General features: G+C 52.7%; 2 protein-coding genes and 1 long non-coding RNA gene across 4 annotated transcripts; 2 read left to right on the top strand and 1 right to left on the bottom strand.

Moving 5' to 3' along the window:
* Positions 1–4,659: 4,659 nt before the first annotated feature.
* ABCC6 (ATP binding cassette subfamily C member 6) lies at positions 4,660–59,303 on the bottom strand. 2 transcript variants are annotated; one of them, XM_014837610.3, is made up of 31 exons: positions 59,079–59,303; positions 57,743–57,925; positions 56,181–56,306; positions 55,895–56,023; positions 52,813–52,938; positions 51,574–51,635; positions 49,014–49,145; positions 44,807–45,010; positions 43,404–43,581; positions 40,656–40,817; positions 37,940–38,032; positions 35,603–35,806; positions 34,056–34,202; positions 32,741–32,828; positions 31,471–31,546; positions 30,363–30,489; positions 29,994–30,170; positions 27,738–27,905; positions 27,115–27,289; positions 25,664–25,739; positions 23,752–23,872; positions 21,957–22,164; positions 16,481–16,791; positions 14,547–14,746; positions 12,112–12,238; positions 11,105–11,206; positions 10,042–10,188; positions 8,076–8,234; positions 7,821–7,987; positions 5,605–5,799; positions 4,660–5,293 (listed from the first exon to the last, which is right to left on the bottom strand). In XM_014837610.3, the coding sequence occupies exons 1-31, from the start codon at positions 59,112–59,114 to the stop codon at positions 5,185–5,187; spliced, it is 4,515 nt and encodes a 1,504-aa protein (XP_014693096.3). In that variant the 5' UTR covers positions 59,115–59,303; the 3' UTR covers positions 4,660–5,184. The 2 variants fall into 2 exon arrangements, with proteins under 2 accessions (XP_014693096.3, XP_070340970.1); XM_070484869.1 differs by lacking the exons at positions 12,112–12,238; positions 14,547–14,746 and having other exon boundaries at positions 59,079–59,231.
* A 38-nt stretch (positions 59,304–59,341) lies between these two features.
* On the top strand, positions 59,342–61,116 carry LOC139040213 (uncharacterized). The gene is made up of 3 exons (XR_011494285.1): positions 59,342–59,485; positions 60,013–60,323; positions 60,919–61,116. It is a non-coding gene; the product is annotated as an uncharacterized lncRNA (long non-coding RNA).
* Positions 61,117–61,862: 746 nt separating this feature from the next.
* Positions 61,863–111,235, top strand: LOC106828821 (BOS complex subunit NOMO1). The gene is made up of 31 exons (XM_070484868.1): positions 61,863–62,118; positions 66,129–66,218; positions 67,769–67,814; positions 70,400–70,500; positions 71,210–71,316; positions 73,193–73,265; positions 75,048–75,200; positions 75,752–75,889; positions 76,215–76,304; positions 78,932–79,037; positions 79,228–79,378; positions 83,233–83,407; positions 84,717–84,858; positions 85,624–85,755; positions 86,792–86,928; positions 88,492–88,579; positions 91,274–91,337; positions 91,902–91,997; positions 94,149–94,367; positions 94,468–94,550; positions 95,401–95,560; positions 95,708–95,834; positions 97,285–97,398; positions 98,250–98,377; positions 99,313–99,454; positions 102,747–102,830; positions 104,029–104,139; positions 105,763–105,864; positions 107,568–107,687; positions 110,115–110,207; positions 110,608–111,235. Exons 1-31 carry the CDS (start codon positions 61,963–61,965, stop codon positions 110,737–110,739), a joined length of 3,660 nt encoding a protein of 1,219 aa, XP_070340969.1. The 5' UTR covers positions 61,863–61,962; the 3' UTR covers positions 110,740–111,235.
* The last annotated feature ends 12,494 nt before the right edge of the window (positions 111,236–123,729 follow it).

Genomic DNA, 123,729 nt, shown 5'->3' with positions numbered 1-123,729 from the left:
GTGCGTGTGGTTCACGTGGCCCAGGTCAGGTTTTAAGACGCAGGCAAAGCAAAAATCACACGGAGCCGAAACTACCCTTGAAAACCCCGTGTGTTCGTCTGGATAGGTTAACCCTTGCTGCAGTAATGGATTAGCCATAAACTCCTTGGAGATGAACACGAGGGCGTATATCTGACTCAGACGTCTCTCGAGGAGGGTCGGGCACCTCTCCGGGGGTCACCAAGTTCCATGCAGCAGTTGAGAGATCCAGAATATTCTGGTCTGAGGACGTCATCTCAAGAGCTGGCTTCCAGGTCACCGTAGCGGGGGAAGGGAGGACGTGGACCACTCCCTCTCGTACGTGTCTCAAAACGGAAGTGACGCAAGTCAGTTCCGCTCACAGCGCCTTGGCCAGAATTAGTCACGTGGCCCCAACCAAACCACAGAGGAAGCTGGGAAACTCAGGGGAGCTTGGGGAGGGAGGTGTCTCTTTCCTTGCGGTAATTTGCATGGTTTCTGAGTTCTGGGGAGTGAGGTAGTGAGACTAGGGGAGTCGATTTTAGACGTGAGTTGTGTTTCTGTCACAGAGCCTGACCCCGGGTGTGAAAGTCCCAGGTCGGATCCTGGGGTGTGCATTGCGGGACAGTGGGGTGTCAGGAGACACATCCCGGGCTGGGTTAAAGTTCAGTGCACTTGAGGATCAGGAGGCAACGGCCAGCATCGCCTGGAGGAGGGCGGAGGCAGAAGCACCGAGGTGGGGGACCTGCACATCTGCTCATCCAGGTGAGCGCTTTGGTGCCGTGGAAGAACGGGGGCAGGTAGGCGTTGTTGTGCACCTACTGTGTGCCAGGGCCTGGGCTTGGCGCTTTGCATAGCTCTCCGTATGAGAAGCGATCCCAGGGGCCAGAGACGAGTGAGGGGTTGGGTCTGATGCCCGGCGTTGAGCTGCTTGTTCATTCTTCATCCTCACACCCCATATCGGGTCCTACAGCAAATGCAGTTGACTTCCTCCAAAACATCTAGGATCCGACCACTTCTCGTCCCCTCCCTTTGCTGCCATGCTGGCCCCAGCCACGTCGTCTCTCCCTCATCTCCCTGTGACAGCCAACTCAGTGGTCTCCCTGCTTCTGCCCCCAGCCCACCCCCGACCCAGTTTATTCTCACCCCAGCAGCCTCAGTGATCCCATAAAAACATACGTAACGACCCTCCTGTGGTCCCCATCTCGGGGAAGCAGCCAGCCCGGCCTCAAGGCCCTGCACCACCTGGCTTCCTGCCAGCGCTGTCATCAGCTCCACACTCTGGCCACTGCTCAGGCCTCTCCAGCCACACTCACTTCCCTGCCCTTCTTCCAACGTGCCGGGCGCAGTCCTGCCTCAGGGTCATCCCTCTTCCCCTGGAATCAGCATGGCTTGCTCCTTTCTCTATTGGTTTGACGGTGGCAGCTCTGTGAGAGCAGGGGGTTAATCGGTTCATTCCTTGCTGAATGCGCACCATGGGCACACAGCTTGTGCTTAGTGACTGCATTCTTTGATGTAAGACTGAGCTCTCTGTGCTGGACCCTGGGCCAAATGTGAAGTCACGGGGACCTCTAGAGCTTGCCTTTTAGGAGCCACGGTTTCTTCATTGGGGCAACTGGGATCATTGTATCCACCTGGCCAGGTGGTTGTGAGGATGGAAACAGATCAGAGTAAAGCATCCAGCACCATACTGGGCCCTCAGAATGCCTTCATACATAGTGATGCCATTCCTCCGTTGATCTGTTCATCCATTCATCCACCCAACCATCTGTCCATCTATTTATCCATCTGTCCACCTACTCACCCAGTCACTCACCCATCCATCCATCTACCTGTTCATCCATCCACCCAACCATCCATCCACCCTTGTATCCATCCATCCACCCATCTATCCATATCCATCCATCCATCCACCCACCCATCCATCTATCCACCCATCCGTCTATCCACCCACCCATCCATCCATCCATCCACCAACCCACTGACCCACCCATCTATCCATCCATCCATTTATCCATCCAGCCACCCATCCATCCACCCTTGTATCCATCCATCCATCCACCCACCCATCCATCTATCCACCCATCCATCCACCCATCCATCTATCCATCCATCTGTCTGTATCCATCCATGCACCCATCCATCCATTTGGTCATGCACTCAGCATTTATTGAACTCTCCTACTTGCTGTGCACTATGTGATGTTCTGGGGAAAACACAGTGAACACACAGGAATACATATGCATACTTCCTTCGGCTCAAGAAGGAAAGGAGCCGTTTCCTTCCCTTCTGGTGGATACTAGAGTGGAATTCGGCTCTTAGCAGCGAGCTGATGTTCCAGAGCTAAAGAAGTGGATGAGAGGCAGTGTTGCACAGTGCTTAGGACATGGGCTCTGGAGCCAGACCTGCTGGGTTCAGATCCCTACTAAATGCTCTCTCTCAGTTTTCTCGTCTATAAAAGGGGCGTAATGATAGCACCTTCCTCATCAAAGCGTCCTGGTAAGGTGCGGGATGACAGAACCTCCCCTGTGAGGAGTAACGGGATGGCCGTGGCAGCGTTTAGAGGTGGACTTTGTGCATGAATGCAGTGACCAGGGGGACGGGCTGAGGTGAAAGGACCTCCTGAGACAGGCGCTGATGGGGGAAGGTCTGTAGGTAGCTTTCCTCCATCTAACTGTGTTCCATGCCGCTGCCAGGCCCTGCTGCCAGGAACCCCCGATGGGGATTAATGGCCTGGATGGCCCTGCAAGCTGGTCTCCAGGGAGCTGTGGTGTAGGCCCAACAGCAGCCTTGTCAGCAGGCGCTGGTTCCCGGGGCCCACACTCTGCTCCCTGGCAAAGCATCGCCCTCCATGAAAGAAGCTCTTGTGGCCTTGGAAGGACCCCGAGGGAGCTTGCCAAACACACAGCTGCTGCTGCCTGTGCTGCGGTTGCTCTGCCCGGACGTCAGTTGGCTCAGATGCAGACAGAAAAAGTGCTGCGTCTGGTCCCTTCCCGTGCTCCGAAGTTGGACAGACACCCCCCACACGACATCTCGGGTGTCGGTGTCAGCCCCAGGAGAGATCCCCGCTCTGCCACTTGCTAGCTGGGTGACCTTGCAGGTTATGTCAACTCTCCGAGCCTCAGTTTCCTCATCTGCAGAATGGAGCTAGTAATCGCTAGTAATGGTGGGGCCAGCACTTTGTAGGCACGACTGGGGGCAGGCCAGGGCGGCAGACCCCTCCCCCATTTTGAAGGTATCAGAATGAGCTTCTGGCACATCTTGGCAAACGGAGATAGAAGCTGCGATTAGATCCAGATTTAAATTACTCTGGGCTGAACGCCCTCTGTCAGCTTGGACCATCAGAATGTCTCCACGACCTGGCTGGGACAGGCAGGCAGGCCCCGGGTCCTGGCAATCAGGTGGGTGTGCACAGGGCCCCCCTGACACTCCAGCACAGCCACCGCCCAAGTATCAGTGGATAATTGATGGCAGGGGCTCAGGTTAGCCCCGGGACTCAACCGGGTGATTTTGACCCCCTGGGGACATCTGGCAGTATCTGGAAATGTTTTTGTCACAACTAGAGGTTGAAGGTGCTCCTGGCATCTGGTGGGTCGGGGCCAGGGATGCTGCTCAACATCTTATGATGCACAGGACGGCCCCACAACCCAGAATTGTCACCCCACATGTCAATAACGATGAGGTTAAAACAACGCTGGTGTCTGTGCCCTTCTGTGCTGCAGACAACAGCGGTACTGACAAGGAGAGCGAACATCACCGAGCACGGACTGCCCAGCTCGGTTCCAAACTCTCTTTCATGTGTTAACTTCCTCCATCCTTCGGCAATGCCATGAGGTCGGGGAGGAGCCCTGGGCCGGCGTGAAGTTCTGACCCAGGGAGTTGTGTCATTTCTCCTGCTGCCCTTTACAGCTCCGTCTGCGTGATCTCAGGTTTAACTACTTTCCACTCGAGTTTCTCTTTCCTGGGGCCTGAAGCCGGTTTCAGGAGCCCCGTGATAGAAGTCTGACCGCCTGCAGAGACGAGCCTGACAACGCGGTGCCCTGTGCACTGGCCTTAGGACAGAGGAGCTGGCCCTTCAGCCACCCTTGACCTCGGACTCCCAACAGAGCCCCCCGGGGAGCCAAAGCGTGAAAGGAAGCAGCCTGGGTGTCCCGACTTTGGCTGGGGCTCCCCGAGAAGCTGAGATTCAGTCTTGAACACAAACAGATGAACCGTGCTGAGTCCTGAGCAGATTCTCCCAGTGGGGGCCGAGGAGTCCTGGCTCCTCGCTTTCGGATCTGAAGGTGGTGCTGAGCGTGTGCTCGCGCCTGGGAGGCCCTTTCTGGGTGTGAGCGGTGGCTCGTGTATCAGTCCAGACAAGACACTCCTGGGAGCTCGTGCACGAGGGTGGAGGTGCAGAGCAGCAGTTTGCAGTCCTGGCTGCACGTTGGAATCACACGGGGAGCTTTAAAAATACGGACCAAAATGGAGAATGCATCAGTGGTTGCGGGGGTCCAGAGGGAGGGGGTGTGGGTACAAAATGGCAACACGAGGGCTCCTTGTGGCGATGGACGCGTTCAGTATCCCAGCGGTGGTGGCGGATGCAGACGTGTGACACAGTTGCACAGAAGTAAACACACACACACGAGTACAAATAAAACTAGGAGATCTGAACAAGGTCGGTGGGTTGCACCCGTGTCAATATCCTGGTTATTACTGTACGATCATTTTTCAAGGTGTTCCTCTTGGGGGAAGCGGATAAAGGGTACACAGGAACTCTGGATTATTTCTTACAACTGCTAGTCAGTCCACAATCATCTCAAAGGAAAAGGGTTCATTTGTGAAAAGTACACACACCACTGCCCCGGCCCCAGCGGTTCTGATTTCCTCCGTCTGGGGTGGAGCCTGTGCACTGGCAGGACTCTGAGGTCCCCAGGTGAGCCCAGTGGGCAGCCAGGGCTGAGAGCCGCTGTCGACTCTGGCTCCAGGGTGGACGGGGCTGGATGAGGTCTGGTCAGGCCGACCTGGGGGTGGCTGTGTCCTCCTCGCTCTGTGATCCTTGGCCACTTCCTCTGCTATTTTCCTCCCAAAGAGCAGAGAGGGGTCTAGACTCGACTCTGTGGGGCCACCGGTGACCCCCGAGTCACACGCATCTCCAGAGCAGTCTCTCCAGGTTGGCACAGTGGGAGGAGGGTTGAGGAGCGCAGCTCAGACCAGGCCTGACTCCTGCGCCAGCCTGTAAAACAGGCCCTTCTGGGCCAGCAGCTGGGCTGGGCTGCCACTCTCTGCCACCTGCCCGTTGTCCATGACCAGCACCCTGCAGGGGAGAGAGACACGGGCAGCAATTTGGACGCCAGCCCAAGCACTGGGCCGCTCTGAGAGCCCAGCGTGTCTGCTCTGGGGGGGTCCAGCCTTCCTGCGGTTTCCTGACACTGCCAGCCAGGTAGGTGGAAGCCTCTGCTGGACAGGTGCCCCTGGGTTCGTCCCTTCCCCCTGGGCGTCAGTCTTGCCACCTGTACAAGGGGCACTTGACAATCTGTTCCACGGCCCTTGCAGCTCTGAACCCTGCCGCCTCCCTCCCCCGCTGCAGGGGTGCCCCAGGGGCCCGGCTGCGTGAGGAGGGCTGACCTGGTGCAGTCCATGACCGAGCGCAGGCGGTGGGCGATGAGCAGCACCGTGCACTGGGCAAACCAGCTCCCCAGGGCCGCCTGCATCTGGAGCTCCGTCCCTGGGTCCACGGCGGCCGTGGCCTCGTCCAGAATGAGGATCTGGGTTTTCCGGAGAAGGGCGCGCGCCAGACACAGGAGCTGTTTCTGGCCCACACTGGGGATAAGACAGACAGAGGAATAAGAGGGTGTGTGTCTGCACGTCCCCGCACATGGGGTCCTCGGTCTACAGAGCAGGTAGGAATTCCCATCCTGCCATTTTCCAGCCAGGTGACTTTAGGCTGTGCCTCAGTTTCCCCATCTGTGCCATGGCTATTTCCACGTCAATTCTCTGGTCTTTGCCATGTGCCAGGCACATCCTCAGGGCTGTGTAGACATTGACTCGATTCTCATCAAGACCACAACGGTAGGTACGTTCATGAGTCCTTCCTCACTGGGGTGTGAGGACAAGAGAAGTCATATCAAAGTGGTCAGGGGTGCCCGTCACAGAGGAAGCCCTGGACATGCAGAAAGGTTTACTCCAACCAACAGACGAGGAAGGAAGGCACAAGGTCACGCGGCCCCAACCAACAGACGAGGAAGGAAGGCGCAAGGTCACGCGGCCGGTGAGACCCCAGAGCCTGGAGACCCAAGGGCGTCTGGGGCTGTTTCCTGCCACACTCAGCTTCCTCTCACAGTAAGCCCCGTAGAGAACCAGAACCCACGATGGCCGTGCAGGGGTCAGGCTCCTGGGCCTTGCTCCAGCCTCACCCCTTAGGGGCTGGGCAGCCCTGGGCAAGCCTTACGCCTCAGATTCCAACTCTGTCAGATGGGGTTAGTGAGGGTACAGCTTTGAGGATTAAAATAAGTATTTCTTGTTTCTTATATGCCAGGCATTGTTTCAACAACTTGACGCGTCGAACTCACTCAATCCTCGCACAGGCAGGGAGCTACTATTACTCCCATTTTACAGATGAGGAAACTGAGGCAGAGGAGATTAATAACCTGCTCAAGGTCCTATAACTGGTAAGTGGTGCAGCCTGGATGTGAAGCTTGTCTATGCTTTCAGCCGCCGAGCTACACCACCTCTCTAAGTCCGTGGAAACCTTCCCACCCTCATGCTCTCAATTGAACACTCTTGGGGGTAGACGGGGTGTGGGGTCCGGAATGTCTTGATTTTTTAAAAGTCATACACCTGTACAACAAGGTTCACAGCAGCACTATTCACAGCAGCCAAAGGGTAGAAATAACCCAAGTGTCCATCAATGGATGGGGAAAGTGTGGTCCATCCGTACCGTGGAATGTTATTCAGCCTTAAAAAGGGAGGGAATTTGGACACCTGCTACAGCGTGATGAACCTTGAGGACATTTTGCTAAGTGAAAGAAGCCAGTCACAAAAGGACAAACACTGTGTGATTCCATTTACATGAAATACCTAGAGTCGTCAAACTCAGAGAAACAGCAAGTAGAATTGTGGTACCCAGGGGCTGGGGGGAGGGGAAGCAGAGAAGTGTTGTTTTAATGGGGCAGAGTCTCAGTTCTGCAAGATGAAAAAGTTTGGGAATTGGTTGCACAACAATGGGAATGTACTTAGTGCTCCTGAACTGTACACTTACGAATGGTTAAGACACTGATTTTTATGTGTATTTTATCACAATTACAAATTTCTTTAAAAAGCATACATCATATGCTACTTGACACCTCCAGGGAGCATGCGGTTGGATAAAAAGATGGGCAGATGGATGGAAGGAAGGATGAGGGATGGATGGCTGGGGTTGGGGGCTGGCTGGAAGGAAGGATGAGGGATGGGTGGAAGGAAGAGGGGATGGATAGGATGGAGTGGAAGAAAGCATGAGAGATGGATGGAAGGGGGTTAGTGCCCAATATCAAACACAATATTTTTGTAGCAAAATAAATACTGAGGGGGATAAAGAAAGACTGTAAGTATCCTCGTGTCAGTTGAGGTTGGGTTTTGCCACCAAATAAATTTAGGAACCGAATTTAGGAAAAAGAAACTTGGTATTCAGAGACTGTGCTGGAGTTTGAAATTGCTGATAAGGTACGGGACTCAGATGGGATTATGAATAGAATGGGGTCGATAATCCTATGGGGGAGGCAGACGACCCTGGGGGGAGCCTTGGCCACACTCGCCTCTCCCCAGAGCACCCCCAGGTCCTGGCTGTGCTGGGGCGACCCTACCTCAGGTCGTCGCCTTGGTCCGCACACTCGTACTGCAGCTGGCCGGGCAGGCTGGCCACCAAGGCTCGGAGCTGCACCGTCTCCAAGGTGGCCCAGATGGCTTCGTCTGTGTGCTCGTGCAGCATGTCGAGGTTCATCCGCAGAGAGCCGGGGAACAGGATGGGGTCCTGGCCGGGAGGGGCAGTGGGTCAGAGCCGGGCTCAGCCACGCCTCCCACCTCTGCCCCACCCCCCCCCGGGGTCCCCCTGGCCTCACCTGGGGTATGATGGTGATCTTGGACCGCAGTGTGTGCAGCCCCACGCAGGTGATGGGGACCCCGTCGATCCAGATCCCGCCCTCAGCTGCCTCCACCAGCCGCAGCAGGCCCCCAGCCAGGGAGGACTTTCCAGCCCCTGTCCTGCCAACGATGCCCACCTGCCAGGGGAGAAGAGGGCAGGGCCATTCTGACCAGGCCAGGCCAGAAGAAGGCAGGCCGGCCACAGCCTAGAGGGTTCCTAGGCATCAACTTGTGAGATGTTTCCCCTGCACCCAAGAACCATCCGTCCATCCATCATCCTTTGAGCATCCATCCTTCCACCTGTTCATCTTTCCGTGTATCCATCCAACCTTCTGTCTGTATGTTCTGCTCTGTCTTCTCCTCATCCTGATGCATCTCTCCCATCTTTCCATCGATTCCTCTATCCTTCCTTCTGTTCCTCCATCCTTCATCCTCCCCCATCCTTCCAGCCACAACCCCATCATCCCTCATCCTTCCTTCCATTCGTACCCCCATCCTTCCATCTGCCCCCATCCTTCCTTCCACCCATTCTCCCAATCACACTCCTATCCTTCCACCCCTCCCTCATCCTTCCATCCATCTGCCCATCTTTTTATCCATGCCCATCCTTCCCCAGTCTTTACTGTTGCATTCTCAATGTCTGACACGTGGTGGGGGGCGTATGACAGGCACTCTTTTACGCACCAGGAATACAGAATTTAAAAAGCCCCTGTTCCCCAGGGCTCACTCGTCTGGTCTTGGGAATACTGCAACTAAGTAAACTGAATTTTAACCCAGTGTGAGGAGCAGCACTCTGTAATCAACCTCCAGACCTGTAGCAATGGAGGTGAGCAAGGAGGTACTGTTCTTGCTGCCTGGGATGGGGGGGGGGGGCTGATGGGGTAATCCAAGAAGGCTTCATGGAGGAGGGGATACTTGAGTGGAATCTTGAAGGATGAGTAGGAGTTCGGGGAGGGGGGAGATTCCAGGTAAACCACACCAAGTGCCAGCCTGTACGGTCCCTGAGGGGAGACCATGTGGCCCCCTGGCCCAGAGGCAGCTGCCCCACGATGTTGGCTAGCCCTGGCCGGGCGACAAGTGAAGTGGAGAGCTGGGCAGGGCATTGGCTGGGAGCAGGTGGACGGTCTCGAGCAGGGGAATGACATGCTTAAATAATGATCACAGGAGAACAGATGGGAGGTGGTGACGCGGGAGGCTGGGGGCTCAGGCGGGGGCCTGGAGCAGCCTAGGGGAGGGCAGGCAGGAAGTGTCACTGGGTGGGGAGGGAGAGGAAGGACTCAACGAAAAGGCCCGACCCAGGCATCTGTGAAACTGTAAAGGCTAAACCCGGCACCTACCTCCTAGGGTTGTCATCAGAGTAAAAATGCAAATGATAACGAACGAAAGCATTGGTAAACATTTCTGCCGCGCCTGCTCTGTGCCAGGCAGTGTTCCAGGCACTTTATGTATTAACTCAGTTAAACTTCACAACACCTCTAGGAGGCTGGCATTATTAGTCCCATTTTACAGCTGGGAAAACTGAGCCCAAGGCATGAGTTGGCTCAAGCCCAAGGTCACTCATGGCAGAGTGAGGAACTGAGCCCACGCACACTGGATGATGGCTGTGGAGCACTTAGCACTCTGCCTGGTACACAGTAGGTGTTCAACTAATGCTAGAGAAAGGAGAAGGAAGGAAGTCGGGGAGGTGCCCTCTCAGCTGGGACACCGAGGTGGCTGGGCAGGTGGGTTTCACGAAGATGGAGCAGGTTTGGGGAAGATGCCAAGTTCAGTTTAGGGTGTGGTGGGTTTGAAGACTGGGGCACCTGAGGCGGGGATGTGGAGGAGGCAGCTGGGGCTCAGGGCCTGGACCCTGGGGTGATGCCCAGCCTGGTGCGGACGTGATGTCTCTCCGGCCCCCCTGTGGCCTGGCCTCCAAGAGGAAGACGTCGTGGGTGAGCCACTCACCTTCTCTCCCGCGTGGATCTTGAAGGACACGCCCCGCACGGCCAGCGGGAGCTCAGGTCGATGTCTCAGCCCAAAGTTCCAGAACTCGATCTGTCCGCCGTGAGGCCAGGGTGGCCGGGCGGTGCAGGACGGCAGCCTCCAGGGGGCCTGGGGCGGGAGGGGACACTGGGTCACAGGTGCCTTCCTCCCGGGCTCCTCACAAAGGAGCCGCCCCTCTCTGAGCCTCAGTTTCCTCTTCTGTAAAATGGGCATATTTCCTGCTATTTTTCTGGGGTTGTTATGGGATTAAATGAGAGAGGGCACAGAACATAGCAAGGCTAAAAACAAATAATATCCAGTATTGTGAAAATAATGATGGTGCTGGCTACTCTTGACATCTATTATTTTTTATTAATATATAACAATTTATATTGCATTCAGATTAATAATTATATATCTATTATTATTATGAGCCACTGTTAATTGTCAAATAATATCCTCTCTTCCTCTAGTAGGAGCAGACACTCTGCTTTGTCTTGGGGAAGAGGGGACGACGGTGCAGTGGGGAGACCAATGCGGCCATTCGCTATTCCTGTGACCTTGAACAGGTCACCCCACGCCCTTGAGCCTTGGTTTCCCCATCTGTGAAGTGGGGCTAATAAGAGCAGTGGACACGTTTTGAGAGTTACTGCGTGCCAGACGGTGGTACGAAGTCCCTTATGGCGGCTCTCATATGGCCCTCCCAGGAGGCCCAGCGCTGTTACGTTCTGCTATGTTGCTCTTCTGTCCCTGTGATGCTGCTGTCATGTTTCTGTAATGTTGCTGTCATGTTTCGGTAATGTTGCTATCATGTTACTATTACGTTGCCATTGCATTACTGTGACTCATGGTTGCCTGTCACTCAGAGAGTGACCTGCTTTGCCCAAGCTAGGAAGCCAAGGAACCAGGATTTGACCTGGCTCCAGACCCCATGTTCTTAATCCTGACTGCCTCCCGCCTGTGACTCCTGCCGACAGTGGTGGGGGCTCCAAAGTCCGCAGCAGATGTCGACCTGGGTCCACCGCCCTCATCTCCCACCCATCACCTCCTTGGGCGTCCGGACGTAGTCCTTCATGCGCTCCACCGACACGATGCTGTTCTCCAGGTCTGTCCAGCTTCGAACAGCCCACTGCAGCGTCTGGGTCACCTGGGGGGGAGAAGACACCTCCGGCTGCTTCAGCAAGACCACCCCACAGGCTTGCATCAGTGCCCTTAGGCAGGGGCCGGAAGGCAGGACCAGAGAGGGGGGTGTGGCCCTCCCAAACACCCAGCAGGACCCAGGCCAGCTGACTTCCATCCGAGCGCTTTCCCAAGGGGCTGGGTCTCCAGCGACTGCGCATCACACCTGGAGCATCACCAGCCTCCTCGCCAGGACCCACGTGCCCTGCCTCCTCCAGTCTCCCCACCTCATTTCCCTCCACTCTCGCCCTCGCCCACAATCTCCAGCCACGCCACCTTCCTGTTCCTCCAACACACCGGAAGAGCTCCCGGTTTCCCCTCCTTGCCTCCCTCACTTGCTTCAGGCCGCAGCTCACGAGCCCGTCCTCGGAGAGGCCTTCCCCATCACGCACTATCCTCCCACCCGGCATTAATCATCCTCAAGCTTAGCTGCCTGGGCCGTAAAACGGGGACAGTCATAGCACCCCTGATGGGGTTGTGGGCGGGATTACGAGTTAATATTCGTGAAGCTCTGATGACAACGCCTCCTTCCTCGTGACTGCTACTTACATACTTTTTTCTCTATAGATGTCATGACCTGACATTAAACATCGTTATCCATAGTTAACAAAAAGCTAACATAGTGCTGGAAAGGTCCTCTGTGCGCTTCATCTCGCTAGTCTTTCCAGCGTCCGGAGGGACGGGATTACTGCCCTGATTTTCGGATGGGCACGCGGAGGCTCCGAGAGGGAGGACTCCGGCCCGGGTCCAGCCTCGGCTCTTGGGGAGCCACACTGGTCGTTTGGACTCGAGTCCTTGCAGGTCCCACTGGCAGGGGTCTGTAGGCCTCCATCCTGCCCGCGCCCCAGAGCCCAGTTGGGGTGTCGGGAGTACCTGGAGGGCGGTGGAGACAGAGAAGCCCACGAGGCCGGCGCTGAGATGGCCCTTGCTCAGCACAGCGCACGTGGCGGCTGCAAACACGAGCCCGTTGCCCAGGAGCTCCATGTTGGCAGCGAGCCACCTGTGAGGGGAGGCAGGTAACAGCGGGGTCGGCGAGGGGCATCATCCGCGGGACCCACTTCTCTGGGCACAAGGACTGGCCAACGTGCCGGCTTCAGTACCCACGGGGGACCTGGCGATGGTCTCCTCCACCCTCAGGCCCCACCCAACAGTGGGTGGGGGAGATTGGCGCTGTCCTGCCTCACTGGTCGCAGCTCAGGGCCCGGGACATGCGAGATGCTCAAGCAAAGCTTTGCTGCGCTGCGACCTCTCTGTCCCTGGGAGATGCCAGGCCATGTCTCCTTGTGTTCTCCCTGCCTGAACCCGACCTCCATCTTCACACAGCCAACATCTCATCTTCATGCACAAGTCAGCTTAAACCTCACCTCCTCAGAGAGCCTTCCCAGACTGCTCCTCCTTCCTCTCTAACGCATCCCTGAGAACTTCCTTCACGGCAGCTCTCCCTGTCGATAACTAAACCATTTCATCAGTCACTGACTAGCAGGCTCCATCGGTAGATCGTGAGCTTCCTGAGGGCGGCGACTTTGTCTCGTTCACGACTCTGTCTCCAGCACCCAGCACATAGGAGGTGCTCAACATATATATACGGGACGGATGGATGAATGCACGCCCCTCTTATGGAATTCCCACTCCACCATGCATTCATTCATTCATTCAACATACATGAAGCACCTACTGTGTGTCTCGCATGTTGGAGGTGCTGGGGACACAGCCAGGAAGCAAACAGATAAAAATGCCTGTCTTCAGGGAGCTTTAGGCTGTACTACCCATGACATCTAGTCCTCCTGACAACCCCAACAATGCGGGTGGTGTTGTCCCCGCCTGGCGGATGAGGACACAGGCTCAGAAGGGGTAGGTCCTTGCCTAGGTCCATCCACGTGACAAACAGTGATCTGAAGCCACCTCTGCCTGACTGACTCCAGAAAGCACAGACCCTTTCCAACAGGCCGTGCTTTTCAGTGAACCAACTAACAAGTGAATTACAAACTCAGACCCGCCCCGACCAGGGTCTGCCACTTCCTGGACGGCTGACCTGGGGAGAGTCCCTTTCTTCTCTGAATGCCAGCTTACCCATCTGTAGAATGAAGTCACACCTGGCTCATGATGGTTGAGAGGATTAATGACATGCACCATAGAGAGCATGGACATCACTGAGCCTTGCATGTAGTAGCTATTTTCTTTTTTTTTTTTTTTTTTGGTGAGGAAGATTGGCCCTGCACTAACATCTGTTGCCAATCTTCCTCTTTTTGCTTGAGGAAGAGTGTCGCTGAGCTAACATCTTTGTTTTCTGTGTGGGATGCCGCCACAGCGTGGCCTGATGAGCGGTATGTAGGTCCTCGCCCAGGAACCCCAGGCCACCAAAGTGGAGCACATGAACTTAACCACCATGCCACCGGGCCGGGCCCAGTAGCTGCTTTCTAAATGTTCAGAAGGCCCCTCCTCCCCAGGCCAGGACCCCAGGAAGGGGCAGAGCGGGTCATCCAGAAGGCATATAGAATTGAGACACTGCCCTGACAGCCCCAGCTGGCCAGGGACCTGGGCAGATGGAGAAAAGTATTCACATTTGTGGAGTACCTATTGTGTACATGGAGCCTCTCCATACACTGGAACCAGGCTGCCTGGACTCAAATCCTGACTCCACCGTGTATTTGCTGTGTGGCCTTGGGCAGGTTCCTAAATCTCTCTGTGCCTAAGATTCATCGTCTAAAAACAGTCTCTGCCTGTGGGATTGTTAATAGGATTAAATAAATTCATTCATGTAGAGTGCTCAGAACTGTGCTGGGCCTGTAGTAAGCACGTTACAGTAATAGCTATGAGTGTATCTATTCAATCCTTACAGCCGCTCCATGAGCACAATCCCAGTTTGGCTGATGAGGTTCAGAGAGGTTAGGTAACTTGCCTAAGATCGCCCAGCCGCAGACTTGCAGAACTGGTCTTTGAACCCATGTCTATCTGAGCTCAGAGCTTATGTTCTTGTTCTCGCTTAGTACTGCAGGCTGAGGATGCTTATGTAGCTGCTTGTCACCAAGGCAACAGAGGCGGGCCCAGTGGCCTGGCAACAGAGGCTGCGTCCCTTTTGCTGACATCTGTGCCTCCTGCCCACCTGCGGTTGGGGAGCCCTCAGGCCAGTTTCCACCTGCGCACGGTGTGAGCCAAACGCACCTGTGGGATCTAGCCTCAGTTTCATGCCTGACTTGCTGTGTGACCTTGGCCAGGCCATTTGACCTCTCTGGCCACACAGTATGTCCTTAGGGCTCACTCTCTGGGGACACAGATGCGTTACAGGCTCTTCTCTGCCCCCTTCCTACCTGTCCGCCACCAGCTGCGGGAAACTGACCCTCTGGGTCTCATCCACGTGTGCGTCGTTCTGAGCCACAAAGGGGCCCTGGGCCCGGAAGGCCCTGACCACCGCGCTGCCCTGGAACGTCTCGGCCACGTGGGAACACACGAATGCGTGCCTGGTCGTCTCCAGGCGTCTGAGCTGGCACGAGGTGGCCACGTACAGGCTCTGGGGTGGGACAGATGGGGAGGGAGAAGGCACAGACACAGAGAGGTGGTTTGAGGAGCACAGGGAGCCGCAAGTACAGGGTCATGGATCAGGCTCTATTCCCAGCTTGCTGTGTGACCTCAGGCCAGTTGCTTCCCCTCTCTGCGCTCCAACTTCCTTGCAGAATCAGAATTCCATGGTTCTTTTTAAAATCACCTGGGATGCTTCAAAAACCTCCAATGCCCCCACCCTACAACTATTGAACCCGAATCCTTGGTGGTGTCATTTGGACCTTGGTATTTTTAAAGAGCCTGACTCTAATGGACTGTCAGGATCGAGAAACCACTAGTGAAGTGTGAAGTTCTCATTCCCAGCTCTAAGGCTGCCTGTTTCACTTATGGCCAGTCACTGCGGGAACAAAACCCTCAGGGGCAAGGACGGCCGTTGGCCAAGTCAAGTCTGTTCATTTCACACGAGGGTCCATGCCAGGTGCTGGGAACACAGTGATGCACAGATAACATGTGTTGCTATTTGGTTTGAGGTTGCAGACTGTGTGTACTGGCAGCCAGAGAGGAACTCATGTTTGTGAACGCCCGGGCTGTGTGCCACGCTGTTGACAAATAGGATCTGAGTAATTGTGAGGTGGACCTTAGTGTCTGTCGCGGTTGACAGGACACCTGAGGCTCAGAGGGATGAAGCCGCTGGTCCAGGCCTCTGCAGACACCAAGCGGCAGGGCCTGGATTCAAACCCACTTCTGCCTGACTCCCAGGCTTTCGGTGGAGCAGTCCCTCCCCCAAGTCAAGAGGACAGAGAGAAGACCTGGGCTGGTGGTGGGGGCCAGCGGGGGCCATGGTTTTTGTCTGACCACCATGTTTTTTCTACTTCTGATTTCCGGGAGCAGGGGCAGGGGGGTGCTGTCAATCATGGGACCTGACCGTGGGGGTGGTGGCACCATACAGCCCCGCCAATCAGAGTAAGCGATTCCTCTGGTCACAGTAATTAGCTCAGGGGTGAACGCAAGGCTCATCAAGGGCCCATCAGCATCTTCCCTGGGACTGATATACGAATGCTGAGCTGCAAGCAAGCTTTCTTTGTGTGGGGGTTGCTAAGGTGCGATGCCGTGAGGGCCCCCTGGAAAGAGAGTGTGTGCAAAATTAGGCCAAGCCAAGCTGAGCCAGTGCTCCTCAAACAGCATGCATCAGAGTTACCTGGAGGGTTCGATAAAACCCAGATTTCTGGGCCCCCCTCCATAGTGTCTGAGTTAGCAGGTCTTGGGCGGGGCCCTGAGAATGTGCATTTCTAACTAGCCCCCAGTGATGCTGATGCTGCTGGTTGGGGACCACACTCCGAGAACCCCTGAGTGAAGAGATGGAGCGAGTGATCAGGGCCCGGTGACAGCTGGCCCACTGCACCCTGGGAGCGCAGGCCGTGAAACTCTGTTCTTTTGTTTCAGCTCATTTAAGCTGGTCCCTGGCTCTGGCGACAGAAAGAGTCTAGCCTAACATAACAGTCTTTGAGAGTTTGCACTGCCTTCTTGGCTTCCAGATAATTGGAGAATGACGAGGAAGCTGCTTTCCGCAGGCGCAGGATAAAATGTCAGATATTAAGAACTTGGATGTGAACATTGGCGACACAGAGATGAGCACAGGTGCTAGACTGTGGTGTCTCCGCCTCTTATACTGTCCTGCCCAGAGACGGGGGACCGGCTGAGGTGACCTCCGCTGGCCCCAGGAGCCGCCCCAACCTCTCCGTACCTGAAACCCGGCGTAGAGGAGCAGCAGGGGCAGGAGGACCAGAACAGCCGCCGGGGTCGCTACCGTCACCACCAGGCTGACCTCCAGGAGTCCGAAGGCGTAAACCAGCAAGGACCGGAATTTGTCTGGGATGTCCACATCCACCATGTCTGTCTCCTTGGAGAAGCGGGCCAGCAGGTTCCCCACGGGTGTCTGCTCAAAGAAGCCGATGGGTGACCGTGCCACGTCCCACAGGAGCCTCTGGAAGAGCAGCCTGGATGCCCGGATGCCCCCCAGGAGCACTGTGGCCATGGAGGCAAACAGCCCGATGGCTGGGCAGAGAGAGAGGGTCAGAGCGTGAGGGCTGGGGAGCCTCCTGTGGGGTCTTGGGCAGGTCCCCACCACCGCCCTGTGGTGCCCTCTTATGATCTGGCCACCCTGACTATCCCTTGATGGCATCACCCTGGAGCGTCCCCTCCCCAGTTCACGTCCACCTAGGATCTCAGAACGTGACCTTATTTGAAAATGGTGTCTTTGCAGACGTTATTAGTTAAAGATCTTGAGACAAGATCATCTTGGATTCAGGGTGGGTCCTAGATCCAATGACTTGAGTCTTTATCAGAGGAGAAGACACACAGAGATACAGAGAAGGAGGTGATGTGAAGATGGAGGCAGAGACTGGCATGATGCACCACAAGCCAAGGATGCTGAGGACCCCCAGCCAGCACAAGAAGCCAGGAGAGAGGCCCTCAGGAGGAACCCTTCCTGCTGACACCCTGATTTCGGACTTCTGGCTTCAGAACTGTGGAAGAATAAATTTCTCTCCAGCTACCCGGTTTGTGGTAATCTGTTTTATGGCAGCCCTCGGAAACTAAGATACCTCCTTCCTCCCCATGCCGACCTAGGTGCTTGGAATAGGGCTAACTTCACTACCTGGCTCCGGGTGGGGCAAATTTCATCCCTGGCCAGTCCAAACCACTGCGACTGGTTCAGGGATGAACACGTGACCCAAGTTGGGCCAATGAGAGAGACCTAGGACTTTGCTAGAACTTTTGGAAAAGACATGCTCGGTTTTTTGAGGTGGTCAAGCTGGAGCTGTGGGATACCATCTAACCACTGGGGGAGAAGCCTGCCTGGATAGGAAGCTATCACAGAGGGAGAAAATGAAGCCATTCTGACAGCCACATTGGACCCCTGGATCCAGCCATACCTGAAGCCAGTTACCAATGGATTCCAGTCTCATAAGCTAATAAATTCGGTTGTTGCTTAAACTAGTTTGAGCCATATAGTTATATACTTAGCATGCTATAGCTATGTAGTTAGTAGCTATGTTAATTTCAGATAGAGCAGCCTTCACAGTAAGAAAAATTGTCAGGGATAAGGAGGGACATTACAGAAAAGCAGTAAGGACATAGTTTAACACAACGCCATCAATCGACTGGATATAACGGACATCAATAGACAACTTCATCCAACAACAGCAGCAGAATATAAATTCTTTTCAAACTCACATGGGACATTCACCAAGGCAGACCACATTCTGGGCCATAAATCATACCTTAACAAATTTAAAAAAGTAGAAACCATAAAATGTCTGTTCTCAGACCACAATGGAATTGAACTAGAAAGATAGCTGGAAAATCCCCAAAATACTTGAAGATTAAATAACATGTTTCTAAGTAACTCATGGGTCAAAGAAGAAATCTCAAGATAAATTTAAAAACAGTTTGAACTAAATGAAAATAAAAACACAACTTATCAAAATTTATGGAAAGCCGTCAAAGCAGGGCTTAGAGGAAAATGTATATCATTGAATGCATACATTAGAAAAAAAGAAAGATCTAAAGTCAATCATCTAAGCTTCCACCTAAGGAAAACAGAAACAGAAGAGCAAATAAATCCAAAAAAGCAGAAGAAAAGAAACAATAACAATTAGAGTAAAAATAAATGAAATTGAAAAACAGAAAATCAATGAAAACAAAAACTGGTTCTTTGAAAAGATCAATAAAACTGATAAACCTTTAGCCAGGCTAACTAGGAAAAAAAGAGGGGGGACACAAACTACTAATATCAGAAATAAAAGGGGGGACATCACTACAGATCATATGGATATTAAAGGGATGATAAAGCAATACTAGGAATTACTCTATGACCACAAATGTGATGCCCTAGGAGAAATGAACTGACTCCTTGAAAGACACAATCTACACAAACTCACACAAAACAACACAGATAATCCGAATGGGTCCATAAATATTAAAGAAATTGAATCAACAATTAATAACCTCCCAAAACAGAAAGTTTACTGGAGAATTCTACCAAACATTGAAGGAGAAATTATACCAATTCTCTACAATCTCTCTCAGAGGTCAGGAGCAGAGGGAATAATTCCTAACCCACTCTGTGAGGCCAGCATCACCCTGATAGCAAAACCAGGCAAAACATCACAAGAAAAGAAAACTCCAGACCAATCTCTCTCTTGAACATAGATGCAAAAGTCCTCCACAAAATATTAGCGAATTAAATCCAACAATGTATAAAAAGAATTATACACTATGAGCAAATGGGATTTATCACAGGTATGCAAGGCTGGTTCAATATTTGAACATCAATTAATGTAACCCATCACATCGACTAGCTAAAGAAGAAAAATCACATGATCGTATGCAGGAAAAGCATTTGACATGATCCAATACCCATTCATGATAAAAAAAAAAACTTTCAGTAAACTAGGAATAGAGGAGAATTTCCTCAGCTTAGCGAAGAACATCTACATAAAACCCATGGCTAACTTAATGGTGAGAATGATGCTCTCCCACTAAGCTCAGGAACAACGCAAGGATGTCCCCTCACTTCTTTTCAACATCCTACTGAAAGTCGTAGCTAATGCAATAAAAATAAGAAAAGGAAATAAAAGGTATACAGAGCGGAAAGGGAGAAATGAAACTGCATTTGTTTGCACATCACATGACTGTCTATGTAGAAAATCAGAAATAACTGACAAAAAAACTCCTGAAACTAATAAGCAATTATTGCAAGGTTTTAGGATGCAAGGTTAACATGCAAACATCAATCGCTTTCCGATATATCAGCAATGAACAAGTGGAATTTGAAATTAAAAAACATAATACCATTCACATTAGCACCCCTCAAAAATGAAATCCTTAGGTATAAATCTAACAAAATAAGGACAAGATCTATATGAGGAGAACGACAAAATTCTGATGAATGAAATCAAAGAACTAGATGGAGAGATATTCCATGTTCATAGACAGGAAGACACAGTGTTGTCAAGATGTCAGTTCTTTCCCACTTGATCAACAGATTCACTGCAATCCCAATCAAAATCGCGGCAAGTTATTTTTTGGACACTGACAAACTGATTGTAAAGTTTATACAGACCCAGAATAGCCAACTCAATATAGAAGGAGAAGAACAAAGTCGGAGGAACGGCACTACCTAAATTCAAGGCTTACTATAAAGCTACAGGAATCAAGACAGTGGGATTTGTGAAAGAACAGACAGATAGATGGATGGAACAGAATGGAGAGCCCAGAAATAGTCATCAATATAGTCAGCTGATCTTTGACAAAGGAGCAAAGGCAAAATAACAGAGCAAAGAGAGTCTCTTCAACCAATGGCGCTGGAACAACTGGACGTCCACACGCAAAAAAAAAAAAAAAAAAAAAAAAAAATCTAGAAACAGACCTTATAACTAAACCAAAATGGATCACAGACATAAACGTAAAACCTACGACTATAAAACTCCCAGAAGATGACGCAGGAGAAAACCCAGATGACCTTGGATACGGCGATGACTTTTCAGATGCAACAGCAAGAACACGAGGCGTAAAAGAAATAATTGATAAGACGGACTTCATTAAAATAAAAAACTTTTGCTCGGTGAAAGACGCTGTCAAGAGAATGAGAAGACAAGCCACAGACTGGGGAGACATATTTGCAAGACTTTGATATCATCTGATAAAGGACTGTGATCCAAAATATACAAAGAACTCTTAAACTCAACAATAAGAAAATAGACAACCCAATTGAAAAATGGGTCAAAGGCTTTAACAGACGAAGATACAGAGATGTAAAAAAAACGCACAGGAAAAGATGCTCCACATAACATGTCATCAGGGAAATGCAAATTAAAACAACCGTGAGATACCACTACACAACTATTAGAACGGCCAAAATCCAGAACACTGACAACACCAAATGCCGGTGAGGACATGGAGCAACAGGAATGTTCATTCATTGCTGGCGGGAATGCAACATGGTACAGCCACGCTGTAAGACAGTGTGGTGGTGTCTTACAAAACGAAACACACATTCTTACCATACGATCCAGCGATTGCACCCCTTGGTATTTATCCAAAGGAGCTGAAAACTTATGTCTACACAAAACCCTGTCCACACGTGTTTATAGCAGGTTTATTCATAACGGCAAACCTGGAGGCAACCAAGATGACCTGCAGTAGGTGAATGGGGAAAATAAGCTGTGGTACCTCCAGGCATTGAGATATTATTCAGTGCTCGAAAGAAATGAGCAAGGAAGCCATGAGAAGACACGCAGGAACCTTAAATGCATGTTAGTAAGTGAAAGATGCCAGTCTGAAAAGGCTCCAGACTGTAAGATGCCAACTATGACATTCTGGAAAAGACAAAACGTGGACACAAGACAATGACCAGTGGCTTCCGGGGGTCCGAGGGGAGGGAGGATGACCAGATGGAACACAGCGGACGTTTAGGGCAGTGAAAGTATTCTGGATGATCTATAGTGGTGGATACATGTCATCATCCATTGGTCCAAACCCACAGGCTGTCCGACACCAAGAGTGAAGCCTGATGTAAACCGTGGGCTTTAGGTGGCTAGGACGCATCAGTGCGGGTCCATCAGTCGTAACAAATGTCCCACTCTGGTGGGGGGACGTTGATAATGCCGGAGGCTGTGCATGTGTGGGGATGGAGGGGCAATGGGAAATCTCTTTACTCTCTGCTCAATTTTGCTGCGAACTAAAACAACTCTAAAAAAATGAATGTTTTTTAAAAAAGGACTAAAAGCTGTGAGGTGATGCTGGTGGCGACGTGGGGGCAGAGGTCCAGCTCGCCTGGACGTTTGGGGTGGGGGAGTGGCAGCAGCGTGGGACACTGGGGTGGGGATGCTGGCAGTCACCGGCGGTCAGGCCCTGGAGCTGCCTCTGCGTGGGGGGAGGGTCCGAGTCCACTGACCCGCCCTGTCTGTCCCCACCTAAGGGCTCAGGCTGCCCCAAGACCTGGGGGCCAAGATTCTGCCTTTGCCGATGAGGCTGGGAGAGACTCACAGGTTCCAGAGAAGGAGGGACGTGCTGTGTTCCCCACTCCCCTCGGCCCCACCTTAAGGATGCCAGTCCGTGCTTGGACCCATGATGCTTGCACAGATGTTCTGGGAGGACGGGGTGAGCCAGAGATGGGAGCGGGAAGGAAGGAGGCTGAGGCGGGCGGGCGAGGGTACCTTGGAGACAGCCCAGCAGCCCGAAGACCCAGCCCCGCAGGGCCGTCTGCGTCTGCCGCCCGTCCACCGTGGGGTCGTCCGCCCACAGGCTCAGCCAGTAGCCGCGGCAGAAGGAGGCCACTTGCTGGCAGAGGAAGAGGAAAAGCGCGTAGAGGCAGAGTGGGGTGCCCACGGCCCGGAGGTAGGTCAGGTACATGGCGGCCTTCACCTGGAGCACACACAGGGGAGATGCAGGCAGGCAGAGAGGGCCCGGGGGTGGGGGAGGGCCAGGTGAGGCTCCCCAAACCCGCCAACGGGGAAGACGGAACCACCAGGCAGACCTCACAGGTCCTCTCAGCCCCTCCCACCTGGGGCACCATCCCCCCTACTGGCCCCAGCTAACCTCAGGACCCCCTTCCTCTGGGGGACCCCCAGGACGCCCAGGAGCCTTCATGGCTGTGGCACTTTCATGCTTTGGAGTGATTTATTGAACACCTACTACGGGACAGGCATATGTCTCTACCCTCACGATAATGCCCATCTGACAGATAAGGAAACTGAGGCACAGAGAGGTTAAGCCACTTGCTTAAAATCCGGCTCCTACTAATCTGAAGTTCTCCACACAGCTGCAGCCAGAGGGAACTTCTGAAAACATCGACCTGACCCCACCTTGCTGGCGCTGCCCTGCCATGGCTTTCTCTTGCTCTTGGAAGAAATTCCAGACTTCTAGTCCACCTCCCAGCCTACCCCCTACTCACTATCTGCCAGCCTTGTGGGATTTCTTTCTTTTCTCTGGCACCCTAAACTCCCTTCCACCTCAGAACCATTGCACCTGCTGTTCCCTCTGCCCAGAATGTGCTTCCCCCTGCTCTCTCCACAGCTGGTTCCTTCACATCCTTCAGGGCTCAGGTCCAATGCCACCCCTGGAGCATCCTATGCAAGCAGGCCCCCAACCCTCGGTTGGTCTCCATCTCATTGCCCTTCTTTATTTCCTTTATAGCATTTATCATTATCTGATATTACTTTGCTTATTAGCCTAATTGTGTGCTGCCTGTCTCTCCCCACTAGCATGCAACCTCCACGGGGGCAGAGACTTTGCCTGGCACATAATGGGGGCTCTGTGAATATTTGCTGGGTGGCGGAGTGGGTGGAAAGTTGCGTGGGATGATGGGTGGTTGGGCGAATGGAGGAATGAATGGATAGATAGATGAATAAATAAGTGGATCTGTAGGAGGGTGGGCGGATAGGTGAGTGAAAAGATGGATGGAAGGGTGGATGGATGAGTAAATAGATGGGTGGGTGGATGGATGGGTGGGTTGATGGATGAGTAAATAGATGGGTGAGTAGATGGATGGGTGGGTGCATAGGTAGGTAGGCGGATGGGTGAGCAGGATGGACAGGGTGGGTGGAAAAGTGGGTGGGTGGATGAATGAATGAGTTGGTAGGTGGGTGGAAGGGTGGGTGGATGGGTGGACACAGTAGCATAGAAGAAAAGAAACAGTACAAGCTTCAGATTCGGACTGACCTAGATTTGAGTCCCAGGTTGGTCACTGGTTAGCTGTGGGAACACAGACAAGTCTCTGAACTCTTGAGGACCTCAGTTTCTTCATCTCTAAGATGACGCTATCCCCATCTAATTTTAGGGTGGTTGTGAGCATTAAGAAACATGAATCGTCTAGCACCTGACTTGGCACATAGTAGGTGTTCAATAAAGGTGAGTCTCCCCCGCCCCAGTGCTGTATCTGGTGGGAGGTCTTGAGCCCCCGGGAATGGCAATGGCAGTGGGTGTGGAGGGGAGGGAGCATCTGGCGGTTACCCTGCCATACCGCACGCTGTCCTCTCCTGTTGGCCGTCCTGTCCCCTCAGGGGTATCTGGGGGAACCCACGTCTGGGCCTCTGAGCTGGTGCTGTCCTTCTCAGGGACTAACTTCCTGGACCTGTCATTTAGAGGTCAAATGAGGACAAATCAGTGTCTCCTTCCATGGGGTATGTGTGCCCAAGCCTCATGGCCACTGGGAGCCACTGAGCTCTGGGGTACATTCTCCACTCATTCATTTGTTCATTCATTCAACTAACATACTGAGCGCCCAGTAGGTGCGGGGCCCACCCCCTCCCTCGGTGGCGCCCAGCTAGACGCTGTCTGTTATCTCAGAGTCGAGCACTCCTGTCCTTCCAAAGCCATTTCACGAAATGAGCTGATTCACCCAACTGTGCAACTTGGTTTTCATTTTGGCCTAAGCTTTACTGTGATCATTTTGCCCCTGCTGTTTACCCTCACGTTTGTTAGTCCAGCTTGGCAGGATGTTAATTTTGCACAGTTCAGACATTGAAGACTTCTGGAATGTTCCTTTCCTCTGTGGCTGAGTGGGCCGACTTAACCCTAAATGTGAACTGCCATCTGCTAACCGTGCAATCAGGGGCAGCTGACTTACCCTCTCTGTGCCTCAGTTTCCTCAGCTGTAAAATGGGGATAATCTATGTGTGTCTGTCTATCTATCATCTATCCATCCATCAGTTATCAATCTATCACCTATCTATATATTCATTCATCTATCTCTTTTTCTCTATCTCTTTATCATCTATCAATCAAATCACTTATCTATCCATCCGTCAATCTCTCATCTATCTACCAACCAATCTGTCATCTATCCTTCCATCAATCATTTATCTATCTGTATCTATCTATCTACCAACCAACCTATCATTTATCCATCCATCATTTATCATCCTGTCATCTATCTGAATCTATCTATCTACATTTATCTATCATCTATCCATATATTCATCTATCTATATCTGTCTCTCTATCATCTATATATCCATCATCTGTCAACCAATCATCTATCAATCTATCCATCCATCATCTTTCTATCTATCTATCTATCCATCCATTTCCATCTATCTCTCTCTCTATCTCCATATCTGTCTATCTGATCTTACTTAGGGTTCTTGTGTGCTGTGAGGACAAGTGGGACAGCGCAGTGGGTGGCCCAGGAGTGCTCTGGGTGGCTAGCTGGGACGGGGAGGGGCTGTGTCCAACCTCATCTTCCCCCCAGGGACCGACACCCCTCGACGTCCCCCTGCTCTCTCCCAACAGCTGGCACTTAGGTGCATGCTGCCTGGTGCCCAGTGGTCTGTTGTTTTCTGTTTTACAAGGTCACGTTCCGAAACAAGGGAGAGCACCGTGTGGCCGGGTCCCTCTACCGCGGACAGCCCCACAGTGAGTCCAGCTGTGGCCTGGCTGGAGGGGGCTGGAGAGAAGGGGACAGGGGGCCTCCTCCGGGTGACGCCCCCCACCACGTGCTCTCAGCAGCCCCAAGTGGCGCCATGTGTGTAGACTCAAGCCCCGTGCATGGCAAGCCTGTCCAAGCGTGAATGACAGGGCCAGGCATGGTCATTAACAAGTACGGCAAGGACTTTTCTTGGGACCCAGCCCTGCCTCACTGAGCAATGAGACCATCTGACAAACATTAAGGCACTCATCACATTTGAGGGCAAACTGGTCATTCTGTGAACAGGACATCTGGGGGCTTAACCAATTTGGCCATTTGACTGCCAAATAGTTGCTGGTGAATTTCCCACAGCTGAGTCCCCTGGTGGGTATCTGGCAGGTACTGAATGCGTAACAGTTTCGGCTGCCCCCTGCCTGCCTGAGATGCAGGTGACCAGTAGCCCTGCTGCAGCCTCAGCCTGGGCCCTCCCTGTGCTCAGCACCACGGCGAACTCACCTCTCTGGTCCACCCACAGGCCTCCTGCCTCCAGGGGAGCCTCTGGGATGCTCACCACCGCTCACAGGCTCTGTTTCTGCAAAGTCGAGGGTGTCTCGTCACAACGGGGGTCAGTACCTCGGGGTCCGTTTGCTGGCTTTGCCACCCACCGGCTGGAAGGCCTTAACTCATCTGAACATCCCCTTCCTCTGATCTGCCTCCCGCAACCTCTCCCAATCCTCCCTGGGTTCTTCCAGGAACATTATTCATTCGTTCATTCACTCACTCATTCATTCATTCATTCATTCAGCAAATATAATCGAGTATCTGCTATGAACTTGGGGCTGGAAAACATCAGTAAACACCGTACAAAATCAAGATGTTCCAGGTTCCCCCGACAGCCTAGCATGAGCAGTTCACTGTACCCAGAATGTTCTTTCTGGCTAACTCCCACCCCACCTCGAATGTCCTCTCCCCGAGGAAGGACCTGCCCCCTGACCACCCCCCAGGCTGGGTGGTTCCATCTCCAAGCTCCAGGGTGGCCTCCCCAGTGAATCAACACTTAGGGTTTTCGGCAGGGAGGGCCAGCGCTCGACAGACGTTTTCAGAAGGGACAAGGGGCACCCGGCCGTGAGTCCTTGCTTTGTCACAGAGGGGCCGTGTACAGGCTGGTGATGAAAACCCAAGTGCTCTGGGGCCCCGTGGCTGAGGTTCAAACCCCAGCGGTGCCGCTCATAAGCCACGTCACCTCGGGCCAGTTCCCTGACTTCTGGGCCTCGGCGCCACTCATAAGCCACGTCACCTCGGGCCAGTTCCCTGACTTCTGGGCCTCGGTGCCTCCTCTGTAAAATGGGGGTAATTACAGTAGTGACCTCAGGAGGTCACTGTGATGATTAAGTGAGTGAATGTTCGAGAGGTGCACGGGCTGATCTTTATCATGCATGTGGATCAGCTGGGAACGGCAACTCCGCTTCCAGGATACTGTCCTTCTTTCAGGGGGCACTGCCTTCTCTGGATGCTCAGCGGCCCTCGCTGGTGTGTCGGGGCCTCCTGGCCTCTAGGCACCAAATGGCCATCTCGCTCAGTCTCTTAGTAGTTAGGAGCAGAGACTCTGGAACTGAATGCACCCAAGTTCTAATCTTATGACCTCGGGCAAATTATTTAACTCTGTTGCCTCAGTTTGCTCATCTGTAAAATGGCAGCAATAATCATATGTGTCTCATGGGGTGTTGTGAAGATCAAAGGAAACAGTGTATGTTCATCAAAGCTCTTAGCACAGCCCCTGGCTTGTGGTTGGTGCCACTGGCTCCTATGAAGGAGATGGTGGCCTCTTGGGAGAGCCGGCCGCCTCCAGGCCTGGGCCTGCAGGGAGTGTAGCCGGAGCACTCCACTCATGCCACTGGGACCCTTGGAGCCTTCTCTCCGTGGATGGCAGAGGCAGGCACAGAGACCCAGCAAAGTCCAGTCAGTACCTCCTTCTCCTCCAGCTCCTGGGTGTCTGGCTCGATCCAGAAGGCACACCAGGGCCCCCTTTCTGCGCAGAAGCTCCTGGTAGGAACCCATCTCTGCAATGGCGCCCTCTTCCAGCACCACGATCCAGTCGGCCTCGGGCAGGACGTGGAGCGCGTGGGTCACGAGGATGCGTGTCTGGGCAGGAAGGGGTGGAAGTCACACTTGTGTGCTTGACCGGTCTTCCAGAATGGGGGGAGGGGCGGGCAGGGTCTCTGGGCTCTGAGCGGGGACAGCTCCCCTTCTTGCATTTCCTGAAAACAGCATGTCCCCAGAGAGTTATAGAGGGGAGCCTTCAACCTGTGTCTCGAAACCAGAAGACACGGAGGTCACCTGAAGCTGGCCGATCACAGGAGGCAGAGCTGGTCATTTAACCACAGATTTGTGAGCAAGAAGTAACTGCTGTTGTGAGCCAGTGAGGTTTGGGGGTCTTTTGTTATGTAGCATTGTCACAGCAAAGCTGACCATTACAAAGGGGAAAACCGGACTCTCGGAGGGTGGGGTGAGATGGCCTTGGGTTAGGACTGGACCAGAGGCCTTTCTTGGTCTCTGCCTTGTGCTCTCTGACACATTTTCCCAAACGCACCGTCCCCTGGAGCAGCCCACTGGGCCCGATGACCTGGTCAAAGACGTGCTGGCCCACGTGGGCATCCAGGGCCGCCAGGGGGTCATCCAGCAGGTACACAGCAGCCTTCCGGTACACGGCCCGGGCCAGGCTCAGCCGCTGCTTCTGGCCTCCAGAGAGATGCATGCCCTGTGGCCACGAGAGAGGGACAGGGACCCGAGTCTACGGCTGCTGGGTGAAGCCGGTGCGACGGGGGCCACGTCTGCCCCTCAGCATGAGGTACAGCTCACTGCGCCTGTGCCCTGGGGCCACATCCCAGCTGTCAACACGTGCTCTCCAACCAACATCCCCCAGCCTCGCCCTGCTCCCTTCCAGGCAGGCTGCCTGGAGGAGGCGTCTGCATACCCCACGTCCACTCTCTCTGCCTCCCACTCCCTGGTCCCTCCACCAGAGTTTGGCTTCTGTTCCCATTTCCCCACCAACAGCCTTCCTCAAGGACACCAGTCATTCCTCTGTTAACTGATCCAGTGGGAGGTTTTCAGTCCTTATTTTCATGCATTAATTCATTCACTCATTCCACTCCTATTCACCGCATGGCTACTATCTACCAGCAGTGTTCCAGGCTCCGGGGACAGAGCCATGAACAAAACCCAGTCCCTGCTCTTGTGGATCTTTCACTCTAACATGGGGAGGGGGTCATCAATCAGCAAACAAGGGAAATACATTGCCCAGTGGAAGGTGCTATGAAGAATAAGGCAGGGGAAGGGTGGAGGGTATGCTGAGGGAGCAGGGTAGCTGTGCTGGCAAAGGCGGGCAAGGAAGGCCACTCCACTAAGGTGACATTTGAGTTGAGACCTGACACAAGTGAGAGGTGCACCTTGTGGACTCCCGAGAAAGAGCCTGACACGCAGAGAGAACAGCAGGTGCAAAGGCCCTGTGGTGGGAGCGTGCTTGGGCGTTCAAGGAACATGGCGGAAATCTACGCGGCTGGAGTGAAGCAGGAAAGGGGGAGCGTGATGGGAGATGGGCTCAGAGAGGTAACTGGGGCCTGATCGTGGGGGGCCTTGTCAGTGATGGTCAGGGTTTCGGCTTTGACTCTGAGGGAAACGGGAAGACCCTGGAAGATTTGGAGCAGAGGAAAGACGTGGTCAGACCTGTGTTTGAACGGAATCCTTGTAGCTGCTGCGCTGGGATGAGCCTCTCAGGGGTAAGGAGGGCGGCCAGGGGCTGCTATGGCCATTTAGGGGGCAGTTGGTGGCTGATGGGACCAGAACATTCTGGTCTGCCTCGAAGAGGGACCCAAGAGGATTTGCTGATAGATTAGATGTGGGTGTAAGAACAGGAATCAAGGACCACACCCAGCATTTGGATCTGAGCTCCGGAAGGATGGAGCATCCATCACGGGGACCGGGCAGGCGGCGGGCGGAGGGGGTTCCAGGGGAGCACATGTTTGGTCTAGGATGTGACACGGCTGGACAGACGGCGAGGGCAGCGGCCGCCCCCTTCCTTGTGAAACACCTTTCCCTCGGCCTCCACGAAGCCGCGCCCTCCGCCCCAGAGGCTGGCTCAGCCCCTGAGGGGGCACCTCCCTTTCCTGGGCCCTCTCCTCTCCCGAAACCTCCCCCATTTCCTGAACTTTGACCCCTGCATTTCTACTTGATGCCCTAATCCAGGGGTCAGCCACCTTTTTCTGTAAAGGGCCAAAGAGGAACTATCTTAAGCTTTGCAGGGCCCCGCGGTCTCCGTCATAACTGCTCATCTCTGCCCTGGTGCAAAAGCAGCCGTGGGCCACCTGTAAATGACTCGGCACGGCTGTGTCCCGATAAAGCTTTATTTACAAAAACAGAGGGTGGGCCGGGTTTGACCTGCGGGTCGCAGTTTGCCGACCCTGCCCGATCTGTAGCTCCAGACGCATACATCCTGTTTATTGGGCATCTCTGCTCTAACCCTTTGGCGAGGCCCAGAGAGGGGAAGCCATTTGACCAATGTCACCCAGAAAGGCAGGGCAGGGCAGCACAGGATCCCAGGTCCCCTCACCCCGAGTTGTTAGAGAGCCCACCATTCTCTGCCACGTCTCCGCCTTTGTGTCTATTTTCAACCATTCACTCATTAACAACTATGAGGCACCGACTGTGTGCTTGGCCCTAAGCTGGGCCCTTTTTCTCCCCCATGTCCCTGTCACCCTGTCTCCCCTTTGTCCCTCCCACACAGGTCAGGGAAGCAAATGGCCCCCCACTGCAATGCCTCCCTGTCCCAAGAAGGCCCCCCAAGGCTCACCTGCTCCCCAATTTGGGTGTGGAGCCCTGCAGGGAAGCTGCCCACATCCGGCCACAGTGCGCAGGCCTCCAGGACTCTCTCCAGCCACGGCGGGTCCAGCTCCTGCCTGAAGCACACGGTCTCCACCACGGACGTGTTCTGGACCCAGGCCTCCTGGGGCACGTAAGCCACGGGACCCTAAAACATAGGTCGGTCGCTCTGGCCATTGGGAGGCCCACGAGGACGGAGGTGGGAGCGATTCTGGAGGAGGCGGGGGAATTGGGCTTTTGGTGGTGGTGGAAGGAGGGGAGGGTGAAGGGAGAGGAGCTTGGCTGGAAAGGGAGTCGGGGGGGGGGCATGGTAGCAGACAGGCAGGGGGTGCGGTCTCACCTTGATGCTCACAGACCCCTCCAGCTTTGACAGTTCCCCGAGGAGGGCAGAGAGCAGGGAGGACTTCCCTGCCCCCACGGGACCCACCACGGCCAGCAGACAGCCCTGGGGCACCGTGAGGTTTATCCTGGCGACACAGCATGGGGATGAGTCCCTGGGTAGGGCCCCACCCGTGGCTGTGCCCCCTCAGTGTCATTTGACAATGTCTAGAGATATTTTTGGTTGTCACGACTAGGGTGGGTTGCTGCCTGACTCCGGTGGGTAGATACTGAACGTCCTGTTAAATATCCTGCAACACACAGGACAGTCCCCCAAGGAAGAATTATCCAGCCCAAATGTCGACAGTGCCGAGGCTGAGGAACCTCGAGCTAGGCGTATTCCTGCCTCAGGACCTTTGCACTTGCTGTTCCTACTGCCCAGAAAGCTCTTCTCTCAGACATTTGCAAGGCTCATTCCCTCCCTTCACTATAACCTGTTTAAATGCCAGGCCTTCTCTCACTATACAAGCCAGTCCCTTGACATTGTCCTCTGTCCCCTTACCCTGATTTCTCGTTTGTGCATCCCTCTCACCAGAATGTCAGCCCTAAAGATACAGAGCCCTTGTCTGTTTTCTTCCCTCTATTCCCAGTGTCTCGAGCAGAGTCTGGCACATAGCAAGTACTCAATAAATACTACGATCTGGGGGGAATGACAACCAACAGAAACGCCCCAGAGTATTTTCTTTCCCTTCTTAGGGAGTTCTGGGATTGGCTGGGGTTTTCAGTCACAAAGGCCCAGCCAAAGAGTGGGGGGCTGGAGATGACAGTGACTTGGGGAGTGAGACAAGAGGGATAGGAGGGGGTGCAGCTGGCAGGGCTGGGCTTCGGGGCTCTTCTTGGCCAGGCCTGCCCTGGCATCAGCTTGGGAGCAGGGGGTGTCCCCTCCCTGATGGGGAGGCTCAGACACCCTGTTCCTCCACCCACAGCAGCTCCTGCCGTCCCAAGGCCAGTCCTGGGGTGTCCCCAGTGGAAACCAGCCCAGGCTAACCCACCCTCCAGCCCCAGGCTGGGAACCCACACTGCAGGAGTTTCTGGCATCTCCCCCCATCAACGGGAAGGCCGTTCTGTACCTGTGCAGGCAGGGCGGGCCTTCCTGGGACCACGCAAAGGTGCCATCGTGCACGCGGATGCAGGTCTCTCCGGACGCTACAGGGCACAAAAGCCAGTTACTCCAGAAGCTGTCGGCCCGCCTCCTCCTCTGACAGACCCCCAGAGGCAGCAGGAAACTCCCCCACATGACATCACGGACCCTATGCTATTAATTGAGCCGCTCCTGAGAGCTGGGGACTCGCTGTCTCCTGGTGGCCCTCAGGACAATCCCGCACAGCCTCACCTGGCAGTGGCAGTGGGGAGTCGATCAGAGACCTGGATGGGAGGAGTAACCGCCTAGGGCCACCCAGCCGGGAGCGGCAGCCCGGGGATTTGAACCTAGCGCCCGGTATGGAACGCCCGGATCACACAGATTCAGTCGAACCAAGCTGTGCCCAGCTGAAAACAGGACAGAGCCTTGAGTAGCCTCAGAGACACCAATTCTGGGTTATTTAAAAGCCTCTGTGCTGACTTCTGTGGGTTTTTTTCTAATAATAGTTATAATAATAACTAAACCTCCTTGAACGCTGACTGTGCTGGGCCCTGCTCTCCGTTCGGTACTTGAACCTACTCATTTCACAACAATCCTGTGCAGAGGTGCTGGAAAGGTCATCACGCCCATTCTCCAGATGGGCACACTGAGGCTCAGGGAGATTAATAGCTTGCCAAGGTCACCAAGCTTGGGGTCGGTGGTGGGGCCAGAATTTGGACCCATGCAGCCCAACATCACAGGCTATGCTTTTAACCGCCATGCCGGTGTTTCCTCCGTAACGGTTCAGTTGATGTCACCAGCCCCGTAGGTGTATGGTTAGAAATAGATGGGCAGAGCGGGGAAGCCCAGAGAATCCGTACTTGACGGGTCTCATCATACGATGGTGCCCGTAATCACTCCGATTTTACTTTGCCACGCTCATCTCTAGCTGGACTTTCTGCAGGAGGACAACGACCTGGTCTGTTAAAGTGTTCACTGCTGGACACCCAGAGTGGCACACAGTAGGTGCTCAGGGAGTAGTTGCTGCAGGGCGGGCAGAAACAGTAGGCGCTCAATGAGCAGTTGTTCCAGGATGGGCAGAAGGCAGCATCGCGGTGCCGGTTTCCAAGTTATACAGCGAGGGCATGCTCTGCACGTGCCGTCTGGTTGCTGGCAGCCCCCCAGCTGGGATCCTGGCTTTCCAGTGGTGGGCTGGGGGAGCCCCGCTGATCCCCAGATCCCTCCCTGACACACCCCGTCCTGCCGAACTCTGCACTCACAGCATCTGGAGGGACTTGAGTCCACGGCCTCAGCGTCAACTTCATCCAGGCAGAGGAAGGCCGCCAGACGGTCAAAAGACACCTTCGCCTGGGGAAACCAAAGCCCAGGTCACTCGTGCCCGAAGAGCAAAAAAAGAACTGAGACTTTGCGTGTCAGCTGTCTCAAGATGCTGGGGAAAGCTTCCTGTCTAGCAAGCCCTGCTCATTTACAAGACATTAGCACAAAGCTGTCTAGGTCCCAGAAAAGGACGCACGTGGAGGTGGTGATGATGATGGTGGTGGTGATGATGGTGATGATGATGGTGGTGATAATGGTGGTGGTAAAGATGATGGTGGTGAGGATGATGGTGGTGATGACGGTGGTGGTAAAGATGATGGTGCTGGTGATGATCCTGGTGAGGATGATGGTGGTAGTGATGGTGGTGATGATGGTGGTGGCAATAATGGTGGTGGTAAAGATGATGGTGGTGGTGAGGATGATGGTGAGGGTGATGGTGGTAGTGATGGTGGTGGTGGTGATGATGATGGTGGTGGTGATAGTGGTGGTGATAATGATGGTGGTATTGATGATGGTGGTGAGGATGATGGTGGTGGTGGTGGTTGTTGTGATGATGGTGGTGGTAGTGATGATGGTGGTGAGGATGATGGTGGTGATGATGGTGGTGATGATAATGATTGTGATGATGGTGGTGAGGATGATGGTGGTAGTGATGGTAGTGGTGATGGTGGTGGCGATGATGATGGTGATGATGGTGGTGGTAATGATGGTGGTGGTGAGGATAATGGGATGATTGTGTTGGTGATGATCGTGGTGGTAATGATGGTGGTGAGGATCGTGGTGAGGATGATGGTGGTGGTGACCTCCCACCTCCTCGCTCCTAATTAGCATAACTGGACCCATCAGGCCACTATCAGGAATGATTCCAAACTTTGTCCACCTGAGGGCGCCAGCTCCACTCCCAACCCCAAACCCATCTTTGGTAACGAAAGAGGCGACCATATAAACAGGGATGGTGCAGCTAGGAACAGTGCTCTCAGTTTCATCCCACTGAGGAGGCACAGTATGAACAGAGACAGTAAAGGAAGAGAAACACAATAAAATTGCTTTGAATAAACAGGGAACCGAATGACTTCTGGCACGTGGCATTGCTGGAGCAGTGAGGCTGTGTATTCGAGGATGTTTGCTGGCGTTTTCTAGCTGCCTCCTCTGCCCCACCCGCCTCCTCTGCTGGTGGTGGGTGGAGAGAGTCCGGGCACTGCCTGCCCCACTCCTGCAAGGCTCCTCCAAGATGACTGCCCCTCGCCGCTGCCTCACCTGGACCATGCAGTGGATGGAAAAGGGCAGGAAAGCCTGGGCCTTGTTGAGGATGGTGAGCACTGTGAGGGTCACAAAAGCTTTCTCGGCGTCCATGGCATTCTCCTCGGCCACCAGAGTGTGGACAGCAAACACAACCAGCGCGACCTGGGTGAGACACGTGGGCGGTGACAATGAGCTGTGAGCGTGGCCGGGGAGGTCCAGGCACAGGGGCCCATGTGGCCAAGGCCGCCATGTTGGAATGGGTTCCCCTCCATCCAGATCTCACCCCACATTCTGCTAACCCCTAGTCCTCGTCCCTAGGGCACAAAGCTATGGAAGGCTCTCTTAAAAAACACAAGTGTGTTGACGAAGGGAGTTGTGTCTGTGGCCCTCGTTCTAGGTATCAGAAACTGTTGGTTCTGGCATGCCACACTTTTCCATCTTGGTAGCATTTTTTGTGGTTCTAGACACGGGTGGGACTTGGGGTTGTAGGATCCCGTGGGAGATGACGCTGACGTCATGGGTCTCAGTAGCACGTGAGGGTTCTGGGTATTGGTGGCATCTGTGCTTCTAGATGTCACTAGGGGGTGGTTCAGTTCTAGGTGTCGGTGATGTTCTGGTTCTAGGTGTCACTTGGTGTCACGGTCACTCCGTGTGATAGTCACTCGGTGTGATGGTGACCCAGTGACCCTATCTGGGGAGCCCTCATGTTTCTAAGTGACGGTACTTGTGGTTCTGAGTGTTAATGGAGGTGGTGGCAGCAGACGGCCTCTGGAGTTCTAAATCCTTCTGGAAACAGTGGTTTAATAAGGCCCAGTTGTTGCCAGCCCTGAATGTCTTATGAAGTTTGGATTTTTTTTTTTTTTTTTGCTGAGGAAGATTGGACCTGAGCTAACATCCATGCCCATCTTCCTCTACTTTATATGTGGGATGCCTGCCACAGCATGGCGTGCCAAGCGGTGCCATGTCCACACCCGGGATCTGAACCAGCGAACCCCGGGCCGCCGAGAAGGGGAATGTGCGCACTTAACCGCTGCGCCCCTGGGCTGACCCCAAGAGTTTGGATTTTAGTCTGAGAGCGGTGGGGGTCATTGTAGGTTTGTTTGCAGCCACGTGACCGAAGTCGAAGCTGCACTTTACCAAGGCGATTCCAGCAGCAATTTATGAAACAGATCCGAGAAGAGTGGGACAGACACTGCATGGGGTGGGGGTCCCGTAGCCATTTGCCAACCGGGGTCAGGTGGACCTGGGGGTCTACGTCGGCAGCTTCCTGACCCGTCACCTCCTCCCCACGCCCACAGAAGCAGAAGTTCCAGCCGCTCGGAGCTTTCAGAAGGACGACAGACCTTCTCAGCCACTTCGGGGGAGCGGTTTGACGGATGAGCTAACTCAGCAGAAAGCAAGGACCCCTGAGAGAGAGCAGGATCCGGGGAGGGACGTTTCGATGCCCAGGGTGGTCTGCTAAGATCCCGGTCTCCAGGATGTGGGGGGCTCCGCCTGCCTCATTCCCGCCCAGGACTCCCTCCCGCAGTCCATGCTCTGCAGGGAGACCAGAGTGACATCACCAGAAACGTGGACACTTGGAAGGACACCAGAGACACGGAGAAGAGGAGGCTGGAGGTCCTCAAGGCGCCCAGCTCCTGGCCCCGGATGCGCAGGACTCTCTCCAGGAAGGCGCCCTCCCAGCCATGAGACTTGACTGTCCTCACATGCCTGAGGATGCAGCTAGTGAGCCGTGCCCGGGAGTCCTTCCGCCTCATCTGCTCTGCCTGGGACAGAGGGGAGAGGAGAGGACAGGGTGGGGATGAGTCTGGAAATCTCCTTCCGTGCAACCGCCACACCCCGCCACCAGCAAATCCTGATGATTCTGTCCCCAAACCAGGTGCCAAGCTGTGCGCCTCTCGGCATCTCTGTCCCCACAGTCCTGGCCCGAGCCACCGTCATCTCGTGCCTGGACCACTGCAGGAGGCTCCTTCCTCCAGTCCTCCTGTTTCCGCCCTCATCGCGGGTGGGGGAGACGCGACATAACGGAGGGAAGCCCCCGAAAGCAAGGGAAGACGAGAGTCCCTGAACCAGCCTGGGCATGGGGCCGTCAGGAAGGCTTCCTGGAGGTGGAGGGGACACCTGAGCTACATCTTAAATGCTGAGGAGGTGCTGGGCCTGCGCTGAATGGTGGATGGAGGTGGGCGGGGAAGACGGAGGGGCAGCGTGACTCGGAGGAGGGTGTGTGATGGGGCTAAGAGGGGGAGGGGCGCTGGATCACGCTGAACGTCAGCAGAGGAGTGTGGGGGCCACTGTGTGTCACCACGAGGGGCATCACTCAAGGGGCCACCGGATGGAGAATGTCTTAGAGGCCAGAGAGGAGGCTGGAGAGACAGGCTCCACGAGAGCCACCTCCCTCCCTCCCTCGCTCCCTCCTTTACTCCTTGGTTCACAGCATCCTTTGCTCTGGGAACCTTTCCGTCTAATGAGAGAGAACAAACGAAGAGCCAGGTGCACCCTACGACAGGTGACAAGTGACAGCACTCTGGAACGAAAGTGCGCAGGCAGAGGACACGCTACGGGAGGTGGAGGGAAGGCGTGCTTGCTGTGCCCAGGGCGGCTGGTGAGGGGGCTGCCAGGCTCAGGGAGGGCAGGGAGGGAGACGGGAGTCTGGGGCAGGGCGTTCCGGGCAAAGGGAACGGCCAGGGCAAAGGCCTCGAGTGAGCAGGGGATGGGGGCTTGGCTCTGACTCAGAGCGACACGCGAGCCACGGCGGTTCTGAGCAGAGAGGGACATGACCTATGTGGTTTCATAGGTGCCCACTGGCTGCTGTGTGCAGGGACGGGGCCAGGGCGAGGGCAGAAGCAGGACTCAGTGAAGGGGTCGCTGAAGTGGTCCAGGTGAGAGACAGTGGGGCTCGGGGGGCTCAGGGCGACATTCTGGATGCGTTTCAAAGGTGATGTCAACCAAATTTGCCGACAGATGGGGTGTGAGAATGAGAGGCGACCGTGCTGACCCATGGTTGGTTTGTGGCCTGAACGCTGGAGAGATGGAGCTGCCATCCACCGAGATGGGGGACGTGGGGGGCACAGGTCTGAGTGATGGGAAAGGCTCCCACCACTGCTGGGCCTGGGCAAAACCAGGCCGGCTACACTTCTCTCCTCCCACCTCTGCCCGCCCCGCCTCTCCCCTCCTATCTCTGCCCTCCCAATCTCTCCCCTCCCCACCTCTCCTCTTCCTACCTCTGCCCCCATCTCTCCCCTTCCCACCTCTCCCCTCCCTATCTCTCCCCTGCCTGCCTCTGCCCTCCCCGCCTCTGCCCTCCCCGCCTCTCCCCTCCTCATCCCTCCGCTCCCCGCATCTGCCCTCCCCATCTCTCCCCTTCCCACCTCTGCCCTCCTCACCTCTCCCCTCCCCGCCTCTGCCCTCCCCATCTCTCCCCTCCCCGCCTCTCCCCTCCCTATCTCTCCCCTGCCTGCCTCTGCCCTCCCTGCCTCTCCCCTCCTCATCCCTCACCTCCCCGCCTCTGCCCTCCCCGCCTCTCCCCTCCTCATCCCTCCCCTCCCCGCCTCTGCCCTCCCCGCCTCTCCCCTCCTCATCCCTCACCTCCCCGCCTCTGCCCTCCCCGCCTCTCCCCTCCTCATCCCTCCCCTCCCCATCTCTCCCCTCCCCACCTCTCCTCTTCCTACCTCTGCCCCCATCTCTCCCCTTCCCACCTCTCCCCTCCCTATCTCTCCCCTGCCTGCCTCTGCCCTCCCCATCTCTCCCCTCCCCGCCTCTCCCCTCCCCATCTCTCCCCCCCAACTCTGCCTGCCCCATCTCTCCCCTCCTCGCCTCCCTGTACCGGCGCCCGGTCCCAGCACCTGCAGGCGGCCTTCCCGACCTCCCGCCTGGCCTGTCCCTTCTCCCAAATGTCAAACCTGATGGTGGTTCCTCTTCTTGCTGATGAAGAAGTTCAGAGGGAGGAGGCTCAGGAAGACAGCAATGGCAGTGAGGGCAGAGGGTCCTAGAAGCTGGACACAGAAGGGACAGATGTCACAAGATGCCTCTGGGAGCCCAGCTGGAGACCCCGAGGGATCTGGTCAGTCTTGGGGAGAGGGGATCAGACTTGGGTCCTAAGGGGGGGGGTGTCAGAGAGTCTGAGGAAGGCAGCCACCGGGTCACAGAGACCGGGACTCACAGGGGTCCACAGAAGGAGACACCTGCTGAGGACCGAGTCCTTCTGCATCCGGGAGGGGAAGGATGCAGCTCACAGGATGTGGGCGGGGGGTGGGGGGAATATTCAACACAGGTTGTGCTTCTAGATGGCCGGGCAAGGGAGGTGTGCCTGGCCGGAATGGTGGAGCCGGACGTCTGGACTCAGGATCTGGGTTCAAATCCCAGCTCTGACACCCCCTAGTGTGGCCTCAGGCAGTTACTCACCCTCCCTAAGCGGCAGTTTCCTCCTCTGTTAAACGGAAACAGAGCTGTCCCACAGCCTATCGTGAGTGCCCGTGTCATACAATCGACGACCACCCCGGTCCTCATTTCACCCCCACGGGCTGCCAGATTTAGCAAAGAAACCTCTAGGACACCAGCCCAGGTAAATCTGGCTTTCAGATAAGTTTTTAGGGTAAGTATGTCCCATGCAATACTCCATTTATCTGAAATTCATATTTAACTGGAATCCTGTGTTTTGTCTGGCAGCCCATCCACGCCCCAGCTGTGTGACTTTCGGACACTGTGTTCCCTCTCGGCTGTGGTTTGTCTGGAAAATCTGCAGGTGTGGGATGGAATAAAGGATTTTTAAGTGCCTGTGACTTTTGGAGACTCCTCCTGAGGTTATTTGGGCCCATTCTCGAGACCAGCCCCACCCCTCCCCCCAGGCTGTGGGCCTCAGTTTCCCCCCTCAGCCCCTAAGAACAGTTTTCTTATCTCCTTGATAACCCAGCGAGCCAGTTTCATTTATGCAGCAAGGGCGTCTCCCAGTGGCTGGATGGAGAAGTGCCCAGAAGGCAAACGCCAGCCCGTCCCAGCCAGAGTGGGGAAAATACTCAAAGAAATGTGAATCGAAGGTTAAACTCTCTGCAAAACTGGTATCCTTTAGCGAAAATTCTACAAATGCTGACTGTAGCAACCCCGAGGCCCCCTCTCCTTAACCAGGAGCTCAGGGTGACCCTCTGAGGTTAGGGACTGTCTGCCAAGAGGCGGGGAACTTGATGGGTGTGTCGTCTGCAGATTCGCTCTAGTCCTGAGACTGCGGGCGCGATGCCCTGAATTTTCCGACGAGCCCTCCCTCTCTCCCTAGCAATAACAGCTACGTTTCTGGACCGCAGGTCAGGACCTGTCTGAAGCGCCTTACTGACCTTTCTGAGTACCTAAGGCATGCCAGGCCCTAGAATACAAGAAAGGGTCCTGGCCCCGTGTCCTACAGGCTGCATGGAGGCAGGAGAGGGGCAACAACGATGATAACACGCACCAGGTGGCGTTTTAGAGGCTGCCACACTGGCTCAGAATCCATAAGCCGTGGACACTCCCCCCCAGGGGCCTGCGAACCGTGGCACGTGGCCGGATCCCTCCTCCTTTTCTTGCACAGCCCGCAAGCTGTACCAAAATTACTAATGGCTTTTTGCATTTTTAAATGGTTGAAGACAATCAAAAGGAGAAGACTATTTCAGGACGTGGGAAAGTTACGTAAAATTCAGTGTCCATAAATAGTTTTCTTGCAACACCACCATGCCGATGGGATCAGTGTTGTCTGCGGCCGCTTTTGCACCAGAAGAGCACAGCTGAATAGTTCTGAAAGAGATCGTGTGGTCCCCAATATCTACAACAGTTACGATCTGGTCCTTTACGGAAAAGTTATGGAGCCTGGCACTGACGCCGGGAGCAGAGATGGAATAAGATCTTCAGATGAACTGTCCCGCCTGGGTATGTAATTAACCACACAGCAAATACTTACAAAGTCCCACTGTGTGCCACACCCATCTAAGTGCTTTACAAGTATCAGCACATTTCACACCTCAAGGCCGGCAGGGGCACCACTGTTCATTACCATCCTCACCTTACAGATGGGGAAATGAGCCACCGGGAGGCTAAGCTACTTGTGCCAGGTTTTACAACTTGCAAGTGGTGGTAAAAGCAACGTCTGAACCCAGTCCGTCCCACTGCCAAGTCTGTGCTTTTAATTAAAAAAAGAAAATCCTACATCACAAAGTAGATGTGAGGAAGTCAGGAAAAGGTCTGATTTTTCTTTTTTTTTTTGGCCACATGGCCACTTTATGCCTTTTGAAAAACTAGGTAGCAAATTCTTGCCCCTCCAGTGTTCTCTTTCTGTCTTTTTTGTTGACGTTACTGCTGCCCCAGAGTTGCTGGTAACTTCAAAACATGCTTCATCAGGGTACCTACGTGGTACCCTGATATCACAGCCAAGAAGTGTCAGTGTCATCATCATCATTATCATCATTTTATAGATGAGGATAGTGAGGCCCAGCGAGGGTGAGCATCTTGCCCCAGGTCAAGCGAGGGCCATCCTTGACCAAGACTTTGCCCGTCGTATCAGCACTCAGTGCGAAGATGAAGACTGGATTCAGGAAAGACAGAGGGGGCGGAGGGAGAGAAGACAGCTCAAATCCGTCTCCCTCTGCCCCAGCTCACCTGCCACAGGTAGACAAAGCAGACAACGATCCAGACAAGCGGCAGCCACAGCCCGTTCAGGTAGATGACGCTCTCCGTCAGCCGCTGCACGTCCACGGACACCAGGTTCACCACGTCCCCCACCGCGCTGGCCTTTCTGGAGCCGCTGGACAGAGCCAGGACCTGGGCGGGGCGGGAGGAACGAGACCCGAGTTGGAAGGAAGGATGGGGCGTGGGGCAGGCACGGAGGTTCATGGTGTGGGCTGAGCAAGAGCACAGCAACCCAGCAGGCCTGGCTCTGAGCTGGGCTGCCCTTGCTGGTACGTCCAGGTCTCTTTATCATCGGAGCCTCAGTTCACGCATCTGTAAAGTGGGCTCGTCGAATCTCCTGAGCCAGCCTCCCAGGGCCGTTGTGAGAATCCACCGAGATGACAGATCCGTAAATACTCTGAAATCCTACAGCATGGGAGCAATAATCATTAACAACGCAAAACATAAAAACCTTGGATTCCTGACAAGAATGGTGGTCTTCGGCTGAGTGCTAACCGTGTCCCAGCCTCTGGGCTAAACCCACAGGCTCATGGCTCTCTGGCCTGGAGCAGGCACTGCCGTAGTTCATTCAACCCAAAACGCCGTGGAGAAAACGCTCTCTATTTTTGTATCGCTAAGGAAAAAAATCAACGCCGATTAAGTAAGACCTGCAAGACACATCTTGATTTCAGAAGCGGTGAAAAAGCAAGAAAGAAAAGTGAGACTAGAATCAACGAAATGCACCATTACCAACCCCATTTTACAGCTCAGGAAACTGAGGCACAGAGAAATTGACCAACATGCCCAAAGTCAGAGGGCTTGGAAGTGGGGCCGGCCCCGTGGCCGAGTCGTTACGTTCTTGCATTCCGCTTCGGCGGCCCAGGGTTTCGCTGGTTCGGATCCTGGGCACGGACGTGGCACTGCTCATCAGGCCATGCTGAGGTGGCATCCCACATGCCACAACTAGCAGGACCCACGACTAAAAATATGCAACTATGTACTGGAGGGCTTTTGGGAGAAGAAGAAGAAGAAGAAGAAAAGGAAGATTGGCAACAAATGTTAGCTCAGGGCCAATCTTAAAAAAAAAAAAAGAAGGCTTGCAAGTGGCTAGGCCAGGATTGGAATCCAGTATGACTAAGGCACGACTCGGGCCAGACGGGGTGTTAGATTGACCCCTGTGGGCATTAATGTGCCTCTCAGACACCCACCTGGTTCTCTGGCAGACCCAAATCTGCCCTGACTCTGGGGTCACAGTGGACCCCTTCCAGCCTGCAGAGTGCAAAGTTCTGCTTGCAACCCTGCATCTACTACGTGGACAGGGAAGGAGTATGTCAAGGCCAACAGATCAGGAGACGACTGTCATTGACAAGATAGCTCTTAAACTCACAGATCTAAGAGGAGGGGCCCTCCATGCCACAGGGGGCCACGTGGAGAAGCACCAGGGTCCATCAGAGGTGGGGGAGGGGGGACCGTGGGCAAGAGCCTGTGCTGTGGTTTTTCACAGGAAGGAAGGGTCCGGCAGGTTCAGGATCGGCCAGTGTCAATCATTTCAGCAGGCTCTGGGGCTGTGCCGGGTGGTCTGGCACCCGCCCTGGGGTGATCAGGGCCCGGGACAGCGGCCTGGAGTGTGAGAGCCATAAAGGGGGCGCTTGGGGGTGTGAGCTCCGGATTGGTGGGTTGGCGTAGGAAGGCTGTGCTCTAGGTGCGTCATCTGCTATCTCTAGGAACCGGCGGTCCCTCCAGTGTCAGCAAGACCCCAGTTGTCAACGCACCAGATGCGGACAATAAAAAGACACGGTTAATACAGAAGCAGCCCAGAGGGTGGAACGGGGGGGTCTGACCTCATCAGAGGAAGGAGGCGTCCCTAAGGAGGGAGTGGGAAGAGCAGAGGCCTCAGGCCATCTTCCCGTCAGCCTCGACTCAAGATTTGGACTCGCGAGACTGGACAGGCCACACCCAGCTCCAGCGGCCTCCTCTGGGGACAGCAGGCAGGGCAGTGCCAGGGCTGTCCGTGTGGCCACACGCATGAGCTGTTCCCTTTGTCCCCCTCGGGGCTGGAGGGCCCTGGCTCAGATACTCCAGACCCCACAGGAGCCAACCTCTCTTACAGCAGCAGTCTCATGGAGTCGCCTCCGGGGTCCCCTGAGGGGACAAGAGTCCCTGCACAGAGGGAAGCCAAAGCTATGACTTCCCTCCAGGTGTTCACGGTTCACTAGCCGCCCAGATGCAATTTACCAGCAGGTCAGGGGTCATTTTTCCTGGGAGCCGTGTTGCCTGGTAACACAGCTGACAGTCCACCTTTATCTGATTTCCACACAGCCTGCAGGTTCACCTTTATACTCACGGGGCATGAGTGGAAGGTAACTACATGAAGAGGAGTGGAAAGGATGTCCGGGCAGTGGGAACAGCAAGTGCAAAGGCCCTGAGGTGGGAGGGTGCCTGGTGTGTTTGAGGGCGCCTGGCATGTCTGTGGCTGGAGGGCGGTGAGGAAGAGAGAAGGTATATGATATGATGAGGTTGGGAAGATCCCAGGGTCAGATCACACAGGGCTTTATGGAAATAACCAAGGAGGTGAGAGTGTAGTGCCCATGCTATAGCGAAGTAATGAATGAGAGTGTTTTCAGGCACAGATGATACTAACAGGTTAGTGAGGTTTTCCTTCCTGGCTGCAACATTTGTATGTAAATCAGGGCAGGATGGAACGAGGGGAAAGCCCCACGCTTACCCCCCGGGGCTCACCTTTCTGTACACCAGGCCAGTGAGGGCCGTTCGCAGCCTCATCTGCAGTATCTTGAGCCTGTACACGCACTGCTGCTCGAACAGCGTTTGCAGGCAGGCGGAGAGGAACATCAGTGCCGCAAGGAGAAAGCCCTCCCAGGCGGGGGTGTGGGGGTCGCCGATAAATTCCAGAAAAAGGCTTGCGGGAGACAGAGGGAGAAGGGACAGCTGATGAGAGAAGGTACCCAGGGTCTTCCCTTGTCCACGCCTGGCCGGGGCTGGAGGGTCGGACATTGTGGTAGCTTTTGTTTTTGTTTTTTTTTTGCAAAAAATGGCTGTGACGATTTCCCCCGCTGTCCTCGCTCACTTTCGATGTGACTTGCGGCTCCTCCAGCCAAGATGTGGAGTTTTTATCCTCCCCGGTGCCAGGCTGAAGGGCATCCCCACAAAATTCAAATGTCAAGGTCCTAACCCCAGTGCCTCAGAGTGCCACTGTGTTTGGAGAGGGGGCCTTTGAAGAGGTGATAAGGTTAAAATGGCGCCGTGAAGGTGGGACCCTAGTGCTGTCGGATTGGTGTCCTGCAAGAGGAAATTTGGGCACCCGAGAAGGCACCAGGGGTGCACGGGCACAGAGGAAAGCCCGTGTGGGGACACAAAGAGCCGAGAGAGGGCTCGGAAGAAAGCCACCTTGATCTGGGACTTGCAGCCTCCAGAACCGTGAGAAAGCACCTTTCTGTCAGTTAAGCCGCCCCGAGTCTGCACTACTTTGTTTCAGCGACCCTCGCAAACGAATACACCGCCCCTTGGATCCGGGCTGGCGGTGGAACCAGCTTCGGCCAACAGAACACGGTGGAAGTGACACCGTGCCAGCTCCGAGCCCGGGGCCTCAAGAGAAAACGCAGCTGGTGCTGTTTGTCTCCGACCCCTGTCACGCGGCCACGTGAACAAGCCAGAGCTCGCCTTTTGGAGGATAAGAGACCACGTGGAGCGGAGACAAGCTGTCCCAGCTGAGACCGTCTCAGACCGGCCAGGCTCCAGCCATCTCTGCAGCTGACTGCAGACGCACGAGTGAATCCGGCCAAGAAGAGAAGGACCACCCAGCTGAGCCTGGCCCGAATTGCTGACCCACATTCTCATAAGCAAATACATGACGTTAAGCCCTCTGCTTTCGGGATGTTTTGTTACACAGCAAACGCTAACTGATACGGCCACGTTAGAGTTCACTCATTTTCCCTCCCTGAGGTCGGCTGCTTTCTCATTGGTATTTGTCCCTCCTCAGTGTCTCTTTCACCCATCCCCCAGGGCCCGGAGCGGCAGAGACCTAGGCAGAGGCAGAAAGAGGGCTGAAGTCCCCCTGGCCCTGGAAGGGCGCCATGAAGGGCCCACCGGCCTCACTTAGCAAGGCACTCAAGGCCTGAACTCACCTGAGGAGCTTGGGGACAGCGAACCTGAAGACGTCACTGATGATCAGGCTGAGGGTCCCCAGGAGGAAGGTGGGGCGGAACACCCGCCAGATGGCCCTCAGCAGGGGGCCCCTCTGGCTCCCTTCTCGCTGCAGGAAGGGCTCCGTCTCGGGGTCCTCCAGGCCACGGCCTCCTCTCCTTTGAGACGCTACTGCCTTGGTGTGCCTTGGGGGAGAGGAGAAGCCGGCTCTGGGCCCTTGCAATAGACTAAATGTTCGTGTCCCCCCTTCCCCCGAATTCACCTTGAAACCAACCCCCAACATGATGATATTAGGGCGGGGCCTTTGGGAGGTGACTAGATCATGAGGATGGGGCCCTCAGGAGTGGGATTAGTGTCCTTATGAAAGGGACCCCAGAGAGCTCCCTCCGCCTTCCACCACGTGGGGACACAGTGAGAAGATGGCCGCCTAGGAGCCAGGGAGCCGGCCCTCCCCAGACACCGAATCTGCTGGCGTCTTGATCTTGGACTGCCAGCCTCCAGCGCTGTGAGCAACACATTTCCGTTGTTCATAAGCCGCCCCCGGCTGTGCCATTTTGTTATGGCAGCTGAATGGACTCGCACATCCTTTTCAGCATCCGCGGAGGTGGCCTCGGAGCCGCCGGCAGCAGGACCAGGCGTTCCAGGGGTATTTTCCCAGCAAGCGGGGTGGGTGGGCATGCAGCCGGCCTCGCTCCCTCACCTCTTCTTCCCTGTCCTCCAGAAGACCCCCTTATTATGAGACAGCCAGCCAGGGGAGGGATGGGGTGGGGCCCTAAGGCCTCACGGAGGCAATGGGAACACACACGCATTGAGCACCTTCTGTGTACCAGGTCCCCCTTAGCGCTAAGAGCCCGGCAAGCCCAGGGCTATTCCCATTTCACAGACGAGGACACTCAGGCTCCGAGGTGGCCGTGTCCAAAGGCACAGAGCTGAGAAGTCAGAGAACTGCCGTCTGATCCCAACTCTCAGCCTGTGGAGCCCAGGCCCTTTTTGATCTGTTCTGACGCTCCCCCTTCCTCGGTTTCCACAACTGGCCAGCCCTTAGGTGGTTCTGAACCGGTTTAGAACTCGTTTAGAATCACAGCTGATGTCTGTGGGCCTGGCACTTCCGGTCTGGATGAAACCACAGGCAGAAGCTCAGGCAGCCTTGATGCTGAAGATCAAAGATCACTGGCCTTGGTCATAACCAGGGGCTGCAGGGAGAGCCAGGGTGAGGGAGGGAGAGGAGGTGGGGGAGAGGCAGGGGGCAGGTTGGTCCTCAGCCACAGGGAGACACTGGCAGTGATGCAGCTGCTGACAACTCAGTTGCTGTGTGGCCTCTGGCAGACTGTTGCCCTCTCTGTGCCTCTGTGTCCTTGTGTATGAAAGGATGGGCCCGGTCCCACTCTCCAAGTCCCTTCCAGCTCTGACCACCTATGGGGTTATCAGCAATTTCAACGCCCCATTTACAGAGCTGGGACCCGGGCCGGGCACTGGGACCAGCCCATGACGTGTACGAGCGCATCGACTCCTCCTGACCTCACTGCCCGGTGGGTATCATGGGCTCCCCATGTTACCTGGGAGTCGACTGAGGCTCTGAGAGGTGGGGACAGCTGCCCAAGGCCACACAGTGAGGACAGAGCAGAGATTCGAGCCCAGATTTCAATTCACGGTTCACACGGTGCCTCTCTGTGAGCCCCACCCCCCACCAAAAATTAAAAAAAGAAGGAGCCTTGGTGAGTGCGTGTGGCCCGACCCTCGCTGACAAGGTCACGGCCTTGCCCTTCACCCCTGGCCCGCAGGTGTGTTGTTTGGTTTGGCGTCTCTGGAAGGTTGTGGATTGGCCTCCCACACGGAGCTGGGCACGGCCCGGCGCTCACAGACATTTTGGTATTTGGGGTCCAAATGCCAAAAGGATGTCACCTCCTTGCAGAGGCCATCCCCAAGCCCCGTCCGCATCAGATCCCATGGTCTAATTCACAGCTGGGCTCACCCTCCTCAACTCTCTCCCTCACTTCTCTGTCTCGTTAGAACTCCGGGCATGTAGACCTTTTGCTTGTATTTTCCCCAGCACCTGGTTCAGCTCCTAAGGGCAGCAGGCGCTCAATAAATGCGGATTGTGTGCCGTGTGCAAAGGGCCTAAGAGGAGCGCCTGGTGCATGATGTTATAAAGATTTGAGGAAGGAAGGAAAGAAGGAAGGGTGGAAGCTAGCAGCTTGGTTTGTGGACAGAACTTGGCCTGGGAGCCAGGAGACCGAGGTTCCAATGCCTGGTCTGTCCCCTCCCCTCGGAGCCTCAGTGTTTCCGTCTGTAAAATGGGGTGGGCAGAGGCCACTGGGAGGGCTCTTTCCAGCTGGAAGGTTTGCCCAGTTCTGTTCCAGCTGCTCGCCCAGCCCTCTGAGTCACGGTGCTCAACCGTCAGGCTCCATAGCAAATGTCCCCCTCCCCAGCGGGTCTCAATTTCCATCAAGGAAGGTCTCGAGACCCGTGTCTTGTCTTTGGTCTCTGGACGGAAGGCCATTTAGTGCAGGATTCGCAAATGACCACAGGGTGAGGAGGGGTCTGAGTGAGTGGCCAGGGCTAAGTTGGGGGGGGTGCAAAAGGGAGTGGTGGAGACTGGGGCAAGCTGAAGAACACATGGCCGGTGCCTCAGGGCAGCCACGACCCAGACCCCCTCTCCTGTTGCCGGGCGGGGATGCGACCTGGCACTGCCACTCTGCTTTGAGAGAGACCAGAGTGCCAGATTTTTATGTGAGCTCTCTAAGATTTTCAATGTTGGCAACTTATTAAAAAAACAAAACAAAAAAGCCCCAAACCACAAGAACAACAAAACACCAAGTGGGCCAAACATATCTTGTGACTCTGACTCGGTCAGGAGGTGCTTGGCCTGTAACCTCTTGGGATGATGTCCTCTCCCTTCCCTCCCCTTTCCAAATTGCAAAATATTTCAGAAATGATGCCAAAGCTCTCTCTGTGTGTAATCAGTCAGCTCAGAAAATGACTGAGCCCGGATCTCGGCGTAACATGTATTTCTCACTTCCTCCTGTCTGTTGTCTACGGGGTCTCAAACTGTTCCGGAGAATATTTCTATCCACTTGCTCCCATACTGGGTGACAATCATTCTCATGCTGGCAGGGGAGGCCAGGGCTGGGAGAGAGTGGACAAGACCGCCAGGCCCTTTTGAATGAACTCTGCCCCTCAAACGTCACCTAAGAGTGGAGGGGCCGTATGGCAAGGTACACCTAGGGCGAGAGAGAGTGGCTGTCTTGATTCATTCCCGTTACTCACTCCCTTTGGAAAATACACCCTATTCTTTTGGGGAGCAGCCCCTCTGCGCCCCGTGTGGCTCTGAATCATGGGGCCTGGCCCCTGGCCACGGGATGGGCCCCTGAGAGGCACATGACTCAAGCCAGCCAATCAGAGGCCTTCCTTAGGATTTTCTATATGGATGCTAGGAGAGAGAGGCTTGCTCATTCGGCTGGAGGGGCTGAACTGGTATAGTATGTGACAGGCCAATACACAGCCATCAGCTGGGCTGAGACATGCAGGGAAAGAATTTGGACATCCTTCAGGTTCCTGGATCCAGCCATACCTGAGGCTAGATTGACTTTTTTAGCTACAGGGGCCAGCAGACTCTCTGTCTCTCTCCATTTCTTTCTCTTTCCAGAGATGCCCCAGAGGGCAAGAGTGAGGGAGAGTGGACAGGACTAGAAAGAGCTTGAAATCCCCTGGATAACTGATATCGCTTGAGCTTTTACCATTTTCGAGGAATTCCCTAAGTTCTTTCCTATAAATGAATTTTTCCATCCCCCACAAGCTAGGAGCTAGGGGCTGACAGCCTCCCCATTGGAGAGAGAAGGAAGCTGAGGCCCAGGAAACGAACAGCTCAGGTAAAGAAGTAAGTGAGCAGTTGCCTGCGTGTTGAGGATGGCACCCAGCCCTCCACCACCAGGCTGTCTCCTGCCAGCCATTCCACCATCCAGCTTCCTTCTGGGGGCCTCCAGGGGCTCCCTCTTTGTCCTTCTGGGACCCGCAAAGCACTCTGGGAGGGGATGCACCTTGAGCCTGACCGGTTAATGCTCTGAGATCAGCTGGCAGGCGGGGGACAGTGGCGGGGAGCCCAGGGGAGGCTCTAGGCCTGTATTTGGGGCCGAACGGTGCGCTCTGCTGAGGAGCAGCCGGCTGAGCTCTCGCGCTCCGCACACTCACCGCCGGGCCGCGCTGCGGGTCCTTGTCCATTCTCTCTCGAGCTGGGAAACAAGTTGTCCCGAGGAGTTTTCTCTCCCAAGCGTCCAGAGGTCTCTTAGTCCCAGCGGCTTCTTGAAGCCCCTCCAGACCAGCCTGTCAAAGAGCATCATCAGGCCAGCTCCTCCTGCTGTCCACCCCTGCGGGGCGCTGGCTTGGTGGCTGTGTGACCCGGGGCAAGTCCCTTTACCTCTCTGTGCCTCTGCGGGCCCCTTGGGAAAATGAAAGCAACTGATCTAACTGCACCTGACATTTGGGGCATGTCTCAGTTTGCAAAAGATCATCTCATTTAATTCTCACGTGAGCCTGTAGATTACTATTGACCCATTTTACCGATGAGGAAGAAAACTGAGGCTCAGAGAGATGAAGTGACCTAACTCTGCGTGGCAGGGGAGATAAACCTCCCTAGGAGTCAACAGTCCAGAGTTGAAAACACTCACTGTGCAGGAAACCTGAACTCCTCCCTCAGCTTTAAATGTCCCCACTTTCCTCTTCATTCACAGCTCCAGCCACCTGGCCTCAGGACCTTTGCACATGCATGTTGCCTTGCTGAAAACTCTTTTCCTGCCACTTCTTACTCATTGTTCACTTCTGGGCTTACACGTGATTTCCTTAGAAGCCCACTTTGACGACTCCCCCAATCCAGGTAGATTTCCCCATTATAAGCTCCCATACTTTCCTGAACTTTTTCTTTATAATGCTTTGCAATTAAGATTATTTACTTTTTTGGTGTGATTATTTATTGATTGTCTTTCTCCTCCGTTGAACAGTAAGCAACACAGGGGCAAAGACCTTTATTCTCCTCCTCTGTATCTCTACCTGCTGGCACAGGGCACAAGAAAATTTGTCAAAGGAAGCCACTTATCAGCTCTGTGACCTTGGGCAAGTCGCTTCCCACCAATGGACCTCAATTTTCTCACCTTAAAATGAGAGTGTTGTTTCCATATGTGGGACTGGCCTGTGCGATGACGGTAGTCGGCACATACACAAGAAATTAATTCCTATAGATTTCCATAGCGGGAGCGTTCCCATCTTTTCGGGTCTCTGGAATCCCCCTGACGACACCGAGGAGGAGGTCTTGTGTGGAGCTGGTCTTGAGCTTCTCTCTGAGACTTTCAAGGTCCCTCCCTAACGCAGAGCATCAGTTCTCATCTAGAAATTATTAACGGCGCTTGGTTCTCACTGAAATGACTTTGGGAGGTGGACATGGCCCATGACTCTATAGATCTTCCTGATTTGGGCAGCGATAGAAAATTTCCTTTTTTTTTTTTGAGGAAGATTAGCCCTGAGCTAACATCTGCTGCCAATCCTCCTCTTTTTGTGAGGAAGACTGGCCCTGAGCTAACATCCGTGCCCATCTTCCTCTACTTTCTATGTGGGACGCCTACCACAGCATGGCTTGCCAAGCGGGGCCATGCCCGCACCCGGTATCTGAACCGGCGAACCCCGGGCCGCCAAAGCGGAACGTGTGCGCTTAACCGCTGAGCCACCGGGCCGGCCCCCAGAGAGTTTCCTTTTAAAAAAAGTCTATTAAAGTAGTGAAAGTGAGTTGATTTAAAGAAAAAGACTTTCGATAAATAGCGTACAAGGATACCCCAACAAGGCAAGAAGCTTGAAGAGTGGTCCACAAACGCCCACGTTTGGGAAACAGAGAGCTGGGTCCTCCTGGAGCTGTTTAGGAAATGTCTACGCTCTCTCCACCCCCCAGAGCATCCTGGTCTTCATTTATGTAACAACCACTTTCTACAACACTCATTAGGGGCGAGGCCCTGTGCTAAGTGCCTCACAAGCCTTATCTCATTTAATCCTCACAACCTCATGAAGCGGATGCTATTATCATCCTCATTTTACAGATGCGGAGACTGAGGCACAGAGAGGGTAAGGAGCTTGCCCAAGGTCACACAGCCAGGAAGTGGTGGGGCTCGGATTCAAATCCAGGTGCTCCCGAGGTCTGACGGCAGTGTGGTCATCAGGAGGGGGCCTGGTAGGTGGGCACGTTCTCTGTGCCTGGTGTGCTGGCCCTGGAGGGACATCCGTCTTCTCCACCAGCCTGGGAGCCCCCCGGGGAGTAAAGATGTGATCTTTTACCTCCTCACCCGCAGTGCTTAGCACATAGTAGGTGCCTATTAAATGTTGGTGGGTGACTGAAGCCGAGTAATAGATGTGATTTTATTGAGCGCCTGCTGTGTACAAGCACTAAGCACTTTATGGTGAACGAAGGTAGAGTTGTCCCCATTTCACAGAGGAGAAAACCGAGACCCTGAATGTTTGTGATACGGCCGGCTGAGACAGAGCCAGGATTGAGACCCAGACCTCACTCCAGTGGGTGGATGGGAAGGGGATGTAGGTGGTGGACACATGGAATCTGAGAGGGCAGCTCTGAGGCGGGGCCCGAGACAGCCTGGCTGACCTCGGCAGGCTCTTGGGGGAAACTCATGGGGGAAGAGCTGTGGTGACAAATAAGGGCAGCAAATGCAAGCAGGTGGGGGCACCCCCTTGGCCCCTTCTCTGCTACTTTACTTACCCAGAAACCCACCAGAACGTGGCCTTGGAGGGGAAGGAGGCCCCAGCCTCTGGACATGGATTCTGGAAAGACAAACGACGGGGAGAGGGAAGACTTGGTCTCATGTGGCACGGCCAGGATGTCCTGGTCCAGCTTAGCCATGGTCCAAAAGTGCTCACCGAGGTGCCCTGTCCCTTGTCTACTTGGCAGAGGTGGACACTTATGGGCTTGGGGCTTCCCAGCAGGCAAGGCGAAAAGGGACTTGGCCACAGGACTGACAACACCCACAAGGCGAGACCTAACAGTTTTCCAGAACAACTGTTGTTAACGCCGAGACCAAGAAGCTCTCCCAGCCAGGACCGTGCATGACACGGAAAACAGCATCCTCAACAACGTCCCCAGTGAACGTAGTGAGGAAATGAAGCGGGATCTGTGCTGAGGTTTTGCCAGCTGCTCCAGAAAGACTGCACAGATCTATGCTCTCCACCAGTAGGCACGAGGGTGCCCTTTTCACCACATCTTTGCCATCACAGCTTGTTATCCATTTTTAATTTTTCTCTGCCATTCTCATAGGAAAAAACCCCCAAACTCTAGTTATAGTTTTACCTTGATTATTCGAGCAGCTAAGCATCTTTTCCGATGACCTCAGCCCAGCTGTCTCTTCTCAGGGAATTCTTTCCTGATTTCCCAGACTATCAGTGGACCCTGCTGTAAACTCTCACGGATAGTGAACTTCTGCAGAATTTACCCCGGTCGCAATTTCCCACGTGTTTCTGTAAATATGTGATTAATGTCTGGTTCCCTGACTTGGCTGTTAGCTGCATGAGGACAGGAACCACATCTGTTCGGTCACCATAGATCTCAGCACTTAGCTGGGCATACAGCAGGGGCTGGCAAGTGACGGCGCCCGGGGCCGAATCCGGCCCACGGCTTGTCTCTGCAAATAAAGTTTTATCGGAACACAGCCATGCTCTTTGCTGACATGTGGTCTGCGGCTGCTATCATAACACAACCGCCGAGCTGAGTCGTTGCCACAGAGACAATACGGCCCCAAAGCCTAAAGTATTTCCCGTCTTGCTCTGGACGGAAAGAGTTGGCCACCCCATGGCACAGAGTAGACAGGCAATAAGTACAGTTCTTGCTGAATGACGGGATGAATGAAAAATTAAAGGTTTGTGCTCTAGGTCCCCCCCATTTGGACACACACGGGGACAGACCAGAATGGAACAGGGACAAGGGGTTGGAAACACGGTGACTTACAGACTGCTGGGGGTCTTTATGGAAGAAGGGGGGTCGATCAGCGAGGCAGGCCAGCGCAAACTGTGCCACCACCAGAGACAAGCACAGGTAGGTTGACAGGTGGCGGAAGGGGTCGCTCTGGAAGTCCTAGGGAGAGAAAGAGAAGTCCCACTGAGTCTGGCAGGCAGACGGGGGCCACCTGAGGCTGGGGAGGAGCGGAGGCCGGGGAGGGTGTGTAACGGGGGGAGAGGCTGAGGCTGAACAGGGTTTCTGATGGGGGGGAGTGCCTAAGCAGGGGCTGGACCTGCAGGGTTTGAAAGAGAGAGCCCCCGGCATTCCTGGCACCCCTGATTTATGAGCACCCGACTTACAAGCCTTCTGTCCGTACAAAGGGAGGGCCAGGTACAAACGGAGGGCCAGGGGTTTGCTCTTAGTGGGGTGACAACTGGCCACAGCCACTGGGACATGAGTTGAGGAGACATTTCGCCTTTTTTCCCTGTGCCATGAAGGAAATCCTTTCTTTCTTTCTTTTCTTTTTTTTTTTTTTGAGGAAGATTAGCCCTGAGCTAACATCTGCTGCCAATCCTCCTCTTTTTGCTGAGGAAGACTGGCCCTGAGCTCACATCCATGCGCATCTTCCTCTACTGTCTATGTGGGACGCCTACCACAGCATGGCTTGCCAAGCGGGGCCATGTCCGCACCCGGGATCTGAACTGGCGAACCCCGGGCCGCCAAAGCAGAACGTGTGCACTTAACCACTGCACCACCGGGCCAGCCCCAGGAAATCCTTTTTCCATTCAGCCCCTCCCCCCTAATCTCCAATCCTGCTCCCGTGTGGCCAGTGTTCTCTAGTTTAAGAAGGAAACTGGTCTTATTGAGCCTTTACTCCACCCTGGGCCCATGCAGGAGTCTTTATATGCACTGTCTCATCATGTCCCTCCCCACTCTGACCCCAGCTGGGGTTTTACTGGCTCTGTTTTGCGTGTGGGGACATCGAGGCTCAGAGAAGTGGCAGCAGCTTGCTCAAGGGCACACAGGTGACCTGACCTGGTGTTATTTGAACGCCTGGACCCACTATGCCCAGGAGCTCCCACCTACATGAGCTAAGAAATCCCCTTGGACTTTTTTTCCCTTAAGCTAGTGTGAGTTGAGTTTCTGTGGCTTAACACCAGAGCCCTAGTTTCAGATCACAGTTCCCCTATTGGATTTTTATACTCTTCTGTTTTTCTTTTTTTTGCAGAGAGTGGACAATTTGATATTCCAACTACTTTATGGCGCACCTTCCCCGGACTGCCATTTTTACTACTGTTTCTGTCGGAAAGTTTATTCTGAATCTGGGTGGCATGGACTCGGGTTCTGCGCTCCTGAGCTGCATGACCTCGAGGAGGTCATTCGCTTCTCTTAGCCTTACTTTCCTCGTCTTTAAAATGGGGCTGATGGAATCAACCACGGAGCGTTCTTGAGAGAATCCAAGGAAGACGAGACGTAAAGTGCTGGCCGCGGGGCCCTCGCCCCTGGTCGGAGCTCCAGACCATCTGTGGGCCCAATTTATTATTTCTCTGCTGGTTCCAAAGAGCTGAGTGAGAAGCCAACTGTGGGAACCCACCCTTTCATAAATCAGAGGATGGCCTGTGGATTTCCTCGTTAGTTACAAAGGTTACTTTGTAAAAGTCTGGCCTTAAACACAGAACGTGTCTCTCCACCTTCTCCTTCTAGAAGCAGGACGCAGTAACCATTTGGCTCAAGAAATGGTGATCAGCAGCTTGCTGCATTTGGCATCCTGACCCGGAAGTTATGGGTGGAGGCACCACGCATGCAAGTGGCCTTCCACTGGAGGCTATTTTGCAATGATTGGTAACGTCCACAGACATTTGGGGTTACCATAATGAGGGGTGCTACTGGCATCTAGTGGATAGAGGCCCGGGATGCTGGTCGATATCCTTCAATGCACAGGACAGCTCCCCCTCCCAAAAAAAGAAGTGTGTCACGTACTGAGGTTGAGACAGCTTAGTCTAGGCTGTATATTTTTCTCGTTGCAGATAAAATGATCCATCAGGCCCCCTACCATGGAAATGCTGCTTCTCAGGCTGGGAAACAGAAATGGGGTGAGCGTGCAAAATGCGTGTGTAAATACAGATGTATGGGAGCACGGTTGTGGGTGAGAATAGGTGAGAATGAGCGGAAATGTGCATGCACACAGAGGGAGAGTGTGCACAGGCGTGTGCTGGAGGAGGTCATCGAGAGGACTTGACCCCTGGCTGACTCTCGAGCTGGATGGGGGCAATGGGAGGCTCCTCCCGCGTCCCATCCTCAGAATGTACATTCCGCCCACTGTTCCCACACTAGGAGCCGCTTCGAGGACTCAGCCTTGAGAGGAACGTGTTGTCGAGACCGTCTGGACAGGGAACACGTGACTGAACCCCATTAAGGCGTCTCTATCAACTTTTAAGATTCGAGTGGGCGGGTGTGGAGAGCCACGCGTCTTGTGGTACCCAAGACAAGCCTCGTAGGTGAGTTCCCTTCTTGTTACACCTGCCACCTCCCAATCTGGAGTGCCCCCTTCTTTCTTCCGGCTCTCCTTGCCGTCCCTGTAGGGGCTGGTTTCAGACTCCACCCGGGAACTCTGAGGCTGTGAACCATCAGTGTGTCTGCGCCCAGACAGCTGTGGAGGGATGTGTGAATGGATGTGCCTTGTGGGACTGTGGGCTCTTTGCACTCAAGTCACATGGGAGCTTGAGGGCATGGCCACAACTGGGTGGCAAGGAGCATGAGTGGACGTGTGCAGGTGTGCGTGTGTGTGTGTGATGTTTTGGAGTCTGTGGTTGTGTGATGAGTGAATAGGAGCATACAAGTGTGTGACTGGTGTGCAAGTAACGTGTGCAATGTGAATGTGTAAGACAAGGGGAATTTGAATCCATAAAACGGACAATGGGTACTTCTGTGTGAGGGAGCGCATTTGTGTGTTGCTAGAGTTTAAGCGGCTGTGGCGTGTGTGTCTCTGAGTAGAGAATAAGTCATGTGAGGACAGGGAGGGAGGAAGGATGGGACCCACACTTGAAACTGCCATATTGGTTTCCCCAGGTGGCCCAGGCCCCCCGCTTACCCCTCGCAAGGCCTGCTGGGTGGCGCTGGTAGCTGGCAAGAGAAGGCAGAGCAGCCAGTACCCAAACAGCACCCCGGATGCCTGGACTCCCTTCTTCCTGTCTGTGTGGATCAGGAACACAGCGAGGCTCTGGACAAGAGAGGCAGGATGGGTCCCTTAAGGTGGTAGGGAGGGGAGGGGAGCGGAGGAGCCGGGCAGGGAGGGAGCCCCACTCTGCCCCACACCCTTCGCCAGGGCAGGAAAAGCAGCAGCCAGGAGCAAGCCAGCAAGCTGGGGATGTCATTACCATTGTGGTGAGCCACACGGTGGGGTGGATGAGGAATTCCGGGGCCTGGGGCGTTCCCCGCTGGATTCTCCAGAGAGCCACAGACACGCTGGAGGTGCAGAGGATTATGAGGGCAAAGCCAAGCACCTGGGGAAACAGGCTTAGATAAGGCCGGTGGGTGACAAGAAAGATGGCGGCCAACTGGACGGCAGCTCTGGATGGGGCGCTGTAACATACTGACGTTGTAATTTAACAGTGCCAATGTGAAAGATGCTAAAGATAAAGCAGTAAGGGGTGTTGCCGATGCATCCTGACCTGTGGCTGACATATAAACGATGCCCCACCAGGGCCTGAGCCCGCACAGGGTTTGCCACCTGCGGGCGGTGCTCCCACAGCACAGGCGAGATGCTTTAGGTAGAAGGGAACAGCATGAAACGAAATGTACTCACCGGGTGAAAAAGTTACACCCTCTTCGAGTCTCTTTCAATCCCTACTATTAAATCAAGGAGAAACTCAGTTGGGGCCGGTCTATCTCTAGGCTCTCTCTCTAAGATGTCCTTCTCTCTTTTGAACAAGAGAAAGCAAGAATGTGGGAAAGCGTGCACATGGGGAGAGAAGGCCAGACCCCGGCACGCTGCAGAAACTATCGTGAGGACCTCAGTTTGTCTAGAGCAGGGTCGGGAGACTGCCGCCCGAAGACCGAATCTGGCCAGCTGCCTGTTTTCATATGACCTGGGAGCTTAGAATGGTTTTGACATTTTTCAACTGTTGAACCAAACTCAAAAAAAAAGTATAATATGTCATGACATGTGGAAATGACATGAAATTCAAATTGCAGGGACTATAATAAGGTTTTATTGAAACATGCTGGCGCCTATTTGTTTACTGTTGCCTGGGGCTGCTTTCCTGCTGCACCGGGCAGAATCGAGTAGTTGGGACCCTCAAACCTCAAAGACGTACCAGCTGGCCCTTTAAGGAAGAGCGTGTTGACCCCTGGATAGAGGGTCGGCAAGAGAACAAAAATTAACCCGGTAGTGTGAGGTTGAAGGAAGCTTGAAGGACGTGCTTGCAGAAGCTGGGAGGAGAAGGGGCTGAGGAGTGGAAAGCTCACACTTGGAATGTCCGTGTTTTTCTAACACGCTCAAATAAATCCACAACAATTTTAAGAACTGTTCTTTAGCGTCGAAACAAAAAAAGGAGGGAAACACAAAAATCAATGCATAACTAAGATTTTGAAAGGTTCATCCTAGTGTGGTCCTAAAGGCACCGTGTGTGTCCCAGGGGTGTACACAGCCCACTCTGGGGAATGCCAAGTTACGGCGGCCGTCAGCTTTCCGGGAAGGTGGGAGCATCCCGATGTGTGTGTTGACGGATGCACGGATTGTCATAATTACGAAATCTCTTCGGGAGACTTGGCCCCACTGAGTCTGCGTCCGAGGCCTCTGGAGTATTGCTGCTCCCTTAACAGTTTCCCTGCTTGACCCCAGCCTGTGTGCTCCCTGATGGGAGGCGTGCCCACTCTGGGGTCTCTGCTGCACTCCAGGCTGCTTCCCCCGCCCCAGGCTCCCAGAGGCGGTGGCTACCATTTTGGCCTTGAAGAGGGGGGACATCCGGAGGTAGCCCTTGCCATGGCGGTGGATGTAGAGGAGGTGGATGGGGCCCAGGACCCAGAGGTACAGGGGGGCCACCCAGCCCCCTGCCGTTTTCAGGAAGCACAGGTTCAGCAGGTGGGCAGCCGCAGGCTCGGGCTCCGTCTGGTTCCAGACCTGAGGGAACACCAGGGCGACCCTTAGGATGGTACAATGCAGGGGTCCGAAACTCACCTGCTTGGGAGGCCAGGCAACTTTTTGGACCCCTAACATGTACATGAAGATGTGCCATGCATTTGGGGCGCCTCAGCTACTTAAATCCTAACATCAACCCTACTGATTTTGCAGCTGAGGCCCAGAGAGGTTGAGTAACTTGGCTGATGTCACTCAGCTGGAAAGTGGTGGTGCTGGGATTTGAGCCAAATCAGTGGGATGCCCGGGATCTGTGATGAGTGCTGGGCATGGACTGTCACTTAATCCTTACAACAATTCTAGGAGGTAGGTGTTACTGTCCCCATTTCACAGACCAGGAAACTGAGGCACCGAGAGGGTAACAGCCTCCTTCAGGCCCCTACAAATAGGAAGTGGCAGAGCTGACTCCCACCACGGCCTGTCTGACCCCAAAGCTTGTTCTATGGGGGGGGGTAGGGGGTGGGAGGTCTTGATCTGTGGTTCTTATCTTAGCACTCTGCTGGCCTTTAACCCGAGAAGAAGTTCTAATGGGATGTTTATAGGACACAGCCTCTTCGCTCTCTCCCTACCATATTAATAGTCCCCATCTCTCTCCCCACTGGTTATCTTTCCTCCTGGCTTCACCATTCACCAGCTATGTGAGCTTCAATCTCCCTGTGCCTCAGTTTCCTTTTCTGCAAAGGGAGGATAATAGGAGAATCCACCTTTAAGGGCTGTCTTAAATGTACTAATGTTGGTAAAGCGCACAGCTGATGAGGGCATAGACTAAGCCCTCAGTTAACCTCAGCTATTGTTTCCTAACCTACCTGGACCCCGAAATCTTGGGAGTTTGCGACCCTCCCCGCACCCGATGAGCTTCACTCCCCAGAGTCTATTGCTGAGATCCTGGAGGAGAGGCCGCCAGGGAGGTGGAGGTTCCGGAGCTTTCTGCAAAGAAGGGTCAGAGTCCCCGTAGCAGGGGGTCAGGAGGCTGCTGGCACGGGGCGGGCTCTCCTGGGGGCCGGCTTGAGTAAAGGGCTTGCCTTTCGCGGGCAGGTCTCCTCCCTTCCCGGGGATTCTGGGGGGGCTCTCCCCTCCCCAGTTATAGAGGTCCACCCGGAGGAAAAGGGGAGTGTGTGTGTGTGGGGGGGACACTCACCCCGGGGCCTGCGCAGGGCTCCCCAGGAGCGGCCATCGGGCGTCGTCCGTCGGGCCGTCGGTCGGTCGGTCTGTCGGCCAGTCCCTGGGCAGCTGCCTCCCCCGCTCCCGGCCGGGGAGAGGGGTGGGGCCCGGCAGCCCGGCGGGGATTCGAGCTCGGGGATCGCCAGGTCCCGGGCAAGGTCCAGCGGCGCGGCGGGGGCGGGGCGGGGCGGGAAGGGGTGAACCGAGGTGATGGGGGGTGGGGATCAGCTAGGCCCCAGCGGGCACCCGGAGAGGGAGGGGATCCCAGGGCCCCAGAAAGTCCCCATATAGTCTTCCTTCCCCTTGCGACGTGTCATCCCAAACTTCCCGCACACGCTGGACCCAACAATTCCAGGAATTTATGCTGATAAAGGAAACTAACAGGTGTGCACACGCCGAGTGTCCAAACCGGGGTGGGGGATGGGGGAGAGGCTCGAACCACAGTCTCCCGGCCGGCGGGGACGGACACTGTCTGCCTCCCGGGTGTTGGGAAGGTTTTAAGAAGATTGCTAATAAAGAGCATAGTGCAGTGCCTGGCACACAGTAAATGTTCAGTAAGAGTTAGCTGTTATTATTAGCACTTTATTAATAGGTTGCTAAGCAGTGGTTCAAAGTGCCATTGCAGAAATATATGAATATGGAAAGACGGTTGTTGAATGCTAAGTGAAAAAAGAGATTATAATACAAAATAGTCTATGATGTTTTTGGGAAAAAAAATGTACGCTAGATTGGGGAAAATGGGGAAGAAAGTCAACTCATTTATTTTCCTCTCTTAGGTCTTAAAGCAAAGTGTGTCCCCAGCCATGAGTTCTTTTTGCAAATGACTCTATGTAACCTACCTGCATAGAGAAAAAGAAAAGCAGTGATCATGGGAATCCTCATTTTCTTTTCTATTTTCCTTCCTTCTGCAGGGAGCACGTAATCCTTTCAAGATAGGAATGAAAGACAGCTTTTTTCAGACACACAAGCACAAGTGCTCACGTTGGGTGAAGAATTAAAACCCTCCACACTCCCCCCCCCCCGCTGCCCTATTGTTTCTCCGGGCCTGGTCCTCATCTTTTAGTCCTGCCTCCTGTGGGATCTCCACAGCTGGGTTCCCCAGACCCTTATTTACCCCTGTCTTTCTGAGTTTCCCCAACTTGGTCTGGGGCCCAGGCAGTATGCCTTCAGCTGTCCTCCTGCCCGGGTCTTCTGGAAGAGCAGGGACACAAAGAACCCAAAGGTTTGTCTTGAAGCTGAGAGTGGCAGATCTGCTGTTTACATTTCAATCACGTCTGTTTATCTGAGGCGGTTTTGGTGGAGGCTGATGGAAATTATGGGGCAGCTTGAGCGCCCTCTCCCTGTGACCCCTCCCTCCAATTGGCTTTGCCACAGTCCTAGTGCTTAATTTCTTTGTATATCTGAAGATAAATTTAAGGGGAATGGTGGAAATGGGAGGGGGGATGGTCCGGAAGTCAGGAAGAGCATAGAGAAAATCAGTCGGAGTGAGCCAAGAACAGAACTCTGGCACCACAAAGCCTACTCTCCAGCTCTCTGAGTAGCACGAGGCTGTGAGCAGAGCCCTAGACAAGTCCTTTTTCCTCTCTGGGCCTCAGTTTCCCCTCCTGTAATGTGAGAAGCTTCCATAGGCCAGCATCTCCTAATTGGTGGCTTCCAGCCCCCTGGTGATTTGCTAAGACAAACCGGGGATTCACATAAGGGAGGGTAAAGGGCATCTGTTTCACTGTAGTTACAAGTAAGGAACCTCAGTGAATAAAATAATTCTATAAATAGTTCATCTTTATAATCGAACAGTTGAGAGTCTCATTGTATTTCAGGTGAGAACGCAGAGGAGAAACTGACATCAGATGTGCTCACGAGCGACATCCTCAGTGGAAGTATCACGCCATCGCAGCCGCTGTGAAGGTTTTGACCACTGTATAGTTTAAAATCATTATGAGTCACAGTTGTCTATTGCTTAAGTCTTAGCCACCATGGCAAATTCCAGTGGGAAATTTTCTCTTCCCTTGTCATTGAAAACAAAATATAAAAACTATCAAAATAAAGCACTTGATTTTTTTTTTTTAGGAGCGAAATGGAAAAGTTCCAAATATCAGGTCAGAAAAGCAATTTTTGTCTATTTTGATGTGGTGACTTGCAGTTCAGATCAGCCTGTGTCACAGTATACTCTCAATCCCGCGACAAAATACAGCATATTGATGCTGTATTTGAACTTATTTTCAGACAAATTCGGCTTCATCTCACAGAGCTAATGCAAAGAACATTGAACTGCTTGTATCTCTCGCTTATGGGGAGAAAACCCTCAAAATTTGTACCTATACAAATATCTTTAGAGCTGGGATTAAAAGAAATTTTAAATACCTTTTTAAACATTATGCTGAGCCTAAATGACCTATATTTTGCCTAAAAAAAAATCGATCATTTATCATGGGAAAATGCACCCTCTTACGCAAATTCCTAAAGGGGTTTTTGAGATTATACATCACCTGTGAAATATAAGGGTCAAAAAGATTCGGGAAAGTTGGTGGATCCTTCGTGCTTTCTAGTTTCAAGGCTCCTGAATTCCAAAGTAGAATTCAACTGCGCGTTTGCACCTGTCGGCGCCCCTTGCAAATGCACCTGCCAGAGGGTGCGCGGAGTCCTCCCGGCCTCCAGAGGGCACAAATGAGCGCGTTTGATTGTTGAGCATGCGCCGTAGTTCTTTTCTCCCGGGGGGCATGGCCTGGGCCGGGCGCGCATGCGCCGCGGTGGCGGGAGGGGCGGGGCCTGGCTGTCAGCGCGGCCGAGGAGGAAGCGGCGCGGCGCGCGGCGCGCGAGGCTGGACCGGGGCCTGCGGAGGCTCGGGCGGCGGAGGCCGGGCCATGTGGGGGCCGCGACCCGTGGCGCTGGCGGCCGCCGTGGTGCTGCTGCTGCTGCTGCTGAGCGGCGTGCAGCCGGCGCGCGGCTCCGAGGACATCGTGGTGGGCTGCGGGGGTTTCGTCAAGTCGGACGTGGAGATCAACTACTCGCTCATCGAGGTGAGCGCCCGGCCGCAGCTCGCTGTGCGACCCCGGGCCGGTCGCTCGACCTCTCCGGGCCGCCGTGGCCTCGCCTCCGGCCCCAGGCGGTTGCCGCCCGCCAACCCCATTATGCTAGGGGGCCTTTCCTCTTTAAAGGATCCGCTTCCCGCCGGCCCCCCGCCATCCCCTCCTCGCTCGCGCTGGGGTGGAGGCTCTTATGGCGGGGTCGGCTGCGGCATGAGGCCGGGGGCCTGGAGGTGCGGGCGCAGGGGTGTGAGGGACACTTTTGGTGACGATGATGGCGGCTCATGACTTTTATCCTCGAAACTAGGGATCCCCCGTCTCCAGATCCATCCCCATCCAGACCCAAGATAGTACGGAACCCTGACCGTCTGCAGATCTCTTACCCAGTCTCAGCAGGACCCAGACCCCAGATCCCCCCAAACCCAGACCCCCTGAAACTCAGATTTCGCGAAACCCATATTCCAGAACTTAAGAAACCTCAAGTCTTATCCCCTAAACCCCACAACTCAGAGCCACCGAAAGTTCTAATCCGCTGCCCCTCCCACCCCCTGGGATGCTTTTAAAGATGCTGACCCAGTAGATCTCTGTTGGCATCCCTGGGGCTGGGAATCGGTATTTTTGATCTCCCCTCTTTCCCCCATGAGGCTCCTTTTCCTCTGAAACTGGAGCGTCGTCAGCTGCCCTGATTGCTTTCCTGGGTAGTTACTGGAATTACACTGGAGATTTGTGCAGAAGTCTTCTTGTTGAGTTGTAAAACCCTCTTCAGTTACACAGCAGCCCAGCGGGATTATGACCCAGAAAGCTTTTGTGAAGACGAAGGGAGATGGAGGGAGGGGGAGAAGGGTGGGAAGGGACCTGAGGGAGGGCTGGGCTTCTGTCTTTGGAGGGTACCGAAGATGGAGCAGAAGGGGACTTGAGAGAAAGTAGGAGAGGCTGGGAGGTGCCACAGGAAGGGACGGGGGACGGAGACCCCAAGGGCTGTCTGTCTGAAGGCACGTGGGACCTGCGCAGGCGCTGGCAGCTGGAGGGCTGCGGTGAAGGGCTGACCCCGCATATCCTACAAAGCGCTTGCTGAGGGTTGGGGGTGGGGGGAGGAATTAGATTTCACACCCCGCTAGCTCTCTGACCTGGCCTTGCTCCAGGTCCCAGTTTTTGTTCCCATGAGATAGTGTTGGGAAAGGAGCTCGGAACCCAGCACCATGTTTCCTAAAGAATATGATCATCACCTTCAAGACCCCGCTGTCTGGGGCTTCTCCACCATTCTTTGGTCTTAAGAAGTCGGGTATTGGGGCTGGCCCCGTGGCCCAGTGGTTCAGTCATGTTCACTTTAGTGGCCCAGGGTTCACTGGTTCGGATCCTGGACGTGGACCTACACACTGCTCATCAAGCCATGCTGTGGCGGCATCCCACATAGAAGAACTAGAAGGATTTACAACTAGGATGTACAACCATGCACTGGGGCTTTGTGGGGGGAAGGAAAAAGAGGAAGATTGGCAACAGATGTTAGCTCAGGGCCCATCTTCGGAAACAGGCAAACGTAAAAAGAAGTCAGGTGTTTAATGAATGCACCCACTGGCAGTGGCAGGGCTCCTAGGGTCTGCCGGATGCCCGTGCCACCTCCTGCATGGCCCCCCAGCGTGTGGGCACAGGGCCTTTCAGAGGCTGCCCTGAAAAGCTTTTTGCAACTTGTAGTTTCCTGGGGCTCCAGGAAGGAAGTGAAGGCACTTAGGGGCTCTCCCACCCCAAACACTGCTGGTGACTTTGAGAGCAGAGGGCTGGGTTTTGTGACCCAGTGTGAAGTGTGTCCCTTGGGCCCGAGGGCTGCCTGTCCAACTGGTCTGAGACACTCACTCCTTCATAATTTCTGATTAGGAAATCAGACATTTCATATATGTAATTTGTGTTGCCATCCTCTGTCCTGATCTGTACTCTGAAAGAAATGTAAATAACCGAGATATTTCACAATCCATTCTTAATTGTGTTCTCTGCGTGCTGGTAAAGCTACCTTCACTCTTCTCCAGCCTTCTTCCCTTCTGGGTGTTTTTCCATCATATTCGTTCAGCCCATAACTATTGAGTGAGCCCCTGCGTGTGCTGAAACCTTGTCCCTGGTGGGGATATGGGGGACAGTGAACAGAGCAGACAAAGTCCCTACAGAAGAAAGATTATATTAGTTGCTAATACGTTAAAAGTCATGGATTTCACATTAAAAACTGCATTCCTGACTTCTCTGGAAAACCAGCTGGTCTTTGGGCTGCGAAACTTGGCTTGGGCTGAGTAGCAATCTGTCTGTCTCCCTTTAGATGCATACCTGTTGGGGACAGGCGGTTTCCCTGCATCTGAATTTCCTTATGCCTGTAAACAAGTTGGAGTATTTATGGAGTACCTGCAGTCAACGGGATGCTGTCCCAGGCGCTGTGGGGCGTAAGCCGTGATCACCGCTCGCGGGAGCTTGTGGTCCACGTGTTAGTCCATCCTGTTCCTTTGCTAAGGGTGCGCTTTTGTGAGTTTGCTGCTTTATAGGTCTTCTCAGCTGGGAGGATGTGACTCTGATTTCAGTATCATGGGCCGGGATCATTAGCCTTTCACGGGTGAGGCTCTGTGACATCATCAGATCGGCCTGCTTTCTTTTACAGAGGTAGAAACAGGCTCAGAGTGGTTGAGCCACACACATAGGTTTAGGAAGATTTCCTTGAATCCCGTCTCTGCCCTGCTGATGACATCAGATTGCGTTTTTCTTCAGAGAAATGTCCGATAGTAACACAAACTATTTATTGTTTTTTTTTTAGTGAGGAAGATTGGCCCTGAGCTAACATCTGTTGCCAATCTTCCTCTTTTTGCTTGAGGAAGATTGTCCCTGAGCTGACGTGTGTGCCTGTCTTTCCCCACCCTGTATGTGGGACACACCACAACATGGCCTAAGGAGCGATGTGTAGGTCTGTGCTCGGGATCCAAACCTGTGTACCCAGGCTGCTGAAGCGGGGCACGTGAACCCAACCACTACACCACTAGGCTGACTCCACTTTATTTAATTTTTAAAAAATATTTCTGTATTTTTTTTTTTTTGCTGAGGAAGACTGGCCCTGAGCTAACATCTGTGCCCATCTTCCTCTATTTTGTATGTGGGATGCTGCCACAGCACGGCCACCAACGAGTGATGTAGGACTACACCCTGGAACTGAACTCAGGCTGCCAAAGTGGAGAGCGGAGAACTTGACCGGCAGGCTGTGGGGCCAGCCCCAAACTACTCTTTTTTTTGAGTCCATACTCTGCCAGGTGCTGTGTGTACACAGATGTGAATCAGCGCAGCCACCATGAAGGAGAGTGGCTCTCGTTTTACTCATGAAGAAACAATTTCAGGAGGTGAGATGACTTGCCCGAGGTCACGCAGGACGTGCAAGAGCCAGACGTTGCTGGAGCATCTTGATGGGCTCACAGTTGGTGTCTGGGGGGAGTGCTCAGGATACAGGAGTGCCAGAGAGTCCTTGAGGAGAGGACTTATATTCACTGTCTGCTCATATGTTTTTGTCCCAAGAATGAAATAAAAGAGAAGATGAGAAGTTTCAAGATGAATGTTTCTCCAAACATTGGGAATCTTTTGGGGTTAATAGTGCAGATCCCTGGCCCTCACTCCACACCTTCCAGTTTAGAAACAGAAGTGGGGCTCAGGAATCGCATTTTAGCAAGCACTTTAAAATAGCAAAATTTAAAAATTTGTCTTAGACCCAGAAACAATATAGAGACAGCTGCTAACAGAAACTGAAAAGCATTGAAAAATACAATTTTGGAGGTGGACTTTAGATAGTTTCTAACCTGAAAAATACCGAGTCACATTATTTTGGGGACATTGTGTTGGTCATATTTCTCTCTGTTCCTGATGCCCAGTGTTGACTGCAGCGTGTGGTGGATCGTCAGCGTGCACATTGACGGCGCAGTCAGGGGAACGCGCACAGCGAGTTCTCAAAGGTAATATTCTGACCTCTCTTTTCTCTCCTTCCTTTCTAGATAAAGTTGTACACCAAGCACGGGACTTTGAAATACCAGACAGACTGTGCCCCCAACAATGGGTACTTTATGATCCCCTTGTATGATAAGGTAAGAGCAGAGATGATAAGGTAGGAGCAGAGAGTGCGTTTATCTTTTATGATGGGAGGTTGTTCGCGTGGCCCACGGGACTGTGCTCACAGGAGAACGGCCTTTGCCACGTGAGCAGGTCCTCGTCTGTCTTGTAAATTGTAGGTGGAATACTGCAGTTCTGGCCACATTCTGAGGGAGACGGCTTGTGAGCTGGTTTGATTGCATCCAGCAGTTCTCGATGTCTCAGGGACATTGGCAGTGTCTGGACACGTCTGTGGTTGCTACAGCTGGGACGGGGGGGCGGGATGGTGCCACAGTTATCTGGCAGGAAGAGGCCAGGAATGAAGCTGGGTGTCCTGTGGTGCTGTACAGGACACATCAGATGCCAGCAGGGCCAAGGAGGAGAAACTCTGATTTAATAGAACTCTTTACTTGCAAGCAGCTTAAAATATTGTTAAAAAAAATTATGCAAGTCATTTGTGAATCCATGAGCTTTGTGGGGAAAAAAAAAATCAAAATCTTTAGAAGTATGTGAAGTAAATTTTATCTTTTATTCCCCAAATTCCCCTTCCTCTGTAGTGACAATTTCTGATAAAAGTTTTGCTGTGTATCCTAACAGGCTACTTTCTCTGTGCTTATGGTTATAGAGATAATCCGTGGGTACACGCATATCTGTCTACGCAGACACAGACAAACACGCATGCACAGATGGTCATCCATGCACACCCACCTCCACGGTCCATCCTCCCCACATTTCAGCTTTTTATTTGGAAATAAAGATTCACAGGAAGTTGCCAAAAGAGTTAATATACATAGTTTTGATTTTTTAAAAAACAAATGGAATCGAACAATAGGAATTATTCCGCAATTTGATTTTTTTCCCCGTGTTAATATCTTGGCGCACGTTCAACATCAGCGTGTATAGACCTGCTGCCTCCTTTTTCATGGCTGCATAGCATGTCAGCGTCAAACCAAAACGAATTTGTTCCACCACTTCTCTATCGTTAGACGTAGAGACTTCTCCTGATTGTTAAAGTTATTATTACTGACAGCACAGCTGTAGATGTTCTCAGTTATGTCTCTGTGCACCATACATAGGATTCATTTCCAGAGGTGGACTAGCTGGGTCTTGAAATCTGTTTTGCTTTTTTTTTTTTTTTAACCTTGAGATTGTTTTTCGCAAGAAACCAGGTTGTGCGAGTCAAATCTGGCTTTAAGAAACGACTTCAGTTCCTGAAGATGCGTGCTGGCCCCAGCAGCCTGAGGGAAACGAGGGGTTAATAGGAACCTCCATTAGTAGGACGTTTGCTGTCAGAAGACAGTGAGTGGCTGAGTAGAGTGTGTTTAGAACACTTTGACGGGTTGAATGGAAGCTTCTGGCATTCAGCTTCAGCCTCCCGCTGGTGAGGGGAATCAGAGAGCTCACTACCACTTACAAGTACAACGTTTATGCCTAGAATTTGATTTCGGGTGTAGAAATTCTAGGTTAAGCGACAGCACAGAACCAACTTAAACCAGTTGCCGGGTCATCAGTTCTCAGTCCTTTATGTTTTTTTTCCCCCTTGTAGGGAGATTTCATTTTGAAGATCGAGCCTCCCTTAGGGTGGAGTTTCGGTAAGTTAACTGATCCCCAGACATGCTCTGTGAAGGATTAGATTGTCTGCTGAGTGTTAATGTGAATTGACAGAGTGCATAGATGGTTCAAGTCTTAAGGACTCATTTCTAGTGTGGAAGAGGGTTTTTATCCCCCCTTGTTACTTTAGAGTAGATTGAACTTACCTTAGACCTGCTTAAGGTTTTCTGTCATCTTCCTTAAAATAGGCATTTTTCTTATACTTCTCCCAGGGAACTCTGCTTCTGCAGTTTTGGCAGTGGAATGGTATACAGAGGTCAGGAATGGGGACTTTGTTCCTGTCCCAGGACGGCTTCTTTCTTAGCCTCCTCAGTCGGGTTTTTCTTTTCTTTTTTTTTTGGTGAGGAAGATTGGCCCTGAGCTAACATAAGTTGCCAATCTTCTTCTTTTTGCTTGAGGAAGATTGTCACTGAGCTAACATCCATGCCAGTCTTCCTCTATTTTGTATGTGGGACCACCACAGTGTGGTTTGATGAGCAGTGTGTAGGTCCACATCCGAGATCTCAACCTGCGAACCCCAGGCCACTGAAGCTGAGCACGCAAACTTAACCACTCGGCCATGGAGCTGGCCCCCAGTGCTTTTTCTTTTGATGAGCTTTTTTACTGAATTATAACATACTTTCAGAAAAGCGTGCTCATCGTGAGGTGTCACCTGATGAATTTTCACGAGGTGAACGCACCTTGTAACTGCCAGACAGATAACGAGAGAGCGCTTCACCAGCACCCCGGAGTGCTCCATCCCAGGCGCTTGTTAACAGGTCCACCCCTGCCCACCACCCCCCCACAGGTCACCACCACCCTGACCGAGAATCACAGATTAGTTCAGTCTGATTTGCACTTTATATAATTGGAGTTGTGCAAGGTACATTTTTGTGTCTGGTTTCTTTCTCTCAGTGTGGTTCATGAGATTCATCCGGCCTTACATGTAGCTCTAGTTCATTCGTTCAGTTGCTGTACAGAATCCTGATGTGTGAACATAAAGTGATTCATCCTTCTACCGTCGATGGCCGTTTGGATGGCTCCCCAGTTTCGCCCACTAAGCACAGTGCTCCTGCGAACCTTCTTGTCCATCTCTCTTGTTTCACGTGCCTTTGCCTTTCTGTTGAGTAGGTACCAGGGGTGCAGTTGCTGAGCGAGAGAATTTTTACATGTTCAGCTCCCATAGATTAGGCCAAACACCCAGAGTTGACGTAGCAACTTCTGCTCTCCCGGGGCGTGTCCGCATTCGGGGGGCCCTGCAACCTCACTGGCCCTTGGTGTGGTCCGTCTTTTCATTTTAGCCGTTCTGCTGGGGATGGGGTGGTGTCACATCGTGGTTTTGGCTTGCCCGTCCCTGATGATCCATGAGACTGAGCACTTTTTTATATGTTTATTGGCCATTTGGATATTCTCTTTTGTGAGGTGCCTGTTCAAGTCTTTTTTCCATTTTTTATTGGCGTCTGCCCCGTGTCTCTTTGTGCAATTCTTCGTTTTACCTGAAATTCTCTTATTTCCCATTTTTTTCCTCTACTGATCACTCCACATTCTCCCTAACCTTTTAAAACCTCAACTTTAACCCCTGTTACAATGGACTTTTCAGTTAAAAAAAAAATTGGCTTAGTTGTTAATATTGCAAGATTAGGAGATGGCATGTAAAATCCAGATTTCCAGTTTTCTTGAGAAGCTGGGAGCTCTGGCAGCACTGGGCCCGTGACAGCAGGCGGCAGAAGCTGCGGAGCGGCCTCCCCTTTCTTGGTCTGCCATGGTCCCCGCTTGCCTGTTAGCCACCAGTTCCCCTCGGTGCTGGAGTTTGTGGCCCTGGTTCAGTGTGGCTGAACCTGTGTGCTGGGTCGGGGGGCAGAAGTGGAGCCAACTCTTGGGGTTCTCTGTCACTCACGGGCTCTGTGACTTTGGCAGCTCCTTTAACCTTCCTGTGCCTCAGTTAGCCCTCAGTCAGTTGCAGATATTACTCCCTAGCTCTTAAGATAGTCGTGAGGTTGCAGTGCGCTCAGCTCACTGACAGGTGTGTGGTAAGCGTTCAGTAAACACAACTGTTTGGTGCTCACTGAATTTTCCCTGGGACTCTGAGGAACAGGGTGGCCAAAAGACCGTTAGGAAAGTCTATTATGCTCCAAATGCTGGTTCCCTCTGGGGTGGGAAGCCGGCGTCCAGGGGGTAGGGCTGCGAGGGAGACTTTTCCCCACCTGCCTTTTGTTTCTTTGGATTTTGAACCGTGTGAGTTAAGTGCTCAAAAATAAATGAAACAGAGCCAGCCCTGATGGCCTAGTGGTTGAAGTTTGGTGCTCTCACCACTTTGGTGGCCTGGGTTCAGGTCCCGGTCATGGAACCACACCATCCGTCTGTCAGTAGCCATGCTGTGGTGGCGGCTCACATAGAAGAACCAGAAGGACTCACAAGTAGAAATATGCAACCATGCACTGGGGCTATGGGGAGGAAAATAAATTAAAAAAAAAATTTAAAAAAGCTGACCAATCAAATGTGCTTTACCTAGACAGTTTCATCTTATCCCAGAACTAAACCTGCCCTTGTGTCTTGTGCCCTGGTCCTTCCCCGCTTTGTTCCTCAGAGCCAACGACCGTGGAGCTGCACGTGGATGGCGTCAGTGACATCTGCACCAAGGGCGGGGACGTCAACTTCGTGTTCACGGGCTTCTCTGTGAATGGAAAGGTGTGGCTTCGGCACTTGGCTCTTTCTAACGTCTGCTCTGCAGTGTGTGCTGTCTTCTCTTCCCTCGAGGAAAGCATGACTTTAAACCTGGGGGCCTTGATCCTACAGGGCACCCCCAGAGAAGCTTCTGGAGAGTTTGGGAGCTCACTGAAATTGCATGTGAAACGGATTGGGGGTTTTAGGGCTCAGATCGAGGTTGCTGGTCAGTCCCTGGCAGAAGTGGAGGCTGTTGGCGTTTAAATGCCAGGGGGTGCCTTTTACAGGGCCAGGTCCCTGGGGGAGTTACTTTCCCTCCCTCCAGCGTTGAGATGTGCACGTCTCCTTGCCGTCCTCTTCTGTACGGCGGGTTTCTTTCTCCTCTCCCTTTACACTGAGAGCAGGGACCTTGGGCCCCAGCCGTGTGTGGGCTTCTTGTTGGATGGGGATCATGGGTGTTGATTCCTTCTCAATACTTTGTGAAATAATTGTGCATCTTTAACTGATGGTGCCTTAGATCCGATGACATAAAGTATTCTTTTACTGTTGCTGTTTCCTCTCTCAGCCCCTCAGTCCTCCCCGGAAAGAGTATCCATGATGTCTGTCGTCATTTCAAAGGCATCTTGACCCAGAGAAGGGTGTGGGCCCCACGGGGGGCGCGTGGCAGGATCAAAGTGCTGTTGGGAGCAGTGCTTTGCTGCTGGGTGGGTCCTGACCTCCTTCCCCACGGCAGGTTCTCAGCAAGGGGCAGCCCCTGGGGCCCGCAGGAGTGCAGGTGTCTCTGAGAAGCACGGGCACCGACGCAAAGATCCAGTCCACGGTTACGCAGCCTGGCGGCAAGTGAGTCACTCGGTGTCGCTGCCGTGCAAGTGGAGTGGGGTTGCGATGGGGGCGGGAGCTTTGGTTTTGGGGAGACCTGCGTTCGGATCCTGATTCGGCCTCCTAACTTTGGGCAAGTTATTGGCCCTCGGGGCGTCAAGTTCCTCCTCTGTAGATGGAAGGCACTTGGCCCGTTGCATCTAGCGTTGATGGGATGGTTACATATAGGGTAACGCCCGTAAAGCGCCTACTCAGCGCCCCGCACATAATGGGCCTTCATTCAACGCTTGAGACTGGCTCTGGAGCCCGACAGCCTGGGTTTGAATCCTGGTTCCCCCATTTGCCAGCAAGTGACTTAACGCCTCTGGGCCTCAGTTTCCTTATTTATAAATGATGATAATCGTGGAACCTACCTCTTAAGGTTCTTGGGAGGATTAAGTTATAATAGTGTTATTTCAAACTGCCTGGCATGGAATATATACTTCAAAACTGTCAGCTCAATGTAGGTCAGCTCAGTTATGATTTTCAAAAATCATTTTATCACTATTACATCAAAACTGTTTTGTTGTTAGGACTGCTGACTGCTTAATTAACCCTGTGGAGTCAGCTTTAAAGCCTTTATTTACTGTGTTTATATCACTGAGTTGTAAATGGTAACAGATATGCCACGCTGCTCCCAGGATAGTCCCCCTGATAAGTGTGAAGGCATTCAGTTCATTACTAACTCCTTCAGTGTACAGAACGGACCGAACTGAAGACAGAAGTTTGTAATGAGTCTGTCAGTAGGCCAGCTAGCTTTCAAATGATGACCATGGAAATGATTTTCCAGTTTTGAAATAACGTTTACTCCTGTTCGATGGATGCCTCTCGAACCGTGCTCTGTAGAGGGCACGTGGAGTTTCGTTTGCTCTAGGCTGGTAGTTTGCTGTCGACCTCGTCGGGCAGGGTGCCTTGGTCTTTCTGACTCTCGTTCGTCTGCACTAACTTAGACGACGGGGGGGACCTTGCAGAACTGGGACGCTGCAAACACGAAGCGGAGGCTGAACCTTAGCGAGACAAAAACCCAATAGTCACTTCAGTTTCGTTGTGGCGGACTGCTTTCCAGGCCCTCTCCGGTTGTTACGGGCAGTACTTGGTGTAGTAAAATACCAGCCCGGAAGAAGAAACGGACTGCTTCTGGTAGTTCCTTTCACTGGAATGAGCCCTGCCTCGGTGCGGGGCTTTGCAGAGTTAGCGGGTTGGTGTGTCAGAATGCTGGCGGTAGCCTTTCCAGCCTCGGCTCCTCCCAGTCTGGTCTTGCTCTGGCTGTAGCTACTGGGTCATCTTCATCAGCTACTGGTTTTGTCACAGTTGCTCTGCACAAGAACCCAGAGCGGCTTGTATTTCTTTCTGAGAACAGATTTAAACTCTTTTGCGTAAGATTCAAAGCTGCTTGTCATTCACGCTGTGTCACCTTGTGTTAGCGCCCATCTCAGCCTGTCCGATCTGTTCTCTGTTCTCTGCACACAACTCCTCCCTTCGCGCTTCTGTTCCTTTGATATTTCCCTGCGCTTCTCCCTGCCTGTCCGTGCCTTTCTCCCTGTCAGAACTCACTTGAACGTTCTCTGACTATCCCTGCTAGTTTCTAGGCTGGAAATCTTTGGGGTTCGGGGAAGCATAAACTCCTTTCCATCAGCACACGGAACACCTGTTCTCGCACACAGTAAAGTGCTCAGTAAGTGCTGTCCGATGTGGATTTGGACAATGAAGGGTTAAATTTTGTTTATGCTCAGTGAACTAGCCAGTGGCACATTCGTGATAATTCAGACATTATTTTCTTGTGCTTCCAATATTAGTCATAAAATTAGAAATACTCAGGTTGTTGGGAGAAAGCTAAGTGGTATTTTGTATCTCTTAGGTTTGCATTCTTTAAAGTTCTTCCTGGAGATTACGAAATCCTTGCAACTCATCCCACCTGGGCCTTGAAAGAGGTGAGCATGTCGGCGTCTCAGTGCCAGTGCCGGCAGTGTGCTGGTTTGGGGACAGATGGAGGGGATTTTAATTCAAGGTATGAAATTAATTTATGGCTTTTCTCAAAGTCGATGAAAAAACAGTGGTGCTCCTGACTAGCTGGGCGGTCTTTATAAGGTGAAACTCCCCCCCTGTCGCAGACGTCGCTGCTGGTTTCAGTTTTAGGTGAAATATTGTCTTCTTGCTGTGAAATAGGTCTTTTCAAACTAGTTATTTTAAGCCAGATCAACACCAGAAGGGCCTGATTGAGCTCTTGTTCCTTTTCCATTCTGAAACAGAAACCTTTAAATATACTTAACATTCTAGAAGCAAGGAGAATGTATAAGAGTGTTTATTGTACCTTTGTTTGTGATAGCAGAATATCTTAGACAACCTAAACGTCCATTCAGAGGAGAATGGATTGTGGTTTTATCACCCAATAGAATTCTGTACGTCAGCAGTAATGAGTGAATATATGTCAATATGATATATATATATCATATTGCTATATAGATCAGTATGACTATATTTAAAAACATAAAGTTGAAAGAAAAAGGCAAGTTACTGAAGGATAAAGAAATATGATACCATTTCTATAACGAGTAAAAACACTCCTGATATCCCTCTTGTGGATGCATTCGAATGTAGAAACATTATAAAGACACGCATAGGAATGAAAACAGCATATTCATTAGGATGCTGACGTCCGTACCAGGAGGACGGGGCTCCTGGGGTACACAGGGTCTTGAGTTGTATTTCTACTCTTTTCTTTTTTAGCTGGTTAGAGCGTGTATAGGTGTTCTTTAGAGTTTCTTTGTATCTTTTTGTTTGACTGAAATAGTTTATAATGAAAGATCAAAAAAGGAAGAAACACACTAGGTGAGGTTCTGTAATAACCATGAAAAAACAAATTGAAATAAGACTTAAAGGGCATTTTGATGACTTTTCTATTTTGAGGGTCTGTCTCATTCTTGCTAAAGAAGCATCAGAATCTGGATTTGACTTTGACTCTCTAGGTTTTATGCATTTATAATTGATGGTTTTTCACTTAAATGTGTCTGTATACTGTTTATGGCTTTTAGTTTTCAGGAATTTTCTCTCCTAGGGCAACATTTAAAAATGTTTTACTTAAGACTCACTAGCTTACACATTATAAATAGAATACATTTTACACTGTTGGTTGTATGCATAAAGGAGTTTGAGTTTAGTAATATAAAATTGTATTTTAAAGTAAAACACGCTGTTAAAAGTCAGGATAATGATTGCCCTTTGGGGGATAGCGACTGGAAATGAGCGTGAGGGGGCCTTCTGGGGTGCTGGCTACATGGTGTGTTCAGCTGGTGAGAATCACTGTGCCGGACACTCAGAACACGTGCACTTTTCTCTCTGTAAAGCGTGCTCTAACAAAAAGCTTAAAGATCTATGTGTATAAACCATTAAACATGGAAAGAAAGTAAAGCTTGCTCATTAAAAAAATTGCGACATACAGAAGAGCGTAAAAGGAGTGGAAATAGAAAACTTGGAAGGCAGAAAAGTGTAAAAGAAGTGACACGTCCCCATCTAGATGAAATCATTGTTTTCTACATTTTACCACATTTCCTTTCACTTCATATTGTGCATTAAAAAAATTGTGGTCATACTATGTATGCAATTTTGTATGTTATTTTTGCCCAGTTAATATTTTCGCTTCAGCGCGTCCCCGGGTCGGTAAACACTGTGTTCGTGTTCATTGTTTTGGAAGTTAAAATCTCCTTCTGCTGCAGGCGAGCACCACAGTGCGTGTGACCAACTCCAATGCCAATGCCGCCAGTCCCCTCGTGGTGGCCGGCTACAACGTGTCGGGCTCCGTCCGCAGTGACGGGGAGCCCATGAAAGGTGTGAAGTTCCTTCTCTTTTCTTCTTCAGTAGCCAAAGAGGTAAGCAAAGAAAAGGCGAGAACCAGAGATTGCGGGCGGGGGTGGGGGATGGGGGATTACAGACTGAGAACATTCCGGTTAAGGTGCAGGTCAAGGTTGATTGATAGTCTCAGCGCTTAAGAACGTTGTGCTTCTCGGATGAGTCACAAGAAGTTGAGTGTCTACACTGGGAGGCAGTGGAGTTCAGTGGAAAGGGCACAGGCTTTGAAATCCATCAGACCCAGGGTCACACAGATCCCAGCTCTGCCTCCCACTGGCTGGGTGACCTTGGCCAGTCCTTCCTGAGCCTCCGTTTTCTTACCTGGAGAATGGTGACCCATTGTAGGGGAGGACAGTCATGTCACTTTTTTCCAAGAAGACTGACATTTTTAGCTTTTCAACTTGAATGTATAGATTTTTGCTCCTTTTGTCTACTGCTACGTCCTGGATTTCAGAAACACATATTTTGTGACATTACACTTAGCAGAGTTTTCCTGTCGTGTGGTTGTTTGATGGTAATCAGAACATGGAAATGGAAAGGAGTCATTTTGTTCTTTTTTCTCCTGGCACAGGATGTCCTGGGCTGCAACATCTCCCCGGTGCCCGGGTTCCAGCCCCAGGACGAGAGTCTGGTGTATTTGTGCTACGCGGTCTCCAAGGAGGATGGCTCGTTCTCCTTCTATTCCTTGCCCAGTGGCGGCTACACTGTGGTGAGTGAAGCAGATTCCCTCTGTCAATGTCTGGGACCCTCAGACACAGGTGGAGTCATCGTCGTCTGGGTGTTACAGGAATCAATGCTTGGCCTGCGGTTTCTTGAACGTTCTGTTGAGTGGTTACTTGAGATGAGGCTCCAACGACTCCGTAAGAGCTGCAGAAAGTGCATTCCTTCCTCCTTTACAGTCAGCAACAGGAGGAGTCACGGTTCCTTTTCTCTTGGCCTGCCAGGAACCCCTTGTCATTTCGGGCTGCTGGATCGATTATTAGTATTGGTGGTTAATCATGTTATTGGTTAGTAATTGTCTGGTTTCCTCCCAGGTTCCCTTCTACAGAGGGGAGAGGATTACCTTTGATGTTGCTCCTTCCAGACTTGACTTCACAGTGGAACACGACAGCCTGAAAATTGAGGTGAGGCCTCCTTGTCTCCTGGAGGGACGCACTTTCGACGTCCCATCCCTGGGCCCAGGTGTTGCAAACATGTTTAAAAAAAATCAATATCTTATCTAGAAGGGCTGTTGGAAAAACCAGAATTTTGTACTTTCTTCCAAATTAGCCCGGAATCTACCGGTGGAATCGACCTCTCCTCTCTTACATAGTCTCTTCCTCTTAGAGAATTGGAGCCCCAGCTCTGTCTCCTTCATTCAATGAAATATATTTGTTGAGTGCCGATGACAGACGTGTCAGATGCTGTTCTAGGGGCGGGCACACAGCAGTGCCCAAAAAGAGGCAGAAATTCCTGTTCTTGTGGAATTCACATTCTGATGGCAGAAAGAGACAGTATACATAAGTCAATTAGAAGGCGATGAAAAGGTGCTCCATGTTCTCTAGTAAAATAAAGCAGGAAAGATGACCCCGTTTCAAAGTTGAGATGGGTTGCCATCTTACAGGGTGTTCTTGGGAAATTCTTACTGGGAAGGGATGACATTTGCGCAAAACCCTGAAGGGGAAGACGCAGCAAATTGTACTTACATCTGTGGGAAGAGTGTTTAAGACCGAGGGAACGGCAGGTGCAAAGGTCTTGAGGCAGGAGCGTGCCTAGAAGGTTTGGGGGACCCCAGGGAGGCTGGGGCGGCTGGAGTGGAGGGAGTAAGGAAGGGAGGAAGGGGAGGGAGGGCCAGAGGGAGAATGGGGCAGGTCGTGCAGGGCCCCGGAAGGTTCTGAGCAGAGGAGAGGCCTGATCCCTCTGGCTGCTGTGTCGAGAGGTTTGCAGGGGGCAAGGTGGAAGCACGGGACCGGGGGGGAGCTGTCAGACCTTGGACCATGGTGGGGTGATAGTTTGGGTAGTGGATGGGGTGATAGATGGCCCGACAGACTCTCTAGACCCTAAAATAGATGGTAAATGTGTTTTCCATTACATTTCTATCTTTAATTAAAGAAGTAGAAAATGGGTACTGTAGCACATTTGCTAGCTAGAGCAAATCCCAAAGGAAAATAACAGTCTTTCATAAATGGACCACCCAGTGTGACAGTTTTTGCAAAAATTCGATTTTAATCGTCTTCTTTGAAGTTACATTTGAAAGTACTGCGTTAAAGGGGCTTAAACGGGTAGGAGCTGGCTTTTAGGTCCCACGCTCCGTGGGCTCCTGACTCTGCTTTTTAAGATTCAGTAAAGCATTTGACTGTTGTGCTGTGCATGGGGCGGGGGTTAGAAGAGAGAGAGGATGAGGTCCTGGCTGGCTTTTGAGGGGCTTGTGGAGAAGGATGGGGGCAGGTGAGTGGGGCAGGATGTTCCCAGATGGTGAGCAAATCCGAGTGTTTAAATAGAGAGCTGGATGGAATGTCAGGGAGCAGCCTGAGGCCACGTGAGGTCAGGAACTGTTGAGAGTCCCTATTCTTTTTTGTATTCCTAACATGTGATTTAGTGCCTGGTACACAGTAGGTGCCTAATGAAAGTGTTTGTTGAGTGAATATAGGAGTGCGTAAGAGGATAAACCACATCTTTTCAGAAAGATCAAGAAGGAAGGAAGCCATTTATTATTTTGAAGCTTTCTCAAACGCTCTTGCATGTACGCGTGCATCCCTCATGCCTCCATTCATCCCTTCAGGAGGCCTTTATTGAGGGCCTCCTATGTACCAGGCAACTGAGGCAGAAAATGTCCCTATCTTGGTGGAGCTTACATTCTAAAGAGGTAGACAGACTGTGAGAAATCAGACGAGGGCGTCTCAGCTCTCGGCAGATTTTTCGGTGAAGCTAATAGGTTGCTGCGACGGGTGGTGATGGGCGGGGCGGGGGCAGGGGCTCCTGGGACAGGACGGTCAGGGAAAGCTGCTCGGAGGTGGGGACAGTTTGGGCCGAAGCCTGAACGGTGAGAAGGAGCGGCCTCCTTCCAGACCTTCGGGCTGTGGGGGAGGAATGATCCAGGCCAAGGGAGCTGCTGGCCTCCAGGCCCCACGTGAGGGATGCATGTGGAGCATGCACGTGGCAGCTTGAGGTCAGCATGGCTGGAATGTAGCGATTCAGGGACAGTAGAGCCACGGTCCTCAGCAGCGGGGCGGTGCGGACACGTAGATCAAGCCTAGGACGCTGTGGCCCATGCAGCAGCTGGGGTTGAGTGAGCCTGTCCCGGTGGAGTTAGTACAGACTTGAACTCAGGCTGAGGTGGACACAGGTGCTCTGGAGACCCTGCCGAAGTGGACCCCACAGAACTGATCCGTGTTGGAGGCGGGGCGGGGGTGGTCCAAGGTGAGGCCATGCTTTAAGCTTGGGAGCCTGGGGGACGGCGTGGTTCACCAAAATGGAGGCGTTGGAGGGGAGGAGGCAGGACGGGAGCAAGAGTGGGAAAGCTCTCACACAGAAGTAATGCTTTATTCAGTTATTTGACAAACATCAACGTGTTGGAAATATAAGGAACAAGACAGATACAGGGAGGGGGCTGCCGGTGGGGGAGCAGCGTGTGTGGGTGAGTTGGAAGGGAGCCTGGCTGGCGTGGGAGAAGCCGGCGTGGGCCGGTGTGCTGAGTGATGCTGTGAGCGGCATAAGGGGAGCTTTTGGGGGTCAAGCCCGCGGAACCTTCTTCCTGTCCTTCCTGTTCTAGCCCGTGTTCCACGTCATGGGATTCTCCGTCACTGGGAGGGTCTTGAATGGACCCGAAGGAGAAGGTGTTCCGGAGGCAGTGGTCACTCTGAATAACCAAATCAAAGGTGGGCAGGCACGCAACCCTGGGGGCTGTGTGCCACTTTGGGTTTTGATCACGGAGAGAAATGAAAAGGAGACGAAACCTCAGTGAGTTTCTGAACCTCTGCTGGCTTTTTGTCTCACGTCGTCTTGTGTAGATGGAGGGGTGTGTAGTTGTTCGGGCTCATCTTTTGTTGGCGTGTTTCTGTTTTGCAGTCAGAACAAAAGCGGATGGCTCCTTCCGTCTGGAGAACATAACCACCGGGACGTACACCATCCATGCTCAGAAGGAGCACCTCTACTTTGAGACTGTGACGATCAAAATCGCACCCAACACACCCCAGCTGGCCGACATCATTGCAACAGGGTAAGGCTCCTCCCTTGGGGTCTGGAAGTGCCCGTGACCATGTTGGCAGCCAGCGGAGGACAGAGTGACCTTACGTCTGACTGTGTTTCTGCCAAGGATCCGCATCCAGTCTCAGACACCTGTCGAGAAGTCAGGCTGCCTTCTTTAGAAAGATTAGTGCTAATTCTTATAAACTGAAGGGACTTATACCTTGGATGCTTAAGGAAAATCATCTTGCTTCAAAGATAAAGTGGGTTTAAATTAAGGCGTGGGTGGGAGCCCAGAGCTTGGTGTTGCTGGAGCGGAAAGTGCTGGGCGGGCAGAGGAGCGTGGTGGGCTGGAGGGCACAGAGCTCAGAGGGCCTCTTTCTACCCCGTCGGAAGGTGGGGCTTTCTCCCCTGGGGCTCAAGGGGCCAGTGAACGGTTCTGAGCATGGAGGTGACGTGGTTAGCCTTTGGTTCAGTGAGGCATGCTGGTGACGTGGAGCACGAAGGCTGGAGGATGCTGGAGGTGGCATGGTGGAGGAGGCTTTGGAGGGGACAAGACTGGAGTGCGGGGGACTTGAAACAGACTTGGTGAGGGCTTGCCTTGAGGGAGATCAGGACGTATTGGAAAACACTTAGGGCTTCCTGGTTTGCGAAGCAGGACGGTTGTGGTGCCACTGGTTGTGGACAGGAAGCGGAGCCCGTTGGTGACGAGGGTTACGTTTTGGCCACAGGGGTCTGTGGGACCACTAGATGGGGCTCTCCAATAGATGCTTGATTAGCTTGTAAAGCCTGAAGATTTGGCCATAGGTGGCAGCCAGAGCCTTGACCTTGTAAGAACAGGTAGATTGGAAGATTGGAGACCAAAACTGGCATGCCACTGTCTGAGGGTGGCCGCGGCAGAACCTGGGTGGCGGGTTTTAGGTGTGAGGTGGTACGCGAGGGTCAGGGAGGTCCAGGAGGTGAGCCCTGAAAACACGGTCCATTGGCTTGGTCACTGAGGAGGCCGCGGTGACCATTTTCTGTAGATTGGGGGGGTGGGGGTCAAGTTGGGGGTCCAGGGATGTGTGGAAGACAAGGAAGGGTACACTGGTAGAGCCTGGTCCTGTGTCCCTATTGTGCTGGAGCCTCAGGAAGTGTTCCGGGACCGAGGCCTGGGCTTCCTTCCTTTCATAGCATCGTTGAGCCCCTCCTCTGGGTGAGGCGCTGTGATCAGCGCTCAGTGTAGGACGGTGAACCACACTGACATCGTGAAGACGAGGCTGTCATCTCCCGGGGAGGCCGGCTTCAGACGCATGAATCTGTGATCGTGAATTGTAGGAGGTGTCTGGGGAAGGGACGGGGTGCTCGCAGAGAACCTGATGTAGAGTGGGAGCTCCGGAAGCCTGTCTGGGTTGCTGAGGCCTTCTGGAGGACTGAAGGTTAGCTCAGTGAACAACTTCCCGGCAGAGGGGACAGCGTGTCCCCAGGCCTGGAGGGAGGGGGAGGAGCTCTCGGGAGACAGCCAGCGTGGCCGGAGGCGGCCGGTGAGGTGAACAGCTCCGCGCCCTTGTGGCCGTGTTGCGGGACGGGCTTTCTTCCCCAAGATGCGGCGGAAAACCAGTGAAGACTTTTCAGCAAGGGAGTGGTAGGGATCACGGCATTGTGGGAAGTGGTGGTGTTTTTACTGGCTGTGGCGTGGAGAACGGAAGGAGGGAAGCCAGAGTGTAAAGGGAGGGACCAGATCTGAGGCTGAGACAGGTGTCCCGAGATCTGGTGGCAGGTGGGCCCAGGGGGGCTGCAGGGGAGGGGGTGGGAAGTAGACAGGTGGATAGATAATACAGGGAGCAAATCAACAGGCCTCGGGCTGTTGGAGTCCCTGGTTTCTTACTTGAGCAACTGGCTGGGTGGCGGAGGTGCTATTCACGGAAATGAGAAATAGGTTTATATTGATAGTTATTTTCTTCCTTAAAGTGGAATATTTTGGTCAAAGAAAGAAAAATAACCTTTGTTGAACATCTATGGAAAAATTTATTGTTTTCCTTTGGCACCAATGTAGCACATTTGCCTTTTAATTCATTGATATTTGTTACTTAAAAAAAATTTCCCCATTTGTTTGAAAAATAAACTCTGACTTCTGTCGAAACGACTGTGAGAATATAGTTATCTCACAGTGCACGGAAATTACCAGTTTCTATCTATAAATGTCATGAACCCTGATGAAAGAATGTGTTGACACAGATCAGGGCTTCCATATAACAAAACACTCTCCCTCCAGCTTTTTAGTTTATTTGTTTTAACAACCAATATCCATTTGAGGTTTAGGGTAACTGGGATTCTCTTTAATTGAGCATATGAGCTAAAACAGGTCTTATGGTTAAAATATTGAAACCTCAGAGAGGCAAAGAGGTTCAACTTGGAACAAATAAGGTGACGTTCCCCCGACACGTTCAGAAATCAAGCGAATATGAAAGGTCCTTGAGAGTTCATCAGTATTCTCTTCCCTCCCTTTTATTCTGTAAGGGCATGGAAGGAGGATGTGAGAACCGAGATGCGTGCTTTTCAGTCTGGATCAGGGGCGTGCACGCTTTTTCTGTAAAGGGCCAGAGAACAAAGATTGTCGGCCTTGTGGGCCGAATGGTCTATGAGGAAACCCATCACAGACAATTCATAAATGTTTGGGCGTGGCTGGTCCCCCTGAATGCATGGGCACTGCAATTTGAATTTCATATAATTTTTATGTGTCACGAAATACTCTTCTTCTTTTGATTTTTTTCTCCTTTTAACCATTTAAAAGACTGAAAATAGAAGTGTGTAAACCACGGTTTGCACAAACACACGTGGCTGGTGGGCCTGGGTCCCTGCTCCAGACCATGGGCTCCTGTGGCGGGCAGGTCCCTTCAAGCTAAAGAGACGACCGTGCCTCTCATTCCTCCTGGAGTTCACGGACACTGTCCCCCACCTCGTTCCTGCTGCTGTTGGTTTGCGGCCGAGCGCACGTTCCAGCATTTTCTGTACCCCGTAATTATCTAACGTCGAATACTACATTTTTTATCGTCTTTCCATCAAAAGCAACAACTGAATTTTTATCTAAAATGATGCTTTAAGATTAGAAAATAAAACCTGGAGTTAGCTAAAGAAACCCTGGTGGCCTCCAGCTGTGACACATTATTATACGCTTTAACACGTCGACTGACTCAAAGAGGACCGTCACTCTGAGGATGACGGTCTCTGTCGCTCTTATCAGAGAGTCAATGTGCTGCTCGTGGTGCCTCTGCGTCAGTGTCTGTGCACAGTGCTCCTTGAGTCTTCAGTCTGAGTCGTTACTGTAATAGGACTTTTCAATTAGAAGTTGCTTTTGTGGTTCCCAGCTCCTAAGGAGTTCAGTTTTAGCTTTGCATTTTTTTTTCACTTAATTACCTTTGCTGTTCAAGTCTCTCAGATTGCTTTCGTGTAGGCATTATATACAATCACAGGCCGGGCAGGCGTCTTTTATGGCCTGCCTCCTTTTTTGCCCCCGGGAATGCCCCAGTTTCTCAGGCAGCCTGCCGCTCTTGCTTTTAAAGCCTGGTCCGCATTCTCAGTCCGGGGCTGCTCCACCATCGGGGATCCAGTTTCCTGAAACATTTTATTTGCAGATTTTCCGAAAATTGTTTGTACAGTGGGGGTTGCGGATGTCACCCAGAAACGCACAGCCCTGCCTTTCTCCCTTATGCAGAAGGAGGTCCAGTCTTCCTTCCGAAGGTTCCAGTTTTTAAAACCGGAGCCATCTGGGCTGCACGCCTGTGTCTTCCTCAGGACTGGTCTGGTCTCGGGGGCGAGGGCCGGGAGGGGGTCGCGTGGTTTGGGTTGATAAGCGCCTTTCCGGTTGCAGCCGCGTCCTCCTGCTGGACTGAACGGCCCCTTTCACAGGTTCAGCGTCTGTGGCCAGATCGCCATCCTCCGCTTCCCTGACAGCGCCAAGCAGATGAGTAAATACAGAGTCGTCCTGTCGTCGCAAGAGAAGGACAAGGCTCTGGTCACCGTGGAGGCGGATGCTCAGGGCTCATTTTGTTTTAAAGCAAAGCCAGGGACCTACAAAGTCCAGGTACGAGGAGTTTTGTTCTGTTTATTTAAAGGGCAGCGATTTTTAAAAGCGTTATTATTAGCCAACATGGGGTTGGAAAAGGAGCATTGCCATTCCCAGCTTCTATCTGAAACCTTCACGTCCCAGGATGTGACAGTCAGGAGAGACAGGCAGCCGGCTCACGGCCATGCACACACCTCCCCCTTCTCCAGGCCTGCTCTTCGTCGGGGCTCAGTATCGGGCTGCCGGTCATGCCTCTGCCTTCCCAGGCTTCTGGCTGCTATAGAATGTTCATGAATCCCACAGGAGATCAGAGGAAACTCATTGGCGGCAGCTGGGTAACTTCCACAGCGCCTGGTTTCTGGAACTCGGGGCCAAACTGGAGCGTCCGTCTCCCCGCCTCGCCCTGTCTGATCTTCTGTTCCAGGCGGGCAGGGAGGCTGGGGAGGCCCTGGCCTGTGGTCTCACTGCGAGGGTGAAGGCCTGAGCCTGGGTGGGGTGAGCGGACAAGAGGCGGGACAGAGCGGAGCTCAGCCCTCTGTGCCTTCCAGTGCGGTGCCCGTGTGGTCTCAGACCGCGTCTCAGTGGGTGTCAGGTTCCCACCCGTCAGTCAGCTGCTGCTTCTGCCCGAGTACGAGCAGGTGCGGGGAGACGAGACGGCCTGGAAGGTTCCTTCTGGGACTTTGCTGTCCTCCAGGGCTGGTGGGATGCCTACCTCCGTGAAGCGGGTGCGGGGGCCCTGCTCCCTGCTTCCTCTCAGTTGTGACCTGTGGGCCGACATCTCCTTACTAGGCAGCCAGCTCCTTGCGAAGCTGGCCAGAGTGATGAGCCTTTGGGACCTGTTTGGAGGCATGAGAGGGACTTTTCCGAGGGAGGGTAGTTCCACCATGTAATCTTTCCTGGGATAGAGAAGGTGACCGCTGCCCCCTTTCCTTGTTAGCCTGAGAAAGGCGCACACAAGAAGAGGAAGAACATGGCCTGATCCCATGACTGGTCCCCCATACGGTGTTGACGAGCTCAGAGCCTGTCAGGAGGGACCCCCGGCCCGGAAAAGGTTCTGGGGTCTGTGTGGTCTCCGCCCACTGTGTGGGCGGTGGGTGGCCGCTGGTGCCCCTGTGGACAGTTAGGCAGATCCACCGTGGCCCTGCTGAAGACCCGTTTGCTCTGTCTGGTTAGAGATGTGTTTTCTTCAGTCAGGCTGTTGGCACATTGGTTGTGATTGTAAAACCAGGCCCAGAGACGAGCCTTTGTCCTTCAGAGTCTGTTTGGCCTGGGCCCTGGAGGCAGGCCCCGCTGCAGTGCTGACCCTGTCCCGCGTGTGTGTCCACAGGTGGTGGTTCCCGAGGCGGAGACCAGGGCAGGGCTGACGCTGAAGCCCCAGACCTTCCCTCTCGAGGTGACGGACCGGCCTGTGCTCAACGTGGCCTTCATGCAGTTCTTGGCTTCAGTTTCTGGAAAGGTCTCCTGTTTGGGTAAGAGGGCGATTGAAGGCAGGAGCAGATCCTCTCAGAGAAGGAGGTGGGGAGAAGGGGGATTTGGGTGAGCTTTTCCCCTTGGGAAGCATCAGAGATGAAAGCAGAAACCACCCCTGGGAGTGGTCTTGGGGAGTCCGTACTGTGCGCAGTTCTTGCTGAATAATCGCCCCAGTGGCTCTCCAGAAACTTCTCTTGTGGATTTTTCCTGCTTTGCCTCTCAAAAGAACATGTGGGATTTTTTCCCCTCTGACTCTGAAAGGAAGATGGAATTAGGCCCAGGTTTCAGTCCCGGCTCTATCACTGACCAGGTATGAGACTGTAGGCATTTACTTGTTGAGCATCAGTTTTTTTTCTGTAAAATGGGAATACTACCACTTTCAGAGGGTTTTCATGAAGCTTGAGTGTGGTCACGTCAAGATGCAGTGCAGCACAGATGTTAAGAACGTCAACTCTGGAACCAGCCTATGTGGGCTTGGACCCTCGCTGTGTGACCTGGGGCAAGTTACTTAACCTCTCTGTGCTTTGAGTCCCTCATCTGTAATAGGGAGATGACAATGGTACCTGCCTCACAGGGTTGTTGTGACGGTGCGTTGGGGTAACTTCTTAGAATCGGGTAGACACACACTTGCTCTGAGGAAGCTCTCCTGGCACTGCCCTTCAGCAGCTGAGTGGGAGCAGGTGGCCCGCAGAGGGTGAGGGTTTGAGTGGGTGCTGTGGTTTGTGCAGGCAGTGACACACGGCCCACCTGTCTTTTCTCTGCAGACACCTGCGGCGACCTGCTGGTGACCTTGCAGTCGCTGAGCCGCCAGGGCGAGAAGCGCAGCCTCCAGCTCTCGGGCAAGGTCAACTCGATGACCTTCACATTTGACAACGTGCTCCCCGGGAAATACAAGAGTAAGACCCGAGGCAGCATCTCATGGCCCTCGCACGCTGCCTGCCTGTCTGAACTTTCTCAGACCCGGCTCTCACATTGTGTCCAACTGTCTCCCGTTCCTGTGTTAACTCTGCTTTGCCCCTTGACCTTGAATGTGCTATTTGTTCAGCGTTGGGCAATGATGCAGGAGTCGGGGCTCTGTGACCCACGGCCATCTGCTCAGCACAGCCCACACACTTCTCCTCTTTGGGGAGGGTGCCCTCCTTCACGCCATTTTATTGCCAAATGCCGGACAAGAGTGAAATAGTGACACGCATGAGTTTTCCCACCCAGCAGCCGTGTGACCGTGGGAGGTGACCTGATCTCCCTGAGACTCAGTTTCCCCTTCTAAAATGGGAGTAGTGGACCCTTCTGCAGAATGTAGGACTAATGAAAGGCCGTGTGTCAGCCCCTTGCACAGGGCCTGATGAGCAGGAGGTGCTGGTGGACCTGGCTCTCTCCTTCCTGCGTTTCTCGAGAAGCCTGTATTTCTACTCTTCCAGGAGCTCAGCCTCGAGCTGCTGGCTGTGGATAGCTTATCGAGCAGACGGCTCTTCCTGGGGAATTTTATTTTCTGTTACATCAGGTGTTGGCAAACCGTGGCCTGCTTTTCTGAGTCAAGTTTTATTTGAACCCGGCCACGCCTGTTTGTTCCTCTGTTGTCTGTGGCTGCAAAGCCAGCGTGGAACAGTTGAGGCCGTGTGGCCCGCCAAGTTGAAAATACTCTCTCTCTGGCCCGTTCCAGAAGAAGTTTCCTGATCCCTGAATAACTTACTTGTAGCCTCATCTTTAGGCCCAGTTCAGTTTCCTTCTTGGTGATTTCACTGGCCACTGGTTTCAGTTTTTGTTTAGCAGTGACTTGTTCCAAGCATTGCTGCCTCTGTGTGTGTGTGTGTGCGTGTGCGTGTGTGCACACAGTTTTAGAGATTAACTCGTCGCCATTCTTTCCTGGTGGTGTTCCGGGGGCGTGTGCACTCCGCCCACGCGTCTCTGTGCCGTGTGCCGTGTGCCGTGTAGTCAGCATGATGCACGAAGACTGGTGCTGGAAAAACAAGAGCCTGGAGGTGGAGGTTCTGGAAGACGACGTGTCAGCGGTGGAGTTCAGGCAGACAGGCTACATGCTGAGATGCTCCCTGTCTCATGCCATCACTCTGGTACGCGTGGCTTGTAAGGGTTCTCTTCTTTGGAAGGACGCTCGCCTTTTGGAAAGTGAGAGGGACTAGCTTGCCAAGAATATTACAACCAGAGTCAAGTCCGATTCCTTTTCCGCCCCTCGACTCACCCACCTATTATGGAAAGCGTCATGGGCAAGCCTTTAATCCCCCCCCGTGGAGAGATGCCTTTATTTGGGAGCTTTTCTTGTCCTGGCCCCACACTGACTTCTAACTTTGGTGGCTTGGGGGACCCATCGATAGAATGCAAAAGCCTTGGTTTTGTAGCCTCGGGCAAGTTCATTGGATGTTCCTGAGCCTCTGTTTTCTGCTCGTAATTGGGATCATATTGTCCACTTCTCAGGGTCGTAGTGAGGTTTAAGTAAAGCTCGTGCAAATTTAAAATTTCCCTGGCATTTACTGCTGTCATTCGTGAGCAGGTGTGGCTGAGGCGGTTTCTCCTGCATGTTTACTCCAGTGCAGAGAAGGGAGCTGTTAGGGTCTTACTCTCTTGTGGATGAGTCTCTGTCGCCCGATAGACAGTGTCCCAAATGGATTTCAGGAGAGGGAACACCCGGCTAGACCTAGATAGGTCCATCAGTGGATTTTATGTAATTTTTTTACTTCAAGCAAAGGTAAATGTCATTGTCAGGTCCCAGGGGAGGAAATGAGGCAAATGGCGGCTGAGGGACCACTTGTTTCCGACACTAGAGAGACTGAAACTGGTGTTTCCAGTGCCGGTCAACCGCTAACTACTTGACTACAAATGCTAGACAAACAGCTTTGTTCCAGGAGACGGGTTATTAATATGCAGTTGAGACTAAGTGTTAGACATTTGGGAAACCATTCCATTTGGGAAACCATTCCTTCCTTTGAACCCCCCAGTGGATTTCCGTTTCCTTCAGAGTAAGATCCGCATTCCTTAACAATGGCCAGCAAGCCCCTTTCTAACTGCCCCTCACCTGCTACCACCCTCCGCCTCGCTCCCTGGGCGCGGCACATAGGCCTGCTCCAGTTCCACACCAAGCTCGTTCCCTCCTCTGGGCCTTTGCACATGCTCTTCCCTCTGCCTGGAATGCTGCCTCTTCTCCAGAAGTGTGCACATTGGTTATTTCTCATCATTCGGGCTCGGCCCCAGCCTTCCGTCCTCAGAGAGGCCCGCCCTGTGACCAGCAAGCCACAGAAGCCTCCTGGGGTCGTTCTCTGTCCTGCTCCCCTGTTTATCTCCTGCACTGGCTGAAATCTCCGAGTTTCTTTGTTGCCCGTGTTGATTTCCTCTGTTGCCGTATTAGAATGTAAGCCCCCTGAGAACAGGAGCATCTCAGCTCCCCAGGCCCAGCCCGGGGTCTGTCACGTAGCAGGTGCTTGATAAATACTAGTTGATTGAATGGGAAAGAACACATTTTTGTTGGAAGCGTTTGAAGCTTTTTAATTTTCCTGTGGCACCCAGCTGCTCAAATGATTAATGGGCAAAACAGATGACTGCTTCAGAAACAGAAATATTATCCATCATGTCGGTGTCCCCGTCTCCCCCGCTAAGTCACTGTATTGGTTTCGGTCCCGTAGGAATTTTATCAGGATGGAAATGGACCTGAGAACGTGGGGATTTATAACCTCTCCAAAGGCGTCAACCGGTTCTGCCTGTCCAAGCCTGGTGAGTGGGGAAGGGTGGACGTGCCCGAGGGGAGGGACGGACAGCACCGGAGGGGGCGTGGCTGGCCTTGGGCCTCCCTCTGTTCTGGTTCTGTTTGCATCGAGCTGTGAGTCGTGGTGATGGTTAGCGTACTTGTGTTTTTCTCTCTCTTTCCTCTGGAGGGAGCAGTGTTTTTATCCAAAGAATTAGAGGCGGAGGCTGGGAGGGGTTCCCTATCTCCTGGGTTTGTGTTGGGGGAAGACCGCTGAGTGCCTTCACCCTGAAAAACGTGACACCATTGGCCAATGATTTCTCCTTAAAGCAAGCTTTTTAAAATAAAAATGGGATCATCGTTCACCTTGCTTACAATACTTCAGTGGCTTCTCTCTCTTTTAACAACCTTATTAGGATGCAATTTGCAGACCTTAAAATCCACCCATTTAAAATGTACAGTATGACGATTTTTAGCAAATTTACCAAGTTATACAGCCGTCACTATAATCCAGTTTCGAACATTTTCATCATCCCCGCCTAACCTTCACGCGTGTTTATGGTTAATCTCTGTTCCGGCTCCGGGCTGGCTGTTTTCTGTCACTCTGCAGATTTGCCCTTTTTGGATGTTCCATAGAAATGAAATCATCCAATACTGGCGTTTTGTCTGGCTCCCTTCCTTTAGCGTCCTGCTTTTGGAGTTCATGTTTGAAGTCGTGTTGTAGCAGGAATGAGTGGTGTGTTCCTCTTTCCTGTGACGGTATTCCAGTGCATGGATGGGTCACGCTCTGTCTCCACTCGCCGGTGGGTGGCTGTTTGAGTTGGTGGTTATTTCCGGTTTTTGTCTGTTAGGAATAACGCTGCTGTGAACATTCGAGTACAAGTCTTTGTGTCGACATCTGTTGTCGTTTTTCTCGGGTAGATACCTAGGAGTGGAATTGCTGGATCGTATGGTAAATTTATGTTTAATTTTTTAAGTAACCGCCAAATGGTTTTCCGCCGAGGCTGTGTGCACCGTTTGATATTCCCACCAGCAGTGCGAGCGCTCCTGCTTTTCCACGTCTTCACCAGCATTTGTTACTGCCTGTCTTTTTGATTTTAGCCATCCTGGTGGGTGTCAGGTAGTATCTGTGGTGGTTTTATTTGTCGTTTTCCTAATGACTTGGTTCTCAAGATAAAACACAGACTTCTTAACCTGACCTTGAGCTGCTGGATGGTCTAGCCCTGTCTGCCACTCTCTCCACTCCAGTCGCTCTGTCCTTCTGTGTTTAGTTACCGTGCCTTCGACTGCAAGTAACAAAATCCGTCCAGCAGTGCCATCAGCTGGGGGGTGAATTTGGCTCAGCAATGACGTCTGGCAGCATGTGGCTAACTGAGTTCAGCAGCCAGTAGATGTGAATAGGGGTCGGGTCTTTGTGATTCCTTTAGCAGTCTCCTGTGTTTTCACCTTGTGTTTCCCAGATGGCTGCTGTTGCCTTAGAAAACTGTTGTGTTTAAGGCAGGAAGACAAGGAGAGAGACTGGCAGACGTTTTCCATGCCCGCCTCCCTCCAGGAAACCTCCTTATGTCTGTTGGCCAGAACCGTGTCACATGGTCACTTCTAGCGGCAAGGGAGGCTGGGCACATGAGCGCCCTGAACATAACCTGGGTCCAGTATCAAGGAAGGACAGACGGACAGCTGGCGGGGAAGCAACGAGCAAGTCTGTGGTTAAGTGCTCTCCCTGAGCTGTGCCTTCCTGCATGTCGCTTCTTGGTTCCAATGTTGCTTCCCCAGGGGAGGGGGCCCTCCAGTGTCTGTGGGTCTGTCTCCCTGTCGTATTCCCGCTCAGCACGCTCGGGTCTCGCCCTGACTACACTTGTCGTAGCTGGGCTGCTGTGGACGGGAAGCCCCAGGAGGCAGGAATCGTATGTGCTTTGCTCCTCACTGAGTCCTGGGACCCAGCACAGCGCCTGGCCTGTGGGAGGTGCTGTGCTCTGTCACTCTGCGTCGAATGATCAAAAGGATGCACAGAGTGGATGGAGACACCGAGGCGTTTTCTCCAGTAGCAGCTGTGCTGGCGCTCGCTCGGTGTGATGGGGACAGCAGAGGTGATTTGAGCCAGGTTCAGGTTTTCGTGGGAAGTGTGGCCGGAATGTTGGGTGATGATCACTGGGGGACTCCGTTGTTAGGCTTTGCTCCTTCGTGAAGTTCACTGTCTTTTTCTGGCAAATGACGACAAGGCTCCGAGTCTGAGTGTCACCCCACATAGGCTCATGGCGTGAGAGGGTTTCCTGTGACTGTTTCGTCATCTTCTGGGCCTTCCCCCGCCCCGTCCCTTTTTAGGAATATTTATAGGAAGGAGTTCAGGCCGTGGGTGTCTTCTGGGTCTTTAAGAGAATCTGTTAAGTAGAAAAGTCTCAGTGTGATTTGCAGTAGAGGTGTGTTTCCGGTTCTTTCCTGTGCACGTACCTGTCAGCTTGGCCCATGCAGATGAAGGGACCGTGAGTTGTTAAATTATGGCAAATGAAAATCCTGAATTTGAGAGCGGGCTGGTAAAGGGACTGGGTCCTTGGTAGGAATCCCCTGTGGGCAGCGGGAAAGGCGTTTCCGATCCCATGATTGCACACCTGCTCTGTGTTGTGAGTTTTCGAGTGAGAGTTGCCACCTTTGGATTCCAAACATTGGAATTGCTTAATGTAGCGGATGCCCTTCTCTGAAAATTGCTCTTGATTTCCTGGCTGCAGGCGTGTACAAGGTGACCCCTCGCTCCTGCCACCGGTTTGAGCAAGCGTTCTATACCTACGACACGTAAGCCGCGTGTGCGCCCCGTGGCGTGGGTGTGCCTTCTGTGGGGGAGAGTGAGTGCCCCTTGCTGCTGCAGTTATTTCTGAGAACAAAGGGAGTTTTTTGTATTTTTTCTGGAAGAGGTAAGGTTAGACATTAAAGAGAATTTCTAGATGAGGATTTTAAGACACTGGGATAAATTCCTGAAGGACTGGAGGTAGAATGTCTCTCCCAAGAACTCTGCAAACCCAGGGGAGAAGGCTGCGGTTTTGAAGTGGCTTAAATATAATCGCTAAGTCTTCCTGCCCTCTGTGTGGGGAATTTCTCAAGCTCCAGGCTCCCGTTTTTAGATTTTTACAGATGCCTGCGGGTCTCCCTGGGAAGTGGAGGTGTTGAGTTTGGAGTAGAGAATTAGTTTACTCTTGAAAACACTTGTACGTATTTCTGGAGTTATTTTGTCCCAAACTCAGCAATTTCATGTAGTGTGTTTCAGGGTCAAGGGGTCACCCATAAAGGGGGTCGTGTGTGATCCTTTCAGAGCGACCAGGTGATGCTGCTGGTGTTTTCTTTCCACTCTTTCATTTATAGGTCTTCACCCAGTATCTTGACGTTGACAGCCATTCGCCACCATGTCCTCGGAACTATCACCACTGACAAAATGATGGATGTCACCGTGACCATCAAGTAAGGCCCGTGCGGCATGGTGGCCGAGAGTGGGAGGTGTGCACGGGGCCTGGGGACTTCCGTATTAGACGCTCTGAAAATTATTTTTGATTTCTCTCCTGAGTGTGTATACGGGTGGCTTTCCCTCTCATGCTTAGATGACATAGCCGTAAATTCACGACAGCCCTGGTCCTTTCCTTTGATGGTAGAAGAATGAACTGTGGGTGAGGAAGAGCTTTCCGATAGCTCATTTCCATGTCTTAAATTTCTGTTTGAACTCTTTACACTTCCTGTTTTTGCTAAGAGGAAAAAAGAAAACCTCTCGTGCATTATATTTCAAGTGTTTTAGGAAATTAAAGAAAAAATTGTCTATTTTTCTTTAGACCTTTTCTCAAAGGCTTGAGAAATAGAGATGGTACCCCATATAAGAAGGGTCATGAGAGAGGGCACGTGACAGGCAGTCCTTCCCTGTGGGTCAGGTTCCTGTGACTGTCCCCTTTGAGAGGAATTTTGTAGCATTATGAGAATCATTTGACACACTAGCTTTCTTGAGAAACGAGAGCATTTGGGCATCATGACCGTCTTGGTCAAATGGAATGGAAGTCTGCGTATCTTCCTCCCTCCTTACCTTAGCTGCAGTTGCCATTCCAGCTCTGTCTCCATGTTTCTGTCTACCGCCTGTTCACCCATCCATCCGTGCAGAAAACACTTATCGAGAATCTTCAGTGCTCAGGCCCTGGGCGTAGGCCATGGCCCCTGCCCTCATGGAGCTCACAGTCTCCCGGGGGAGGCAGACGGTAGTCCAAGGGTCACACTTGGAGCTATAAAATTAGATCTGTGGCGAGTGCTTTGCATTTGATCTTGTGGGGTTTGGGGGCTAGGCTGACGGGGGCCAGTCCGTGTTAAGGGTCTTAGCTTTGTCCCCTGGACACTGTGACATATTTTAAGTAGAAGGATGACTTTTTTTGTTTCCGGAAGGTCCGCTTGGCTGTGAGTGCAGAACAGATAGATGAGCCCGAGAGTGGAAGTCGATGAGGCAGCGGCAGTGCCTTGTGCGGGAGGGCGAGAGAGAGAGATGGAGGGGCAGCCGGACTGGCGGCAGTGGGGAAGTGGGGTGGACGGAAGTGGGTGCATCGGAGAGTTGTCGAGGAGCCCGAGTGCATGGGACTTGTCAACAGACCGACCCCATGGGGTCAGGGAGGAGGAGAGCTGTCAGGCAGAGCCCTTGGTTTCTGGCCGGGGAGCCTGGATTGGGGGCGGGGTGCCCCGCTCACCGGGGAGCCAGGTTTCCAGGGGGAGGATCTGTTGAGTGTCTCCTGTTGGCCCGGCTCTGTGATCAGCGCTGAAGCAATGCCTTCTGCTGTTTTCCTGCTCGGAAAGTATGATTTACTGGTATGACTAGGAACTCATATTCTCGGCAGTAGTGACTCCATATTACCTTCTTGTCAGTCTTTGTTAGATTCATTTTTGTGGCCTCAGAAGGCTTTTTGCTTTGTTTGCTTGTGCTGGGGATTGTATGAAAAGCATCTTCCAGCTGCACATGGCCGCTCAGATCCCTGATGGGGGTCTCTTACTTACCACATCGAAAACCAGACTCCAGTGATCGCCCTCCACAGACCCCTCTGTAGTCTGCCCTGTTTCAGAGGTGGCAGCTCCGTCATTCTAGTTGGTCCTTGACTCTTCTTTCTCTCACTTCCCATACCCAACCCATCCATCCACAAATCCTTGGCTTTACAATTGAAATATATCCGTCATCTAATGCCTTCTTAACTCTTCGCCCCCTACTTGGGCCTGACCCACCACTGTCTCTTGCCTGCATTTTTGCTCCAGCTTCCTGTCTGGCTTTCCTCTTTTGGCTGTTGCCTGCTGACTGTGTGTTTTCTCGCAGAAGCCAGGGATCCTTTTAGAGTAGGATGATATCGTTCCATCCCTCTCAGCATGAAATGCAAGGTCTGTGAAGCCCTGGTCTGACACCTGCTCTCCTGAGACTCCCCCCGACTGTTCTGACTCTTCCCGGGGTCCCTCTGCCCAGGCTGCCTTGATCTCCTTGATGTCCCTTGAGCATGCCGAGGACACTCCCTCCGCGGCCCCTGGGACTTTGCACATACCGTCTCTTGCTCGAGACTGTCCTTACCCAGAGAGCCACACGGCTCGCTCTCTCCCTTCCTTCAGGTCTTCCATCGACAGTGAGCCCGCCCTGGTCCTCGGCCCTCTGAAGTCCGTGCAGGAGCTGCGGAGGGAGCAGCAGCTGGCCGAGATCGAGAGCCGCCGGCAGGAGAGGGAGAAGAGCGGCAAAGAGGAAGCGGGGGCGGAGGGGATGAAACCCCCCATCCAAGAGATGGTGGACGAGTTACAGGGGCCCTTCTCCTACGACTTCTCCTACTGGGCACGGTACGCTCTCCTGGGCTCCGCTCCACCGTGTCCTCTGTTCCGAGGTTCTTCCTCCCGGAGAGACAGAGCCCGCCGAACTCGAGTGTCCTTCCTGTTTTAGGTCTGGAGAGAAGATCACAGTCACACCCTCGTCCAAGGAGCTGCTCTTTTACCCTCCCTCCATGGAGGCCACCGTCAGCGGAGGTGGGTCTCCCCTCCGCGGCCCAGGGACACCGCTTCGCAGCTGTTCCTTTACCTGCGTTTAAACATTTGTTCTGTGTTGTTATCAGAGTGAAACCGTCTGTGTGAGGTACCTGAGATACTCTTTAGCGTGTAGATGTTACTATTTGGTGAAGGAAGGAATGAATGGTCTAAATCAGTGAAAGTAACTTTCGCTCTTGAAATTGGGCCCCTCTTTTTAGAAAGGGACTTGGTTTTCCTTGACATCACGGGGTGGACACCAGATGGCAGGCAAACAGCAAAACCATCAGTTGCCAAAATGAAATGTCTTTGTGTGTCTGATCTGTCTGTGATGTTTATAATTTTTGGAAGGGGTGACGGGAGGGTGTTCTGGGGACTGGATAATTCAAGTGACTCCTGCTGGAATGTTTGCCTTTAGGCTGCCGGGAGTTTTTTCTGGCATTGTGGCAGGTTGGCGTGTGGAGGTAGTGTGTGTGGCAGAGTGGGCAGCCTGTCTGGGGCGGCCTTCTGCAGCGGGTCCTCCGAGTTGAGCAGCACAGCCTCTCGGCTGTCGTGAAGGCTTCTCTCCTCCTCTGTGGCCTTGTGCAAACCGAGGGAGAGGAGTGTGGAAACCCAGCCTTGGGAGGCTGACCTGCTGACGTTCTTGGCAGCTGATCAAGGCCTTTCAGGGGTGGAGAGAGGCCTGGGCCGCTTCCAGTTATCGAGGTTTCTGGCACATTCAACGGCCTCATCTGGAGGTTTGCTCCGGAGATCCCAGCTGTAGCCCCCTTCTTTAACGGGAAGCCCCCGACCAGAAGGCTCCCCTCGCTCTGCCGCCCAGCCCTGTGCTTGTGTTTATCTCTCGCCTTTTTAGAAAGCTGCCCAGGGAAGCTGATCGAGATCCACGGGAAAGCAGGCTTGTTTCTAGAAGGCCAGATCCACCCCGAGCTGGAAGGAGTTGAGATCGTCATCAGTGAGAAGGGGGCGAGTTCACCCCTGATCACAGTATTTACTGATGACAAAGGAGCCTACAGGTAGGCCTGTGGTTAAGAAGCATTTGCTTGGGCCCAACTCGGGGGCCTAGTACAGAAAATGGGGGGCCTGGATTTCCTTGGGGTGGGGGGTGCCTCCTCCAGGATCGGCAACAAAGCCGTCCTCAGCAGTGGCTGTCTCTTCTTCAGTGTGGGGCCCCTGCACAGTGACCTGGAGTACACTGTATCCTCGCAGAAGGAGGGCTACGTCTTGACCGCGGTGGAAGGAACCGTAGGAGACTTTAAGGCTTACGCCTTGGCAGGCGTGAGCTTTGAGGTAACGCTGTATATGCTTATTGAGATGTAACTGACATGCAAGGAACTGCACGTAACGTGTGTAATTTGATAGGAACACACTGGTGAAAACACCACCACAATCAACATAGTGACACATCCATCACCCCCAGAATTTCCTCTCTCCCTGCCCCCGAGTCTGATGTGCTTCTCTCAGTATAGATTAGTTTGCATTTTCTAGAGTTTTATATAAATGGAGTCATACAGGACTGCTCTTTTTTTTGTCTGGCTTCTTTCACTCGGTGTAATTTGGAGATCTGTTAACTTGAGCTTGTTTGCATACCTTTTGGGAAGTGTTTTAAGCTTTCCTCCTTAACTCTGTTCTGAGTCGAAGGACACAGCACATTCTTGTGGTGTTTGGTGTCTCTCTCTTCCCTCAGCCCTTTTTGGGAAGAAGTATGCTGTGTGACGTGCAGAGCGAGTCTAGAGATCCTCGAGTAGGAATGTTTTCAACATAGAGGCCAAAGGAAAACCAAGGCAGATGACATCACATAGAAACTTTAAATTCTATATTGTAGAATACATTTTAAATCAAGCAAGATATTCAAACTGGGAAGAAATATTCATACATAAGTAATATCCCCAGTTTATGAGGAGGAACTCCTAAAATTGATAAGAAAAAGACAACCCAATAGAGAAAAGCTAGAGAGAGGGTAAGAAAAGGTAATTCACGAAAGTGGCTCAAGTGACATGGAAGACATGCCCACCTTGGTAGGGGCTGCAGAAAGGCAGAGGAAGCTACCATTGAAACAGCAGGTTTTGGGTTAGATTTGCAATATCCAGTTTTTGGAGAGTGTGTTTTCTCATGCATAGGTGATTTACGGAGCTGTCAATGGTTACAGCCCCTTTCGAGAGCAATTTGGGGGCGGCTTTCTGAAGTTAAAGTGCACCTATCCAACAGCTCTACTCCTACAAGTAGATTGTTCAGAAACCAAGAAAAACATAAATGCACAAAATACGTGTTCAGGGACACGTAGATGGTGTCTCCTCCATCACGAAAATAGGTGGCCAGCCCGCATGCTGTTGGCTGCGGGCCGCTGCTGTAGAATGCCACGCGGCTGTAAAGCAGCTGTGGGCCGAGTCCTGTGGACTGAGAAGAGGGAAGCCGGGATGAGTGGTTGAGGACGAGAGCAAGGTGCAGGGCTGTATGGGGAGCCTGCCGTTTTGGTTTCACATCCTCCACTCACCCCCAAGCAAACTCACCAGTCTCTCAATAGCAGCCGTGATGTTTATAAGCCTTGTGAGGGTGTAGAAACAGTTCTGGAAGGTGTGTACACCAAACTGTTAACATTAGTTTCTCCTGGGGGTGAAGAATAGACCTTTATTCTCCCACTAATAGCAGTCACCCCTAAGAATGACCCTTTGACTTGTGAAATACTGTCTTCCTGGTTCATATGCAGTAACCTGGCTTGGGGTCCCTCTCTCGTCCCCAGATAAAAGCTGAAGATGACCAGCCCCTCCCTGGGGTCCTCTTATCCCTCAGCGGTGGCGTGTTTCGTTCCAACCTCTTGACTCAGGACAATGGCATCCTGACGTTCTCGAACCTGGTAAGGTGTCCCGTCATTTCCTGCTGCCTGTGTCCCCGTGAGAGAGCAGGGGTCGGGCGTACGTGACTCATGTATTGCTTGATGACATGGGAACAGAACACTGGCGTGGAGCATTTCAAGTTTCTTGGGGACCCAATATAATTAGAGTATTGCTCTTCCTAGAACTTAATGCTGCTGAATCATGTTCCCTTCCGCATGCACTTCTTGTTCCTGGGCGCCCTCATGTCACTAAGACAATGGAATTAATGGCCCTGGGTGCAGCAGCTCCCGTCTTAGCTGTCCCATCGTTTGACCGCAGGAGCACGGTGTTAATTAGGCCGAGTCTTGTTCGGCGGTTAGCTTGTGTTTCTTCTGCAAAGCATGCTCCACTTGGTGGGAGGACAGACCAACTTTTCATTTGAGATGCATGGTGGGGGCTCAGGAAGTGCACATTAATTGGCCACCTTGTCCATCCTGGGAATAAAGTGACTGTAAGAGGGACGTTGCAAACAGGCAGGAGTATCTGAAAGGTCACACGCCATGCAGTGACGCACACTCAGCTTCGAATCTTCCCTCTGCTGCTGACTTGCTGTGTCATCTCAGGCAAGTGACTTCACCTCGCTGAGCCTCAGTTTCCCTTCCTTCGTAAAATTCAAACACGGTTCCTACCTCACAGAGTTGTCGTAGGTGCACGATAGTGAAGCTGCCGTTAGAATGGTCATTGCTGTTACTTTGCTTATTGTAGAGTTAGGGCGACCGTCCCTGTCTGTCTAGGGGGCCCCGCAGCTCCTGTGGCGTAATTCTGGCCCATCAGGACTCTGTCACCCCCCCAAGTCCCACCTAGATGTGACAGCGTGTGGTTGTCTCGGCAGAGTCCTGGCCAGTATTACTTCAAACCCATGATGAAGGAGTTCCGGTTCGAGCCGTCCTCGCAGATGATCGAGGTGGAGGAGGGGCAGAACCTGAGGATCGCCATCACCGGGTACCGCACGGCCTACAGGTGAGCAGCCCGGCCTCTCTCTTCTGGGCGTGCGCTGGGGTCACCCTCTCACTTCCGTTAGTGAAACTCCGCCTTCCTGTGGGTTTCATCTGGGAGGCACAGGACGTAAGACAGGAAGTCCGAAGATTTTCGAGTGCCGCCCTTTTCCTCTAATATCTCAGAGCAGTGATTCAGTCATGAGGTCCTTGGTTTGAAATTGGCCGGAGAGATTCTCTCTAGTTGCTTAAAAATTTTACTTTTAAAAAAGTTTGAAATTGAATTAAATTTTTAAAAGGAGGAAATGCATTCACTTGCGTGAAACTCCGAAATGTTGAGAGGAATACGGAATGTACGGTTTCCCTTCTGTCCTTGTGTCCCAGCCACCCTGGTTTTCTGGTGTTTCTGGATGGTTCCAGGGATGGTTTATGCAAGTATATACAATATACTCAATTAGCTGTATTATTATTATAGAGCTATATGTACATATTTATACGCATAGACACACGCATACACAAAAGCGCTGGAGATGAAGACTGAGTAATAGAAGGAGTGGGTTTAGAAAAATGGACCATTTTCAACTGAATATGTGGAATGAAAAAGAAAGTGACCTGCTTACATTTTATTGCATGCTTGATTATTTAAAATCAAGCTTAAGGGAAATCAAATAAAATGGAATAAAATAAAGCTCAGCCTTTTTTTGTTACATTTTTCTGGAGCGTCCTTCAGGAGAAGGGAGTGGGTGACAGGCTTCTGTCTGGCCTGAGCCTTCTGGCAGGAAGGCTGCATCTGCGAGTGACGCGGCCAGAACGGAATCGCCTGGGTCACTGGGGCGCAGTTCACCGCTGAGCTATTTTGCGCCATAAGTTGTTAGTAAATGCAGACGCTTTACCTGAAATCCGTCGCGTGTGTCAGAAACCCAGGAGAATATCGTGTTCCGTGTCTCCTCGTCCCTCCAGTTGCTACGGTACAGTCTCTTCCTTGAACGGAGAACCAGAGCAGGGGGTTGCCGTGGAGGCAGTGGGACAGAGTGACTGCAGCATTTATGGGGAAGACACCGTGACGGACGAGGAGGGCAAGTTCAGATTACGAGGATTGCTGGTGAGACTTCGGACGTGTTTGACTCGGGGGTTTTTCTGTACTGTTCAGAGGTGGCTTGTGGTGCCCCCAAGGCTGCTAGGAGTGGGCTGGAGGGTGAGGGGCTCTGGAATTTTCCTAATCCCTGTCTCAACTGACACAGCTTATCTTTTATCTAGCAGACAGATTGAGATGGGGGTTTCGTGGGAAATAGAGTGGGAAAACCGGGGGTTTGCTGCATCTTTTGCCAGCACTGGGTGGTTATGGCCTAGGCCAGGGCTCTCAGACCAAATGCCTGTGGGGCCAGAAGAGGAAGGTGAAAGGCTGAAGGAGGCTGGGTGCACACTAGGGAGTGGTGAGGACTGTGGCAAGCTGGAGAGGACCTGGCCCATGGAAAGGGGGCAGCTACCACTCAGCTCCAGCTCCTTATAGCCACGTGGGAAGACAGACTCAGGGATGCCAGAACGCTTGGATTTTTAAAAGAGGTCAGCAATTCAGATTTCCACGTGAAAACTCCTGATTTTTAGGTGTTAACAATTAATTAAAAAACAAACCCACAACTTCTTCATGTGGACCAAACAGACAAGTTAGTTGTCCTTTTGGCTGCTGAATCGCAACATTTGGTTTAGGATTTATGGTGCTTTTTCCCTCAATTTTTGTGCATTCATTCATTCGCCATTCAACAGACACTAACTAGGAGTAGCATCAGCTGGCAGTGTCACTGAGGGAGTATGGGTTGACAGCACCCGCTGGATTGGGCATCGTGGACCCGAGTTTAGTCGCCAGCCTTTCAGACTCCCAACCTGGATATTCTTAGTGGACCCCAGAGAGAGTCAGACATATCTTGGCAACAGACGGATGTTTGCCCAAATCACAGGAACCGAGATGCACATCGGTTTGCCAGTTTATTCAGATACGTTGGGGGCATGCCATTCTTTCCTGAAGACGAGACTACTCGAACCCGGGGTCCAGGGCATCCAGGCTCAGATGTCGGGGTTCCTGGAAGTCAGGGTGGAAGGTTGCTTGGTGAGCATGGGATGTTCAAGCTCAAGGAGGAGGGTGGTCTTGGGGTGTCTTCCTGGCCGTGCCGAGGGCTGGAATATGTCCCTGCTGATGGTCTGGCTGGAGGCACGCTGGCTGGGTGGGTCCCACACCCTGCCCTGCCCGCCACCCCTCTCTCTGGCATGTTCTCATGAGATTCCTCAAGATGACGCTCATCTTGTCATCCACAGGAATCTGGACAAGCCTTACTGTGATGCTCCTGTCTAGCGACCCTCTGCCCTGGGGGGACCCCGCCCCTGTGAAGTGCACTGTCACGGGAATCTGTTCCCGGGGCACAGGACACTGCTCTCTGCTGTCCTCCAGGCCACTTTCCTCGAGTCAGTGCTTCCACAGAGAGCAGGCATGTTCTGCCTCCTCACTCCAGATGCAGCCGGGGCCAGGGAGAGGGGACCGGTCATTAGAACCCGGTTCTCAGTCTCAGGCATGGTTGCAAGGGCAGCCTTTGCAGTTTCATCCTTTCTTGCCCGCACGAACACTCTTCTGCTGTGATCTGTCTGGGTTCCAGTCCTGCAAACCAAATAGTTTCCTTCTCCCCCGCAGTAGGTTTCCGTCGTAACTGATGCTCCCCGACGCCCTCCTCCTCCTCCTGTTAGGCATTGATGCATTGGCCCTTTCAGGATTTGAGAGTCACCCCCTGTGGCAGCCCACACCTTCCGCGTGCCGGGCCGCAGATTCTGGAGGAATTGTCTTCAGTCGCTTCTTATTGAGGGTTTGGGATTTGAGTTTGCCAGTCTCCCAGAAGATGGCAGGCTGGAGATCCTTTGTTGAAGATTTCCCAAGGATTTCGACCCCCTGAGAATTCATTTGTTGTGTGGTTTTTCCGGGCAATGTCCTTGCCAAGGCATCTGGGGTGAGAAGCTACCCCACTAGATGTTGCTGCCAAAGGGTGAAGGCGAGTCCCTGAGTGAGTCGGCCCAGAGTGAGGAGTCCGGCCAGTTCGGATCGGAGCGGCTGCCCGCAGGCTCCTCCCACCCCAGGCCCCGGGCCAGTGGGCAGGGCCCTCTCCTCCCAGCCTCAGCAGTGCGTCTCTCCCTTTCTTCCCGAATAGCTCTGTGCGTCCCTTCCTCTCCGAGGGGCAAATAGTTATTTTGAACCAAAACCAATGCTGCCAGTCCTCACTGGGCCATAAAGTGAATTAATATGTCTGTTGGTGATCATAAATTTGATTGTTCTCGTTTTTTTAGTAATAGCTTTATTGTCTTTGGAAAGGTACCATGTGCTCGTTAGAAAGATAGTTCAAGCAACATACTGAAAAGGACAAAATTTTGAAAGGGCACCAACCCCTGGAGCTGTGCCTGGAAGCGCCCCTGGTTAGTGTGCAGCAAATGCCCCTGCCCGTATCTGGAGAGGGTCGGAGTGCGTGTTTTTCTAGGAGACTGGAACCACACGACCCGTGCTGGTGTAGGAATAAAGGATTGCGTGTTAGGGCCGCCCCTCTTAGACGCAGGGGCCACCTTGAAGTCGGCCCAGTGCTCCATGGGATCAGCTGTGCTGTTGGTGATCAGAAATTGGTTGCTTTAAAAGTTATTTAGAACAGGGACTTATTTGGTAAATGTGATAGATGCCTATAAGTTTGAGCAATAGAATAAAAAGTATAAAGAAGGAAATTTTTTGAAAAAAGGAAAACTCAGGGCTGGCCCTGTGATGTTGTGGTTAAGTTTGTGTACTCTGCTTCGGTGGCATGGGTTTGCAAGTTCGGATCCCAGGCATGGACCTACACCACTCATCAGCCATGCTGTGGTGGCGACCCACATATAAAGTGGAGGAAGATTGGCAACAGATGTTAGCTCAAGGTGAATCTTCCTCAGCAGAAAAAAAAAAAAAAAAAAAAAGAGAAGTCTCAGATCCCACTTCCCAGAAATAATATCCACTGTAAGCATTTGGGAGTGTCATTCCAGATATCATTCGATGCCTATATAGAGATAGAAGGGAGGGGTGGACGGCAGGGAAAGAATAGCTTTATCAGGAGAAGCACCTTATGTTTGCAGTTTTGAAATAGGAGATGAAATTTGATTTTCCTTGGGTAGAAGACACTGCATGGGGATTGAAGGAAGGACAGAACTTGGGGTAAATGTTCCTTCATTGGGGTGCTGTCAGAGGAACTCTCCAGAAGGTTAACAGGCCGCACACTGGGAGCTGCGTTGGGACAGGAGTGCCCTGTGGTCCTGGTGAGAGCCTGCGGTGACAGCAGGCTCGGATCAGGTTGCGTGTGACGGGCCCCTTTCTGCAGAAGTGACTCTGAGTTTGTTCGCAGCCGGGATGTGTGTACCACGTGCAGCTCAAGGCGGAAGGCAACGACCACATTGAGCGGGCCCTCCCCCACCACCGTGTGATTGCGGTAAGCCGGAACATTCTTCAGAGCAATCGCGGGGTGACTGCTTCCCTGATCAGAGGTCCTCAGCGCTCCTCTGACTCTCTGCCTTTCATCTGTTTCAGGGGGAAGGAGGGGGGGAGCTTTAAATCCTAATTAAGGGCCCTCTTAGAATAGTGTCATCTTCACAAGCAGCATCTTCTGTGGGATTTAATGAACAGCGTCGCTGTCATGCATCCAGAGAAGTCTGAGCTCTTGTTCCCCACCTCCCCTGCAAGCTCTGATCGTTATGCTGCAAGTTGAGGATCTCAAGGTGTCAGGAGCGTTTCAGATCTAGGGAGGGTGATGAAGGGAACATTGGCTCAGTGGGTGGCAGGGCCACCCCGTTCTCATGTTCAGATGGCCTTGCTCTTTCCATCTGGTGGGCAGAGGCTTTTGATAATCAAGGTCATGACGTAGCTCATTGACCCCTAACGAGGCAGGACTCCAGGTCACAGCAAGTGGCCTGGGGACCACTGGAAGTGAAGCTTTTCTGCCACGGAATAACCCTCATTCGCTAGACCAGAGGGCTTGGGTGGCACCAGAGGGACTGCTCCTGGTGGCTTTATTTGGTGGCATTAGGCCCGGAGATGGTGAGGATTAGGAGGGCTGGGCCATTTCGGACTATTTGGCCTAAGAAGGAGATCTTGATGTCCTCATGGCACCTGGCATTTAAAGGGCTGCAATGGCCGCGTCTTACAGTTTATGCTTCCCTGCCCTAGTGCCATAGGCCAGGATCACAGGCAGTCATGTGACCAAGGCCTGGCAGATGTGAAAGAGTGACAGACAGGAGGGCACGTGCCCCCCCCCCCCCCCCCACCGCCCCACAGAGGGGCAGCTGTGGCAGCTCCTGCTGATTGCTGCCAGGCCAGAACGCCTTTCTCCTTTTTCAACAGAGACTGGAAAATCTGCCTGTTTTGTATATGAAATTTTAACAAATGTTGGCAAGTAATTAAGACTTAGAAAGAAAAAATACTGTGCTTGTCAAGCCAACCGTGTTTGTGGGCCAGGCGTGGCCCGTCTACTGCCCGTTTGTGACCTTGGACTAAGGCTACTTTAATGGCAGACTTTGCTGCCTTATTATAAGAAGTGACATTTGCTGTGGAAGAGCCCCTAGCAGTCAGACAGCTGACATCGAGCTCCTCTGCCAGTTTTCTCAACGCCGGCACTCCTTGTCTCTTTCCAGGTCGGGAATAACGACATCGATGACGTGAACATCATAGTCTTCCGGCAGATCAATCAGTTTGATCTAAGTGGCAATGTGATCACTTCCTCCGAGTATCTCCCTACGTTGTGGGTAAGGTCACAGCAGCGCTGTGAGCAGCATCCAGCCCAGCGTGTGGGGGGGAGTTATTGCTGATCACTGGGGGAAAACGTGCCCCAGGCTCAGATGACTGTTTGGCCAGCAGTGTGTATCTTTGGGAGCGTTGTGATAGAAGCCTAATGGGTGGTCCGTACGATCTGGGGTCTGAAGCGGGAGGACTGTTTCAAGGCACAGTGTCTCATGACTTTTAAGATTCTGTCCAGGGTGGAGGTGGTGGCAGGGCCTAGAAGCCACACGTTCTGGGCTGGCTCCTGTCCCCGGGGCTTACTCGCCTTGCCGCCCTGGGAGTCACTGCCTTCCCGTGGCCTCGATGTCCACTGTAAAGCCAGGGGGTTGGACGCGGTGGCCTCTTGAGGTCTCTCCGAGCTCTACCAGAATCTCCACGTCTGCAGTTAATGAAGACGCGCTTACACAGTGCTCTGTGACCCCTGAAGGATGTTAATGAGTTGCCACGGGCTTGTCTTTTTCGGGGGCACTTGTGATTTTCCGTACAGTGAAGTGTCTGCCTCGGGTGAGGACGTGGCTCGCGTTTAGCTCAGCTCAGCTGCCCTTCCATCGAAGGTTGCAGGCCTGGAGCCTGTGGGGCAGAGACTCAGGAGGGCCGAGTGGGGAGCAACCTGGGGAACCCATGCCCCATCCAGGGCAGACGGGAGGGGATGGCGCCACTTCCTGGCTCCCAGTGCGTGGAATTCAGGCCCAAGGTTGGCGTCACTTCCCAGTTTTCCAGAGAAGCTGGAAGTTAGAGTTATTTGAAATCACCTGATTTTTAAATATAGGCAGTGAATTCAGATCTACTCAGAACTCACAATAAGACAAAAGAACACGTTTGCCGTCTTGCATGTGACCCATAGGCCTCCAGTCTGTGACTTTTGTTTCAGGACAACTCCTCTTGACATGTGTGTTATAGAAAAGTGCCATGTGGGCCCTGGGGAGGGGTGGCTTCTGTGACGGGTGCACAGTGGAGCCCCTGCAGCCCTTAGCACTGGCCAGAACCGTACCTTCCTCTCCTCGTGCCGCGTTGCACAGGGTAGAGAGACCCCCACTATAGAGCTGGGCTGAGAGAAAGAAAGGCCAGAAATAAAGCACTAAACTGCTTCTGGAAGCATCCCGGAGATCCAGGTGCAAAATGGGAGGGCATTTCGAGTGTAACACACACTTGTGGAGTCAAGGGAGGCAGTGCCAGGTGGGCGAGGCCCTCGGGGCTGTGGGTGGAGTCCGGGGCGCCACCACGTGTGATCTGTGGCCTTAGGTGGCACAGGCTCTCTGAGTCTCCACGGGGATGATGCTGCCGGCCGTTCAGTAGCCAGGGTTGGTGGCGATGTGCGTAGAGTGCCTATTACTGCTATTTCCAGTGTCAACGTAGGTCATCAGAAGCTGTTTTAAAATCTCACGTTCTGTGCGTGTCGTGTGACTGGAGTCTCAGATGGCTCAGGAATGCCGTGCGTGTGTGCTGTCGGGGAGGACACTTTCTGTCTCAAATACCTGTGTCTCCAAAGATCCTTTCCCCCCAGAAACAGGCTGTCCCAAGGACGTCTGCAGTGACATTTTATTGTGTTTCCGTTTCAAAAGCACGTCCCGCTTTGTTTCTGCTTCCAGGTAAAGCTTTACAAAAGCGAAAACCTCGACAATCCAATTCAGACGGTGTCTCTCGGCCAGTCCGTCTTCTTCCACTTCCCGCCCCTGCTCAGGGATGGCCAGGTGAGGCCCGCCGCTCCATCCTTCTCCCTCCACTTTTTAGTTCAAGGGGACACGGTTCTCTCCGCAATAGCACCTTCCAGGAATAGTGCCATGCTCTCCGAATCAAGGGAGCTTGGGCTCTGATTATTTTGTCATAATCAGCTGTTTTTGTTACAAAAGTCGTACACATTCATAGCAGGAGATTTGGGGGGAAAAGATCAGGCAGAATCCCGTCATCCAGAAATAACCACCGTTAGCATGTTGGTAGGTATCCTTTTGGTCTTTTCTTCAGTGTGTGTGCTTGTGTGTGTATGAATATAAATGCAGTCATGTGCTGCATAACAACATTTCAGTCAATGACGGGCTGCGTAGACGACGGTGGCCCCATAAGATTAGTACCACAGAGCCTAGGTGAGCAGTGGGCTCTACCGTCTGGTGTGTGTAAGCCCACTCTATGGTGTTCGCACAACGACGCAATCACCTAACGACGTGATTCTCAGAACGCATCCCTGTCATTAAGCGACCATGACTGTATACATATATATTTATTTAGTTTAATAATTCAAAGTTGGGGCTTTTTTGTACATTGTGTTATAATCTGTGCTTTTCAATGAAGAATATGTCACAAGTCTTTTCCCCATCGTTGCATCTTCTGTAACTGGGTTTTAGCGGTGTGCGGTAGTCTGTAATAGGGGAAACACCGTAATCTAACCCAGGCCTCACTCTTGGACGTCAGTTAGCATCATAGGATGTTTACTATCACTTCTGATGGACGGAGCACACCGTTGTGGTTGGCGAGGTGGGAGCGGACTTTGCACAGAACGTGGCTCTTTTCTGGGGGCTGAGCCTGCGGTGTCAGGAGCGGACCTGTGAGTCATCCTGCTCCCGCTTCTCACCCCCTGCCACGGGGATGCTCACTGTGGCCTCTGTCGGCCTGAAGTGGCTGTAACGTAATGAGGCAGGGTGGGATGGCATTCGGGGCTTCCTCCCGTTTCTCCAGACGCCCTTTCAGATGGCACTTGAGGCCGCACAGGGCCGTGGAAGACACGGCCTGGGATTCGGGGTCACACTCCCCCTGGGTTCACGGTGGCTCGGTGCCCCTGGGCAGGGCACTCACCTTCTTGAGGCCTCGCTCTCCTGGTCTGTAAAATGGGGGTCGTGACCCCATCTTGTCGGTGGTTGAGAGCAGAGTGGGCGTTTGCCTCACGGGGTGCTCACGGTGCCTGACCCACGGTTGGGGCTCAGCACACGGGCTGCGACCGTCACCGGACCATTCCAGAGATTCCGTGTTCTTAGAACTTGCCGACTAATGAGCCACTTAAATATCGTCCCTTAAAAGTCAACCTCATTTTGGCTAAAAACAGTCTTCCGCGTTTGATCATGAACTTCCCTCGTCAGAACTGGCTCCTAATAACTCCTTGTGTTTCATAAAGCCGGGTCCTCAAAGGGCCGTAATTGTCACGGTTGACTGTGTCATTGAAAAGTGCGGCAGACCCTGAAAGCTCTTTCAGAAGACACAGTCTCGGAGACGCTGGAGACGCCTGCTGTCGCTGCTGGAGTGGCCCCTGAGGTTCCCACCCTGCAGTCAGCGACGTGGTGCGGGCGTGTGAACTTGGGGATTTCTTTAAAACACACAGCCTTTTACGTCACAGCCGTATGTTAGTTTTCGTTTGCTTTGCCCGAATTGCCCTTTATCAAAGTCGCTTCTGCTTCCTCGTGCGCAGAATTACGTGGTGCTGCTGGACTCCACGCTCCCCAGGTCGCAGTACGAGTACGTCTTGCCGCAGGTGTCCTTCACGGCGCTGGGCTACCACAAACATATCACCTTGGTCTTTAGTCCCACGGTAAGGAGTGGGGCTTTCCTGGCTCCAGATTTATCTGTTTCCTGTGCGTCCACTTACGTGGATTTAGTGCTTTTCAGCCCCCATCCTGTATGGGAAGTCGGTAGGCATTATTCCCCCTAACTTAGAGAGGAGAGATTGGGAGCCTAGGGTCATAGCTCGTGCCTGGCAGAGCTGGGGCTGAACACAGCTCTCCTGCTGGTTTCTGGGCTTCTCTGAGGAGCGGCTTGTGCTCAGCGGCAGCCTGTGACATTCCCAAGGGCGGCCCGCCAGGAGCCTCCTTTGGATCTGGGGGCACACCCGTGCAGCCGGTGGCAGGAACAGAGAGATGCTCATAGCTGCTGTCAGGAGGGTGTCTGTCACTTCTGAGAAGGTGAAAAATGACGCCCACGGGGCATCGTACATGAGGGCAGGAGGCCAAGTGACAGTGAAGGGAGTGCCTCCCGCATGCTGGGTGTACCACCACTACCCTCCCAACAAGGCTTCCGGGGGAGGGCCGTCCCTCCCTGATACAGAAGCTCAGACAGAGTCAGTCGCTTCCCTAGGGTCTGTCGGCGAGCCAGGACTCACAGTGAGGTGGTTTTTCCTAAACCACGTGGTTTCCACTACCTTCCGGCCTTCCGATGAGCGGCTCCGCGTTGTCCATTTCCAAGGGCCTTCGTAAGCATTGCCCCCATTCCTTTGCTGAATTCAGTGTATACAGTAGCCTGTATTGGTTCTTGATTCACTCACTGTCCTCGTCCTGCTGAGCACTCGATGTCGCTCCTCTCGCTGGACTGTCACAGCATCCCCTGCAGCAGGTGCTGTTCCCTCTGTCGCCCTTTTCCAGTTGATGAAGTGCATCTTAAAGCGGTTGCCCGAGGTGGCCTGGTGAGCCCTGGGGCTGGAGCCTGGACCTGCTCTCCTCAAGACTTATTCTCATCAGTGTTCTACTCCTTCCTGCCACATTAAACTTCAATTAGGTGTTTACTTCCGTGGAAAATGGGTCAGATCTAAGACATTGAAAAATACAGGAGTGGGCAGTGCAGACGGAAATCTGTTCTGCCCTCCTCTTCCGTTTCTTTAGGACCGTCCCATCTGGCCTCAGCCGTCTCAGGTAAAGCGGCCCCACCGTCATTCTCCAGCCTACATGTTCCCAGATGTTTTGGTCTCAGGACCCCATTACACTGTTAAAAATTGGTGACGATCTCAAAGAGCTTTAGTTATAGGAATATATCTATCAATATTTATTATGTTAGAAATTAAAACTGAGAAATGTTGAAAACACAAGAATCCACAAGCCACACATTCCATCCGCTGTCAGAGTGACGACATCATCATGTCACGGAGCCTCTGGAAAAGCCCCTCTACACTTGTGAGAACGAAAAAGGCACATATTGTAGCATTCTTGTGAAATCGTTTGGACTTTGCAGATCTTTTGAAAGGGGGTCCCTGGGCCGTGCTTTGAGGCCCAGGTCTCTGGCTCGGTTCCCTGTTTCGGCATCCTCTGAAAGCTCTCATTTAGCCTGTTTGCTTCCTTTGTGGGGCTGGAGTGAGCCAGTTGGGTTTGGGTTCACTTGCTGCCACAGAGATCCAGAATTCCAGGGCCTTTAGCCCAGTGGAAGTTTCTGTTTTATGTCAACATCCAGGAGCGAGCAGTCCAGGGTTCACATGGACGCTCCAAGGTGTCGGCGACCCAGGCTCCTCTCTCTTGTGGCTCTGCCATCCTCTAGCACGTCGCCCTTCTCCAAAATGGCGCAATTGACCACATGCTGCCCGGCCAGCCAGGACGGGGGCACCCCATTTCTCTTTTCGGGTACAACCTGGTATTGCGCCTGTCACTTCTGTTCATATACCGTTGGCCAGAATTCAGTTCCGTGGCCGCACCTGGCTGCAAGGGAGGCTGGGACGTGTGTATTCTGACTGGCCCCGATGAAAGGTGGGCGTTCCATTGGAAGAGAGCGCACGTCGCCCCTGGGCTCCAAGTAGCAGCTGCTTCATTTCCTCACTGGGCATCATCTCTGGGACCAGCTTGCTCGTCACTTTGTGTGCTGAGCCCGGAACAGTGGGTTCTTGTTACTTCCGTGTAGGACAGAGTCCCTGTGTTCAGCCGGGACTCAACAAAGGGGAGCCCTTTACTCTTCAGCCTCAGGGGTTCCCTGCTACCCACAGCTCTCTGTCTCCTCGGTTTCCATCGGGGAAGTTCTGGGGGCGAGGAATCCTTGCTCTCGGAATGTGTGTTCTTCTGAGCTTCCGAGTGCAAGGCACGAGTCTGCAAAGCAGAGGCTCCATCCGAGAATCGGTCCCAGCTGCTTCGCTCCCTTCCTGTGGGTACTGAGAGTGGATCCTGTGGGGTGTCCTTGGGCAGCCGATGCGCAGGGCTGGGTGGGGGACGGCTGTGTGGCCGCGGACAGGAGATGGTGGGAGTGACAGTACTCTCGGTGTTTGCAGAGGAAACTCCCGGAGCAGGATGTCGCCCAGGGATCCTACATTGCCCTGCCCCTGACGCTGCTTGTGCTGCTGGCCGGCTACAACCACGATAAGGTAGGGCGTCCAGGGACCGCAGCAGAGAGCAGACGTGCCAGGGAGGGCGACAGCGGCAGAACGTCCAGTGTTACGGAAGTTATGACGTTTTAGGGTTGGAAGGGCCCTGGTCCCTCCCCAGGCCTCCTTTCAAGGCCATTCACCTCTTGTAACAGCTCTCCTAATTCTTAACCCTGGGAGACTTCGAAGGGCGTGTGGCTCACAGAGAGCCCCGGCTGTCTCTGCTGACTTGTCTGGTACCAAGGCCTCGCTTACTTTGAGCTGACGTCCGCTCACTAGCCCAGAGTGGGGGGAGAGCTGAAGAAGGAGGTGTGCCCTGCGTGAGGCTCAGATGTCCCCCTGGGCGGAAGTCTTCTCCTGGCTTCCCTCCCTCTTACTCTCTCTCTCCCTCTCTTTCCAGCTCATTCCCTTGCTGCTGCAGCTGACAAGCCGACTGCAGGGAGTCCGAGGTCTTGGCCAGACAGCGTCTGACAGCAGCGGCCCAGAGGATGCCAAGAGGCAGGCCAAGAAACAGAAGACAAGGCGGACGTGAGGAGGAAGGCGGCAGGTGACATCTCCCTCGGGACCGGCCACAGCCGAGGGGCCGCCAGCTGCCCTCAGCATCTGACCACCCTCAGCACGTGCCGTTGGCCCCGGCGCGTCTGTCGGTGTGGCTGCCTGTGCCTGTCCCCCCAACCCCATGCCCGGCCCCTCGGTGCAATGCGATGAATGGACCCTCCTGTCACTTTGCTGAGCACAATTTATTTTCTGAGTGGAAGATAATTTATTATTATTATTTTTGTCAAAGAAGTATTTAAGCTGGGCTGGTGGTGCGAGAATGTGGTTCTTGATCTCAGTGTTCACTTGCAAGAAGAATTCGGTCCCTGTGGGTTTTGGTCCGCTAGTGAGGTGCCTGTCGGCTTTACCCCTTCCCTCCCTTTCCCTCCGCATCTGAGATCCCTGCTGGAAACTGCACACCTTGTGTCTCCTCCTAGGGCGGGTATGTTAGGAGGTAAAAATCAATAAAATCCCCCGTTCATTTGTGTGTAGCCCATCTCAGATGTGTTTCTTGCGTGACGTTGGCATGAAGCTGGGGCCACAGATTGAGATGCGTGGAGGGACACGTCAGTCCTGAGTAGAGGGCTGGGGCAAGAAAATCCTCAGCAAAGGCAAGATGATACACGGCGGTGTCTTTTGTCCTCAGTGGCAGTAAAATAGGGCAGGGTGGGGCTTGTGGCAAAGTGAAGAACATGCAGCCTGTCTAAAGGAGTCAGAGTTTCTCAGCTCTGGCTCGCCAGTGCTCGCAGGAATGTGCATTCGTGTTTCTAGAGAAGCCACAAAGACACCGTTTTGTGTGAAATCTCCTCAGTTTTAAGTGTTAGCAACAAAATCAAGCTTTGAAAAAGCCACATGCCTTTGGCCAAACAAAATGTGTGTGTAGGATGGTGTGCATGCAGAGCCACAGGAATTCTCAGCGTTTGAACCGCATTAATTTAGTTCTTAGCGGAAGTAATTAATTTAGTTACACTGAGGGAGGGAACAGCCACGTGTCTCAGGTTTATTGACGGGCCCTGGGGATATGAAGGTGGGCAGAGTAGACGACGCCATCACTGGAGTTGGACGAGGATGGGGGCCACGTCCGCTTCCCTTGTGGTCTCCCCAGTGCTTGGCGTGTAGTGAGCATTCTGGAAAGAGTGAATGAGCGAAGGAACGCATGCGTGAGTCTCTGGACACACAGCACCTGCCTTCGCGGAGCACACAGCCATCGCTGTGTGGAAGGCCAGCCAGTGAGTGGACGAGGGCCGTGCAGTGAGCTGAGGGCCTCCTGGGGGAGGGAGCTCAGGTGGCCCTGGGGGCACAGGGCAGAGGTCCGATCCCACCTGAGGGCTTAGGGAAGCTCCCTGGACTTGACGTTCAAGCCCCGTCTGGAAGGACACCGGGAGAGAGGAAAAATAAGGCAGAAGGTTTTGTTGGGTGCCACTGCCCCTGCAGACGGTCAGCTTGAGGATTCCCGGGCGCTTGGTGGCCACCAAGAGCTGCTGTGTTTCCAACTGGCGGCTGTTGGGCTGTTGGCCATTTAATGGGTTTGCTTTTTTACCGTTGGAAGGAGGTAAACTCTTGGAGATCTGGACAGATGAGATACGTAATCCATTTCTTGGAGTGTTTTCTAACTCTTAGTCCAAGTGGACACCAGAAACATCCTTTTTAAATGTTGACGGGGCTTTTTATTGACACGGGTAAAGGTTAAGCGCTTGTGAAAGATACAACGAAATGTCAGCACGTTCCGCCCAGTTCTGGATGCTGCCATTAAGTGGCAGTCTTGCCCCGTCGCTGGCTACAGGTCCTCTTCGCTGTTGGTGGGACCTCTGAAGGGCTCTGTTCCTGCAAAAAGGCTGATGTATTGCATTCGGAAGTCTGGCCTATTCAGTTTGTAATTTTCTTCATTTTCTGACAATCTCAGGACAGAATTCCTCTGATCCCTCTCTGAGGTGTATTAATTAGAGAATTTTGAAGGGGGTGAAAGTTATATGAGAGATTTTTCTCCTGAGAAATTAAAAAAAAAATGTCTACAATGGCAGCTTCTTGAAGAACGCTGTCAGTTGTACACTTTTGCTCATGAAAAGGGCCACAACGTCCACGAGGACACTCAGGACTTCAGGGAAGTGACATTTCGGGTGCCGGCTTCACCTCGGTCTTCTCCGGGTTTTCGCATTTTGAATTTTGTCAACCAGCCAGCAAAGATTGTTGGAAGTGGTAGAATGGGAAGGGCCGAGGGTGGGCGTGAGTGCTGTGCCCGTGGGGAGGGGCTGGCGGCAACAAGGGCAGGTCAGAGGGCAGAGGCTCTAACAGTCTAATTGAGAGGAAAGAAGGTTCATGAAATGAGGCGAAAGTGGATGGTTGCCCTCCTGGGTTAAGAGATCATGGTCCATCCGTGTGACTCACATGGAAACCATGTCACCAGTTCACTCTCGTCTCCTATTTAGGATGAACCATGTGAAGCCGCCATGTTTATGGTTCAAAAAATGGAGCTGGGGCTCCTTGGAGAAACGTCTGATTCTGGGACTGGGGTAGGAAATATTTAAGACGAGCCGGGAACATTTTGTGGTGTCAGAAAGGAAACGCTGTCTGACTTTCCGTGCTTTCGCACAGAAGGAAGGGCTAAACAAAACCAAACAGGACACCACGTGGATGGGCTGGCTCCACGGGACCCAGGAGCCAACGGAAGGAGCTCCCGATCGTCACGGCCGGGACAGCTGGAGCAAGAAGGTGAATAAAGTGTTACTGGATTATAACGCAAAGTATAAAATACTCATGATTCCACACTGAGATAAATAAGTGATTGCATAGATCAATAAGTGGTGGAGAAGAGACAAATCTCCCATATGGAAAAATGCCAAATAATTGATGTAGCTATGCCACCCTCCAGGAGATGGAGCACACCCCCCACTCCTGAAGTGTTGGCTTTGAATAATAACCTCCTTCCAGAGCGGACAGTGTGAGAAAGGGGGGAAAAAAGAGTAGCTTGACGGTGGAGAAACCTGCCAGACAGGACCTCGCCCAGTGGTCAAGGTCCACACCAATAGCAATGCCGTCTGCAGGGCGCGTCCCCTTGATGTAAAGTGATAGAAATGAGGCTTCACCTCTGCGGCCTTCCGGCCCAGGAGCCCCAAGTCCGGTCTAATTAGGAAAAAAATATCAGGCGAATCCCAACTGAGGGACTGTCCACAACACACCCGACCGGTGTTCCCCCGCCTGTCAAGGTCGTCACTGTATCCTGGCTGAGACCCTGGCACAGGAAAACAACATTAAGTCAAAACTAAGGAAATCTGAACAAAGTATGGATTTCAGTTAATAATAATGCATTAAATATGTGGGTTAGCCAGCCAGCCTCTGGTGGTCTAGTGGTTAAGATTCAGCGCTCTCTCCTCCATGGCCTGGGTTCATCTCTTGATCGAGGAACCACAGCACCCGTCTGTCACTTGTCACACCATAGCAGCTGCCTATTGCTGTGATGCTGAAAGCTATGCCACTGGGATTTCAAATACCAGCAGGGTCACCCATGGTGGACAGGTTTCAGCAGAGCTTCCAGAGCAAGACAGACTAGGAAGAAGGACCTTGCTTCCCACTTCCCAAAAAACTGGCCATGAAAACCCTATGAAGAGCAGCAGAGCGTTGTCTGATACAGCACCGGAAGGTGAGAGGATGGTGCGAGAATGTCGGGCGGGGTTCTGCTCTGCTGTACGCAGGGTCACTAGGGGTCAGAATCCATGGCACTGACACCATGTGGAGCACATGGGAACTCTCTGTACCATCTTGGCTGTTTTTTCTAAAACTATTCTAAAATAAAAAGTTTAAATCTTTACTTAAAAAAAAGGTTGAACACAGCAGCGTCACCTTCTCAACCTACTACACACTTTACCTGGCTTCGTTGTGGGCATGGTTCTGTGTTGCACCATCTAACCTCTGTTGCCTGACCCTCACCGTAGCCACTGGCCCCAAGTTAAGAGACAAAAGCCCGAGTTAGGGATGTGCCCTGTGGCCGTAAAGTGGCTCAGCATCCAGACTGCACGCACTGATTACCTGAAAAAGCCGAGGGGGAAGATAGGAGGAGGTCAGCAAGCCATAATCCAGCTGGCTGCCTGTTTCTGTCAGTAGAGTTTTATCGGAACGTGCCAGGCCTATTCGTTTGTGTGTTATCCACGGCAGCTTTCGAGGAACAGCTGTAAAGTTGGGTAGTGGCAACAGAGAGCGTATTTCCCATCTATCTGGCCCTTTACAGAAAGATTGCCGACCCCTGGATGGGGGACTCAAGTTCTGTCATCATCCTTAGCAGGAAGGACGAGGAATCCCCATCTTGGGACAGGTCCATCCTACAACAGAGCCCACAGCTGGGCAGAGCCTGGGGCTCGCTGCTTTGGGACCGAAATGGATCATTGACATTGAATGTTTGCACCCCGCTTGCTCCAGATGATTCAATTTAATTTCTCCCGCCTCTCGTAATGGGCTCCCACGTGCGGGAGTTGGGGCTGTGTCTTCATCGGCTTTCTGAGGCTTCAGAATGTATTGATCCTCGAAACGTACGTTTCTCTGAAAAGAGCAGCTCCCGACATGACCGGCCATCACACATCGCATGTTTCCCGTCCCTGTCATTCCCCTCTGAACACGATGGAATCACGATCCTGGCGTCACCGGGGGCCCCTCGTGTCTGTTGGAGGCATGGCTTCTTCGACTGGCTTGCTTTTTCAGTCTCTTTCAAGCCAGTGAGGCAGAGTGGAAAGCGTTCACTGGCTTTGGAGCCAGAAAGATCTGAGTGCAAGTCCTGCTCCTGTAACTACTGGGCTGTGTGGCTTTGGGGGAGCTGCTGATCGCCCCTGAGCCTTAGACTGTTTTGCAGTAAAATGGGGATCATGGTGGCCTCACAGGGCGGTTGCGAAGATTCAGTGAAACGATGCTCACAGAGCAGCTGCTGCAGGGCTGGCTTCACGATATAATCCCTTCACGGAGGCAGGGTTGACAGTCAGCTGGTACCCACTGGGGCGGCTGTGCCCCCGTTTTACAGCCAGCCATTGGGGTTGACCACAGTGTCTTTCTGATTGGTCAGGCTCATGCCAGGACGGATGTTCAGTATTTTCAAAATCTTCCCTGGATGGAGACGGATTCTCCCCTTCCTTTCGGAGCTTCGGACAATTCCATCGGTCTGCACTGCTGGAGTCCTACCCAGATACCCTTTGCTGGCCCGTGCACCTCTCCCCAGCTGCCGTGACTGCTGGCTGCTAAGAGCTCACAGCTGTCCCCTCCCCGGAGAATTGCGCTCTCCAGATGGGAGATGCCTCGCCCGGGAGGGCCTGCCATGCCCCTGTGCCAGTAGGGATTGCTGGTCCCTGCCTCCCGGGGGTGCGGACAGGGCTCCAGGGCTCCCTGCGGGCCCAGGCCAAGGCCAGAGGGTACAGACCACAGGCTTGCTTGGCTCTCCCCTTCTGCCTCCCTGGCCCTCACTTCCCTTCTCCTGAAAGCCGTCCTTCAAAGGATCACATCCGCCAAGTTCCTGTTGCTGGCTTGGCTTCTGGGAAGCCTGGCCCAAGGCCATCAGTGGCCTACTGTTGCAGATCTAGAACCTTCTGTCGGCACACTGGTCAATCCTTGGGGTCCCGGTGAGGAAGGGTCTGAGGGCCATGTGCATGGAGCTGGTTTGGTGGGGTCTGCAGGCAGGCAGGAAGGGACCCCGTGGGGCATGTGACTCAGGGTTTCCTCAAATATCTTTATCCCCCCGGCACGTGCAGAAACACGTGGCATCGGACTCCAGGGTTTCCTCCACGCCACACTGGGCCCCTGTTGTCTCTTGTGCTATTGCAGGTGTTGAGTTTGAAAGGAGTGTGTCTGAGTGCGTGATGCATACATGCAACCATCTGTGTGTGCCTGCATTTGGATACGGGTCCTGTGTGTGTGTGTGTGTGTGTTTGTGAGTTGAGGCTGAACCCCAATTCTGTCTGGGCTTGCCCTGCCCACCTGCTCCTCTGGGCCCCAGGGATGCTGGCCAGCTGGCGAACGAGGAGGGCCCTGGGATGGCTTGTTCACTGGGACTCTGGACCATGTCCACCATATTGGGCCTCTTGGGCATGACTTGGCCTCCGCTGGCTTTGAGGGCCTGCCAGAGATGCCATCTGGTCTGGGTAATGTTCTCAGCCTGGGCACAGCCCTCTGACCAATACCTGCTGCTCTGTGACTTCTCTGTCCAGGAGGATAGTCCAGCCTGACCTGAGTGGGCATCCGGGATGGGGCCACATCTTAGGAAAGGCTGCTTTGGGGTCAGCCTGGTTTCTAGCCCTGGGTTTGCCACTAAGGTGCAGAGGATTTTGGACCAGTTACTGCCCACTGGCTCCATCCTATGTGTGCCTAAGGGGGAGCTAGCTTAGACTGGACCACCTGTGGCTGGGTCACGGGTTGGGAGAAAGACATTGATGTTTGGGACAGAGTTGCATTGGTCAGGATTCTTGTCTGCAAGGGATGCAAACCCAGCTCGAGCTAGCTTAGGCGACCGTCTCCAGAATCCAAGGAAGGGCAGGATGCAGCTGGGCTTCTAGAACACTCGGAACCATTGACCAAGCCCCTTCTTCATCTTAGGCACAGAACTAAGGACTTTATAATATTTTTCTCATTTGATTCTCAAAACCAACTGATGAGGAAAGTGAGGCTCAGAGAGGTTAAATGACCACCCAAGGTCACACAGATCGTCACTGGTGTCCCTGACCCCACAGCCTGAGCTCGTAGCCACCAGGCATTGTATCAAGGTGTTACTTAGGGTCGGCAAAACTGCTGTAATAAATGGACCCAGACTGAATGGCGCATACACAACAGAAGTTTAATTCTGGCTCGTGTCACAGTTCAGAGTGGCCCCAGGTGAATGGGGAGGGTTGTTCTGTGTTATGCACAGTGGTTTGGGGCACAGGCTCATGGAGGCTCTGCCATCTCCAGCATAAGGTCACCTTGGAGAGACATGGTGGAGCACAAACAGTAGGATTTGATGGCCAGAAGTAGCGCATCGCTTCCGTTCATATTCCATTGGTTTGAACTCAGATGTGCTCCCACCCAGATGCAGGTGCTGCTGGGGAATCTGGTCCAGCCGCGTGTCCTGGGGGGAAGCGAAGGACCAAATCTGATGGGCAGCCTGCGGTTGCCGCCTCACACCCCAAGTACTTCCATTATTTCCTGCTCTCTTCTAGTCCTTGTTCATCAGTAGTTTTCCTACTTGGAGCCATAATGTATGTTCTAGTTTTATTTTATTTATTTCATTTATCATAATCCTTTTGATGTGTGGCTCCACTGCGTTTCCATAATGAACATGTTATGGGCTGCGTACACCAATTGTTGGACAGTTAACTTGTTCTAGGTTTTTTCAGATAATAAAGCAGTAAATACCTTTATGCAAAAAACCTTGGCTACTGTTGAATTATTTCTTCCAACTCTCAGGAGCGGGAATACCAAATCTAATGAGTGAGCGTTTTTATGGCTTTTGACGCTTATTACCTTACCGCTTTTCCCCAAAGGTTTGGCACCGTCTACAATCATGCTCGCAGTGTCACCAGCATTGGGTGACATAGTTGGTTTCTAAGTGAGTTGTTGTGAAATGCTCCTCAGTTTACCATGATCGCCTTTTCAGGTCTCAACCCTTTAGGGTGGGAAGTGTTTGTGTGTGTGTATCTGGCCTGAGTTATACCTGCTGTAATTTTAGCCTCTTCTTTTGTCTTTGGGAGGTGACAAAATCATTTACTCACTGTGATGGGCCAGGCAGCAGTCTAGGCCCGGGACATGTCGTGAATCAAAAAAAGACAAAGTCCTCACTTTCACAGAATTTTATATTCTAGTAGGAAGGCAGACACGGGTCAGTAAACACGCGAGTATGTGGGATCATTTTAGTTAGTGATCAATGCCTAGAGGGATGGAATTGGGTGATGGGACGGTGACTGGGGGGCTATTCTAGGTTGGGGTGGGGATTTGGGAAGGCCTTTCTGAGAAGGTGGCATTCTATCCTGAGACCCTATGTGATAAGAAGGAGCCAGCCATCTGAAAGAGCGGAGGGAAGAACATTCCAGACTGAGCGAACGGCACCTGCAGGGGCCCCAGGGAAGGAATAAGAATGGGGGGGTGGGCTCAAGAAGTAACAAACAGGACAGTCCGGTGGGAGCACAGTGAGCGAGGGAGAGAGCGGTAAGAGAGAAGACCAGAAATACACAGGGACGAGACCCCACACGACTTTGCCAGACGGGATAAAGAATTGAGATGTTTTCTAATGGGCCCTGGAAGCTGCTGGAGGGCTTCAAGCAGCAGAGGGAAACGATCTGACTGCCATTTCATAAAGACGACTGCGGATGCCGTGGGGAGCAAGGACGGCAGGGCAGGGATGGGAAAACTTTCCCACAAAAGGCCACACAGCAGGTACGTTAGGCCTTGCGTATCACCACCGGTTTCTATGGCAACCACTCAGCTCTGCCATGGTGGTGGGGAAACAGCCCCAGACGGTACATATGTGAACGGATGTGGTTTTGTTCCAATAAAACTTTATTGACAAAAGAGAGGTGGCTGGCTGCCTTTGGCCCTCCGGCCACAGTTTGCTGACCTCTGCTGTAGGGGATTAAGAGCCCAGCCAGGGCGACCAGCTGGGAGGTCACTGGATTTATCCAGAGGACACACAATAGCGGCTTGGACCAGGGCGGCAGAAGTGGAAGTGCAGAGAAGCAGATGGAAACGGGATGTGCTTCGGGGGTCCGATCGACATGACCTGCACTGCCCCGGGACCCCTCCTGCCTTCTGAAGATGCCTCTTGGAGAGGTACTGAACGTTTTAACCTTACAGTCATTTGGGGGCTAGGTCTGAGTGGACCCTGCTAGGCAGGTGCTTGGAATGTGGTCTGAGTCACTCAGCTAAGGGGTGGTGAGGCCAGAATTTGATCTGCCTCCCACGATGCTCCACAACCTGCCAGCTCTGGCGAGGACCCTGACTCCCTCAGTCCAGCCGGCCTCTGACGCCGTGTCCTCTCCAGGATGCCTGTGCGGGGAGCCGGGGGGGGGGGGGGTGTGGCGCTTTGGCAGGAATGCTCCCAGCACGGGGGGCTCACCACCTCTCCAAGTCCCCTTCTTGAGCCAGCTCTGAATGTTAGACTATAGATGAACAGTCACGAGTGTGGATTTAGGGGCTAGGCAGCCCTGAGCCCCACCACTTATGGGTCGTGCAACCTCGGGCACGTCACCTTCATCTCGGAGCCTCAGTTTACTCAACTGTAAACCAGGGTCAACAGCCAGCCCCGCCTCTGGGGTTCTTGGGGGGCTGGGTGAGTGACCAGTACTAGGGGTTCCTCACGCGATGGTGGGCGACTCTTGAGACTACAAATCCTTCTGTGGATGCTCTTTTCAAAGATGTCACTCCTCCATAGCTCACAGCTCCATCTTGCGCTCTCAGACTTTTAAAGGGCCTTTCTGTGACTTTTGAGCATCTCTGTTCTGATCCAGTAGGTGTTGGTTTTTACTGTTAACTCGGTTCAGCTTTATTTCCCAGTTTTTGGCGGGGGCGGAGGTGTCTTTCTGCCTCATGAGGCTTCAAGCTTCCCCAGAGTAGAGCCTGGCCTTCTGTTCAACACCGTGTGCGTGGCCCCCAGCACACTGCCAGGCACAAACGGGCTGAATGAATAAAGTGTCAGATCCTCCATTTGCTGTGAACTCCCCAAGGACGGCCCTCGTGGGCTCAGTGACCATTGTATTCCAGCTCTCCTCAGGACCTCGTCTGGTGCCCGGCACACAGCAGGTGCTCAATTGTAGCTGAATTGGTCGAACTACATTCACATTTACACTTAGGAGAAGCTCGTCTGTTTGGGATCTTTCCTTAATCCAATGATGCTTAAGTATGGTTTGGGGACCAGCAACCAGGATCGGCCATATAATTTGCAGGGCTCAGGGCAAAAGGAAAATGCAGGGTGTCTTGCTAAAAAATTCTTACGACCTTGACTATGATGACGGAGAGCATTAAACCAAGCATGGGCCCTTCCAAGCGCGGGGCCCTGTGCAGCTGCACAGGTTGTACACCCGTGAAGCTGGTCCTACATGAGCACCACCTGGGAGCTTGAGAGAAATGCAGACTCTCAGGCTCCCCACCCCAGACCTACTGAGTGGGCGTCTCTGGGGGTGGGGCCCAGGAAGCTTCCTCATGATTCTCATGCACAGGAAGGTTTGAGCTTGCCCTAATCTCTCAGCCCCAAGGAAGCCAGGGAGCCCTGTCAGACAGAAGCTGCACGCGATGCTTCATTGGTCTGACCCAGGCCAGCATTTATCATGTAATAGTCTCCCTTTTGGTGAGTGGCTTTGACAAAAGGAGCCATTGCTTAAGTTGGTCTGGAACCAGGCACTTCATCTCCCCCATGTGTCCAATGCAGCGCCTTGCTCATCCTTCAAGTGCCTTCCTTGGGCGCCGAGTCCATCCATCGCTGAGGACGCAGTGAAATGACTTCTCCTTAATGGGCAGTTGGCTGTTTGAATCCCATCTGGGTCTGGTGATATGGGACCCTTCAGAGGCTGATCCTCTGGTGGTGAAGTGGTGAGCTCCCCGTCACGGGAGCTGTGCAAGTGGAGGCTGGCTGATCACTGGGCAGGGATGCTATGAAGGTGGGGTCAGACCAGATGATTTGGAAGATCCCTTTCAATATTAATAGCTCGGCCTCTCTTTTTCAGCACCAGCAGCTCCTTTCTGTCTGCCAGTGTCTATTCATCAGCTCAATCTTTGCACTGCCCAGGCGGAGAAGGAATAGAATGAATAACAGCCCCCATGGCGGAATGTAAGGCCCGTGGATTTTGGAGTCATACTCTAATGTGTTGAACTACCCCAGGCATCCTCGCAATAGCTGTGTGACTTTGGCATGTGTGGCAGACCCTCCCATTGCCCTGGCCACATCCTCTGGCTTAGGGGTATGCTGGAGTCGGCTAGTATAAGCTTGAAAGATCCTCTACGTGTCTGTCCATCTGTCACCTCTGCTGGTGTTAGCATCTCTTGGGGTCTTGGCCTTATTTTGTCCTCCCACAGAAGACCTCCTCTCATGTGGCGGGAAGCTTGGAATGATTGAGAAAAAAACCTTTGTGGCATTAAGCTACTGATATTTGGGGATTTATTCAACCCTGCCGCATAGTCGTCCTATCTGACTAACACAGGCCTGTCCCTGCCGTATTTATAATCCTCTTAACTGCCTCACCAGGCAGACCTTTCTATTTCCACTTATCAGGTGGGAAAACTGAGGCTCAGAGAGGTCCAGCAGCTTTCCCAAGATCACACAGCTGGTAAGTGGCAAATCCTAGATTCAAACCCAGCTCTGCCTGGTTGTAGAGCCTGCTTTCGTGCCCCACCACCCTGGGGGCTTGAGATGTAAATCAGGGTAGGGAGGAGGAAGAAGGCAGCGGAGTCCACAAACAGGATGCTATGGAAGTGAATGTCAGTGAAAGTTGTCAGTTTAGCCCACCTCCTGTCAAAAACGCACCTCTAAAATGGAACAGATTACACAACGAGTCCTGTGCTGAGAATCTTTTCAGACGAGCTGTTCTGGAGCATTTGCTAAATGCTCTGGATGTTTCTTCAAAGACTCCCTTCATATTTCATGCAGGCGGGCAGAGCAGAATGATAATGCACTTCAGGGAGCTGGGGACAACTGTCCTCTTTAGTCCGTCATTAAAGCTGCATGTGCACTTCTGAAAGAATGATGGCCAGCATCTGGACCAGATGTCAGAAGGGCCACCGCTGGGAGAGCCCTCCGTCCTCCGCCAGACGGCTTCTTCCTGGTGAGGCTTCCTGGCAAACTTCCCTTTCTCTCAGGCTGAAATAAATGCTAGTGTCCCCAGCACGCCTCCCTTCCATAAGAAGGGCTTTTACCCGATTTCCCATCCTGTCCACTTTGACCCCCTTACTGGAGTCCCGCCTCCACCTGCCATTGATTGATTTGACACAAAGCCCTGAAACTGTATTACTCTGGGCCACTGTGATTGGCCCAGAGGTTGGCACATGACCAAAGCTAGGCCAATCAGAGCCCTTCCCTGGGATTCTGAACTTGGAATGAGAGACTGCGTCAGTCCACTCTTCTCTGTGGTGGAGGCTGGAAGAGGTGAGGCTGGGGCTGGGGGAAGCCTCATCTCCTGCCCACAGGAGGGAAGCTTGTCTGCTAGAGAAGGAAAACAATGACAGAGACAGAGCTGGAGAGCAAGTGCTGTTGAAATTCAGGTGCTTGGTTTCAGTTACACGTGCTCACGTCTGCTCTTCTCATTCCTCTTCTTCTGACGATAGTCTCCTGGGGATGGGTGCAGCCCTCGGAGCCAGACCCTCCAGGCTCAAGTTGTGGCTCACAGCCTGGGTGTGGGACCGCGGTTTTTGTCTGCAGCAAGAAGGGATATATGAGAATACCTACCTCCCAGGGTGACTGTGGGGAATAATAGAGATGCAATGAAATACACACAAAGTGCTTGGACTTGCACCTGGGAGCTAGTAAATGCTTCATAAATATCTCTTCCTTCCTCCTCTCCCCCCTCCTTCTAAGAACAACAACAATAGTGTTATCTCCCCATTTCCCCCACCCCCTAGGCCCTGGTAACCACAATAATATTATGATTATATCTAATCATAATAATAATATGTTATTACATCTAGTAATAATCTAATAATATATTACTACTGATGCCATTATTATATCTAATAATAACAGTAGTAATTAAAGATTCTTCAGGATCCTTCCAGTAAGCTGGGCCTCTATCACTTGCAACAGAAAGTGTTGAAAGACTCTTGAGAGACGAAAGGCTCCATCAGGAGAAGCAGGTGGGGCTGATCCTGGAACCGACTTGATCGCTCATTGGGTGCAGGGCCTGACAGTCAAATACGCTCCACAATGACCGGAGGGCTGACGGCTTCCGTTTGGACAGGAAATGAGGACTTGGTAGAAGGGCTCTGGAAACAGGAAGAGGCGAGGCTTCGGCCTCAGCAGCGGGAGGGAGGTGAGGTGGCTTCCCGGGTCTGAGGAGGAGGG

This window comes from Equus asinus, chromosome 14 (genome assembly GCF_041296235.1).
Source record: "Equus asinus isolate D_3611 breed Donkey chromosome 14, EquAss-T2T_v2, whole genome shotgun sequence".
Taxonomy (NCBI): domain Eukaryota; kingdom Metazoa; phylum Chordata; class Mammalia; order Perissodactyla; family Equidae; genus Equus; species Equus asinus.
This window is presented reverse-complemented; position numbering and strand designations above follow the sequence as displayed.

Coding starts and splice junctions, on each gene's coding strand:
- ABCC6 (XM_014837610.3), bottom strand. CDS start 59,114: ATGGCCGCTCCTGGGGAGCCCTGCGCAGGCCCCGGG. Junction 56,024..56,180: donor CCGTGTGGCTCACCACAATG/GTAATGACATCC, acceptor TCTCTTGTCCAG/AGCCTCGCTGTGTTCCTGAT. Junction 12,239..14,546: donor CCGCAGCTGGTGGCGGACAG/GTAGGAAGGGGG, acceptor CTCCCCTCACAG/GTGGCTCGCTGCCAACATGG.
- LOC106828821 (XM_070484868.1), top strand. CDS start 61,963: ATGTGGGGGCCGCGACCCGTGGCGCTGGCGGCCGCCGTGGTGCTGCTG. Junction 79,379..83,232: donor GCCGACATCATTGCAACAGG/GTAAGGCTCCTC, acceptor CCCCTTTCACAG/GTTCAGCGTCTGTGGCCAGA. Junction 88,580..91,273: donor GTTCTGCCTGTCCAAGCCTG/GTGAGTGGGGAA, acceptor TCCTGGCTGCAG/GCGTGTACAAGGTGACCCCT.